This window comes from Barbus barbus (genome assembly GCF_936440315.1).
Source record: "Barbus barbus genome assembly, chromosome: 1".
Taxonomy (NCBI): Eukaryota; Metazoa; Chordata; class Actinopteri; order Cypriniformes; family Cyprinidae; genus Barbus; species Barbus barbus.
In genome coordinates this window covers 17,203,280-17,308,989 of record NC_136729.1, presented here as the reverse complement: position 1 = coordinate 17,308,989, position 105,710 = coordinate 17,203,280, and the positions used below count along the sequence as shown (strand labels likewise).

The following is a 105,710-nucleotide window of genomic DNA, read 5'->3' as shown; positions in this document are numbered from 1 at the left end:
AGATTCAGTACATTTTTTTTCTGAGAGTGTAATACCTGCACCACAAACACCACACATTTTTATAGATATAAACATTAGCTTGGCAACTTAAAAATAATTCTGCTCGTAATTTTATTTCTTGATAAATACTTAGTTAAATTACAAGTACAAATACAATTTTAATAATACACTTCCAGCATCACAGAGAAAAATAAGAACAACAGAGTGAGAAAGGGAGAGACTCTCTGTTACTCGTTCTATCGTTCTCTGTTTTTGATGTGCAGTTTAGGGGATCTAGCCTCAGTCTTGACTGAAGTCATGGATTGTGTGGTCAGACACCTGGAATGTATTATAGATGTGTTGATCCAACAAAGCTCAAACAGGGGTGAGTCCACAACAGCATTCCACAAATTCTATTGAGAACACCTCTCCTGTCCTAAAAATCACCCTCATGAAATATGTGGCTTTCACATTGTATTTTGACAATGTATTGCCATAATCCTTGTAACCTTGAAAGCATTTATGATTATCAGAATCAGAATGAGCTTTATTGGCCAAGTATGTTTACACATACAAGGAATTTGTTGTAGTGACAGAAGCTCCACAGTGCAACAGAAAGACAGTAACAGGACAGGACACAAGTAATAAAAACAAATTAATAGCCAATAACCAATGTACAAAGCAGCAAAAAAAACAACAACAATATATAATAAGGTTATATTCATTGCCACAAAATGTACTTTGATTTTCAGGCCAATAGCTTTTTTCTGTAAGTGCCTAAATGCTGCTCTCTATGGATTAAAGCGTGGTATTACAGCATGGTCAGGATTTTTGTTTGTTGTTTTATTTTGATGTTACCATGAGTTCAAGATGTAGCTCCTTCATGCTGTTATTCTACACCATTTTATGGGCATAAAGTCTAAAATTATGACTAGGTAGAGAACAGGTCTATGGCCCCATACACCATAGTATGATAATTACTTAATTTTGTATGATTATACGACTTAATAGGTGTAGTAGAAATGAGGAACTATCCAAAACAAATTTTCCTCATTTAGGGCAATAAATTATATTCCATTTCATCTTAATGGAACTGCGGCACTGTTTTGTAGGAAATGAGCTCATCAGGCGACTTTACCTGCCTGTACTTAACTTTGTTTAAAATATCTGTCAAAAATTGACCCAAATGAAGTTTCCATGAAAATGTTCAAACTAAACTGGTTTAGTTTCGTATTTTTCAAAGTTGACAGTAAAAGCTCCTAAAGATGGGGCTGTTGCTCTCACCTTTCCCTTGAATAATTAAACGCCAACTGTCATTTCCATAATAATGAACTTAGTGGTGGGGGAGAATAGGGTGGATTTGTTATTATTCATTTAAAGCCCCACCCAGATTCTTTTCTTTATAATATACATGTGGCTAAAAATAACAACAACACACAAAGCAAAACCGTGGAGAAGAACAGAACACACACAGAAACATTACATATAAGCATGAGAAAGTTTTTCATCATCAAATAGATTTATTTCATGCACTGTTTGCAGCATCCCACATATAACTTTTTTTCTAACAATAGGAATAGTTATTCAGTTGTTTATTAATCTGATGATTAATTATTTACTTCTGTTATAACAGTTTGTTGCTAAAATATATTTTGTCATTGAGCAACAGTGCATGCAATATGGATACTATACCAAGTCTGGAAGTCTGTCTACAGACAAAAGCAGCTTATATTTTTCTGTATCTGATTACAGGCTTGAGGTTCTAGACAACATGCTTGGGTTTAAAACATTCAGCACAAAGACAAAAAAAGCCACATGTTCAAACACCACAAGATCAACTTGCAACCAGATTCCCTGGGGACCACGTGGACCAGTCTTCCTGAAGAGCTTGGGAACTTGTCCCTGAAGGAAAACCACAACTAGAGGACAAAGGAGAGAATGTGATGGATGCATCTGAGGTAAACTAATGTAAAAACTTGACATTTATTTAAGGTAAAGGGTAATGACCTGGTGGTGAGATGCAAAATAAGAGTGTCATTAATATACCAGTACTGTTTGATGACAAACTTTTCACATTCTAACTTTACTTATGTATTTATTTTAAAATAATAATAATAATAATGTTTTTGTAAGTTAACTTTAAGTTTATTTATTTGTGCAAGTTAACATTCCATTCAGTTGTTGTTGGTTTTTTTGTGTGGTTTCTTAGCAATCATCATATATTTGTGACTGACATGTTGGATGGGTGAGTAAGGTGGAGGGGGTTGAAAAAATAATATTTCTAAAATGGAGAGTGCTATTTTAGACAGGTAAAAATGATTTTTAAAAGTATGAATAAAGAAAGAAACATGGATTTATGTTAATCTCTGTAACTGTTGCACTATGAATTGCTGTGTTATATATTGCTTGTCACAGTAAATGCTAATAAAAATGTCTTAAATGATCACTCAAAACCTTGATGTGTTATGCTTATGGATATTTCAGTTTTCTAGTGATAAATTAGTTATATGAGCTGTTTAAGCCTTAACATTTTATTAAAACAAAACAAAAAGTAAATCCAAAGAATGATCCCATGATGGGAACCCCTAAAGGGTTCTTTATAGAACCTTTTTCCTGGTTGCAAGGAACCCTAAAGGGTTCTTTTGATTGAACCCTTAAAAAGGGTACTATATAGAACCTTTTAGGGGTTCCAAATATGTAGCGCCTGATAGAACCTTTTAAGGTTCTATATAGAACCTTTTCTTCTAAGAGTGTATTTACATTTTGATAGGCTAAATTGTATAATGTGGTTATCCTAAAGCGACAAATTAAAGTAAACAGTAATTTTATATCTTGCACATAAATAAATGAATCTTCTCAAGGCGTTTCTCATTTGGTAAACAAATGAACATCATCCACATCAGTACACTTTCACTTTGCGATCCATGTTCTTGTATTAACTGGCCATCCTGTTTGTAATACAGTAATCTTAGCGACCCTTGATCCAGACAGTGTTAGAGGATCACCGAACGAGTCGATCTCGCTGTATACGCTTGTCATCCAGGGAGGGAAGTAACCTTATCAAATGCGTATTGTGGTATTTTAGCGCGTTATCTGCGACAGCGTCGCTGTCGTTCTCTACTCACCATGGTGTTCGAGTCTTTAGTGAGTGATCTCTTGAACAGGTTCATAGGAGATTATGTGGAAAACCTGGATAAGTCGCAGCTCAAGATTGGTATATGGGGAGGTAAGCGTTTATTCATCAAAACTTTCCGTCTAACGTTACATTAGTGCAAAGAAACGCTTGTTTTCTGCTCTGGATTGTTGCCTGTAGCAAAACGTTCTTTATCGATATGCAGTGCAAGCTAAATGTAAATTTACTGCAGTCTCTCCATTAATGTCTCTCGTGCTGGATTGGGTTCTGTTCTGTAAGACTGGCAGTCTGTCAAGCTGCTTGCCTCAAGGAGTCGTTCGGAGGCGATGAAAACACCCATTATTTTTACCGTTTACTTTATTTTTAGGGTTTCCGCCTTTATTGTGTGAAAGTTTCATTCATCATGATTACATTTCCGTTTACATAATGGGCAGTCGTTGCCTAATGGATAGAGAGTTGGACTTATAACCCGAAGGTCGTGGGTTCGAGTCTCAGGGTTTGTAGGTGAGGTGAGGTGGGGGTGAATAACCAACACTCTCTCCACCCTCAATACCACCCTTGAGCTGCCCACTGCTCCGGGTGTATGTTCACTGCTGTGTGTACACTTGGATTTGTGGATACTTGGATTAAATGCAGAGCACAAATTCTGAGTATGGGACACCATACTTGGCCACACACCACTTCCCTTTCCCCTTATATAAATATAAATATTACATGAGAATATATATCTTATAGATAAGACACAGAAAATGGTTCTCAACAATTAGCTGAGCAGATGAATGGACAGTCAGTATTGCAAACACTGCTGTTTGTTCTGTTTGGTTGAATTTGTGCAAGTAAAGCTCAAGTCAAGGTGAAGTGGACCACACCTTCATAGATAATAATAATGATTTAAGTTTAATCGTGTCATTAATTTTTCTAAAAAATAAAATTGAAGTGCTGCACTTACTCTTTATGTCATACATTCAAAATGTCTTAGAAAGGTTAAATTCCACATATATGTTTGGGAAAACCTGGGGCACTATATTACTACAGATTTATCTTGATGGCCCCTATGACCCATATCCCCCTATTACTCCTATCATCACTAATGACTCCATTTTAGAGTTAAAGTATGTAAACTGTTTTACATTGTTTAAATTGTTTACATTTCAAAATTATTGATCATACACAAACACTGATGGGAACATGACCCTTTCATTCTCTTTGTGGTCAAGGTATTTTTAATGTTTGCAGGTTTATATGCAAATATGTGTGTTCACTCAGTTAATGTTAGTATAAGTAAGGCTTTGAAAGGAGTCACTAGATTCTTTCAGAAAAAGTCCATGGATAGTTTGAAGCCATGTTCATTAGAATCATAAGAAACCTATGGTGGCATGAAAACAAAAATTGACCTGATCTGTTTCTAAATGTATGTCATAGATCCTACTGTGAACAAGTCATCAGTTTATGTTTCATATAAAAAAAAATCATAATTTTTTATCAAAACGTCAGAACATGCCATTGTCAGTGGCTCCTCCGGGGAAAATGGCAGGCTTTTCTCTAGTAATGTATTCAGGACTGCTTAAACCCCGCCTCTGTAAGCGCACATTCATCTGCCTCAGCCGATGCATTGAATAAGGTCCCTTCAATTTTCTTTTTTGATGATCTATTACACTTGGATTTACGCCATAATACAGATCTGTCACCACTTTCATTTCTTTGCAAAAATGGTCATCTGTTGTTTAAAATGAGAGAAGAAGAGGAGCAAAGTGTTTTTGTATATTGAACAGTTAGCTTTCATAGATGTGACAGCCTCCATAGGGGTTTAGACAATCCTTGGCCAGATCAGCATGGGTGTTATTCTGTCAGCATGCAGTTTGATACGGTGACTCCTTTATCCCAGCATCAGATAGGCTGCTCTGGTTGACATTTATTTATTTTCTGTGAGGCCAGTCCAACTATCGTCAGTGTCAAAAGTGGCCAGTTATATCAGTATGCAATTGTTTTCTTATCTGTGATGCTTTTAAAGTTTCAGATTTTTATATGGATGGCTTTGAGAGAGAAACTACATAATACATGTACAATCTGCAATATACGTTATGTAGCATGGATGAGATAAAATGTACAATACAGTCATTTTTATTTTTTATTTTCATCTTTTTTTTTTAGGAAATGTGGTGTTGGAAAATCTGAGAGTGAAGGAAAATGCTTTGGTAAGTGTGTTTTGTAAAATATTAAGTTTAATTACATTTGATCTATTATTTGAATATAGATTTGTATTGTTATTAACATGATGCCATGCTGCAAAATGTAGAATATAGTAAAAAAGAAAAAAGTCACAAAACACACACACTAAAAGAACCATATTTATGTTGATAAGAGAGAGTGCGTGTCTGTGTATGTAACACTGTGGTTAGTGGTAGACACTAAAGCATGCGCTCAATCAAGAGTGTGCTAAAACAATGAGATTTGCTGATGTTACAACAACTAAATTGTAATAAATAGAGTTTTACTATGTATATGTGCACAAAATGGGAATTCTAATATTGAATTCTTGAAATCTGCATTTCAAACCCATTTGACCAATTTATTCTTATTCTTTAGAGCGAGTTTGATGTCCCTTTCAAAGTGAAGGCTGGTCAGATTGGTGAGTATCCAAATTTCACTTTATCAGGAAAGTTATGCTGCAGGGAGCTGTAGCATGTGTACTGTCATGAAAAAGTGTGAAATGTGCTGATTTCTAATATTCTGGCTTGTGTGTTGATAACTTGTAACCAAGCAGACTGAAGTAGAAAAAAGTTTCAGTGTTCAGTTTGATGAATTGCTCTTCCTATTTTGTGCTGCTCTAGAGAGATTATGCTGACTGAATGAACTTTGCAGCAACAGTCGAATAAAAGTGATTTCATTTCCCTGCTGATGTTTGTTTGGAGAGATCACACTCTAAATGTAATAAAGACAGCTGAGCTGTAGTAAAGCTTGTTGCAATAGGAATTTTAAAACCGTAAATTGACGTTTGTTGTCTATTTTGACAGTTCCCAATTTTTCCTAAATAGATTTGAGCAATTTTTCAACAAATACTTCTATTCATGAATAATCACAAAAGAGCTGGAGGTTAAAAATACCATAAGATTAGGTAGGGTGTGGAAGAAATATGACAATGTTGTGAAACTTTTTAGGCCTCCTGGACTAGATAAAATGGCTTTGTAAGAATAATCAATTTAAGTTGTACTGTTTCAGTAATTCAGCAAACATCACTATATAAACTGAAATAAATGGGAGCTTGTTGAAATCAGTTCATGTTATCACATGATCCAGTCAGATGACTTAAACCATCTGCTGGACAGTGTGCCAAGTTTTCAAGCAGTAAAAAGTAATTGGTTAACAAGGATGACATGCTAGCCTGAGTAGCACTGTGAAATTCCTTCCATATTTTCTACATTTACAAAATCTTCATTTACAAAAAGATCTGCTTGTTTTGCTTTATTAAATGTGCTTGATCAAAAGATATTTAGCCAAAAGTTACCCTGTAAACCTTGATCTGTAATGCAACAAATTCAGCCCTCATTCTTCAACTAAACTTTTCCAACAAGTCTGTTTAGCAAGTCATTTTTAACAAGTCTGGCTCGGAATCTGCCTAGTCACCATGTTTGTATTGCTCTTTACTAATGTGTGTCTTACTTGTAACTGAGACACATGAAATAGCATAATGCTAATAATTTCAGAGGATCTACATTCATGTAATTCAAGTGCTTTTATCTTTCACATAGTCACGCTGAATTGAAAATGTCTGCTTTTAAGGTAAACTGACACTGAAGATCCCTTGGAAAAACCTGTACAATGAGGCAGTGGTGGCTACGTTGGATGGATTATACCTTCTGGTGGTTCCAGGTGCAAGTGAGTGCTTATAGTACTTATTATGTTCCCTTAATGCAACATGTTTCTTAATGTGGAAGTTGTTTTTATATCTAGCTTGAAGCACCATGCCATTTATTTCATTACACTTTACTGCAGTAGTTTGTCTGCAAAATGCTTTCATTTATTGTTAGAACATCTCTTCTTAGAAATTAATTGCATTATTTATTTGTAAGCTAGATGGATTCCTGCCTCTTGCATTATACAACGTTTCATTAAACAAAGAAAATTTTATTATCAGTCAGAAAATATAATTATAACACATAATATCCGATTTTGATCATTTGTAATAAATAATGCTTTTATTAATTACTGTAATAAAAAGCAGTCAGTGACACTTGCATCATCATTATCTTAGACCCATTTGAAAGCTATGTGAGGATGTTATTTTTTGCCAAGTATAGCAGCAACTACAAATATATTGAATAACTAAATTTCTTTGATACAGTATATATTTTCAGTATCACTTGGGCTGCTTCAACTGACGTTGTCTTTTACATGTTGCAGCTGAGTCTAAGTTATTTTCCTCACCTTACAATGGTAAGTCAGGTGTAGAAGGTGGATAGGAGGGTGGTGGCTTGGGACCCGGACCGTTAAGCTGCTCTTGTGTGTATCTGAATCTTTGATTATTATGGCAAACTTCATATGTACCTTTGGTTACAATGTTTAATCATACAAATACACGTATTTATTTGGAGAGCCGTTGATAGCATGTTTTGACAGTGTATCAATCAAGAGTTTTGAGAGTGTTTGTTCAAATTTGGTATTGATCTTGGTAACTTATTTTTATTCTTTTTGGGATCTGCTTTATCTTGTAGACCGATCAATTCTGTATAATGCATGTTCTGTAAGTAAAATGCAGTAAAATGATTTTTCATTTTTTTTAAAGCATGAAAGTCTGCTACTTTCTGTTTTTCTCTTGCAATGAAGACCATCAGCTTCTACCCGCCAATCAAAAGTTGTTGCGGTTTTGAGATATACACAAGCCTTTATCTTTCAACAATGCTGAAAGATGTGCTGTAAAGATGGATTGCCTCAGAATCATTTAATATGCCCAGTGTTGTGCAATGTCTTGTAAATTCACTATTATTATTTATAACACTATAAATATGTTACGTCAGAATATAAATATTTAAAGATTATGCACCTGAGTTTTCATACTTTCTCATGTTTTTATTCTTTATAGGGCTGCCACTAATGACTATTTTTATTTTGATTAATTTAACGATTAGTCGATTAATCTAAACGATTAATTTCCCACAAAAGAATTTGACAATTTTATTTAAGAATATTTTATTAAACTATATTTTACTGAACCAAATGAAATCCAAATTTCTATGAAATCCTTTTTTTAAAGCACAACCTAGAGTTCAAGAAGCAAGTGTACATCTCATAGTCCAAATCACTGAAATCAAAGTTCAGGTTAGTCGACGCGAGCAAAATGAAGTCGACAAAAATCAACGAATCACGACAGCCCTAATTCTTTTAATATTATTATTGTCTCTTGTTGTTGTATTTATATGTATGCACTGAAATCTTCAATACCAAGAAAAACTCCTTCTGTGTGCCAATAAAGCTCTTTCTGATTCTGATGAATAGACTATATCTAATGGATTGAATTGCCTCAGGAACTCCAAAGACCCTTTTGGTCTCTGTAGACCAAAAAAAAAACAAGTGGCAATTTCTTTATATGACATTGTTTGTTTGATCTTCTTAATAACGTTTCTCTTTTATTTCTCTGGTCCAGAGAGATAAACAGTGGCAGCATATACAATAGCAGGCATTAAGGTTTTTGTTTCTCTCATGGATTGGTCTGAACCGGTCCTTCCTGATAGAGCTTCACTAATGGTTTCCAAATCAGAGGACAAAGCCACAATGAAAATCTTATGTCTGCTTGAATGAGCAGCATTAGACTGTAGCTACTTATAAGCCACAGTGCAAACCGTGGGAGATGGTTATTGTGAATTACTTTTCTGTAATTAAATGGTTGACTGAGCTCCCAGTGTTTGGTTTTCCACTGTGCATTTACGACTGTGACACACAATTTTAGGTGGCAGTAGTGAAAACAGATTAGTAATAAATTAAAGACTTCTGAGGTGTTAATGATGTAAATGGTATCTTTGATGTTTGTTTACCTCTAACTGAGTGTGTATTGTGTGTTTAAAGCAATGAAGTATGATCCAGTTAAAGAAGAGCGTTACCAGCAGGAGGCCAAACAGAAGGAGCTTCAGCGCATTGAGGAAACCCTGCAGCTGGTCGCACTCAGAGGTGAGGAATCCCTTGTCTGTTTGTATGCGAAGGACGTAATACTTTCTTGACCTAGTACATTAAAGACACAACTTTTGCATTAAAATTAGCCAGTTCTCTTTTTATGCTCGCTGTACAATTCATATGCAGTTATTGAAAGTAGAACTATTAACGGGTGTTCATCATTTCATTTAATCCCATCCAATCATACCATAATCAGTCTGTTTCAACTTCATAATTCATTCCTCCATTTATTTGAGTTTGCACATTAAATCTGCATTGTATCAGTTTATTGCCTCAGCCAATGTTGTTTTTGCCTGTTTTAAGATTTAGATCATCTTCTAACACTAACTTAGAAGGAAAGCAATATAATATGGCAAACATTTAAACCTTTAAGAGCACTTTCTCTTTAATCAGGGCATATGAAGTGAGTTGCTGTGTGCATGTAACAATGTTAAAGCTCTGTGGAAAAAAACGAAAAAAAAGAACATAAACTCCCTTGTAGTTTTTCAGGGACTTTCTTACCATCACCCCAGAAGTCCTTATTATTAGGAGCACTTCATCTTCCTATAGTTTTTTTTCTATAGCAGATTCCATAATAAATATTCCATCTTTTATACTTAACATTATATTGTTATGCTGTTCAAATAAAACTATAACGGTACTATTCAAAAGTTTATTTATTTTTTTTTGGAAAGAAATGAATACTTTTATTCAGCAAGGATACATTAAATTGATCTAAAGTGACACTAAGGACATTTGTAATGTTACAAAAAAATTGTTTTTGAAATAAATGCTGTTCTTTTGAACCTTCAATTCATTGAAGAATTCATAATTTCATAATAAATCATTATTTCTAAAATCCCAATTCAGCATATTAGCATGATATCTGAAGGATGATGTGACACTTAAGATTGGAGTAATGCCATCAGCTTTGCCATCAGGAATGAATTACATTTTTAAATATATTAAAATAGAAAACAGTTGTTCTAAATTGTAATATTTCACAATAATGCTGCTGACCCATTTGTCTGTCAGTGGCCTCAGTATAAAAATTATTTCAGAACATCAGTTTAAATATTAGTGCATCCCTAAATTAATTCCTATATTCATTCATGTATCAACCCACCCATCCATCCGTCCATCCATCCATTCAGATCTCTATCCCTAACAGCTGTGTGTGTTTGCTTTGTGCTGCATCTGATGGACGGCAGGCTCTCAGGCTGGAGAGTTTGTGTTTAATCTGGAGAGTTATGTGTATAAGAATCCACCACTGGGTATGTACAAACCCATTCCTATAGCAGGCTAGTCATAAGCCCATCTCAAAAACCCTTTTTTTTTTTTTTTGAAAGTGTGCATTGAGGGTGTGTATGTGTAGACATTTTTTTTTTCTTCTTCACTACTTGGTGTGCTTTGGGTTCTATGTTTGTTTAATCCAAGTGTGTGTTTATTGCTGCACTAGTTCTTTTCTACCTCACCAACTTTTCTCTTTCTCCCAATGCTGCGCTCGTTAAGACAAAGGACGTAAGCTTAAAAAGCGTAAAAAACCCTTTAGGAGATCTAAAAAGTATGAACACAAAGCAGGTGGGTGGCCCAGGCGACTGTGAAAGATGATGATGTGATCGTGGCAAATATGAGCAAATAATTTCAATAGCTTTATTCTGTTTGTTGGACTATATATGTTTGCATAAGAATTAGAATGACAAATCGGATGGAGTTATGATAAACCATTTGTGTTTACTAAATTATTTTTAATTTCAGAGAAGCCCCAGGAAGAAAAGAAGGACACGTTTGCTGAGAAACTGGCTACACAAGTTATCAAAAACCTCCAGGTCAAAATCACCAGCATTCACATTAGATATGAGGATGATGTAAGTGTTGACTCTCCATACAGTTCAGCTCTTGAGTTATGTGTATTTACTTATTTATGTGTTACTTTTGAACCTACGTGTTGCATATTAATGAAGATTTGTGTAATTGGATGATTCATTTTCCATCTGTGCCTTAGGTGTCAGATCCTCAAAGACCTCTTGCTATGGGCATGACTCTTTCAGAACTCAGTCTACAGGTGCTCTTTCAAAACGCATTCATATAAATGTTACAAAATGAAGATCACTTGCAATTACGATTAATATGAAATGAGCAGTTCTTATTTGCATGCTCTGGTCTTTCAGTACGTCCTCAGTTTTTCTCTCTTATAGACAGCAGATGAGAACTGGAAGCCTTGCATTCTGAATGAAGCAGCCAAGATCATCTACAAGGTAAACCACCAGAGAATATGATTCCAATATGTCTTATTTTCCTTAATAATAACAAGATCTTTTAGTACAGCTGTAGTTGTCTAACATGTGTCTGTATGTATCCTCTACATAAGCTGGGCCGCCTGGAGTGTTTTTGTGCCTATTGGAACGTGAACAGCACAGTCTTCTACAGAGGCTCATGGGAGGAAATAGTGGTAATGTGCTTTTTTTTAATAATAATTAAGATTTTCATAGTATTGAGGACTACTATGTTGTCCTCAGGCATTGTAAATGGTGCACCATATTAAAATGTTTAAAAACTGATCTGTCATAATTTACTCACCCTCATGTTGTTTCAAACTAATAAGACTTTTGTTCATCTTCGACTCAAATGAAGTGATTTTTAATGATATATGCAAGTACGATTGAGCTTCCTTTTACCATATTTGATGTGCTCAATGAATGTGTGCTGATCAGTGTTTATATGTGAAACAAAATTCATTTTTATTTTAATTATTACTCTGTAGGTTTTTTAAACCATGTATCATTAATTATAACTAATTAAAATGCACATATTCACGTTATTTCTTAGATACATGTAATGCAGGCATTCCAAAACTTTTTGTCATCTAAACCTTATTCACCAAATATATTTGCTTTAAGTACCCCTGCGATTTTAAAATAAATATTTCAATAATTATCACATTTGCATGTTCACGGTTTCTTCAATGTTGATTAATGATCACATGGCATGCAGGTAAATAAAAATATTTAATCTTTTTTAGTAAGTGTTTTATTTAAAACAAAGACTATAGAAATACAAAGACTGTTCACTCTTATACTTATGAATGGGAGAAACTGCAACACGCAATATGGACCAATAGTCCCACCTTCTAAATGAAAGAGTCAAATTTCCCATAGAAACCTGACTAGACCTGCCAATCCACATGCACAGTATAAGCAGGTTATGATTCAGCATGCACATTGCCTGGTCTAGCCTGAAAAATAAGCTTTTTAAACGCTATTTGAGTATAAGAAACAACATTCATGGGGCAATTCATTTCCGATTTTTGTTGCTGATTTGACATAATGTGAGTTCAGCGAGCAGTTTTTGAGATTTCAGGATTCCCCTGTTCATTCAGATAGGTCTTGTATGAGCTGACCGGAGGCGTTGCAAAAATGGCCGCCAAGTGAAGAGACTTTCCTCAAAAGGGAGTTAAAAAAAAAAAAAAAAGGGAGTTTGTTTTAAAATGATTTATTTTAATTTTATTTTTTTATGATTTAATTAATTGCCAGCTTTTCATTAAACTCACAACCCACCTGCAGTTCCTTTACGAACCCTAGTTTGGGAAACTGTAATATAATGTTTAATGTACGTCATGTTGTAAATTACAATGAATGGAACAAGTTTTCTTACTCTTTGCATTTTTTACATCATTATGGTACAAGATAATGCTATTTAAATCAATGTGATAAACAAGTTAAATCAAACGTAATCTAAAAGTAATCTGATTATATTACCTAAAATGTGTAATGTAACGGATTACGTTACTGACTACAATTTTTGTCATGTAATCTGGAATCAGTAACGGATTACAATTTGTAAGTAATCTACCCAGCTCTGGTTAGCAGTTACATTGCAAATATAGTTACTAGAAAGAAACACATGATAAAACGTAATAAGATTTGAAAATAAGTGTTGATAAGACACATAATAAAAGTTAATGTGTATTTAATATTTTATAGCTTGATCACTATTAATTTATGATCATATTCAGGAACTGATATAGTTTATTGTAAACAGCTATACTGAAAATCTTTGATCTTGTTGATGTAAACTCAGCTGCTGAAAGCTGTAACGGTTGATCTGTCAATCTGAGGACTCTTAAGCTGGAGGCATCTGGGTAAACATTTGACTTATCTCTCATCAAGGCTTGTGACATCCAAGTACAGCAGTAATGGTTGTTTGCTTAGCTCCTAGCACTTTTTTTTTTTATCTTTTAATCTCTCATATTTTTAATTTCTCTCTGTATATCTGTTAATCTTTCTCAGTCTTTCAAAGAAGCAAAAGAACTTGCTCTCAGTGGTTTTTGCACTCAGCTCAACACGGACTGCCTCAACCAGATAACAGACATAACTAACTCTGTTCTGCACATGCTCTCTATCTAATTTATCTGTCCAGGCCTGAATGTGCTGCCCAACCACTTTTAAAACCCCTACTTTATTAAAAAAAACATCCAAACTGTGATCTGGTCCATCTTCTACAGTGGGGATCGAAAGTTTGGGAACCCCTTGCAGAATCTGTGAAAATGTGGATAATTTTACCAAAATAAGAGAGATCATACAAAATGCATGTTATTTTTTATTTAGTACTGTCCACAGATTCTGCAAGGGGTTCCCAAACTTTCGCATGCCACTGTATATCTAAATCTGCTTTGAGGATAAATGTGACCCTGGACCACAAAACCAGTCTTCAGTAGCAATAGGCAAAAATACATTGTATGGGTCAAAATTATAGATTTTTTCTTTTATGCTAAAAATCAGTAGGACCAAAAAATCAGTAGGAAGTAAAGATCACATTCCATGAAGATATTTTGTAAATTTTCTACTGTAAATATATTAAAACTTAATTTTTGATTAGTAATATGCATTGCTAAGAACTTAATTTGGACAACTTTAAAGGCGATTTTCTCAATATTTAGATTTTTTTTTTTTGCACCCTCAGATTCCAGATTTTCAAATAGCTGTATCTCTGCTAAATATTGTCCTATCCTAACAAACCATACATCAATGGAAAGCTTGAAAAATTGACCCTTATGACTGGTTTTGTGGTCCAGGGTCACAAATATTTATATAAATAGGTGTATTTATGGTTGAGCAATGTGTAGCTCTAAATGGGCTTGAAATGGGCTCAACACCTTGCAGACTATATCTAGTAAGCCAAATGGTGTATAGCGCGGTGACTGTGGTTTCTGATGCACATCACTGTGTGTTTGAGAGTGTGTTCTGTATAATCTGTGTGGGGGATTTTATTCTTACTGGTCAAGAGGATATACTCAATTTTGTAAGAGGCCTAAGTTCATGTTGAATTAATATTGTGCTGCATAAAGATGAGAAAACTGTCCACCTCATTGTGTGCAGATGGCTTTTTCAGTGACATAAAAAACAAGATTTTATTGGCCCCTATAACATGCATATCTCCATGTTGTGTATGTAGCGGATTCCAAAGATTTGAGACCGTTTTATTTGATCCTGGAAATAGATTCAGCAAATGTCTTTGTTTTATTCATCAATCAATTACTTTTGTAGCAAATCTGTAACAAGCATAATATCGATTTGAAGATTTGGATTATTCTCCAATCATGCTAGATTACATGATCATCACATTTTACACAAACCTTGGAGTTAATGCAGCTCTAGTGCTGCTGTGATTAAAACAAATGGGAACATAATAAATAGTGAGAAATTAAAGAAGTAAAGTTTTCAGTTCAGCTTTTTTTTGCAATGAAAATAAAGGAAATGAAATAAAGAAAACGCTCAGACATTTCAACCTCACTGTGTGTGTATTTACATTTTAAAATATTGAAAACAATTCTCAATATCACCTTTTTTGTGTTTGTGTTTTTCTAAATCACTTTTTTGTGTGTTTGCAGGACAAGCTGAAAGTGGGAATCAGCACAAAAAATCAGGAACTGCAAGGCTATCAGTACAGTATGTATTTTCTTATCCACAGAGAGATCATGGCTATATTTATTATTATCTGTCCTGGAGCTGTTTAGTATAGCTTTGTTAGTATGTTTTGGTGTCGTGCTCAAATGAAGAGGTACTAAAAGAATAGATGTGACGACAAAAAAGAACAACGTGGGTGTTGACAGCCTTAGGAGAAGTAAATATTAAATTGTAAATAGTAAAAAAGTAATGATGTATCATCTTTGGCTGTTGCAAACCCTATTGTTTCATACTTTTGTTGGGTGTGTGTGTGTGTTACCTGCCTCAGCTTCATTTTCAAGTGCTATTTAAACAGGTTATGTGCTCTCAAACGGTACACATGACACACCTTTTAGCACACAAACTCCAGTAATCACAGTGTACTATTTCTACTACAGCCCCGTATTTACATGTACTGGGTAAACCACAAATGTCAGTAAGAGTGCCAATACAGTTACATTTAACATGCATATGAATGCACTGAGCATTTGTCAATGAGATATAATGAAATGATTTTGATGGTTAAAGGATTTATGACCAACTTAGGGTTAGCATTATACATCATAGCATCCATCATGAAGAACTTATTTTTTTCTTTATTCAGTTTTCAAACCCATATTTGCTTCTGCAAGGATGTGCATCAACCCTAATGCTGAAGTTGAGCTAAAATCACCCAAAGCAAACCTGCACCTTGAGGTTCAGAACATCGCAATTGAGATGACGAAGCCACAGGTATAATAATATGGCCACCATCATGTGTCTTAAGCATAATTAAAAATTCTAAAGCTTGGGGTTAGTATGATTTTTGGGTGTTTCTAGTACCTGTCTATGGTGGATCTGTTGGAGTCTATAGACTGCATGGTGAAGAATGGCCCCTACAGAAAGTTTAGACCTGATGTTCCAGTCCACAAAAACGCCAGGCAATGGTAAGTTCATTATGTGTTCATATGATAATGTTTCATATGAGCTTGGTGTTTCTAACATGGCCCCTTTGATTGGTCAGGTGGAAATACAGCATCAGCAGTATACTGGAAGTGCATATCCGGCACTTTAACCGGATGTGGGACTGGAACAACATCAAGAAGCACAGGCACACTCTTAAGGCTTACAAAGCTGCATACAAAATCAAACTCACACAGGGTAAAGTCCGAGAAGACACAGAGAAACAGATCCAGGTATGAACTATAGATGAATAGTTTATCCAGACAACATCAATGCAATTAAATACATTGGCCTATCAGGTTTTGCACAACTTTGCTCAACAAAGAAACAAAATGCTAAGAAAGTTGTTCCAGTGAGTTCCAGTTCATATTTCAACCATTCAATTTGTTAAAGGGCTAGTTCAACCAAAAATGAAATTTCCTCTCATAAATGACTTGTTTAAAACTCGTTTCAAGACCTTCATTCATCTTCGAAACACAAATTAAGATATTTTTGATGAAATCCAAGAGCTTTCTGACCCTCCATAGACAGCAAAGCAACTGACACATTCAGTGCCCAGAAAGATAGTAAGGACATGAGGATGAGTAATTAATGACAGAATTTTCATTTTTGGGTGAACTATCCCTTTAAATTGTTATGCTGAAATAATTTATAATGATTAATGTATTACATATACTATTTTCAAATTAATTATTAGTTTTTCATAGATCATTCTTTAAATTTTTTTCATTTTATTAATTGTGTTTTTTTTTCAGGAGCTGGAGAAAGTTCTGGATGTGTTGAACATTGTATTGGCCAGACAGCAGGTTCAGATGGAGGTATGACAACATGTATCAAAACAGAAGCCATACTGTACTGGTGTTTTTATATTTTTCATCCGGTCTAGTAAGTTGACTTTGTCTCTCCATAGATGGTTCGCTCAGGACAGAAGCTGGTTGCTAAAAAGGCTGCCACTCAGAAACAAAGTGGAGGAGGCTTCTTCAGCAGCTTTTTTGGCAAGAAAGAAGGGAAGAAGAAAGAGGAAGATAAAGAGCCTGAGAGTAAGTGTTAATTGTTCAAATTATTGCTAAGTTATGAATAAATGCAAATTTATAATGTACATCCATGTTTATGTACATGTACTCTATTTGTAAAGGTATTGATTCCATCATGACTTCTGAAGAAAAAACTAAACTCTACACAGCCATTGGCTACAGCGGGAGCTCTCATAACCTTGCCTTACCAAAACACGTGAGTGGAAAATACTCTGTACTACTACCTTGTAAAGTCACATTACTGTTGTTCTGCGAAAGTAATGGCCGAAATTAATTAGCAAAATTTTGCTAATGTGACCGCACCTTAACAAAACATGTTTCACATTGACAAAAAATGTGTCAAATACTGCATATCCTGCTTATCCTGGACATATACTCACGTTTATTTATATTTGTTCTTATGTGCAGTATGTAGCTGTGATTGTCAATTTTAAACTGTTGAGCACCTCAGTAACATTCAGAGAGGGGCCTGGCGTTCCAGAGATCCTCAAAGTGCAAATGATTGACCTCAGTACGTCCATCTCACAGAGACCAGGAGCACAGGCCATCAGGTATGTACAGCATTACACGTACATACAGGGAAACCCTTAGTATTGGCCAACAAATATATAAATATATAGAGCCATATGTAAAGTATAGGCTTCAGTTGTGGGAAATGTGTGTGTTGTGTAGGGTGGAGGCTAAGCTGGAGCACTGGTACGTGACTGGTCTTCAGCAGCAGGGGGAGGTGCCGTCTCTCATAGCATCAGTCGGAGACTCTGACTCGTCTCTGCTCAGCGTGCTCTTTGAGCTCAATCCAGAAGACAGCACTGCTGACCAGCTCCTCAGAGTCCACTCGCAGCCTGTAGAGATCATCTATGACGCTGTAAGAGACACACGAACACACTGCAATTATGCCTTAATTTCAGAGAGAGCCATTGGAGTTTTTGATTAAGTGGATTTTAAGTGCAGCTTTACATTTATTTATTTATTTAGTTGCACAGTTATTGTAGGTTGTGAATTGTTTGCATAAAATTCTTGACAGAAATTACATTCATGTGTCTGCAATTGGTCAGTCTAATCAAGTTGCAACTTCTGCAGATAAATTCAAACTGACAATTCATATAATAATATATTTATATCATATAATGTATAATATATCATTATATACAAAATATAATATACATAATATATAATATACTACCTACGGTATGCATTTATATCTCTCTCTCTATATAGATATATAGATATTACTTAAATGTAATAAAATAATATTTATACAGTGAAAAATTATAAAAGTCATTTAGATAATGTCTAAATATAATCCATTTATTCTTATTATGTATTTAGTTTGTTCTTAATTTAATACATTGAAATAATACAAGTAATATATATATTTAAATGTAATATCAAACTGACAGACTAAACATTACTCAAATATTTACTGTTTGTTTGTCTGTTTTGTAGCTGACTGTCATCGGCATCACAGAATTCTTTAAGACGGGAAAAGGAGTTGATCTGGAGGTCATCACCTCAGCAACTCTCAGCAAACTTGAGGAGATCAAAGATAAGACAGCCAGTGGTAACCCTCTCCTCATTTCCCATCATCCCCACAGAAATGTTGTCACATTGAGAGAGTGTGTGAGTAGTCATCTTTAACACTTCCCCTTTGTCTTTATCTGAATCCAGGCTTGTCTCACATTATTGAGACACGTAAGGTGTTGGACTTGAGGATCGATTTAAAGCCCTCCTACCTGCTGCTGCCCAAGTCTGGATTCTATGATAGCAAATCAGACCTCATGATCGTTGATTTTGGTTACCTGCAGGTGAGGGAGAGAAGTAAAATCATAATTAAGAGAGAACTGTTTCTGTCAATAACGTCTGACTAAATATATGCATGTGCATGTAGCTGAACAGTGTAGACCAGGGCAGCCATCAGCAGGTATCTGCCAGTTTCTCATCGCTAGAGGAAATCATGGATAGAGCTTATGAGAGATATTCCTTGGAGCTCCGCAGTGTCCAGATACTCTACAGCAAATCAGGTAAACATAATGCAACACAGGGAAGAAACTAAACTGTCTGCACAAATGGTTTTTAACAGTGGCTCTTTTTGAAGGAGAGAAATGGAAAAATGCTCGTGTTAAAGGCTTCACCCATCAGCACATCTTGCAGCCGATGAACGTCACACTTCAACTTGCTAAATGTATGGTGGACAAAGATTCCCGTATGCCCAGGTTAGCGCTCGCTCTCTGTTGCGTCTCTCTCTTAATCCTCATACATGCACTAAGGTCTGTTCATTTCCAGGTTCAAAGTATCAGGGGAGCTGCCGTTACTTCATGTGAAGATTTCTGATCAGAAGATCCAGGGTGTTCTGGAGCTGGTGGACAGTATTCCTCTCCCTCAGACTACCTCAAGCCCTCCTACCACCCCCACAGAAAAGGTCAGAAAACACAAAGGAACACAGTCTGTCTTTATAGGCTGACATGTTGCTTCCTCTCATAATAAGTCATGACTCATGAATAGTAGTTTCCTGGTAGGACACCACAGGTATTTGATACTATTGTCATTGCTGTTTTTTTTTTGTTTTTTTTGAAAGCCATGAATATTTCAAGCCCGTAAAACTAATCACAATGTACTTATTTCTTTCATAGTCATGTGCTAAGTCTGAAGTGCTGCTTGCTTTTATATTTAGTTTGTGAAGTTGTTCTGTGAGCGTGACAGTGAAGCTTCAGTCTCCACAGATTACACAACTCAGGAAAGTCATTATCTACAATCAGCATCACTGTCTCTCTACCCAATGAGCCCTGTGCTGTATCTTATTAGTCAACTTACTGCCTCAACAAGCAAGAAAAAGCCCTTACTAGTTTACTTTGCAAAGCAAATGTTAGGATGTTCTAGATATTATCGTATAGTACATTAAATAAATAAAGATACCATTCAAAAGTTTGTGATCAGTAAGATTTTGTTTTAAGAAATTACATTTATGAATACTTGCTGAAAACATTACATTAATTATTAATAAATATCTATTTGAAATAAATGCTGTTATTTTGAACTTTCTATTCATCAAAGAATCCTCAAGTGTATATATCACAGCTTCCACAAAAATATGATCATTAATAATAATAAGAAATGTTTATTGACACTACATCAGTATGATTATTAGAGTGTTATGATTATAGATGATTATAATTATTAGAATGATAGAGGACTGGAGAAATGGCTGCTGAAAATTCAGCTTTACCATCACAGAAATAAATTACATATATTAAAATAGAAAACAGTTATATAAATTGTAATTATATTTGAACATTTTTACTGTTTACTGTATTTATAGCATAATATACATCTTTCAAAAACATAAAAAAAATTAAAAATTTTGTTTTTTTTAATACTTTCTCCTTAAAATGCTTTCTTACAAAAGTGTTACCTATTGACTACAATGCAAACAAACAAACAAAAAAAATGTTGGTTGAGGGTGCGAGCTTTCTGCATATGTACAGGAAGTAAACAGAGTGAGAAAATGACACCATAACATTTCCTGTTGTTTGTATAATAATGATGGTGTTCTTCTGAAGGTTTTGGGGATGCCGCTGTCGGATGCCAGGCCAAAGGTTTTGTGTTTAGACTCCACAGTTCTGTCCTATACAGTGGAGTCAGGTCAGGATTCAACTGAATGCTCACACTTAATTTCAGGCTATTTTTTTTTTAAATGAATACTAAGTCTTTAGTTTTTAATTGACACTATTCATATAATTATATACATTTTCTTACAGTGTATGTATGCACACAGTTTATGTTGTACATGTGTGTTCAGACTCTGAAGTAGACACCAGTGAGAAGTCTGCAGATGAAGACTCTCTCAGATCAACCTTAGAGGAACTGACCGAAGTGCAGTTTCAGTTTGAAGTCAAAGCAGTACGTTCTTCTTCATCACTTTGTTCACACCATGCCACAACCATTTGTCATCAGTGGGTGCACGAGGCCCGCATTTAATTAAAAAATCATTCAGCATTCCATCAGTTGATGACAATTATTTTGTGTATGATTCCTGTTCGTGTTTGTGTGGACCATTGTGTGTTTCAGTGTGAAGTGATGTATATGTGTCTATATATGTGTGTGTGTGTGTGTGTGTAGGTGCTGTTGGAGCTTACGAGGCAGGCCGCTCAGGAGGATGTCGTATTGGCTTTCAATGTGTCTCAACTGGGTGCAGAGGGCAAGATACGGAACTTTGATCTCACCGTCACATCTTACCTGCGCAAGATCAGCCTGCACTACTTCGAGATAAAAGGTACATGCACAAACACACAAAGTATGATCAAGCTTTGTTGTTTGAAGTACTTGTTGTTCAGGGATGCCGTTGCTCTCATTCTTGTGTGTGTGTGTGTGTTTCAGATCAAAATCAGCCACTTCCTCTAATTACCTCTTCAGACAAGCATGGCTCTGATCTATTGAAAGTGGAGTACATCAAAGTAAACATGAGCATTTTGCTTGTCAAACACTCTATAAAGGACTCTCTTAAATGAGTTGTTTTAGCTGAATGGTTTAATTTGTGCTGGTCTGCATTTTTTATGTCCTTCAGGCTGATGTTAATGGACCCAGCTTCCACACCATATTTAATAATACAGAACAAGCACTGAAGGTATGTTTAAGTTTACAGTTCCAAATAACGAATGCCAGTAATCCTAGAATTTATTTGTTTACTTACTCACTCAATATATTTATTCATTCATGCTATTTTTACATTTAAAAAAAAAAAAATAACAATAAAAAATTGATTAAAAACGTGTGTGTGTATATATATATATATATATATATATATATATATATATATATATATATATATATATATATATATATATATATATATATATATATATATATATATATATATATATATAATATATATATATATAATATATAAAATATGTATACACACACGTGCACAAAATCGTTTTATTGCATTCTTAAAATTACATTATTAGTCTTTTTAATTTTTAATAATGTTTCATTTGAAAAAAAAAAAATATTGGAAAGTTTTATCAGAAATCAAAATTAATTAGGCCTAATTGATTTACTTCTTTTCACAGGTGGAGTTTTCCTCACTGGACTTCCTGCTGCACACTAAAGCTTTGCTGTCTACCATCAACTACATGAATTCAGCATTACCACAAGACTTCACAGCTTCAAAAGACAGAGAAACCAAGAGACGAGCTGAGAGAGCAGCAGCAGGGAAGACAGGTGTGAATAACACATACACATTTTATGTTGAATATGTGTGAAAACAAATGTTTTGTTTGATGTCAAATTATTGGGTTGACCCTGAATATTGCTCATGCATCCATGTTGTCTTTGTCTCTGCTTTATAGGTTTTTTCTTGGGTAACTAATGTTTTTTTTTTTTTTTTTTTTTACCTTTGCATTGGTCTTGACATGCCATGTACTAACAGGGGTCTGAAACAGTATTTGTTTTGCTTGTGTTAATGCATGTTGCAGACAGTAATGTCTTTAGATTGTCACATTATGTGTTAACTGGAGTGTCTATGTTTTGGTAGTGTCTAAGGGTTCGAAGGACTCTGGTGTTGTGAACTTTAAGCTCTCTGCCGTACTCGGCTCTTTTAGAGTAGCTGTTTGCGATGAAAGAAGCAACATTGCTGACATCCGGGTTCAAGGTAGAAAATAACTAAAGTTAGTGTATCTTAAAATTATATATAAATTTTCTGAAAGTTAACCAAACATGTTGATTTCATTTATGTCAGGCATTGACGCGTCTGTGGTGGTCCAGGCCAAAGAAACAGATGTTTTTGCCCGTCTGCGTGACATTGTGGTTCTTGATGTGGACCCTAAGACTGTCCATAAGAAGGTGAGAGATCAGTCATATTGTTTTTGGCATGTTTGCAAGCAGGTTTCTGTGCTCCAGTTCTGTTTTTGTGAATACTACCAGGCGGTGTCAATTGTCGGAGAAGAGGTGTTCAGCTTCAAGATGACATTGTATCCCGGGGCCACTGAAGGTGAAGGCTACACTGACACCTCCAAAGTGGATGGGAAAGTTATCCTGAGACTTGGCTGTATCCAGATCGTCTACTTGCACAAGTTCCTTACGTCTTTATTGGTAAGAATTCATGTAAATCCTCTTAGCTTTCATATTGTATTAGTACTCATATTTTGTCTGTGTTACTCAATATCTATAATTTATACCAGTAGATAAAGCTCACTTATTGGTAATTGCAACACAAAGAGGGACAGAGTTTTAAAAAAAATTGTTTGTATTTTGTCTGGATGTTTATGTCTCTCCCTTTCTTTTTGCTCTGGCATCTTCCCCCTCATAGTTTTTGTTAATTGTGTCTTCCTCTTTTCAGGACTCTTTTAGCTATCAATACCCCTCTGCTGATGAGGTACAGGCTTGGGCATGCAGCATTAAAGTCTTTTGCTTTGCAGCTTATCTTCAAATGCACCTCTGCACACACTGAAATATGTCCTCACCCCATTAAACTCTACTGGATTTTGAACAACTGTTAAACCTTTTCAAATAAGATGGAAACATTAATCCATGTTAACACCATTCACAGCAATGTTTATGACTGCCTTTGTTTTATTGCTAGTGCAGTGGTTCTTAACGAGGGATCCTGGACGCACTCGGGGCCTCAGCAAACTTCCAATATTTATTCTCATATTTAAAAAGAAATTAATTAAAAAATAATTCTAAAAATGGAATTAATAAAAGAAAAATTATTACATTTTTGTATCCATGTATATATAAAAAAAGGCCTTAATTCTAACTACGCAAGAAAAATGACTTTTTACAAGACATTATACATATACAAAAAATATCTCTGCCTTATGGGGAGGCCTTAAGATATTGTGTTGAACAACAGGGTGGGGGGTGACCTGGGGGGTTCAGAACCACTGTTCTAGTGGTAGGTTTATAGTAATAATAAATACTGGTAGGAAAATATTTTTATGTATTCTGAAAACTGGAAAACACTATTTAGAAATATATACTGTAGCTCTGCTGCTTATTCACAAACAATTCATTAGATTCAAGCTAAACAGATGCAGTCTCTTCAAAGTTTATAGTCACTAATATTGTCAGTTATATTTCAATAGTGCTTACATAACATTTGTATGCGCCACTGACATATAATAACTTCTTTTAAAATGGGTATGACTTTTTAGCTATGCTTTTCCTATCAAATCGGGTTGTTTGAAGAACCAAAAGAAAGACTTTCAAAGATCACACCAATACCTGATATTTATCTTCTATAGCACTGCATTTTAGATTTTCTGCACCGCTAGATGCACGGCATCAAACAGAATTATGTATCACCTAAAAAGGTAGAGCTCGTTCAAGTGTTTTTTCAAAGAATGGATCCTGTCATCTTTTATTTTTCAGAAATGGGTCTGAAATTTTGAGTCAGTGTTGCTAAACTGATTACAATTCTGTTTGCTGTTGCTAATGTTGCAGAAATTACATACTGCAGCTTTAATGCTGTTTTCTCTTAGATGGATGTCTTGAGTATATTAGTGTTTATTTCTTAGTTTTCACTGTGAGATACTGTTCTAACTGTTAGATATTGTTAAAGAAGTGGACTTTAGATTATGCAAATTTAGCCTATAGTGTTATTTATTAATGCAATAAGGCACAGAATATTTAAATAACTTGATTGCGAATATGTGGATTTGCATGTGCACTTGTCACTCATACTACATATTGAAGTAGAAATCACAGAGATTTGAGACGGAATTTCGCATGAAATGGATGCCTTGATTTTACTGGGTCTAACTTTCATACTCTACATGCTTAATAGAAACAGCTCACCACCATACCCAGACAATATAATTATCAACTTTCCTACTTTCTCTCTCAAAAAAAAAATAAAAAATAGCCTACTTTCACTCCAGCACTGCTTTTTTCACCTATACTGAATTTGCAACATTTCGTTGTAAATTCGGCTTTCAGGCATTTTAAAACACAAGAACATCCCTGCATGAATTTTTCCTACTGTGGATCCCAGGCTGTTACATTAAGACCTTCCCTCACTTCTACTAAACTGCCATGTCAATTCACACAAAACTGTAACTAACTATTGGTTGTCTTCCATAGATGTTTGTGGATAACTTCCAGACAGCTAAAGAGGCTCTCAGTGCCGCCACGGCTCAGGCCGCAGAGAAAGCCGCTTCCAGTGTGAGGGATTTCGCTCAGAAGAGCTTCAGACTTGCCATGGACATCAGACTGAAGGCCCCTCTTATCATAATCCCTCAGTCCTCCACATCCCATAATGCATTTATGGTTGACCTGGGTCTCATCACTGTGGGAAACAGCTTCTCACTGCTGGCAGCTGAGGGCTTCCCATTGCCTGCAGTTTTGGAGACCATGGATGTAAAACTCACGCAGCTCAAATTATCTAGGTAGTAAAGAAAGCTGGAGATCTTTCCCAAAATTCTCAAAATTCATTTATGTGATTTTTACAACCAATTTAAAGAACGATCTTTAAATTTTGAGGTCATTAATATCAGTTAAAATGGTCTTCTCCGTAGCTGTGTTATTTTAATATTGCTTATGCACGATTATAGTACTGTATATTAATATTTTTAATTAACTTTTATTTTTATATTTTCAGTTTTCATTTTAGTTTTAAGTTCTGTGCTTGAAGTGATGCTCAAGATGTATGTTTTGTGCTTTTGTCCTTTTTAAATTTTTTATTATTTGTTTTTTATTTAGATTTTTTTAAACTAGTTTTAGTGATTTTAGTACTTCCACTTATATATTTTAATTAGTTTCCAAGGCGACATTTGTCATTTTCATTATTTATGCTTTATTTCAATTAACAAAAATGGTTAATAGTATTCTTGACTTGTTTGGTGCTACAGAATGATTCAGAGACAGCTGTTAACTTTCTCTGATTTTTTTTATTTTATTCTTTTTTCAGGACTGTTCTGAATGCTGCTCATTTAGATGTTAAGATTCTGGAGCCCATAAATCTAGAGCTTTTAGTCAAGCGTAATTTGGCTGCCACTTGGTACAACAAAATTCCTGGAATGGAGGTCAAAGGAGTACTTATGTCAATGAACGTGAGTTTCTCAGGACGTTTTAGACGTGGAAGTGTTGAATCTAAAATCTTAAATGGGGCCCAATCAGAATTTTCAGGAGAGAAAAATAAAGATGAGTATTTTCTGGCTTCTGTAGATGGCTCTTGGCCAGGAGGATGTTGGGGTCCTCATGACAATCCTAGCAGAGAACATTGGCGAGGGAAGCAGGGCTGCTGCAGTGGAGGGAATGAAAGCTTCTGCTAAAAGTATGAAAAGGTTTAACTTGTCAGTAATCTTGTCCTTTAAAGTTTGTCTTTAAGGGCTTCATTTTACCCTCTTTTCCTCCACAGATGAAGCTGTAGATGAAGGACTGATCGAAACACTACCTGTGGGAACAGGGAGTCAACCTGCATTGACCAATGGTGCTTTCAGTGAAAATATTGTCAATGTACTGCTCAATTTTGAAATCAAGGAGGTGATTAAGCTCTCTTAACTTCTTATTTTTAGTTACAGTCATAACTCCAGATTTGGAGTGGATCTGGAGTGAACTGAGAATCCTGTATCTTTCTCTTTGTAGGTTACGCTAAGTTTGAAAAAGTCCATAAATGGGAAAGAGTGTCCCTTTTTGGTTCTCCATGTAGCTCAGCTTGGAATTGACACCAAAGTTCGAAAATACGACATGGAGGCCACAACATACATCAAAAACATCTCCATGAAGTGCCTAGAGTTCTTTGGTTTGTAGCACTTGGTTTTGAAGCCTCACAGTACAAAGCAGCATTTTTTTTTTTGTTTGTAAAATTAAAAACAAACAAAAAAAACACAAATTCATTCAAATGAACTTTAAAATTTTTTCTTCGCAGATTCAAATAGAGAACCACTCTGTATAATCAATTCCTTAGCAGAGTCAGGAGCAGATCTTCTTGAAGTCAAGTATTTTAAGGTAACTATTTCTTTCTGAATACGAGCGCATAATTCCATCGTTGCATCAGCACAGAAGCATTATTTATAAAACTTCCTATGCAAAAGAAAATTGTTAAAAACGTCTTACATTAAGTGTTTTAATCCATGCTGGAGTTGAGTAGTGGCAGGACATTTTGTGTCTAGACAAGCTTCAGCTCTTAGCTTTTAACTATTTATTTAGGGCAGCACATGAATTCATACCCTGGTAAAAGAATCAGGACAATTAAATCCAGCCATTAGTCATTACGCTCTTTAGTTTTTGTGGATTGGCACTTCTTTTAACTCCTAAGGGCCATTTCTCTCAAATGAGATAGCAGTGTTTGTTGCATATAAGTGCATTGTTAAAAATCAGGAGATATGAATGCATACTAATCAAGTTCTGATTGAAGGTATAGTTATTCTGATATTTCACACAATGGTGATAGATTATGCATTCTCTATTATTAATCCTAGAATTACAGTGTAGACGTCTTCACTAAGATGTAACGGGTTTTGAGAGCTTCCAGGACTCATGAATGGAGATCTTAACTTTGTTTGATTCCTATCTTTGTAGGCTGATCGAAATGGGCCCAACTTTGCAAGCCTTTACCAGAATACTGAGCAGAAGATCAATGTAAGCATCTGTAAACAAGGTTAAATAACATACAGTTTTGGAAATTGAGGCGTTAATCTCAAAAGAACTTCATATTGAAGGAGTTTAACATGCCTGTGTGTTTTTAGGTGGTGTTCTCCTCTCTAGACTTGATGTTGCACACTGAGGCTCTCCTCTCTACCATGGACTTCCTGTCCGCTGCCCTGTCCAACAGCAGTCTTCCCTCACCTGAGAGAGATAGCAAAAAGAGTGAAGATATGAGAACTACCTCAGCCAAATCAAGTAAACACACACACACACACACACACACACACCTACAATCACTAAAACAAACATGGACTTTTTGCCCATGATTTAGGAATGAATTAATGAAGGACCGTTTCTGTCTTAGCTGCACTGAGTTCTCCCTCTGATGGTGACGTCATTGACCTGGTGGTGAACATGCAGCTTGGTGCGTTTAATGTGTTGGTTTGTGACCAAAAAAGCAACATGGCGGACATCAAAATTCTGGGTGAGAATACACTCTTATTTTGAAACTTTACATGTGTATTATAATATAAAAGTTACTGCATTACTGCTACTGTTTTAAAATAAAAAATAATGCAGGATCTTCTTAAAGATGTAAAAAATTTGTAAATATATTTGAATAATATATTTATATATTTTTTATTTTGATTAAATAATTATAATGTAATATATGTAATTATTATAGCATATAGAATTATAGAAATAGTTCTGAAATAGTTGTAATAAAGCAACTTTTTAATTTTATGGTGTATTGGTCTGCTTATAAAGTATCTATTTCTTGATTATTCTGAGGCTGGTTTTGTTGGTTAGCTGATTTGATAAATCTTCTCCTTAGGTTTGGACGGTTCTCTAAAGATGCAAGGAACTCAGACACACATGTACACACGTTTGCGTGACTTCATCATCATGAATGTGGATCCTAAAACAATTCACAAGAAGGCAAGCTAGCTATACCACTACAGCGCATTTTAACCATTTACTATTCTTTATACATTTTAATTTCTATTTGCTTTGGCTTAGGGCTGGGCGATATGGCCAAAAAAATGATCATGATACAATTTTTCATATCAGTCGATATCGATAATTATCACGACACATTTCAAATCTTTATTTCTTTCAAGTTTAAAGGCAGACTTTTGCTCCCAAGTGATAGTTGTAGAAACCAGACTATTATTTGTGCTTATAAACTAGTCTTTTTGTCAGAACATGACAAACACTTCACGGTTTAGATATTTATTTTTTTTTCCTTTTCCAGTAATTTTTCCTTAACAAAAAATATCTTAATAGAAAAATGAATTTCTTAGTTTCTGCATGTTCTAATGAGTTATATTATTGTGAAGCAGATTTGTATTGCCTGACTTTGATGACGTGTATCTTCAGCACAGCTTGCCGTGCAAGCTGCAATATTAATGATATAAAAAAAAAATTTGTCTCATAGAAATGCCCATTTGACAGTAGCTTGAATTGACAGTAGTAATAGCTTGAGTTAGGATGCAGATGTACATTTATGTTCATTATCAAAAACAGTAACGTAAAATTTATATAATAATTATTATCTATAATCTTCCCTCACCAGTCCCAATTTTAATAATAATTTAACCTCATTTTTATATGGTTAAATTAATTATTCTGACTGTATGAGTTTTAAACATTATATCGAACATTTATTGAACTCTTATGGTTTTATCGAGGAAAATAATTTAGCGGTAATCATCGTTATTGTTTTCTCGCACAGCCCTACTTTGGCTTTTGTATAAACAAAGTACAACAAAAGTGCATTAAAGTTAAGTGAACTGCAATATCTGTTGTTTATTTTGGGTTATTTCGGGTTCTCTAGGCCATCTCCATCGTAGGAGATGAGGTTTTCAGCTTCAGCATGAGTCTGACACCCAAAGCCACTGAGGGGGCTGGGTATACAGATACTTCAAAGGTTGATGGCAAAGTGAAACTCAACGTGGGCTGTATTCAAGTGGTCTACCTTCACAAATTTGTCATGTCATTACTGGTGAGTTTAAATTGCACACATGGCCTCTCTGCTGATTCAAGCACACTAGCTTACTTTTACTTTTTCTCTCCACAGAATTTCAGTAATAACTTCCAGGCAGCTAAAGAGGCTCTCAGTGCCGCCACGGCTCAGGCTGCGGAGAAAGCAGCTTCCAGTGTGAGGGATTTCGCTCAGAAGAGCTTCAGACTTGCCATGAACATCAGGCTGAAGGCCCCCCTTATCATAATCCCTCAGTCCTCCACATCCCATAATGCTGTGGAGGCGGACCTGGGTCTCATTACTGTGGGAAACAGCTTCTCTCTGCTCCCAGTGGAAGGTCGTCCGCTGCCTGCTGTCATAGATAATATGGATATAGAGCTCACACAGCTAAAACTGTCCAGGTAGCCCACTGCCGCAAAGCATATCTATTTTCAGACTTGTTTTTCAAAGTATAATTATATCCAATATGTGTATTAAAAGATCTGCTAATTAACTGAACAGAATTCATTCCTGAATTTTCAAAGCCCTCATTCTAGTTGTCCGTTATACAGTGTTTCCTCCTATACGTGCTTTTTTGTTTGTTATCCTCAGAATTTCCATGGAGCAGGACTCAAATCAGCCTAGTTCAAAACTGTTGGAGCCAGTCAACCTTGTTCTGTCTGTTAAACGTAACCTGGCGGCATCATGGTACCAGAAGATGGCTGCCATAGAGGTGGATGGAGATCTGAAACCCATGAAGGTCTGTTCACACAAAGTCAGGACATATTCAGCTTTTTAAAGTCACATTTCATGGAGACTTTAAATGAAGTCTGTGGACATTTGTTTTGACTGGTCCATTTCTGGGTTCTGGTTATAATTAATATAATATGTAATTATAGAGTTGGAGTGATTGTGGGAAAATTAATGAAGGTTCTCACATTTTTTGACTGCATTCCAGGTGGCTCTGAGTCAAGATGACCTGACTGTCCTGCTGCGGATTCTGATGGAGAACATTGGAGAGGCGAGCAGTATTCAATCTGACACACCGATCGGCTCAGAGGCAGCCCTCAAACAAGAGAGTGTGCTTGTCAGAGCGCGTACAGCGACTGGTGAGGGAAGACGGACACACACACAAATGTTTGTATAGTAATCCTTCTCTTAGAGGAAAAACTCAGTGGATGGTCTTGATTTGTGTGTTTTGTGTAGGCTCTGAGATTCTTGTGGAGAAGCTGTCTGAAGGTAAACTAGGGGAGACAGAGCTGCTGGAGAGTGTCAAATTCAGCTTTAATGTGGAGTCCCTTGGCCTTACTCTCTACAGTAATGATCCTGCGCAGGTGTGTATGAAGTCTACAGATTCGTGAACGTCAGTGACTCGATAAATAAAATGAGCGTTATATCGGTCTCTCTCTTTTTTAATCTGCCTTTCTCTAGCCCTCTCTACATAAGGAGCCATTGTGTTTAGGTGAATTTATGCTGTGTAAAATGAAGACTTCAGGCAAAATGTTTAGTAACAGTAACATGGAGGTCTCCACCATCCTCACCACATGCACCCTGGATGACAGAAGGAGCGGTATTCAGAGAGTCACATCCAGGTGATTTACACGTAGTTAGATTACGATTTTTAATGTCAATTTTATTCAGATTTCGCAAAAAATGACTTCTGAAGGATTATGTGACACTGACTGTAGTAATTGTCGCTGAAAATTCAGTTTTTAAGTGCATTTTTAAATTTATTCAAATGGAAAACAGTTTTTTAATTTTAATAATATTTCACAATATTACAGTTTTTACTATAACTGTTTTTCATCAAATAAATGCATCCGTCATGCAACTTTTTTTGGGGGGGGGGGGTTCTTATTTCAAGGCCTCTGGTCTGATCACATTATTTTTCCTCACAGGATGCTGGGAAGGCGTGATGAGGAGACATCAGAGCCCATGATTGATGTGACATACTCTCAGAGTGCGGATGAGCGCTCGGTGGTCACTGTGCTGCAGAAGCTCTATTTGTGTGCTAGTGTGGAGTTCCTGTTGGCTGTGGCTGACTTTTTTGTGCAAGCCCTGCCTACGAGTCCACCTACACAAAGAGACAAATCCAATCAGCTGCCACTCAAATATGTCTCAGAGCCCAAAATCCAGAGTGAACCTAAAGCAGGTATGAATGCTACTGCTAAAAGAATGGTTGTTTCTCACAGCTAGGAAAACTTCAGGGAATTTCAAAAATGTGATTTCGAGACCTGGAAAAGTCAACATAAATTAAAAAATCTTAAAGGTTATGGAAATAGTTGGTCAGTATATATATATATTTTTCTGATCGGTTGTAAAGTATTTTTAGCTAGAAATGCTTGTGCGTACAATGTCTGATCATTAGAAAGGGCTGGAGCAGTCATTAAAAAGGAATGGAAATTAATTGGTCAGAAAGTGTAGGAACCCTTCGTTTCAGACATTCCAGGAAAAAAAAAAAGTCTTTGATATTTTATCTATCTACTTCAGCTCTGAGAACCAGGCTGCGAGCAGTTGTAGTGGACCCAGAGGTTGTGTTTGTGGCTAACCTGATGAAGGCTGATGCCCCTGCACTGGTAGCCTCATTCCAGTGTGATTTTAGCCTCCTGTCTGAAGACGCTGGCCAGGCCATGAAGGCCAACGTCAGAAGCCTCAAAGTGCTCGCCTGCCCCTTTATCAGGAAGGAGGGGGACAAAGCCGAGACCACCGTATGCTTATTGATTTCTACTAATGTCTTTCTGTTTTAACTCTATTTTTACAACAGGAATAAAGTTTTATGCTTATTTTGTGTTTTAAGAGGCACAGTGAAAAATATATTGCAGGCTATGTAATTGCAATTATCTATAATGCTTTTCAAATCATGAATTTGTTTTTACTGCAGGTGCTGAGACCATGCTCTGTTGTACTTGAGACCAAATTGCCAACCAATGCCCCATTAACTGGTTCAGTAACTGTAGAGGAGGTCATAGTGAAAGTGGGTGTTAGCTCTTTGCCATATTAATACTTCATTTTTTAAAGGAACATGTATTCATTTCATGTATAGCATTTCAAAGGTTTGGGGTTGGTAAGATTTTTTTTAATGTTTTTATAATACGTCTCTTATGCTCACCAAGGCTGCATTTATTTGATCAAAAATACAGTAAATATTAAAAAATATTATATTTGAATATTCTATTTTATATAATATAATATTTTAAATATTATATTTAATATATTTTAACATTTATTTCTTTTCTTATTTATTTCTTTGATGGTGAAGCTGATTTTTTTAATAAGCCATTACGTCTTCAGTGTCACATGATCCTTCAGAAATCATTCTGATATGCTGATTTGGTGCTCAAGAAACATTTCTTATTATTGTCAGTGTTAAAAACAGTGCTGTTTAATATTTTTGTGGTAATAATGATGCATTTTTTTCTTCAAGACATCAAGACTCTGTGATGAATAGAAATGTGAAAGTATTTATTTAAAATAGAAAGTTTTTACTGTCACTTTTTGATTTTAATATTGCATCCTTGCTAAAGAAAAGTATTAATTTCTGTAGAAAAATCTTACCGATCTCAAACTTTTGAACTGTTGTGTATTTGCTCAATATTTTTTTTTGTGTACAAATACGTTGTTACTGTATTTCAAGATCACGTGAACTGAGTTATTTTGTAAATATAAACAGTACTGTTCAAACATTTTCAATTACGTATCTCAGGAATATATTAATCCAATCTGTGTTGAACTAAAGTTTTTTTTTCTTGCTCTCTCAGATCTCTCCTATCATTCTTAACACTGTCATTACCATCACGGCGGCCATGGCACCCAAACCTAAAGAAGATCCGTCACAGCAGACATCAGACGACCTAAACAGCCTCTGGTCATTGATGAATGTCGCTAATGCAAACTATTGGTTCCTTGGTGTGGATACAGCCTCTGAGGTTACTGAAAGCTTCAAGGATGTGGACAGCAGTAAGGATGGAGAGAGTTTTGAGATGAACGTGAAGGTGGTGCAGGTCACACTGGAGTCAGGTTTGGGGCATCGGACTGTTCCCCTGCTGCTTGCAGAGTCGTCATTCACTGGTACTGCTCAGAACTGGTCGTCGTTGCTCAGTGTCTCTGCAGATATGACACTGGAGGTGAATTACTTCAATGAGACTCATGCAGTTTGGGAGCCACTGCTTGAGAGAGTGGACAATGGGAGACGAAGATGGAACCTTAAATTAGAAGTAATCAAAATTGCTTTTCCTTTTCCACTTTTGTATAAACATGAATTCACATTACCACTCAGTAAGATGCAGTTTGTTCTGTTGGTGAATTATTATTATTATTATTTTTTTTTTTGCTTTTCTGTGTATAGATGAAGAATAACCCTGTTCGAGATAAAAGTCCAGTTCCTGGGGATGATTTCATTATGTTGCCAGACCCTCGCACAGCTATCGCCATATGCTCCAAAGACACCATGAACATCACAGTGTCCAAGTGCTGCCTCAATGTCTTCAACAACCTGGCTAAGGTAAACCATTCAGTTACACACACACACACAAAAAAAATTCTAAGCATGTAATATCATTGTAACATTATTCACTTTTCCTGTACATGCAAAATGCAGGATTTTTTTTATTTTTTTTTACTTAACTTTTTTTTTTTTATTATTAAACAAGCATTGCTATTTGTTGTTTTCTTTTTAATGGTGTGATATATTCACAAGGTGTTAAATGTACATTACTGTTCAAACGTTGGGGTCAGTAGGAAGATTTTTTTTTTATAATATTTGAATTTGCAAGGGCACATTAAATTAATGAAAAGTGACAGTAAACGCATTTATAATGTTTCAAAAGTTTTCTATTTCAAAACATGCTTTTCCTTTGAATTATTCACCCACGAATCCTGAAAACGCAAATGTATCTCAGTTTGCACAAATATGAAGCAGCATGAATGTTTTCAACATTAATAGTAAGAAGTGTTTCTTAAGCACCAAATCAGCATATTAGAATGATTTCTGAAGGATCATGTGACACTGAAGACTAAAGTAATGATGCTGAAAATTCAGCTTTGCGGTAACACTTTATTTTAAGGACCAATTCTGTTAACTAGTTGCTTATTATTAGCATATTGGCTGTTTATTAGTACTTATAAAGCACAAATTAGTGCCTTATTCTGCATGACCATATTTTAGATGTCTTAATCCTACCGCATCTCTAAACTCAACAACTACCTTTACCTTACTGACTATCAATAAGCAGCAAATTAGGAGTTTATTGAGGCAAAAGTTGTAGTTAATAAATAGATAATAGTGAGAAGTGGTCTCTAAACTAAAGCATGACCACCTTTGTCATCACAGGAATAAATTAAATTTTAAAATATATTAAAATGGAAAACAGTTATTTTAGTTTTTAATAATGTTTCACAATGTTTACTTTATTTTTGATTAAATAAATGCAGTTTTAGTGAGCATAAGAGACTTCTTTCCAAAACATTTAAAGAAAAATCTTACCAACCCCAAACCTTTGAATGGTAATGCATGTTATACATATAAAGATAAAATTTCTCTCTTGTCAGGCTTTCTCAGAGAGCACAGCCTCCACGTTTGACCGTTCTCTGAAGGAGAAATCCCCGTACACCATCCGCAATGCATTAGGCATTCCACTCATTGTCCAGCACAGTGCTAACCTGCGCTTGACTGGCTCATCCTCACCGGGTAAACTGCACGAATTGGCCGTGGATAAAAGTGTGGATTTAGAATATACGTCCTTTGAGCGTTCATCACGACTGTCTGCCCTGCAGAGGCAGGAAAGCTGCTTATTCAATCTCAGCATAGGTCAGTAACAAGGACAATATACACCTCGTAAACTGTACAAATGCTTTGGGTTGTGCCTCAAAAACTAGTGAGCTGCCTACCTAGACAGCATTTTTAGGCATCAAGCATGTCTATAATCCTAAAAAATGCTGTCTTGGTAGGTCATGCTCTGAAGTTTTGAACAGCCTAAATGATCATACAAAAATAAAGGAAGTCAGATCTGGTAATTCTATTTGTTAAATTACCTTTATATAATTCCAATTATTTTTAGGTCATGAATTCTAGGTAAATGCAGTATGCTAATCCTAATCATAAATGTCCCCTGTGCAGTTCCCTCAGGTTACAGTGAGATTTCAAATATCCCGTTGGGCAAGCCTGGCCGTAGACTGTATAATATCAGAGGACCCATGCAACAGGATGCTGTGTCTGTACTGCTTCAGATCAATGCCAGCGAGGGCAACAAGGTCATCACAGTACGGTCCCCCCTACAGGTTCGTCTGCTCACTTTACCTTGCAGAGTGCATAAATCTGTTCACCTGTCTGGATAAAGAAATGATTAGTGAAAACAACCTTGTTAAAATCATGGTAACATTGATTTCTCTTTTTTTTGTTTGTTTTTTTTTGTTAACAGATTAAGAACCATTTCGCTGTGCCTTTTGCCATTCTGAAGTATTCTTCTGAACTTGGAGGGATGGTGAATGTAGGGGTTGCTGAGCCTGAGAAGGAGTGTCATGTTCCCCTGGAAGCTTACAGGTATAGATGGATGAGAAGTGCAACTACCTATTCTGTTCCAGTGAATTTTGCACTCACATGAGTCAAATATCATGAGTAGCAACTGTAAAGTTCTGTGACTCCTACTGTAGCTGAAAACATAATATTATGAGTGAGTGAGTGAGTGAAGTGACATTCAGCCAAGTATGGTGACCCATACTCGGAATTCGTGCTCTGCATTTAACCCATCCAACGTGCACACACACAGCTGTGAACACACACACACACACCGTGAACACACACCTAGAGCAGTGGGCAGCCATTTATGCTGCGGCGCCCGGGGAGCAGTTGGGGGTTCGGTGCCTTGCTCAAGGGCACCTCAGTCGTGGTATTGAGGGTGGAGAGAGCGCTGTACATTCACTCCCCCCACCTACAATCCCTGCTGGCCCGAGACTCGAACCCGCAACCTTTGGATTACGAGTCCGATTCTCTAACCATTAGGCCACGACTTCCCTTCAAAGAATATATATATATTATATATATATTCTTTTCTTTTTTTCATTTAGTCATTTTTTATTTGCAGGCATTGTCTTCGACACCCCTGCACTATACTGTAATATAAATTACCTGTACTTTTTTTGCTTTATGTTGTGACTCTCTGTGCTCTTTGTATTAATTTAGGAGTCAGTTGTTCTTGCTGCCTATTGGTCCTTTAGAAGATTTGTATCGTGCGTCCACCACATGCATTGCATGGAAGGAGCAGGTTCACGTGAGCTCAGAGGTTCACGCAGTGCTGCAGTGCCTCGCCATAGACAGCAGCTTTCTGCCACTGGTGGTGAACACACTGGCTGTGCCTGATGACCTCTGCCATATAGCCAGCCACGGGGAAGGGGACTGGGACCCTGCTTATGTCATCCACCTGCACCCAGCTGTTACTCTCAAAAACCTGCTGCCTTACTCAATACGCTACTTGCTGGAGGTGCAGAATATTGCAGTTTCAATACACAAATGTTAGAACACATTTGCCATACACTTTGGCTCAAATGTTGGGGTTTTGTATGATTTTTCTTCCCCCCCCCCAAAAAAAAAAACTTTTTATTTTAATATATTTTAAAATGTAATTTTTTTTTTTTTGTGATGGCAAAGCTGAATTTTCAGCATCCATAACTAGTCTTCAGTGTCACATGATCCTTCAGAAATCATTCTAATATGCTGCTGTTGGTGCTCATCAGAAATAGTTTTAATAAATTTTTCTTATGATTCTTTTATGAATATAAATTTCAAAAGTCTTTTCTAACAGAAATGTCTTTACTGCCACTTTTAAACAATTTAATGCACCCTTGCTGAATAAAAGTATACATTTCTTTCGGGAAAAAAAATCTTACTGACCCCAAACTTTTGTGTATGACATTCATATTGATTATAAAATCAGTATTAATTAATATCAGTTTAATATTAGCCACTGATCATTTATTAAAACCAAATCATGTCTCTCACAGGGTTCTGCTGACTTCTGTGAGCTTCAGGAGGGCAGTGTGGCGGATGTGTTAAACTCAAATGTCGGCGGTGAAATAATTGAGCTTGTTTTGATCAAGTACCAAGGTCGCAACTGGATTGGACGTACAAGAATTAGCAGAGAAATGCCTGAGTTCTTGTCCATCTGCTTCACCTGCGACACACCAGAAGGACTGACCGTGGACCTGTGTGTTCATGTGTCTCGAGTGAGCGGCAAAATGGTCCTCTCTGTTTATAGTCCATACTGGATCATCAATAAGACGTCCCGTGTGCTGCAGTATCGTGCAGAGGATACGTGTGTGAAACACCCATCCGACTTCAGAGATGTCATTCTGTTCTCCTTCAAAAAGAAGAATTTCTTCAGCAAGAATAAGGTTGGATTGGGCTCTTTGGCAGAGTTTGATGGATATACCACGTTAGCCAAATATCTAAAATAATGAATGCTAACATGAACCTTAATGTGTTTGGGCTGTAATGGTCAGAAAGCCATGTTTTACCTGTAGATTCTGGTATGAAATATTCTGATAGCATTTCATAAATTTGCTTTCTGCTCTTCCTTTCAGTTGCAGCTCTGTGTGTCCACCAGCTCATGGTCCGATGGCTTCTCGTTGGACACCGTTGGCAGCTATGGATGTGTCCGTTGTCCAGACAAAAACGGGGACTACTTAGTAAATGCTTTGAATATTTAATGAAATAATAGCTACTTTAAGTGAACTTTAAGTAAACGTTAGATGCCAAGGTAATCCAAATGTAAAAATGGAAATTAACTTGTTGGAAATCTCTTTGATTTCCAGGTTGGGGTCAGCATCCAGATGAGCAGCTTTAATCTGACACGGATTGTTACCATGAGTCCTTTCTACACGCTAGTCAATAAGTCCTCGTTTGAGCTGGAGGTTGGAGAGGTGCAAAACAACAATGGTTTCAGCTGCAAGTGGCACTACATCGCCTCCACTGAGGTCAGCACTGAATTTGTCTTTTATCAAGGGCCGAAGTATTCCCACAGTATGTATATTGACCGTATGATTGTATGTGCTACAGTGTTTGCCTTTTTGGCCTGAGGCCAGCACAGGGAAGCTGTGTGTACGCGTTGTGGGATCTGAATCTAGCTCCAAATCATTTTTTTTCAACAAGCAGGACAACGGAACTCTGCTGCGCATGGAACAGGTAAACATGATCTGACTGTAAACATGATGCTAAATATACTTTATTAAACCATATTGATCACTTAATTTTAATCTTGGTTTCCATCAGTATGGTGGTGTGATAGTGGATGTGAATATCTCAGACCACTCCACTGTCATCAGCTTCACCGATTACTATGATGGAGCTGCACCTGCTTTGGTTGTCAATCACACACCTGCAGCCACTGTCAACTTCAGACAGAGGTCAGCACTGCTTCAATATTTCACGTCGTATAACAGATGAATGAAAAGTCTGAGTATGCCTGACTAAGTAGAAAGTCCATGAAAAACAGACTAGGGTTGTCACGAGACAACCCTAGCAAAACTTTTTCAGTTTCAGTATTCAGTTGCAGCAATAATGCAATTACACAAATATTTTTACCAGTTTTGATACCATAGCAAAAACTAATTGCTATTAAAAACATAGTTTTATCTAAAAGTTAAATATTAATTCTGAAAGTATGTGCTGAGAAATACTTGAAGAGTACATTGCCTTGTTTTAACTGATTTATTAAGTCAGTAGTAATAAGACAAAGACAAAGGAATCTAATTTCAAACAAAATAAATTAAAACAATATATTACATTTCAAAAGTTTGGGGTCAGTGGGATTTTTACTAAGAAATTATTATTTATGCAAGCACGTTTTAAATTGGTCAAAATTGTTCCAAAACATTTAAAATGTTACAGAATATTAAATAAATAAACGTTCTATTCTTTAAATAATCCTTAAAAAGTATACATCACTGTTTCCACACAAATATTAAACACCACAACTTCTTCAACACTGATGATAATAATAAGAAATGTTTGCTAAATAAATTGAAATTATTTCTGAAGGATCATGTGACACTATATATTGGAGTAAAGTGGACTAAAAATTCAGGTTTGGCCTCACAGGAATCAATTACCTTTGTTTAGCTTGGCTAGATTTAAACAATGTAATGCACAGATTCAATACAGTATTTTGACACTTTTTGTAACGTTTTCATACATACATGTTATACAATTCTATCACCAAGACACCAAGCTATTCGATCAAGGAGTGCCTGCGACCATTCACATGCACACCTGCATGATTATAAGGCACAAATGCTCCTTTTTATCAACCTGGTACCATAGTAAGGGTACTTTTGACATCTGTACACTTCAGAATTAAGAAGATCACTTAAGGAGATCATCTTCTGATTGAGTGTTTTCTTTTGGAGTGTGTGAATACGTTTCCTGTCTGTAATCAGTGTCTGTGTCTCTGTGCTTGTACAGAGGCTGTGAGGAGTCTTGGGCACTGAGACCAGGTGAAGCTCAGCGTTTTGCATGGGATGATCCAGCAGGGGTGCGAAAGCTTTGCTGGAGCTGTCAAGATCAAAGCGGAGAACTGGACCTTGTAAAGGTTAGAGAGGGATCATGGGTTAGTGAATCTAATAATCCACTAATAATACTGGTCATGCCATTCCCATGTTGTTTTCTTTAGGACGAGTGTGGGCAGTTTGCTTACAGCAGCTTAGTTCAGATACACTGGGTGTCTTTCCTGGACGGCCGACAGCGGGTGCTGATCTTTACTGAGGATATTGGAATAGTCACAAAAGCCCGGCAGGCAGAGGAGCTGGAGCAATTCCAGCAAGAAGTCAACATCTCATTAAAGAACCTGGGCCTGTCACTCATCAACAATGACATCAGGCAGGAGATAGCATACGTTGGCATCACCAGGTAACTAAACCCACACCCAGCAACCATAAGTTTTGCTGTAAACTGACGACTCGTTTATAGTTATTATTGATTTTTAAAGGGGAACATAAATGCCACTCTTGTGCAAGTTGTTTGTTGTTGATTAAGAATGATTGAATTGCGTTTTTAAGTTCTGGTGTGGTTTGGGAGATGAGACCAAAGAACCGCTGGAAGTCCTTTAACCACAAAAACATTGGACTGTTGGAGAAAGCCTACCAAGCCTACATCAACAGCAAGAGGGAACCAGGCTGGACTAGACTAGAAACTGGCCTAGAGGTAATAAAGGATTTTATTGAAATAAAGTTTGATTAGTAATGTAATTATGCTGCTTAGACATTAATGTATTATTTTTTTGTCTTTATTAAAACAGGTGAACTTTGGAAGATCGCCCATGTTGATGAGACAGCCATTTTCCTGCACTATCAGGAGGAACTTCCTGCCTGGCATTTGTATTGAGTTGAAACAGTCGCCTCACCAGAGGAGTTTACGTGCACAGCTCTATTGGCTACAGGTAACACCCACACGCAATGTATTTGTTGAATATCACACTTCCGTCATTTTTGGCATTTGTTCAGTTATTATGTGCACCATTTATTTGTTCCAGGTGGATAATCAGCTGCCAGGAGCTATATTTCCTACTGTGTTTCATCCTGTTCCTCTTCCAAAATCTATAGTTCAGGACTCAGGTACAAGCACAAGTTAGCATATGAATGCTCCATTTAAGTGCACATTGTGAGTAGGTGAGTGGACATGAACACGCTATATCTTACCTTTTATCTTTAGAACCGAAGCCGTTTTTCGACGTTAGCATCATCACAAGGTTTAATGAGCACAGCCAAGTCATGCAGTTTAAGTAAGTGATGTGACACAGTAAGTAGATAATGTAATCTGTGCACCATCTAATAAAATAGTGCCTCATAATGTCTCACTAAATTAAGTTCTGAGTTACACTCAGCAAATCAACTAACTATATCACATTCTTTAATGAAGTAAAATGATCTTGTGTGAAATCTAAATGTAAACTAAATTTATGGTATCAATCTAATGTTTCTCTTGATGTAAAAACTAATATACACAAAAAAGTTTGGGGTCAGTTAGATTTAAAAAAAAAAATAATACTTTTATTCAACAAGAATGCTTTAAATTCATCAAAATTACAAAAATATATTTCAAATACATGCTGTTCTTTTGAACTTATTGTTCGTCAAAAATCTCCATTTTTGAAAAATCTCCAAAATCTCCAATCCTGAAAATGTCCATTATTTTAAATTGTAGTAATATTTCACACTATTGCTGTTTTAAAAACATGTGGCCATAGTGAGCATAAAAGATGCCTTTCAAAAGCATAAAAAAAATCTTATTGATCCCACAGCCTTTTAATGGTAATGTTAGAAAATAGTGTGATAAAGAAAAAGTAGATCCAACCTTTGACTGGTATTGTTTGTTTTTCTGTAGGTACTTTATGGCATTAATGCAGGAGATGGCAGTAAAAATCGATCAGGGCTTCTTGGGAGCAATTCTCGCCCTGTTTAACCCAGCTACCGACTCCCAGGATACTAAAGAGAAGGTAACTACTGCTTTTTGCTGACAGGTGTTGTCACACATTTTTTATTAATAAACTCAATCCATAATGAGCGCAGTGGTAAACACTTCCTCCATCATTACAATCTTGTTTTTGTGTGGCTCTATGCAATGTGAATGAAAAGGGGACTGGAGATGTCGTTTTGTGTTTCTCTGTGCTTCAGAATAAGCTGATAGAGCGGGATCTGGAGACGCTGCAGGCTCAGCTGATGGAGACCTCCATGACAGATGCCTCGGGCCTGAGTTTCTTTGAACATTTCCACATCTCCCCTATTAAAGTAATGACCCAGCACCATTGTCCACTCCAAAACACAGCACATGTTCTCTTCAAGGTCACTTGTCACAGACATTTGAAATCTAAAATAAGACCTGAGGCCTACTTTCAGTCTTCCACATGCAGCATGGTTGGACCCACTACCATTCAGTAGTTTGGGGTTGATAAAAAGTTGTATTGTTTTTGAAAGAAGTCTGACCAAGGTTGCATTTATTTATAAAATATACAGGAAAACAGTAATATTGTGAAATATTATTACAATTTAAAATTGTTTTCTATTCTAATATATTTTAAAATGTAATGTATTCCTGTGATGGCAAAGCTGATTTTTCATCAGCCATTTCTCTAGTCTTCAATGTCACATGATCCTTTGGAAATTTCTTATTTCATTTCTTATTACTGTCAGTGTTGAAAACCATTGTTATTACAGATATTTTTGTGTAAACCTATTTTTTTTCAGGTTTCTTTAATTTGACAGAAAGTTCAAAAGAACACATACCTTTTTACATACTTTTTTAATGTAAAAAATAAAACAATTAAAAGTAATATGCTTGAAGGACCAAATATACTTTGATATTACAGTATAATGCTGTGAATTTGGGTTATTGACATATGAAAGACTAAACTGAATAAACGCTTACTTGTCTAAAAGGCTATGAATATTATAGTAATGTCAAATGATAGATACATTGCAAGAGGACACCTTTGACAGATAGCTGCATCAAACTGTAAAATGACATGTACTGTAATTGTTTGTGATTGATCTAAGAAACTATGTGTGTGTTTGTGTAGCTGCACCTGAGTCTGTCTCTGGGCTCCAGTGGAGATGAATCTGAGCAGGGTGACATGGTCGCCATCCAGTCCGTCAACCTCCTGCTCAAAAGCATTGGTGCCACACTCACTGATGTAGATGATCTGATTTTCAAGTAAGACTTTGCGTTGTGCATGTACTCTAAAACTGACTTACATGGTTCTTTGAAAATAAGATTCACATGGACATCGATTGACGTCGTCTTGTTTCAGACTGGCTTACTTTGAGGTGAAATATCAGTTCTACCGGCGAGAAAAACTGATGTGGGCGGTGATCAGACACTACACTGAACAAGTGGGTGATCCAAATACACTCATGCAATGTCAGAGTTCATTACATGAGCAAACACTCTTCAATATACTTACATTTTCACTTTAAATCATTGTACCTGAAGGAAGTTCAGAAGTTCTGTTTCTCTCCTCATAGTTCCTAACACAGATGTATGTGCTGGTTTTGGGTCTGGATGTTCTTGGAAATCCATTCGGGCTGATCCGAGGCTTATCAGAAGGAGTGGAGGCTTTCTTCTACGAGCCCATCCAGGTCTGACACATGCTGTTCATTTATCTATCCGTTCAGGCCTCATCATTTAATTCACTACAAATGTGAGCGTGTTATCTTTTAAATGCCAGAAATAAGATTGTATGATTATATGATACCACAGGTATTTGAGGTATATTTAATATCAATCACCACTGTAATGCATGTAATGATATATTATGACCACTAAAATGATCATCAAATCATTTAATCCTTAAACTAAAGAATTAAAGTTTGTTTTTTTTGTACATGCAGCCTGCTGTTTTATTTAAATGTCTCTAAAATTGTACGATTTATTTATATAACTTATGTATTAATATAATATATATTTTTGCTTTTTTGTTCAACAGTTCAAATTTAAAAAGACTGTTCTTTCATGGGTCATGTTTTACAAGATTGTAAAGTTATAATTTGTAGATTACTAGCATTTGTTTGTGTGTAGGGGGCTGTTCAAGGACCTGAGGAATTTGCAGAAGGTTTTGTTATCGGTGTTCGAAGTTTACTTGGCCATACAGTGGGTAAGACTCCCTGCTTTCCTACTGTTCTCCCTCAAACCCACATATACTCACAGAGGATCCTTAATGCACATGCTTATTTTGTTTTGACATTATCTTCCCAGGGGGCGCAGCTGGCATGGTGTCTCGTATAACAGGCACTGTAGGAAAAGGCTTGGCTGCCATCACTATGGACAAAGAGTATCAGCAGAAACGGAGGGAGGAGATGAACAGACCCACTAAAGACTTTGGAGAGAGTCTGGCTAAAGGAGGAATGGGCTTCCTCAAGGTACCGAACACAAGTTCCTACACAAATAATAAAACATCAAAGTATTTCCATTGTATTTGACTTTTGTTATGTCTCTGTTCTCCTTCAGGGAATGGTTGGTGGAGTAACAGGAATTGTTACCAAACCTGTGGAAGGTATGGCGGTTTACTGCTGATGTAACACACACTTGAATGAATCTGATCTGTTTTTATATTCAGTGATGAGATAACAAGTAAATATTATATTATTGGGAACTGAAAATGCACAAATAATAATCTGTCATTGGTTTAGGGGCAAAGAAAGAGGGGGCTGCAGGCTTCTTCAAGGGCATTGGGAAAGGCCTGGTTGGAGTGGTGGCCAGACCAACAGGGGGCATCGTAGACATGGCAAGCAGTACTTTTCAGGGCATTCAGAGGTGAGAGGAACATGTACATGAATATTATATTTACATACACGCCTGCAAACAGACTCACATTCAGACAACCATGTACATACACTCCCACTCAAATGTTTTGGGTTAGTAAAGTTTTGAATAAATGTATGATATTTAAAATATAATAAAAAAAGAGAAACTACTTTTAATTGGGATAATATTTCACAATACCAGTTTTTAATCTATTTTTTATCAAATAAATTCTGTCTTGGTGAGCATAAGAGACTTTTTATCAAAAAACAAAAATCTTACCAAATCCAAATATTTAAACGGTTTTGTATATATTCACATAGTTCTTAGTTGAATGAAGATTTTTTTGTTAAACCTAAATACTCGTATGTAGTATAATACCACAAGCTGTTTTAAGAGGGGGCCACATTTACTCATTTTTGCAGAATGGAAGTCATGAGGCCATTTCCTCTCACCCTAAATATAGCTTGGAAATCTTGTTCTTCCTACTTGGGCATAGATGCATTGATGTATTGTATTATGTAAGCGCTTATGAGTACTTTATATATACATTTTGGAAAAGATTATTAGATTAATGATATACATTCTGAAAGGACTAGAAAAATACTTTACATTTAATAAAAAATAATTCCTGTGGCAATTTTCTAGCATGCTGTCGGCTGTCAACTGAGTTTCAGTGTCCTAATTTGTGTCTCTTATGTCTTTGTTGTCTTGCATTTTTTTTCTCACATGTTTTTGTTTTACTGTGTTAACTAATTTTGTGACTCTTTTTTTTCATGTTTTTCATAAATTAATTCCTGGATGTGTTTGTTCTTTTTAGTTCAGTGAGTATTTGGAAGCTTATGAGTGCGTATGTGTACAAATGTGCGTATGACTGGAGTCTGAATGTATGTGTACTTATGCCTATGTTACCCAAAGACATGACAGTGAATGATCCCTCTGCATTCACTCAGTTGGGTTTGCTTGTTTCCTGGGTCCAAGAAAAAACAGTGAATTTTGCAGCATGAATGATTTTTTTAATCTACAGGCTATGAATGGTTGAAAGGTAAGCACTGCATCATTGGAAGCAAAGGATGTGAGCTGTAGCGCAGAGCATTCTGCCATAATCTACAGTTCAAGAATCCCCTTATAACTGGATTAATCAAAATGTGCCTATAATTCCCATCATTGTAACATTTGCTTCTGATCTCCACACCCCTTTCACTGGTGCATTTTGGGACCAATGGAAAGTCTGATGAGCAGAGCAGCACAGACAGGAGCAGAGATGATATAGAAAGGAGAAGAAGTACAGATAAAGCACGTATAATCACTTGTAGCTATGTTTAAGAGAAATTGACTATAAACCAACGGTTTGAATGGTATGTAATGTCCTTATAATCATAGTTAAAGGAATAGTTTGAAAAAAAAAAAATATTTATTTACTCACCCTTGTCATTTCAAACCTGCAATAAATTCATTCTTCTGTGGAACATAAAAGAAGTTATTTTTAAAAATGTTTCAGCATTTTTTTTTTTTTGTCCTTTTTACAGATGAGTTGACAAGTTATTTCCACAGTTATTAATATCTTAAATCTAGCAAAGTATATAATTTTTGTTTCATTTCACTTTTTCAGGCTCAAAGATCCATATCAAAAGACATACAAATAAACAGAAAACACACACACACAAATCTGACCAATGTAATCAGTCTCTTCATATTTTTGTCCTCTTTTACATAGTCAGAGAAACACTATCTTGCATTTTTTCATTAGCTATTGGATCAAACGGACATTAAAAAAAAAACTATATTTGTTATAAAATGTGAAAAGGGTCTATTGAATTTCATTATATGGACAAAATGTCTTTTGTGTTCCACAGAAGAAAGAATGTCGTACAGATTTGGAATGACATGAGATTGAGTAAATGAGTATCATTTTTGGGTGAACTTTGGATGATGTCCCTCTCTCCAACTGCTCTCCTTGTCAGACCAAGTCCACCGCATGAGCTCACTGCACTGCTGATGCACTGGACTCTACGACACTGCACTGCCTGGTGTGACCAGGCGCTCTCCAACCAGTAGCAAAAGAAGCATTATGCATTCAAAGGCAGTCGATGACCAGGCTAACCAATCACATTGGGCACCCATGCATTAATTCTGCCCCGGAAAGATGAGTTGGCCAATCTGTTGTGTTTTACGGTGTTCCCGCCCCTGGCTTTTTCATGCCAAACCTTTCACGACAAGCTGGAACAGTGATGAGCCCCCCCCCACCCCACCCCCTACAGTGATTCTCTAGCATATGCGCTCAATCATCCAACCATTCGTTCTGCTTTCCATCTCTTACACCTGAACTGATCAAGCACTGTCTGTATGAACTAATCACATTGCTTTTCCATGCTCGCACTGTAGAAGTAACCAAAGGTGAGCGAGGGCTTAAGGAATCAGACACTGCACGCAATAGCACAAAGAAACGTTGTAGGTTGACGCTTTTCAGTGACTCTTGAGATGCATTGCGTTTGTTCAAGGCTGTTCGGGCATGCTCAGATGAACTTTAATTGAGTAACTTCTGTTCACTACCTGTTGTTAAGAATGACTCATCCATTGCCCACGCGTTTTACATGGATGAAAAACACTGGATCACAGGATGTCGTCTTTGTGAGAGTTTTCTAACGTGCTGTTGCTGACTTGATTTGCAGGGTGGCAGAATCGACTGAAGAGGTGACGAAATTAAGGCCACTGCGTCTCATACAAGAGGACGGCATCATACGGCCCTACGACAACCATGAGTCGGAGGGCTTTGACCTCTTTCAGGTGAGGTCACCTGTCAACCCCACTGACCAGGCTCTTAGACCCCGATGGGAAGGAATGTAATCGGCATAACCCTCTATTTTAATTTATATCTACTAACAGTCAAATTGTTTTCAAGGATTGGAGTCAGTTTGACAGATTAAGGCAAAACCATTGTTTTGTCATGCACTTGTCAATTTTGAGGTTTTCGACTATTTTGCTTTCATTACATTGTCATATTTCAGACTAGTGGAAAGAAAACATCCAAATACACATTTAATTGTTTATTTTATTACACTTTATATATTTGCATCTGTAGATTTCAATTATAGTGCATCGAAATAAGTTTTTCCTCATGTACTGAGCCAGTAGGACTTACATGTGCCAAACTTTCCACTTTGATTCTTATTTATATTTTGAAGGCATTTACAGAGGGGTTTGTTCATATATCATCCTGATTTATGTAACATTTTATTTCTTCAGACATGTTTGTGTTTTTTTTCCTGGCTGTTGTCAGTACTTTATCCATAAATATGGATTTATGGGATAATAAACAGAGATGTTCAAAATCCCCTTTATAATTTTTTTTTTAATTCTAATATGTCAGCAAAAATAAGAGAATATTGAACTTGGCTTTATTTAATGCTCAGCTTTCTGCTTAGGAAATGTATGTTAATTAGTGCATATTTAAACATCATTTTCAGGTAAACAAAACTAATTGTCTTATTGTGCTGTGATTATTCAACTGGGGAAGTATGGGGATATCTATTAGTTACATTTTTACTCAGTTTACCTGTGGTGTTAAACTCGACCAAATTCCAGCTGTATTCTTCATTAAAACTGACCTTAAACTCCAAAGTTGAACTGACTCCTACCCTGCTGTGAAGAAATGAATTCCTGTTTGCCTACTCATTTAATTTTTCCCTTTTCTCTCTTTTCTGTCCTTTCCCAAATGCAGCCTGAGGAAATGTAAATTGGGAGTAGGGGATGGGATTGGGAGTATTACCTTAAAGATGTTACTGAAAACATTTAAGAAAACAGAGACATTGTAGCACTTAAATGAACCAAACTGGATATCCAGTACTAGACTCAGTCTAGCCTGGTCCACCTACAATCGAATGTTACATTGTTGTGTTTAGAAAATGATATATTATCCTAAGTCTGCATCTGAAGCTGTCTGTCTTGTGCACTTTTCTGGCTGTGCTACTTTTCCTATCTAGAAATTTTTTTTTTTTTATTTGTCTCTATTAATTTTGCCAAAAATAATTCCAGCATTATACCTCAGACAGTTTTATATCAGTATATGTTTTTATTTTGTATCCGTTAATGCCAAATATATTCAATATAACCTCATTAGTCAATATCTTATTTTTCGCCAGAATATTTTATTTGAAATTAAAAAAAAAAAAAAAAAAACAAGTTAGTTTTAAGCCTTTAGAGCCACACTGGCAAACAACAATAGATTTTCATTATTAATATTTAAACAATTATCAGATTTGTTAGGAATAGAAACTTCCAAATTTTGTCTATTTTTCTAAAATTCATTTTAATTTCATTGAATTTATGTCTGTAAATACATTTCCATTAATCTGACAACACAATATTACAGTCTATATAAAATATATTTATTAAAAATGTAATGTAAACATTATTCATTGTGAATACATAAAAATGTGCATATTAATATATGCAAACTTATTTCTATGCACTAAATGGGCATTTTACAGTGCATGTTAGAGTTAATGTCTGATGTCTTTTCCTATATACTTTATACGCTATATCTTATATAACACATGTGGTTCATAATTGTCATGTAATTGTTTAATGTGGCTTTACTGTGTTGTAATTGTATTAATTGCTTGAATCCTGTGATTTGACCCAAATAATCTGGAATAAATCAATACTCCTCTTTGCCATGATCAGTTGCATTTTGGATGATTTGTGTTTTTGTTTTTTTTAGCTCATTATGATTCAGATCATTATTGCTGAAAGAGTGTTCGGGTGCAGTCGCTACAGCAGTGTGTGCTATATTTTGTGTATTGTACTGTATGAGTGTGTATGTTTTTCAGAGGTCTGAGATTAAATATTTGGATGGAGAGATCTTCAGAGAACACTATGAATACCCAGGGCACAGAAAAACAAACATCATTATCACCAACAGGTATTCCAACAACAGAACAATTATGAAACATTGGCATTTTGCCAGTTTTCCCTTTTTTATTTATTTTATCTATCATGCAGGAGAGTGATGTGTGTGAAGGAGATCGATGTGATTGGACATTTCAACAAAGAATGGGAATGTCAGTTTGAGAATTTTCAAAGGCCTCCAAGCACAGAAGGGGGAGATTTGAAGATATATTACCAGGTACATAAATGACTTTCTTTGACAGGCTTCCTAACCGCACAGGAGTAAGTGTATAATTTAAAACATACTGATAAAGTCATGATCAATTAATTAACATTGCTTGACAACAATCTGGATGTTGGTGCAGGAACAGAACAAATTTAACCTTATTAGGAAGGACGGACAGATGCTAGTGAAAGTGATACACATGAGACATGCTGGCACGGCTGAGGTAAACATCACAGATGTGTGTTTTGTTTATTTTGTGTGGATTGTAACTTAAAACTGCTGCTTGAAAATTGTTATTTAGCTTCAGGAATAGTTCACTATTGCAAATTTGCTGAAAATGGATTTACCTTCAGGCCATCTATAATATAAATGATTTAGTTTTTTCATTGGAGCAGATTTGAGAAATATATTATTACATCACTTGCTTACCAATGGATCCTCTGCACTGAATGTCACTGGGCATTTTGCATTTCGCTAGTTATTTTACAGATGCGAAGTTGTGATTAAGCTAGTTACACAGGTTGCACTAGTTTTATCTCTTTCATGCTCACATGCCTTTACAGTAAAAAAAGTGCGTAGCTATCAAAATGACTGCTTTTCATTTTCTGTCAAAAACAAACTGTGGCCTCTATGACCTCTTTTGCTTCACACTCCACAGAGACTGCGAGAAGGAATCGACAGTGCCCAGTCTGCACGCAAGCAATATCAGATGGCACGGCAGAAATCACAGCGCTTCATCAAAACGGGCAACGTTTAAATAAGCCTTGCATTCAAAGTATCAATCATGTGTAAAACACATATTTTGGCACTGGAGTTTTGAATGTATCTCTTAGAAGTTAGAAGAGTTAGAATTAGATTTTGTTTTGATGTTTAAGCACTTTGTCTTGTTGTCATGTTTGCTTGAGATAGGTCTTGATGATGGGAGAAAACTAAAGAGATTAATTATTTTGTTAGATTATTTTGCACTTGCTATAAAAATACATCACTTCAATATACACCTGTAATGTGCAATGTGAGGCTTGTCCAGTTTAGCTCACTTACCTTGATTACAAATCCTGTCAAAAAAGGTTTTGCTCAACAGTGACACGTATAATACACAAAATATCTCTTATCTTAACAATTATAATATTGCAATGTTTTGATCTCTCTTGTATTGTTTTACAGACACACATGCATCTCTTGTCCCTTGCACTTCCCTCAAAGACATAGTATACTATGACTATGTAGTAAAAAAGTGCTATCTGTGTCACTGCTGTTCCACAGTTTGTAAAAATGGCAGACTATTTGAGGTGGAGACTATGATATGAGCGTAGCTTTACCTCTCATGGTTACTTGTTTGTTTTGGAAGGAACAAAGATGTGAGTAAACAGCGCGTGGCTATATGGCAAGGAAAGATTGCGCTGTTTTCCACAATTATGTACAGTGAATGTAATGTCAAAGCACCTGGCAATGGATCCTCTCCATGTTGCTAAGTAACTGGGCTTCCTGTACGCGGGTGCAAGTGACCCCTATCGGCCTGGTGTGGGCAGGAAAGGAGAGGTTGGCTATCCCATGCCCTTTGCTGTGGGTCTTTCCATGTCCTCTTTTTTTCCTATGCATCAGTTGACCAGACATACACACACAAGTCAATGCCATTGTGTGTAGACAGCTGTAACAGCTAACGACACCAAACGTCATAAATAATCTCCACTAATCCAATGCAAACATTAGGAATGTCATGTGTTATATAAGAATCTCCAGATCTCATCTGCCTCTCTAGATAAAAGCTGTTTTCAGAAACATTCAGTGTGCTGTAACATACGTCAATGCAGAGCAGTAAAACTGCAGTATCTAATCTAATATCAGTCTCATGACTGAACTCTATTGTGAAAACTATCTTTTAAGTTCATGCCACTGTGTTTAAAAATATAGTATTGCACTTTGAATGCACCTTGACTAAACTTTAGAAAATCAAATTGGATTAAAAAAAATAATGAACAAAGTAGAGAAGTGGATTTCTTTTTGTACAAAAAACTTCATTGTAGTGTCAATTAAAAGGATCCTTAGAACGGACTCCACTAAAAACTACGTATTTATCTCAAGACATTTTTATCTAAATCATTTTCTAACTAAAGCTCTATAGTGCATATTTTCATAATTAACGTTATTACGTGTAATCTAGCAAATCTATTTTTTATGGGAGGAATAGTGTCTGTAAAGGTTGCAATTCTCAATAGTAAAATACTCTTTAAAAACTTAAGACGGTCAGAAGCAGGATCCCAAATAAATGTTTTGGGCTCTTCATAAATCTGGTGTTTGTCTGTCTTTCTTATTTTGCGATTCTAGCTATACGATAAACTTCATACATGGCAACATGAATGTACAAGCTCTGGAACGGCGACTAGCGGAAGTACGTCAGCAGCATGTTCGCTCATCACATGTCAAGCATGCTGTCTCTCTCTCTCCTCTGTGTGTGTGTAAGAGAGAGAGACTTCAGGTTACTGAGAAAAATACGTACATTTATTAATAACATGCTGCATCTTGGTACAAAGGACTGGACAACGCAGAGGAATTGTTAAATTATTATTCTCAAAACGTTAGCCTATATGGCTCAAATATTGACGACGTGCCTTTCCATGTGGGGATCTAGTGATTAAAAGTTCACAACTCACAGACTCATTAAGCCATTTAAACAAGATTAATTGCAAAACAAAGTTAACAAATAAAGCATATTTATGAATTTGAAATACGATACGATTTGGGATAGCAATTAGGATTTTTACTTTTACTACCAAAAGGTGCAAAATAAATTTGATTCTAGTTTATTTTAGATACAAATTACATTTTTCTAAATTAGGCTACATTTACATTTGTATTAGCTGAATCATGGCTGCAACCAACTAAATTACGATGCAAGCAACTACAATAAACACCCATGCTAATAAAACATAAGCAAAATGTGCCACATATGGCTTTGCTGTAATGTTTAGAGCATGTCGGTGTATGTTTGGTGGGACCGTGTCTCGCGCTCAACAGCGCTGTCTGCGGACAGAAGGGCCACACCCGCTCCCATGAACACTAACAGATCTGTCACACGCTCAAGTGCAATCCGCACCAAAAGACGATGTAAAACGAATCCTAGTTGTTCGACAAAGCGATCCCATTGTATTAGTAACTGAAACCTGCAGATGAACATGGAGTCTCCGTCAGAGTCCGTCGCGTCGCCGCGCAAGAGCGCTTCTGAAGCGGACGCTTCGGTGGAGGACAGCCCGGTGAAACTGGACAGCAAGGCTGAGCCCGACAAACCAGCACCAGTTCGGCGGCAGAGTTGCTCAAGTACCAACAGGGGTAAGGCTTGAAGAACAGAACCCAGACTTGCTTGTGAATTATTTTCCAGCTTAATCAAGTTCACGGAGATCAAATTTGAGCCTAATCTTGAACTTTAGACCTTGCACGTGACCTGATTCATATTAGCGTTGAATTTACAATGGATTAAACAGATTAAACGTCATGTTATTTTACATATATGGAGGCCTGGTGGAAGCACATGCACGCTTTGTTCAAATTAACTGATAATATACATATTTGTAGGCGAGACCAAATATTCCTGGCCACTGTCGTGTCTGATCGATTAATTGCTCGCATGCTGTTTAGCAGTTAATGAAGAAGTGTTGTCGTTTTTCACGACTGTCACAGCTTAATCCACTCCTGCTCTCATTGTGTTTGTACGTCGATAGACAAAACTGTGGCCAAACGTGTCCGCGTTTCAGTACCACTAATAATACACGTACTTTAATGCAACGTATGTTAGTGCACAAAACACAGACGAGACAACGTTTGCATAGCAAAGTGGTGATTTCATAGCACAAAGCCGTTTGTTTTACATGGGACAGCCACACCCCTTTTGTATCTCTGATTTGGGGTTATAAATCATAGAAGTATCGGTTAATGTGTCATTCGGTAGACTATCATAGTTGGCATCGTTAAGTCAGAGCAGATTTCAGGTCTGCTTGTCTGTGGCAGTCATGTCTGCGGCTGTGCCTCAAAACCTGCTTGAGCTGCCTACCCATGCAGAATATTTGGGCACTGTGTGCGATTATGTAGTCTTCAAATGCTGTCTAAATAGGCAGTTTATTTGGTATTGAGACGCCGCCCCTGTGTCTGGCAGGCGTTGCGCTGTGCTTGCTTGTGTGTGGAGCGCTGTTATGTAACAGGTGAAGTCACACACACACACACACACAGAAGGAGAGGATATGAAGGGATATTTTCACGTCTTTTACTGCTCGTGTAAACAAATGGGGTTTTATGTTATCATGACTACTGCGGTTTTTAATGTAGGGCGTTATTTTCCCTGTGTGTTGACACGCTTGTACCGTTTTCTCTTCGCGGACACGCTGTCTAGTTGCTCTGTTATGTAACCAGAGGACGGAGGCAGGTATGCTTATGGATCCGGCCGAGGAAGGAGTCTCATTTGGGGCTCGGAAAAAGGGTCTGACACTCCTAACCCGCTAACCTATATTCTCAAATTCTCCTGCTTGTTTAAGATAACTTTCCCTAAGGATTGGCCAAAAGATTCGCCCGGGATTAAAGAGTAATTTCACGGTGCGCAACACTCAAACGTGTACACATCTTTTTCACTGGCTGAGGTTTACATCATAGCAAATAGGAGTGATTTAGGATTCATTTATTAAAAAAATGCACATGAATGGATGGTCAAAGAATTTCTTCAGATGCTGTAATCACTATGGCCCTGTCTCCATAGTAAATTGTTCCCTGGCATTGAGTTAAATATTTCTGATTGTATGTAAGGTGTTATTATGAAACATCATGAAGACCAATAAAGTCAGCATGGAATTAAAATTCACCCTATATATTACCCTATGAACTTGTTGTGAATGATTCATCCATGACTTTTTCATCTGTAAGTTATTTTTCAAGCTGGCATTCATATTTGACTCCATCTAATCAGCAAACAATGGATCGAAACAAATCCCTGCCCTACTTTTTTTTTTTTATATAATCTGTTTAACTCAGATGTACGTCACAGTGTGGGAGAAAAGATTATTCGTTACTTCCATTACATCGCAACTTTTGTGTCTCACACCCATGCACAGACTATGGAAATTCTGTCATTTATATAATCACCCCGTATGTCATTCTTGGGTGAACTGTCTCTTTAAGGAGTCTTCTTCAGCCTTAGCAGCAGTTTCCTGTCAGCAGTCTATCTAAAAGCTCCTTATTTTACTCAAGTCCAGGGACTACCTACCCAAGCTGATGTTAGTTACATAACTGTGTTTCCGCAAATTCTTCACTCCAGTGGAGGTGGTGGGCCTCAGGGTGGACAAGTGGCTACACACTAGCACTCAGCCAAAAATGTGCAAGGCCATCGCTGAGCATCTTATGTCCACTTGAGGCTATTGTGCAGTGGACCGTAAGATTGTGCTTCACTCACAGCTCAGATGCAAAAAATAAATAAGGAAAGAGCTGTGTTAGATATGTCCAAGCAGACAAAATGGTGAACAATATAATAACCATGTCCACTTGAATTAGAAGTGGTCATTCTGAGTAATATAAAGGTGTGTTCATACCATTCCAGAATTACCGTGACTTGAAATTTCAACTTGTAAAAAGGGTTCACATATTTGTAGAACTCATATTCACAACTTCAGAATTCAGGAAAGCTCTGATCTGTACCAGTTGACTGCTGCAACATCATACAGAAACATTTAAAATAAGTGGCTTCAGCAGTAAAATGTAGTAAAGCAGTTGTTTTGTAATATTTCTATTGAATATTTCCTGCAGTATTGTTGAATATTGGTAGTGTCTTAATAATGCATGAGTGCATAAGCTTTGAGTAGGACGTCCCGGGTTATCATCTAATAATATGATAATTAAGGCTTGCATTTTTAAATTGAATAAGACTGAATTAGGATGTGTGTTTCCAGTGGAATGAATATGCAAGTGAGGGGAATAAGCAAAGTCGATACAATCAGTGTTTTAGAACTGGCTTTTTGACGAGGTCTTGTCTGGAATTGTGGAGACGCACAGAACAATGAGCATACACTAGGAAAGACTCACAGAAAGAGAGCAAACACCCTAGCTTGGCTTTTTGCATTGCGATGGAGTGTTGTTGCAGTGGTGACAGGCATAATTGGCTACAGGTGCGCCCCATCTAATGTTGCAAGGCAAAGTACTTTACACACTCTCCAAAGCAGTTGCAAAATGGCCATAGCATGACGTTTGATGAGAGGAGGTGTTTTTATCAAACAGAGGGTTATGTAGGATCACTCGCTCTGGGCTAATTGACTACCAGGCCTCACGGTAACCTGAGAATTGCTGTGGATTTAGACGGTTCAAAAGTACAGAACACTGAAGTGATTGTAAATGCGGTTGTTGAGGAGCTGTTGATATGAAGGCAAGCTCTCGAGTAGATACGAATCTGCTGCTTTTAGGTAGAGGACAAGTGCGTTGTCCATCTGGTGGAATATTTGATTACACGATACACTCTGATGTTTGGAATCTCACTTTACACTCATTTACCAAAGTCAGTAGTTCCAGGAAATTGTCCATTTGTCATGTAAATCTCCATTTATGTCCAAGGTTTTGTATTTGGTTTGAAATGCCAAATAAAAAATTAAAGATTTGCTGTCTTTACCCCTTTACAGCAAAGTGAAATATCTCCATTCCTGAGCTGAAAATGACTCGCCTTGTAAACCACTTATACTAAGTCAGAGGGGAACACGTAGTTAAGATGACATTTGCTGGAATGGTGTTTTCTTTTTTTTTTGGCTGTTTTTTACCTTCTTGCACAGTGAGATTCCAGAAGAAAGGGGGCCGAGCATTCTGGCTGAGTTTATCTGAATACTCTGCACTGTATTCTGTGTACTCCCCGCTGGGCTGTAACCGTGGTTCTAGTCTTGCCACATGGCCTCGTGTTTCCCCTGCAGCATGTACCAGTAAGCTACTAGATGGTTTACATTCAGAGCAACTCCACCTCACAGGTTCCTCGTGAATCATTCTGGTATATTGTGTAATAGAATCAATGATTAGTAGGTCAAAGAGTTGACGTTTGTGCTCTGTAGGAGTGGAGCTAATTGGTTAGTGAGGCTGACTAGCTCTGGGGTCCTGATTTCTAAAGACCATATGAAGTCGAAAACCATGAAATTGACCTTTCGCAAAGACACTTAGTTGCTACTTCCAACAAGCCATGGTGCTCTCACACCACACATCATGTTCTCATGCTGTGAAAAATACATCGCGAAGCAAAGAGGACACTGACAACGTGCCAACAGACAAGACTTTCAAATTTTGTAAGAAATTCAAACTACAAATGCTGTTTTGTGGCTCTTTAAAGTGTCGTGACAGATCGCTGTAGTGCCTCAGTTCAAGCAGCATGAGAATGATCATCTCTGCCTCTTAACTAGTATCAAATAAGTAATTAGTATGAAATAAACATGAATGAACACTAGAAGGTATCTTTTTTTCAACCACGGAAAGATGTCAACACACCATTTTTCCAAGTTAAAAGTCCACCGATGTTAATCTTCTCTCCCATCTGATTTGTTTGTCGGACAAAATGGCAGATTCGGTGTAATGATTGGTCAGGTCGCCTGTCAATCAAACTCCTGGCGACGGGTCAGTTAATTGAAATAATTTTATTCTACTGACAGCCCTAGTTTGTAACAGAATAAATAAAATTGTCAAATTGAATTCAAAATGTTTCTACATCATCATGTTTACATTTAAAGTGTGTAGAAAAAAAGTTAATACATAGAAAATACTGAACATTTAAAATAAACTATTTTTCAGATAATATTTTAGTAATTTTTCCTAGTACAATCATGACAAAATAAGCCAATTATCTAATTATGTGAAAAAAATTTAGCACACTTTTAATTTTATTACAGTATCAATTCAATTGCTTTTCTTCGTAAAAAAAAAAAAAAAACTTTTTATATTTTAGTAATGGGTCCTTCAGAAGGACTAATTATAGTGAATGAACATCACACAGTTATTGAACTGAACTGAACTGGAGCTGAATAATGACACTATTGTCTTGCTATTGCAGCTGCTTTACAACAGAATTTTAGACTTGTCTCATTTTTTTTAATTTGCATCATTGATTCTGTTGCTTTCCTGTTTACTACTGTGAAGCTGCTTTGAAACAACCTCCGTTTTATAAAGCGCTATAAAAATAAAGATGTCTTGAAATTGTTTTGGCATAGCATTTTCAGATGGTTCCCTCATATTACTACGAATGGGAGAAAGTTCAATATGGTGCCTTCCAACTAAATAAGAGACAATCATCAGTTGGTTAAGTCATCGCATTCCTGCAGCTGCCGTTAGAAACTCCAGTTCCCATAGAAACAGTCAGTGTCCTGAGATACGCATTGGGACTGTACTTGCTCATTGGCTGGACCAACTTGAAATATATACTTTTTAATGCTGTTTGAGCATAGAAACAACATTTATGGAAAAGTTCATGTCAGATTTTGCTGCTGATTTGAAATATGTTATTTAAATGTGGGTTTGCCAAGCAGTTTTTGCGATTTCGGTGTTTACCCATTCAAGTAGATAGGAGGTGGTCTTGGATGCCCGAAATGGCTGTCTAGAAGCATTGCAAATATGGCCAAGAACCAACCAAATTATACAGGGACTTATTAGTCAACTTGTTGATCAGCCAACCCACAGACTAGTCAAAAATATGTTGTTTAGTCTATGAGTTGTTCAGTCAACTGGCCAGTCAGATTTGAAAATATGCAATTTTGCACATCCCTGCTGTTTTTGCAAGTTCTTTTCTCTGCAGGAATGTTTCTTTGAGTGACTATTTCATCATCACTGATGTTCACAGCCTTCTTGCGACAGAAGCTTTAGTGCTTGAGTTTAGTTGAAGCATCTAATCTCTCTTTAATTTGATAAATTGTCAGTACGCACACTGACCTTCCAAGAGAAGATGTTACGTGTTGAATCCTATTTTCCAGTGAGCTGCGTTCCAGTTTAAAATTTGTCAGAGTGTCATGTCAGGCAGGCTGGACAAAACATCTTAGTTTCTCTTGTGCAGCTGGAGGAACACACACACACACACACATTCCTGGATGGATGGATGATTCGTGGCATTGGCAGAAAGTTACACTTTTGTTGAATGATGTCAGAGCAGCTGGCAGACTAACCATAATCTTAAACGGCACATTGTTAATTCAGCTCAGAGAAGTGAGTGAATAAACATTCAGGATGCGTCCGGTTTTCCTTTAATATGGCCTGTGATACCTGCACAAGGGCAGCACTTAATGGGTTTACAGACGTTTTTGTCCAAAGTGACAAACTTTACATACAGTTTATTCTTGGGAATTGAACCCATCACACCAAGGACGATAACGATAAAGATATAGTTCTAAAAGTCGTTCTCAATATTAAAGAATAGCAGAGTCCATACCACAGCTATAACAATAAAGGCATAGAGAAACAATATCGTTGGAATCACTTTCAGAACGATTTCTTCCACCTGATGAACGATACAAACATTGACATCCAATCAGAATCGTTATCGTTCGCTGGTGTGGACGCTAATATAGTTATCTTTATAGTTATCATTCTTGGTGTGAATGGGCCTTTAGTGCTTGAGTTCAGAATAATACGCAGTACTATATAGCAGGCCTGTTCGAATGGTAGCCCACAGGCCAAATCCAGCCCGTTTCACAATTTCAGTTTTAAAGTTAGACGATCCATCATTTTGATGGATGTACATTTTCAGTCATTGTTCTGTAAAATATAGTAACACTTGATCTTTTTAAGGTGACTTCTGTTTTTTTCAGGTTTAGCTGTATTTTATCAGAATTTTCTGTTATAGGTAGAAATATTTCTCATGACAAAAACATTAAAAGCTGTAGACACTGATGTTCATATAGTGAATAAACACTAAACCCTATTAACGCATTGTATAGATGGCATATTCAGTTTCACATGATCTAAAGGTTGAAATGAAGTTAGTTATCATTTCACAATTAATTTGAAATTTTGTGCATGCAGGCCTACTAAATATTATTAATTAATAATATAGTAAGCATAATAAAGTTAGCAGTAATAATCTGATCTTTTTGAGTAATTACACATACAGTTTTATTTAAGTGAACGTGTCTTTTTTGCTGAATAGGCCATTTGGCCTCTGCCACGTAAGAGTAAACATCTCATTCATTAAGCTACTGGATTGAGGCCAGGCTATTTGTCTTCAGTGACAGTTCTCCCACTGGTAAAGGCTGCCCTGACACAGCACATCTGCATATAAGCTGGTGTGCGATGTGCCATAGCCGAGGTACAGTACAATGAGAGAACAACTGTTATTTCATAAAGCTGGGATTTTTTTTCTTCTTGTGATCAGTGTTGTATTTTACTCTGTTATCAGTTGTTAAAGACTTTGTAATTAGAGCTTTTAAAACAGGCCATCTTATTTTAAGTGGCCAGTGTCAGGCAGGAATATTTAGTGAACCAGAAATGTAACTTTATAAGTCTCTTAGTGCTTTATACAATAGCAGAACTGAAGTTATTTACACCATCCACTGGGTTGTTACCACAGACCTTCTTGTTGAAGTTATACTGTATCCACATTGACCATAGAGAAGTACCAGTTCAGCTTTTGATAAATGTTCAGTATGTCCTGTTCTCATGTTCTTGTTTTGTCATTGCCCAGAAAAAAGATACAGTTTATTGAACACACCTTATAGGCTATATTGTCACACTATAAAGTGATTACAGTAGGAACCTGTAAATAAATAGAATATTATAATGCAAAATTTAGATAGTGAAACAATGAATCAAACTTTTAAATTTTTAACAGGTGATTATAAAAATGTTTTGGCCTCGACCAGACAGTTGTAAAAATGTACTTGGCTTGAGAATACAATTCAACTTTTTGATTAAATCCAACCTCTACAATATAGTTTACACTTCTTTTGTTGTATCTCAGTGATATGTTTTTGCATTTTATATAAGAGCTAGAAGGAAAGTTCTAATTGGTAAACTACATGTTTGAAATCAACATACAAAAGCACCCCTAGAAAAAAAATTGTTCCAGTATTTGGAATCTGTATGGATTTTTTTTTTAAATATTTTTTTAAAGAAGTGTCTTCTGTTCACCAAGTCTTACCAGAAAAATTCTTAATTGATCAAAAACACAGTAATAATTTAAAATTGATTTCTATTCAAATACTTATTTAAATGTCATTTATTCCTGGGATTTCAAAGCTGAATTTTCAGCAGCCATTACTTCAGCCTTCAGTGTCACATGATCCTTTAGAAATCATTTTAATATGGCGATTTGGTGATCAAGAAACAGAGTTGTGCTCCTTAATATTTTGTGGAAACCATGAAGCATTTTTCTCAGCATTCTTTGATGAATAAAAAAAGAAAAGCATTTATTTATAACATTTATAACTATGTAAAATTCTTTGCTGTCACTTTATCAATTCAATGCATACTTGCTGAATAAAAGTGTATCCTCCATTTTTCACTTTTCTTCCATTTCTCTCTCTAATTCTATCTGCTCTTATACTGCCCCTTAGGTAAAGATGCGAGTTAAAATAGTGGGATGTCTGTTTACATTACACAAGGAAAGTTTTAGGCGTGACGCTGGCTACATCCAAACAGGGCAAACCAGTTGTCCCAACCAGCGCATCAGTTAAAACTAGGCGTTGCCTATGCGAATCTCTCGTTTCGTCAGGTGTCTTTGGCATCGTCAGGCTTTTCATTCGCTTTTGTTCTTAAACTAAAACCATGAGATAACATCTGAAAGAAAATGCCTTTCCCCTATGCCAATGCAGTAGTGTTGTGGATTAGATGAAAAGCAGAGGGGGTTTGTGCTGATGAGCAATCTTTGATGAATTTGAGATTGTGAGAGTGAGCGGCGCAGTAAGAAGCAGGCAGACATGACTGTGGCCCGGGGAAATCTGCATCCAGAGTAAGACCGATGTGGAATTTTAAAGCGGAGATGACGTCAATAAAGCCATTACATTTTTCCATTAAACTCATCCTCCATCCTGTTAAACACAGCAGCGGTAGGATTGAATTCACCAGCTCTGTCTCAGTTTCGCTGCACTTAAACACGTATGCTTCCACCTACAGCGACTAGTTTGTCAAATAAACATCTTCCATGAACAGCTCTTAAAGATGCTTCATCATCATGTCTGTCACTGTTAGGTGTCTGCTTGAATTGTAATGTTATGGCTGGCTGTAAATGTGTGTGTGTGTGTGTGTGTGTGTGATTTGGTGACTCAGATGCATTAGCTGCTCTCAGTTACACCACTTCCCTTCAGTGGGGGAAAAGGCAAACTCCGATTATTTACCTGCTAAAAGTGTCACGGTGTGGGTGCTATTAATAATATGCGTCAGTCCACATCAATGTTTAAGCAAACTAGCAAACGTCAGGATTTAAAATGGATTCTGACAGTTACCTTTTCCAAGATTAAATGTTTAATTTGGTCCAGACTATCAAGTGAAAACATGAGCGCCGGTCATTCGGAGAGGAGATGCTAGTGGGTTTGTTGTTAGTGGAAATCTGGCAGTGGCTAAAATGAGTAATTTGACAGATGCAGCATTCGGATGGGAGGGAGGAGAGAGCCGAGCCGTGGTCTTATGTAAAATGAAGCTAATCCTTAGTGATTGGGATTATATAAAGTCTACATTCAAAGTGTATTTTATTCTTTCTCTCTCTATCTCTCATAGGTGCTTTGCTATTTCTGCCTCTCCTTCTGTGCTCTCATTTTTTGCCTCTATATAAGAAATACTTTATCTTCAGGAGACGTTTTCAGTACACTACAGCAGATTTGACATAAATGTTGATGTTTTTCCCTTTTATTTGCCTGTTTATTTATAATGATGCTCAAGTTCAATAGTTAGTGGATTTGAGGATTTTGATTGCATGCATTGTTTTTCTGCACCATGAGAGGGCGGTAGTCTTTATAAAGCCGACATCATGACCTTTTTCTCATGCTGTGAAATGTGATCAAATCTTCTAGTGCTGTTGAGAGTGACATCTCGTGGGTGATTCATAAAAGCAACATATTACGTAAGAATTTATTCTGGCTTCTACTATGCATCTGCACATTAGCAGATGGTTTTATGAACAGATTATTGACAGAACAGCATTTGCTCCTAGTTCTAACATATACAAAGGTGGGGGCCAAAAGTCTGAGACCATGCTGGAAATATGGGATTCAAAATTAATTTAAATCTGGAAATGAACAGGATGTTTGAGGATTTGTAAACATTTACATTACAAAACATTATGACGTAAAATGAAGAATACATTTTTTTCTTAATCTTTCTTCGTAATTAGGCAAAGCTGTGACATTTACCATGAGAACTCCTTTTCACAAAGTCAGTTTTCTTGCTTCCATTTTTTATTGCTTGAGGATTATTCTCAAGTCATGCTGGAGAACATGATAATTTTTTTACACAATTTTACACAAAAAAACAACCTGTGGAGTTAAAGGGGACCTATTATGCTCCTTTTTACAAGATGCAAACGAAGTCTCTGATATCCTGATATGATGGTGTGTATGTGAAGTTTTAGCTCAAAATACCCCACAGATCATTTTTTATAGCTTGTTAAAATTGCCACTTTTAGGGTATGAGCCAAAACGCTCTGTGTTTGAGTATGTTGCTTTAATGCAAATGAGCTGGTGCTCCCGGGGAAGAGGGCGGAGCTTCAAGAGCTCCAGCTCTGCATTAGCAGTGCTAGCCTTTGAAAATAAACATTCCATGATTAGTAAAAGCCTGTTATCTTTACAGAAAACTACTCTGTTTCAAAGTCAGTCATCTGATTATACTGTGCATAATAAATTTGTGTTTATGAATTACACAGACGGGGAGCACGGCGGGATTAAAAATAACAACATAGCTGGTCTCATGGTGCATGGCATGCTATCAAAAACTTTAAGACCCACTCGTGATTATGAGCTCAACAAACTCAAGCGATCGACTCGCATTGCTTTCATATGCAACTTTTAACCACCACATTCCTATTCACGATCATTCATGAAGACAGCACCAGTGAAAACAAACAGAGACAATGGTAGCTTTAGCATAATTAGCCTTACAGAGTGCCAAGAAGCTCTTTCAGAAGGACAATTTGGAAAACAAACGTGTGATACCTGTTTTGTCTGGAGCTGACTTTCGTGCACAGTGTTGGTATTGATCCTTACACGTATTGGGGACTTTACCGATTTCCTTAGACAATGAAACTTGACCACAGTGAAAAAAACAGTTGTTGCTTAATATTTTTGTGGAAACCATAAAAAAATACAAATAGAAGCATTTTCACAAGAGGTATTAGACTTTTGAACCCCACTTTATCTTCTGATTTTTTTTATTTATTTTTTTTTGACAAATATGCTACAAAAAAAAACACTGGGAAATATTTTCCAATTCTCTGGCTGTTGTGCATGGTTAAACCTTTAAATTCACATATCCCAGAGTCCCTGGAAACCAGATTTTATTAATCCCTTTGGGGGTTTAAGCTCTGTTATCCTGCTGCTAACACACACTCTCCATGATCTCTTTATGTGATCGCTTGCTCTCTCCCTCCTTTTGGTGCATAGCCGCTATTTTCCTCTCCGCAGTAGGAACCAATATCCCCCTCATTACGCCTGGCAGGGGCACATCAACATACTTTTTACTCGCAGAGATTAACATGCAGAGCTGGTCATAAGCAATGATCTGAGCAAGTGTTGGCAGTCCACTTCATGACCACTCGTTCCCCTCCCTTTATCTTCCTTCTTGTCTTCTCCTCCCCTCTCGTACCTCCTCAGTGTGTGTTTGTTGTTCTGTGGAACCCAGTACTGCTCTACTAACCCAATTTGGCATAATCTCAGTGCTGTGCTGTAATGCACAGTGGGAGTGTTTGTGTAAGTGTTGTCTGGATCTCTGTGGGTGTGTGTCCGTGTGTGTGTGTGCTCGTGTGTGCCTATTACGTAAATGCGATCATCATCTCTTGTAAGCTTGTCAGCCAGAAATAGACTGATGGAAAAATACAAAAGAAAGAGTGGTGTGAAGGATGTGAAAGAGAGAGAAATGGACTGGAGAGTCGATTAAATGATGTGAAACTCTACCTGCCATTTAACTGACTGATGCTTGCCATCTCCATTTCCTCTGGACCGTCATGTTATAGCTTTAATACAGCACTGATTGTCTGTTGCTCAAATAAAGCGAATGTCAATTTAAAGAAGACCACAACATCTGCTAAATGGGGTTGTACGACAGAGGTTGCTTTGTTGACACAAACTCTATTATTTCACATTTTGGTTTCGTTACTTAATGATAGTCCATGGCTTCATAAAATTGATTACAACAAAACTGTGAGATGTGTGAATATTTTTCATATGAACCGAGTCCGTAAAAAGGCTCACAAACCAGAAATATACATCATATAAATAAAAATGTGAACATGAACATAGCAGGAAAATGGCTCACGATTCAGTGAGGGAGTACATTTTTAGCTCAGTTACAGCACTGAGCGAATGTCAGATTTAAAAGGCTAACTCACCATGAGCTTGGGTTTTGATTTAAAAAAAACAAAAACATTTTGGACTGACTTAGGGGTGATATACCAGCAGAGAGTAGTGAAAGTGAAGTGACATACGACCAAGTATGGTGACCCATACTCGGAATTCGTGCTCTGCATTTATCCCATCCAAAGTGCACACACACACACACACCGTGAACACACACCCGGAGCAGTGGCATATGACGGTATCAGATTTTTATGTTGCGATTAATTGCTAATGCTTTTATTAAGGTATACAATATTATCACGGTATTGACATTTAGTTGCAAAAAAGTGTTGTCAAAGTATAACAAAGAATAGCAGGTTTAATAACTTTTTTCTTATAACAAAAAGAACTGAACATTTTACTTAATATTTTTTACTTTTATACTTTTTTGTGTATAAAGTAATACACAAAGTATAAAGTGAAAATTTCACACAGATTAAAGTGCAAAAGAATTATAAAGAACACTAAGTAACACTGTACAATAACCCTAACCCTACAATAAAATCTCATTAACCGTCCTTAGTTAATGCATTAACATTAATAATGAGCAATAGCTACAGCAATTTGCTACAGAAGTTATATATATAACTGTTAGTCCATTAAATAAAACAGTTGCAACTTTTGATTTTAACAACATTAAAAATTGAAATTACCTAAGATTAATGAATGTTTAGAAGAATTTTTCATTGGCAGTTTGTTTACTAATGAATTAACTAATGTTATACTACGGGGCCGTTGAATGCTTGAATCTGATTGGCTGACGAACGTTCTGAGGTGTATAATTATTTTCAGGGAAACGCACGGCGAACGTAGTTCCAGGCAGCTTTCTTGACCGCATTACAGTTCCATATCACTTCGCATCGTTGTCAGCGCTGCCCTGACGATTTTATCAGTTAGCCTAGTGTAGCAACTTAAAGGCTACACATGACATTTCTCACTAGCGAGGTAATAACAGCGCTGCATCTTAAAGCAGACTTACAGTTTAGAGACGGTGCTTCAGAACACTGTTGAGGGACACACAGAGGTAGCCTAATTCATACAAGCTCTCTCTCTCTCTCTCTCTCTCTCTCTCTCTCTGTTTCTCTTTCTCTGTGTCTCTGTCTCTCTCGCTCTCTTTCTAATAACTTCATTATTAACTGCATTAGTCTGCTATCAACGGCTCAAGCCTCCATTGCCAGCTTTAAAATGACGTTTTGGAACTAGCAAAAGAGTCGTTGGATGAGATGCGGAAGAAATAATCCTACTCACAATAGCGATTTAAGTAGAAAAACCGGACGAATCCCTTGAAATATATAATCTGATCGATGTCTTGAGGTGTGGCAACCGTAGTATAAGCGGAATAATTGACTCCGGACCGTTGAATTATTAGAAAAATAATGCACACCCGAGGTGTATCACCACCTCGGGTGTGCATTATTTTTCTAATAATTCAACGGCCCGTCGTCAATTATTCCTTACTTAATTAATAGAGCCTTAAGGTAGTGTGACCAAACAATAAAGAATCAAAATATTTTCAAACAATATCTATTCTAGGGCATGTTGTAGTCCCGATTCAAATGTAAAAAAAAAAAAGTTTAAAACTAAATATTCATCAAAGGACAATAATAATTGTCGCTGTATGTGGACACCCGGAGCTTTTATATCCTATTGCAAATACACTCTCAATAGTATAGTAAAAAAAGTATTATTTATATGTCAGCCATTTCACAACGAGACTGGGAACTGACCCGCCCTCTACAGTGTGCAAAATATCTCTGAACTCTTAGGATCTGTATTACCTTTTAGTTTACTTATAAGAATGAGACCATTGTACCAGTCGCCCTGAGACAATTCAAATCATACCAAACATGACTGCAAATATCACTTGCATTAATGTATAACATTACATTCTACTATTGATTAGTTTTGAGTGAGTTGAGTGAAGGGAAGGATGGGTGAGGGGAAGAGGGGATGAAAAGGAACTGATGCATATGTCAGAGAGGCGTTTTCCCGCATTTTCTCTCCATGGGATGTAGAGACAGATGTCTGTATGTTAATGCACTGTGTGTGTGTTGTCCATCTCAGAGGTTCAAAGCGTCTGAGGTTCTGTAATTCTTACACCCTCAAACGGCACTGCATCACTCATCAGCATGATTCTGTCATTAACATTACTAAACGGGCCCAGGAATACTTCCAGAAACCACTGTCGGTAAACGCAGTCTGCCTTGCCATGGGGTGGGCGATATGGGAAAAATATAATATCACGATTTTTTTTAGAAATATCACGATTAACGATTTTATCACGATTCTTTGTCATGTTGGTTTTACTATTTTGGTTTTACAAGTTGTCTGAGCATTACAGCCGAACTAGACAGACAAAGCCTTTCAATGTAACAAAAAAAAAAAAAGACATGGCAGATATTTAGGCCAAAGTGAGCGAAGATAAAAATCTTTGTCATTTTATCTTTCTTATTAAAAAATAAGAACAAAGATACACATTACAAATACATATAATATACAAATAAAACAAACAGTGCTTTATTTCCAGGTACAATAGGTGTATTTAGCAGGAGCATTCAATGAAATTGAATGAACAAATATAAAATTTATAATAATATAGTAAAATATATAAATAAAAATAGACTGATTCCTAAAGCAACTGTATTAAAGTTTTTCAGTCAAGAATAGTGAGTGATTTTTCTCTTTGCATTTTGTTGTTTTGTTAACGTTAAATGAATAGTTCCCCCAAAAACTAAATAGTCATCTGTCTGTCAATTCTGTCATAATGTTTTATTTTTATACCATCATTTACTCAAAAGTTGTTTTAAACCTGAATGAGTTTCTTTCTTCTGCTGAACATAAATGCTATTTTGAAGAAGGTGGAAAACCAAACAGTTGCTGGTCCACAGTGACTTCCATAGGATTTTTCTTTCCTACTATGAAAGTCAATGTGGACCAGCAACTGTTTGGTTACCCTCATTCTTCAAAATATCTTATTTTGTGTTCAGCAGAAGAAATTAATAGAAGTTTGGGACAACGTGTGAGTAAGTAATGACAGAAATTAAATTTTAGGCTGAACTATCCCTTTAATGACAGTCAACAGCATGTTTAGTGTCCTGTCCCTTTAAGAGCTGCACGCATCTAATATACAGGCACGCATCCGTTTCTCTCTTAACTATTTACTTTAATTTTAGAGATAACCAACTGAGTCTGTATTTAAACCTTGTGTGTTTTGACAGTATTAGCGCAAAAGATAAGTTAGTTGAGTAATCAGGTGCTGTTAGACAGGCTTTTTAGTGCGCGTGCTTCAGGTGTATGCGATCAGAAAAAGCGCACGTCAGACCAGCGCGCGAATGAAACATTTAACCAGCAAGGCTTGTATGCAAATAATGTACTTTTGCGATCGCGAATAAGTGAAGTGTCCTGTCAGAGTAACTCTACTGCTGTATGTCGTGTTGTACAGTATATAGAGACGGAGGCGCCAGAACTGTATCTGACATAATGTGCGCTGTAGCATGATACTACGATATTTCTTAATAAGCAGATCGTGGAGACATTTTTATCGTCCACGATCAAAAATCGTCATATCGCACACCCCTACCTTGCCATCTGCAGATGCCAACTAAAGCTCTATCATGCAAAAAGGAAGCCATAAGTGAACATGGTCCAGAAGCGCTGTTGTGTCCTGTGGGCCAAGGCTCATTTAAAATGGACTGTTTCAAGTGTAAAAGTGTTCTATGGTCAGACGAGTCCAAATTTGACATTCTTGTTGGAACTCACGGACGCCGTGTCCTCCGGGCTAAAGAGGAGGGAGACCTTCCAGCGTGTCATCAGCGTTCAGTTCAAAATCCAGCTTGCATGTTTTGAAAGGCACTATGAATGCTGAAAGGTGTATAAATGTTTTAGTGCTACATATGCTCCCCTCCAGACGACATGTATTTCAGCAGGACAATGCAAAACCACATACTGCAGCTATTACAACAGCATGGCTTCGTAGTAGAAGAGTCCGGGTGCTGAATTGGCCTCCCTGCAGTCCAGATCTTTCACCTATAGAGAACATTTGGGGGATCATTAAACAAAAAATGTCAAAGACGACCACAAACTCTTCAGCAGCTGGAAACCTATATCAGGCAAGAATGGGACCAAATTCCAACACCAAAACTCCAGAAACTCATAACCTCGATGCCCAGACATCTTCAAACTGTTTTGAAAGGAAGAGATGCTACACCATCGTAAACATGCCCCTGTCCCAACTATTTTGAAACCTGTAGCAGGCATCAATTTTGAAATTAGCTCATTTTGTGCATAAAATTGTCAAATTTCTCGGTTTAAACATTTGTTATCTATGTTCTATTGTGAATAAAATATTGGCTCATGTGATTTGAAAGTATTTTAGTTTTCATTTTATTCAAATTTAAAAAAACATCCCAACATTTCCGGAATTCGGGTTGTAATTCATGCAATTATTGGTCGCATTTGTGACCAGTTTAGTCACAGTCTGAGGCCCTTTAAATTGGAAAGTGTTCATTGTGTAGTACAAATACATATAACTTTTCTTATTTTAATATAAATAGTCAATAATGAATTCAACTAATAAATAATAGCTAAGTAAATCATTCTTCCGACAAGTAATAAAGTGCATTAGCTTAGCCGTTGTTTACAGTTGCCAAACAAAGTAGAAAACTTGGCACATTAACATAGAATGTGCAGCAGTAACTGATTATCTGCATTTACCAATGGCTTCTGAACTATCCGTTTTAAAACATTTCTGTTTTTTAATATTTCATTTTTGCTTGACGTTAATGAATTCAGGGGTTTATCAGTATGTTTGAGCTCCAGGGAGTGTGTACAGCCGGTGCTAGAGCCTGTCATGAATATCAGTGTGATCTTCAAACTGAAGAGAATCCCTGTCATCAGTGTAACTGACAGTCGCTGATGCTAACATAGTTAAAAGTGTAAAGATGACTGAGAGTGTCAAACAGAGTGCAAGAGAGAGGAGTGGAGTTGTAACAACATTATGGCCTGCATTCCAGCGTCATCTCATCGTCTAGAAACCATGGTCCTGAAAGCATGTGCGTCCGTCTGAACCCCTTTGACCCCTGGAATACCCACAGTATTGGACTGAATAATATATTTTTTTGATGAGATAGGCATTTGAAGTTATCCTGCAAAAACATTAGATTATAAAATTGACAAAAGTTTTCCTTACCTCTTTTTCTTCATTTTTACTGCTTCACTTTGTTTCCCGTAATAGCGAAGAAGATTTTTTTTTCAGGAAAAAACAACTCCTAAAAACTACATGTCTAATAATTATTAATTGTGACAAATGACAAATGAAGATTTCATTTGCAAAAATGCATAACTCACGTTTTTAACAATTTTCAAAAATCATGCTTTTTCATTGTGCATTCCAATTAATCTCAATCAAACTGCTGTTGGGTTATTTTGATTTGGTTGAAAAATAACGAAAAAAATACTAACACCAAACACAATAAAAACATGATTTTTGAAAACCTTAAAAAAATGGAGTTATCGGTTTTTGCAAATAAACTCTGCAAATGTTGTTTAAAGTTTTGGATTAAGTGTAGACTGATTTAAACTTTCAATTCTTCAGATTCCTGAAAACAATGTATTGTGATTTTTCACAAAAATATTAAGTGGCACAATTAATAATAGCAAGTAAAGTAACTTTAGGACCATGTGACCCTGAAGACTGGATTAATAGCTTCTAAAATTCAGCCTTGCCATCACAAGAATAAATTACATTCTAAAATATATTTTTTAAAATTTTTGCAATATTACAGTTTTTACTATATTTTTATTCAAATAAATGCAGCCTTGATGAGCATGAAAACATCTTTCAGAAACATTAACAAATCTTACCAAGGTTAGCGGTAGTGTGTATGTATTCATTTTATACACATATTTTGTCAGTTTTGATTTATTCATTGGTAAGCAGCTTAGGTTGTAGAGATGTATAATTTCGGCATATGGAGAAGTTTTTGGGATATGTGTTATTTGCTCAGGGAATGAATCTCTGTGGAACATGTTTTTGATTTGAAGATCCTTCTTATCGTGGATTTTGTGCTTTGAGCGCTGTAAATACTTCATCAGTCATATCAAACAAAAGACTTTGCATCATCAGGACTTCTTCATAAAAAAAAAAACAAAGGCTGTTTTCATAAAACCTTTGCATTTCTGATAGGGACATCAGTTCTTAAACATGGTGAGAATACTACCGCAACCTGATTAAACATGAAGCCTGACCAATAAATAAAACATATCAGATTCCTAAGTGTTTCCAAGTTAAAATCAAATATTTATTTACTCGCATCGCTAACTAACCCCCAACACGGTCAGCTCACCTGAAAAATGATATCTATTTTAAAGGAAAGTGCAACTCTAACCAGGAGTCTAAAAGCTCTTCAATTGGTTTACAGAGTCGCTGTGTCAAACTCTCATTAGGTTTCTGACACCAAATGAGTTTGACAACTTATTACCTCTCAAATGAGCAGGGCCTCAAGACTATCTGGTGAGTGGGAGTGAACTCAACCAACCTTGCATGAACCCATTCAACTCTGCATAACTCAAAATAACATAAGTACACATCCATGTTGTGTTTGGCTTTGATAACATCAGTGAATTAAGTAATCAGACCCCCAGGGTTTGAATTGAAGAGACCATCTGTTTGTTTCACTACAACATACATAACACAATCATCATTGGCGGTAACAATTATTAATTGTTAAACGTAAAATTGAAAATCTATTAACATTGTTAAACAAGGTTTATCTGGCACATTATTGGATGATGTCGATCCTCTCAGCGTCCGGTTTAAACAGGATTGAGAAAATCACCAAATGAGTAGTTTTACCTAAATCCTGAGGCAGTTTCTGTGTCATTCAGCTCAGACTAATCTCTTGAAAAGATTGAAAGCACACATGTTCTCCCCTAAAAGCTATCCTAAAAAATTTAATAACCCAGAATGCACCCTGAATCCCACCAACTGAATATATATATATATATATATATGTATGTATATGTATGTGTGCGAATAGATAGATTATTTAGATGATTGATTTGAATCTTTTTTTGTTTAACCCAACAATCTGGTTGGCAAATAATCCCCCCGCAAGTACATTTTACTGGGGACAAGCCGTCCGTCTGACCTTTGCTTTCTGTAATGTTTCATTGTTATTGTGGTCTAATCCTCTCAACTCTCAGCCATTTTTTCCGTGCACATCCACATGCTCTCTGTTCTTCAGAGCATGGAAAGAGAATTACAGTGAAATTTCAATGTGAACAGACAGAAACAAAGAGACTCAGGGGGAGGCTGTTTGAGACTGAGACCGAGGAGTTAAACCAATTAGAAATGGGTGGAAAGAACAACGACAGGAGATTCGCTGTCATTTCACTGCTGAGCATCATCAGATCTGAAGCCGCTTCTTACATAGCGTTGCGAAGATGGGAACGAGACAAAGCGGGATCTTTTTTTTTTTTTTTTTACGCCTCTCTTGTTTTGTTTCATAAATAGATGGATAAATAAAGGTTTGCAGTTAGATCCTTTTTGTTCTTTTCATCGTTCAGATTTTCAGCTGGAGAGGAATAATGAATGTGCCTCCTCAAAAGCCTCAAGGCGGAACGTCGATTGTGGTCCAGCTGAATATAAGATATGAAAAAGAGCTAGGAAAAGAGAAAGCTCTTCTCATCAGTTTAATTAGTATACTGGTTCAAGCAATTATACGCTCCTCCTTAAGATCCTTTAGTCATTTAACAGGTACAATACACAGATTTCAGTACAGCTGCTGGGATTTTCAACAATCCATAATGAAATGAATTCTTCAGTCTAACATCTGAAAGTTCCTGTCATTTGTTACCTAATGCTGCCTTCACGCCATGTCGTAGTTACCGTAATTCCGAGATGACAACACGTGACATTTTACTCACAGCTTTCCATGTTGTCAGACTCAGTAGCGCCCGAACCTGGCGGTGATCACGTGGTACATCGGTCACTGGTCCAAATCGTAACTGTCAGATCATTCAGAGTTTACAAGTTTAAATGGACTCTATGCACGGCCCACCGTCTACGTATTTCCGCTAAAATCTCGAACTTCTGGTTTGGCGTTCTCAGATCACAGGTTTTGGTAATAGCGTGGTCTTTCTGTCAAATTTTCGATTAACTAGTTATTACAAATAATTATTTTATATTATATATTTTATTAACTGTAATAACATAACATTTTAGTGTATTATATTAAAATTTTACATTTTATTAATGAGTTCAAGAAGCTTCAAGTGCATGAAGGGAGCATGTGAGGGCTTTGGCGTTGATAGTGTTGCCATAGAAACACAATTTAGATAGTAGATTGTCACGTGTTGACATCTCAGAATTACGACATAGCATGAATGCAGCATTATGTCTTTCATGCGAAATGTTCAATTAGTTATTGGTTGTGTCTCATTTGCCTCGTCCTGCGTGCTGCGAGTTGGACATGAGCGCTTTTATTACGGAGTCTAATTTACAATCAGATGGAAAATCATTTGGCACAAATCACTGGTAAATGCTTTGTTGATTAGCAGTTGCCATTTACCACTTGTATCTCGTTTCGACAGTATCACTAGTCATGACGGATTGTATTTCTCTCAGATGGACACTTTACATCACAATAGAGCTGGCTGTAGTACAATAGCTCTGATTAAAAGGAGTGGATGGATTAATGGTGATTGACTGCGCTGGCCTGAGTTGCCCTGAATGTAAAAGCATAAACCAGGGCCTGTGATGTCTTGGGATTACAAAGTGCCTTCAGTTCACTTCTGTGCAATTAATAAAACATGAATGTGCACATTTATTCACTATATACATAGTATTTCTTTATTATTTTCATGTTTGGCAATATGTTGGCATATAACAAACACATGGGTATAATTTTTTTAATTATTATTTTGCTTTCTAAGGCTAAATGACTTTTGGTATTTTAATTAATTATTTTATTTCCCATGATGCATAGGCATGAAAAGTCAGACAAGGTTGGATTTTACAGTGTAAAAAGGGGGGGAAAGCTATAACAAACTATTTTTCCAACGCCAAATAAAATTTAAACCGAAAATGCAAAAAGAATTGTAGCCGCAATTAATTGCAAGAAATTATACTTTCAAAATTCTGTGCATTTAATATAAATATATACTTCATCAGAACACAGAATTTTGAAAACATCATTTGTATTATATCCAATTTAATATCCTAATCTAAGCATGGACTCTTTCCAAATGTTTTAAAGTAAAATGTTTTTTAAGAGTCTAGTATGAACTCTATCGCAAGCCCTGTTTAATATTTATTTTATTGCTTCTCTTTTTCAGATGTGTCCTCAGCAAAGAAAACACACACATGTAAGTACAGTCTTCATGTAAGAGTACATTCCTGTGGCCACAGATCTTTATGTAACATACTCCATTTGTACACATAAGACCAAACGATCAGGGAGGCTTTTACAAAAGTAATTAAAGAGAGGAGGAGACACCGTACTTTTTGAAAATTCAAGAAACTGAGAATGTTAACACCCACATTGATATCCACTTTTTTTTTTTTTTTTTGCTTTAATCAGATTCTTTGGGTTAATGTGTGAAAGTGACAATGCATGCTAGGATGAGATGGCTGTGATAAATGCTGGTTTAAAGAGGTTTAAAAGTGCTCTCCTACCAACATCCATCAGTTTTCAAGAAGGTTTTATTTCCTGATAAGTAAAAGGATAATTGTAGTTGTAGTACCTACTGTATTGTAAGATTTGCGCAAGATATATGTGTAACTGTTTTTTATATTTTTATATTTCTCACCTCCTCTCACACCATGTTTACACACACATGCGCACACACACACACACACACACACACACACACACACACATATATATATATATATATATATAATAAAAATATATATATTTACTTATTTACAATAAACAGCAATAATAAATGAGAAATTATGAAAAATTGCTTGTATGGATATGTGTGTGTATAAAAAATATAATTTGTCATTTTTAATAACTTTTTGTATCTTATAGTCAATAAAAAATACACTGAACAGTTTTGATTTACATGGTTGAATCCGTATTTACCACTAAATGTAATTTTTGTTTGTTAATTGATGTGCCCTACATGCCCTTCATAAATGAAGGTGTTTATGGAAACAGAAGAGAGCCATTTCTTATATACTGGTTTCATGCTAAAAGGTTTTCCCAACATGACAGAAAAATGTTGGTCAAGGTGAGAGGAGTTGCTCAAGAAAATAACTGCACACTAGCGGAATGCTTTTGTGGTTTACCAACAGAGACTTCCTGTTTGTGCATTGAATGATGTGAAATCTCCTTTACTGGATAAGATGTCCCTCGTGTACTTGAATGTAGTGGAAGGACAGTGTATATAAACTAAGAGTTTATTCGCTGTATTATTCCAGCGTGTAGTTTCATATTGCATTCAAATATTTAGTCATTCTTCAATAAGATAATTCGGTTTGATAGTCACTGTGGGCATTTGCATGTGTGTTTGTATGTGAGTCTTGTGTTGGAGACACCAAGCAAACAAGCAGCAGCTGGGAGCATGTATTAGCATGTCTGTCCTGCCGAAGTTAAACCCAGCCCAGTGAGAGATGTGTTCAGGATTAATGAATTTCTCTGAGAGAGTGTCTCGCACAACAGAACCCCATCCTCACACTGCTGTCATGCCCGTGAAACATGAGACCTGCACAAGCAGCTCCAGCATCTCTATTTCAGATATTCAGTCCTCAGTTGGACAGCATGTGGGAGACGTTTCTAGAATAAACTGGATTTAGAGGCTTGTGTTTAGAGCAGTGGTTCTGAAGTTATGGTCTTTGAGGTGATTGGCTGGGGCAAAAAACATTATTAAACTTAGATGAATAATTAAACAATCTCTAATGTTTTGTGTTGTCGGCAGAATAAATGCATACAGCTTTGGAGTTTGAGTAAATGATCTAAACTGTCGTTTAAGGTCACATCTTTGAGACTTGTTGCCTAATGAGGTTAGTCAGCAGGTACTTACCTACAGCTTCTGTGTTGCGTAATAGTGACTTTCACAACCGCAGAGATGGTTTTACAAGATGCTTGGTTCAGCTAGATGTGTGCAGCCTTATTTCTTCTTCTGGCCTTGGTGGATTGGAGAGGGTGTTGTGCTGGGCCCTGGCCAGATCATTTGCATTCAGATGGCCCCGTTCCCCTCAGATTCAGCCAGACCTGTATAAGGCTACGTGTGCGTGTACCCCACACACACACATATGGGTAGAATTTCAAATATGCCAGTTATCCTGTAGGCAAACACATGCAATTTCAAATCACTGCTGTGCTACTGATGACTTTACTATATATGGCTGTTATGTGGGGGATAAAAAAAACTATAATGATTTTAACTAGTGGTCGTTGAACATAAGCTTTTTTTTAATTAGCTGATGCAGATAATTATGTCTAATGACAGATGGCTGGTATAGTTGCGAATCTATTGAAAAAAATATATTGAAATATAGAAAAATACAAATATATTTATATAAAATAATTTCTTAACTTAGTTTGTTACATTATGTTCTGTATGATTATGTTATTAAGGATGCACCGGTATCGGTATCGGACCCGATATTGCGCTCTTACTCATACTCGTTAAAATACCCCGATATCAAACACCGATACCAGACAGCATGTAAACAATGCTATGTTCAGACAACAGAACAAGAGAGAGCAGAATGGAGTTATTAGAGATTAAGGATGTCTAAGAAGTACATGTATGTAATAAATACAGTGTTAAACATTCAATATTCACACCTTAGCAAATGCATCATATGGATTAAAACTGAATCGTAAATATAAAACACACAAAAACTATAGGGACATTCACTGTATGCAGCATTTATTTTAAACGTCAATCACACAAGTGAAACAAGTAGTCTTTGTGAAATGAGCTTGGCTATACGCGTCTCTCTCATTCTGCACCAATACAGATGTGTACGCACGTTGCACGTTTTGCTTGTTGATGTTAACTGCATTATGCGTCTAAGTGGTATTGGTGCATCCCTATATGTTATATTAAAATTATGTGCAAACAATTTAGAATTTAATTTCGCATAATGAATGTTATAAAAATTCTGTTTGTATGTCCAACATATATTTATTAAACATACATACACGTATATTAACCATACATACACTTGTTTCTTACAGTATGTTAGTAAAATCACAAACCTGAGTAAATTAACTTAAATGTAAGATATTATTCTTGTAAATCTAAAATTATATTAGATAAACAATTATGTACATGAAATTAAGTTAACGTACAAAATATACAGATAAAATGTATACATTTATTTAAAAACTGAAAAATACATTTAGAATTTATAATTGTTATATTTTACATATAATTGTTATATTTTCTTAATGTACATAGTTAAATTAACATTTTTAATTTGGCATGTATATGCTTTCAATATAATTATAGCATTAATCAAACATGCACTTGTAAATTACAGTAATTTGAGTAAATTGGTTGCATGAATTTAGTGAATGAATACGTTAATTAATATAAAATATACAAAATATATGCATATAATTAAATGAATATTTTAATCTATCTATATATAAATATATGTAAATGTGTATGCATGTAGAAGAGCTACAAAATACCTCCAGTGTGTACCTCAAAACATTTATTCATCATATTGTATATGTCTTAAGTTCATTTCTAGATGCTTTGTAGTTTGTAATACATAATGTGCTAAGTAATAATAGTGAGACCTAAGCAAAGAAGTCAATCATTACAGATGGTGTGATAAGGGCGACAGGCAACCGATGTCCTGTGTGTCACTGTGAAACACTCTCATGGAGGAAGAGAAAGTGTTTTTCACTGACACTGTGAAGTCTTACCTGCAGACAACTTCCTGCATACAGTATAGTATCATGAAAACACATTGCACAGCAGTACAAAGTGAGAGTCAACACTAACCCTTTAAACCACACAGTCAACAAAAAACTCACTAACCAATCAGCCATTGGATGACAAAGCTGTCACTCAAGGTTTGAAGGGGCGGGAAGAAAGGGTTTTAGTCCTTATGTCACGGTCACATGGATTCTCATGCGGTAGAGACGAGAGGCACAGCAGCGCTCCTGTCAGTCAGCAGCACAACGCTTGCATCCCAGTCTGCATATGCTCTTGAGACGAGGCTCTTGACGGTCATCAGCGTGGCCACGGAGCCTCAGGATGTACTTAATGATCACAGCCATGAAAGGTAGGACAAGGATTTCTGAGTTGGGACAGCTGTGGAAATGTATGTGTGTGCACATGAGAGAATGAGTGCATAAGCTTGTGTTAATGTTTCCTTAATGTTTCCAGCTCATAATGTCTCTTCTTGCATGTATAATGTGGCAGTTTTGCTTTCAAAACATTGCATAGACTGTTCAGTGCACTGTTTTGCATGTTCATTTACATGTTTTCTACGATTTTGAATTGCAAAGTGAATATTAGATTTTTTTTATGATCTGTAGTAATATGCATTAAAGCATGTGTGTGTTTGAGGGAACATCTCAGTCAGTCTGAAGCTGCCGTGAGCATAAGTCAGTAAGTGTGTGATGTGATGTGATGCGATGCGATGGCGTCTTTCTGACAGCTCATACATGGGCGGCCATGTTGGCTGTTTGGCACGGCATGGGAATGTTGCCATGTTGGATGATTGGGGAATGTTGTTCCACTGACCTATTTATGGCAGGCAGGGGTGGACTGCCATAGGAGAGCCTGGCTGTTTATTCCACCAACGGCTGTGCTTTACTTAATCCCCCCACCCCCAACTCTGAATCACCATGCGCACGCGCACACACACACACACACAGACAGGCAATGCAAAGTCTTGCTGGCAGCTGTCATTATCTGTTAGTGATGAGGTATAGGGCAGTGGAACATCTGTGTGAGCCTCTGCTGCTTCTCTTTCAAAGAGATTAGAGATTATTTCGGCACTTCAGACGTGTCCTCCTACACTGTTTTCAGATCAACTGAAAGTGTACTGTTATCAACCATCTTTTTGTCTAAGAACAAAGCTAGAGACTTTTGTGAAAGTACTGCTTTTCCTTGGCTGACCTTCTGACATCATGACTAAAGGTTAATAAGATTTCACCCTGAGTAGACTTGGTGGGATTGTGAACAACTGAAACTCAAGTACGCATGGGTTAATTTAGAGTCTTATTCGGGTTAACGGTGAAAGTTAATTATGTAGAATTTAAAGCGTTTGGTCACCATTCAATTTGTCCTTGGAGCAGATCATTTGTTCATTTTAAGTGTTTAAGTAATTACAGAGAATGAATGGACAAGTATTAGCTAATAAGAAAATAACGGTATAATATCTATGTGTTTGCAAAAAAAAAGTATTATTGATGATAGCTCAGTTTAAGTCTAATATGTGCCAGAATGTTATTTTCTCCTTCGTTATGATGGAGTGTTGATCTCAACCCGATGTGAGTCAGTGTTGTCAACAGATTACAGAAACCCCAAAGGGTGTGAGTGAAGGGGGAGGGAACGTGTGTGTGTGTGTGTGTGTCTGTGCGTGTGTATCTGCAGGCTTTGACTTTGGTTGGGTGCTGTGTTTTATGTTTCCTACTTAGACAGCACATCAGCACTTTCACACCAGGAGAGAAACCAAACATGTTAAACCACAACATCTCATGAGGAGGAAGCGACACTTGCAAACTGAAGTCTTCTGTGTGTGAAAGTCTGTGTTTGCGGATTATGATACACACCTGTAAAATATTGGTTGGCTTGTAGGTGCTTGTCTGTAAAAGTGATGGAATGATAAAAATCTAGTGGTGGACTGGGGTTTTTCAGTCTCTTATATTGACTGAAAATATGAAGATGCAGCTGTTGACAGATTGTACTATGCAATATAGTATAATATAATACTACATTCTATCCTATACTATACCTATACACACACACACACTATATTTCACAAAGTGAGGTAATATGCGTGTATACTTTATAATAATATAGTAAAAATATATACACTATATTTCACAAAATGAGGCAATGTGTGTATATATATTATAGAAATATATAATAGTAAATGCATACGCTATACAATTTTATGTATGTGTGTATATATATATATATATATATATATATATATATATATATATATATATATATATATATATATATATATATATATATATATATATATATATATATATATATATATATATATATATATATATATAAATTATACACACACGATTTTTGACTTTTGGAAGATGTACAAGGGCATTTCATCCTATTGTTTATAGTTGAAGTGATCTAAAAAATGGTCTACAGACTTAATCAGTCTTTAAGAATATCCACCACAATCTAATCTCTTTACACAAACCCTTGTATTGTTGTGCAGAATTCATGCGTTCACAATCCTCATCTGTATATGGCCCTCATGAACGCTCCTTTTCTGTAGTCTGAAATAGCAGCTCTGTAAGCCGTGCTCTTGCATCAGAGCCGAACAGCGGTACCTACTGCTGCAAGACTTCAGCGGCAGCTCTGGGAGAATGTGCCTTTGATGTATTAATCCATAATTCAGACCAGATTAGCGTCTTGTGCTTCAGAGTAACTAATTACTGCCGATTGGTTTTAGTGAAGTGAAGTGACATACTGCCAAGTATGGTGACCCATACTCGGAATTCGTGCTCTGCATTTAACCCATCCAACGTGCACACACACAGCAGTGAACACACACACACACACACACCGTGAACACACACCCGGAGCATATCTAATGTATATCTTTACATATCTTTACATATCTAATGAGAGCGAGTGAGGATGCCCTGAATGAATACGGCATGCAGAACCAAAGGAGATTAGCCCTTTCTGTAATCATGAGAAAATAGTCATTCTCAAACTGCTCTGATGCCTTTGCAAATAGAGTCCGCAGCTGAAAAAAAACATACGAGTCTGAGCATATGTGACCGAAAGAAAGAGAGGAAAGAGAGCGCTCTGATGGTGATGAGATGCGTTTTACTTTTTCATCCTGTACTGTATGCGCCTCAGGGCTGCCGGAACGACTGCATCGCTCTTCTCTAAATGGATTTCTCCTCCTGCTCTATCCCCCCAGCTCCCCTCTCAACAGCCTCACACACCATCTCTACGTGCTTTTCCACAACCAATCGCAGCCGAGCCGCTCAGGGGCTCGCGCACGACTACAGCACACAATCCAGTGCACGCAGACGCCATCTCCAACTAGGAGTGCGTCTTGACTTTGATATTTACCGAAATTCACTACGGCGCTGTCGTGAAGCGAGCTTGTGGTTTAAGGGAGGATGGCATTGTCATGCTGTAGTTACCCAAATGAATGTTGGATGTTAGAAGAGCAGATTGCACTTACAGACGATGTCAGTCCCATGGGTGATTTCAACAGTCATAGCCATTTTCTCTGCTTGAATGAATGTAGTGTGTTATGTGGTGCTGCTGCGATTCATTCTTTTAAAATGTATTCGCCGTTGTTCTGCTAGCTAAAGCCTGAGGTTACACTCTGCACAACAAACTTCAGGCCTTGTTCTCTCTGCATTAGCAAACTCAAAGGTCAGGAGTTGAGGAATTAGTCTTGATGTGATTTTGGTCTACGCTGATCAGTTTAAAGGAAGAAAAGAGTGTTTTCGAAGGACAAAAACAGATGTGCTTTGTCAAACAGTGTTATATAAATGTGTCCTATTGATTTGAGATTGAAAATGGTTCGCCTCTACTCAAAGAAAAAATAGAATTGCAATTTTTTCCAAACAAGTTTCCAAAGCACACTGGCTGATGTTGGTTGTTTGGCGCAAACTCGTGCCATCGGTTGAGCCAGTGTTGCTATGTTGGGCTGGTTGGACCGTTCAAACAAACAGAGTTTGTTTAAAATGTTAAAAGCATCACAAAGTTCCTGAGAAAAATTACTAACAAATGTCTTAATTAAAGCTGTCTTTACTACATTACTTTCTCCTGTGTCAGCATAACATGCAAAGACAACATTTTTTTTTGTTTAGTTTTTTTTCTTGAAAGTGTGTTTCTGTCTCCTTGTAGCTCAGATTGAGAGTATTCCCTGTAAAATCTGTGGAGATAAATCATCAGGGATTCACTATGGTGTTATCACATGTGAGGGATGCAAGGTAAGACAACCAAAAAACAAAACAAAAAACACACACATCTCATAGTTATATCTTGTCAGCAAGATGCCTATGCATCTATCAGTTTGTTTTTTGTTGTTGTTTTTTAAATGTATAATTAAGGCTGTTATAATCATGATCATAATTTTTAGATAATAAACCATTCAAACGTTTGGGATCATTAAGTGTGTTTTTTGTTTTTAAAATAGATTTACTTACCAAGGATGCATTAAATTAATCAAAAGTAGCATTAAAAACATTTATAATATTACAAAAGATTTCTAATTCAAACAAATGTAGTTGTTTTAAAATTTAAGTTCAGCAAAGAATCCTAAAAGAATTCATGGTTCCCATGAAAATATGAAGCTGCACAAATGTTGTAAACATTGATAATATTTCTTGAGCATCAAATCAGCATATTAAAAGATTTCTGAAGAATCACGTGACACTGATTACTGGAGTAATGATGCTGAAACCTCCGACCCTAAACTTTTGAATGGTGGTGTAGATTATTATTATTTTAGTTATGAATAGTATATTTCTGTCCCAAATTTTTCACTTTCTGTCTTGTTGTAATGGCCAAAAGTGTTCCCATTTACAGAAAAATAAAATCATACTGCTTTTGGTTCACAGTGCACATCAAAGCCTTATTTATACTTGTCTGAGTGTGGCACGAACCACCACAGAAGGTGCTTGTGCTCACTAGAGTGCTCTAGAGGCATTTACACTTCATGCATTCTTCATGCATACGAGTTCATTTGGAGCTCCCATAACGCACAACTGCACTGGAAAGAGAGGCATAAAAATGTGCATTTTGTGACACATTCCTTTAAAAGTCACTTATTTGCATGGAAATATGCAGTGTAAAAAACAGTGATATTTAGTTTCTGTACTAGTTGAAGAGTTAATAAATCATTCTGGAATGTGCTGCAATGCGAACTTCAAAGATGCAAGCTAGAGGTGACCTATTGTTGTGTTTTCTCTCTCTCTTTCAGGGTTTCTTCAGGAGGAGTCAGCAGGGCACTGTGTCATATTCATGTCCTCGGCAGAAGAGCTGTCTGATCGACCGTACCAGCAGAAACCGCTGCCAGCACTGTCGCCTGCAGAAATGCTTAGCAGTGGGCATGTCAAGAGATGGTAGGCTCTCAACTGATGTGCATGCTGGTGTATATAATTCTCCTGAGATGTATCTGAGATGTATAGAGTGTGACCGTAATGTTTAAATGTAAAAATACCATTCATTTTCTCCATAGAGAACCTTACCATGAGCTTTGATGATATTGAGCAATGGCATATGCTAATGTGTTTGCATTTATTCCAATTTTTTTAAATTCATTTCAATTGTGCCTTTCACGTTGCTTTTAGTAGTAGTTCAGCCCTTTATAAAGATCTTGGCTACTTACTTGGTAACACTTTAGAATACGTTTCCATTGTTAACTTACATTAGTTAACATAAACAATGAAAAACACTTTAAAAACATTCATTTATTTCAGTTAATGTCAATTCCAACATTTAACCAGTATATTAATAAAGTCAAAAGTTATATGTGTTCATATTATTTAAAGGACCTCAGGTAACATAAACTAACAAACAGCTATATTTTTACTACTAACTAACATAAATACTTTAGCAAAAACTCCTCACTGTTAATATTAGTTTGTGTAAAGTTACTACACTGAAACAACTATTTTCACTCAGAAATTGCTAGTAAATTCTACAACTACAATGAATGGCAAGTAAAATATTAAATTACATGAAATTTTGAAGCAGAAAAACTGAAGGAAATAATTTTTGACAGTGAAATAGGACCTTACTATGAAGTGTTACCAATATTTTGAGATGTTTAGTATGATATTAGCATTATTAATGATAAACCGTTCACTCACAGCTGTGAAATTTGGCCGGATGTCTAAGAAGCAGAGGGACAGTCTGTTCGCAGAGGTTCAGAAACACCGTCAACAGCAGCAGGAGGAGAAAGTGGGTGATGACACAGAGAAGGGGCGGGAACCTCAACCTCCTGGAGAGGCGGAGCCACTCACGCCCTCTTACGCCCTGTCCACCAATGGTGTCACAGAGCTCCCCGATGACCTCAGTGGATATGTGAACGGTCAGACCCCAGAGGAAGGAAAGGCAGATTCAGCGATTGGTGGATTTTACCTAGACATTCAGCCCTCTCCAGACCAGTCAGGTCTAGACATGGATGGCATTAAACTAGAACCTGTGTGCGACCTCAGCTCGGACTCTGGCTTAGATCAATATTGTTGCTATAGCAATGGAGACTCTTCACCTCCTGACAATGACTTAGGTAACAACTATAAAATACTAATCACTTACAAAAATATATATAAAAAATTATATTTTATTTAATATATATATCTATATTTATTTTTGTTATTATTGAAGATTGCATTGAATATATCACAGATAATATCAAAGACAGAATAATTTTACAATTTTAAAATCATTTTAGCTATTAGTTACTTTGGCATCATTTGGCATGTAATTGCAAAGAAAGAAAATATTATCAAATGAAATTACATGGTGCCACCCTACGTAATTATACGGGATTCTGCCTTTATAGGCATGATTGACAGCTGTGGGGTTTGAAACAGCAGGGGTCTGTGAACTCACCTCCATGGCCCATTTAACATGTCATTAGTAAGAAGTGCCTCATTATCACAGACCAGTCAAATACTAGCACAGGACTTTTTGACTAAAATGAGTATTAATGGTTTTTCTTTTAGAAAATATGTGGCAATAATATACAACTTCAGTATGTCAGATGTGCATTTCACAAACCCAGGAATGTGTGTCAGATCCAGCTGTTTGACTCTATTTGTGTGTTTCTAACACAGAACATCTGTCAGAGAACATCTGCAAGTCTCACATGGAGACGTGCCAGTATCTTCGAGAAGAGCTACAGCCCAGCAACTGGCAGACAGTCTTACAGACCGACCTGGACACGTACCAAAAGAAGGTGTTTGCTTATGTCCATTTGGCTCTGTGTGTACACCTGATATTAACATCTCGAGACAAATAATCTCAATGTCCCAAATTCATTTCATAACCACCACTGGATTTTACAGCTGGAAGTGACTAAAAGCATTGTACACTATGTATTATATATAAGTCGTGGCCTAATGGTTAGAGAGTCGGACTCGTAATCCAAAGGTTGCGGGTTCGAGTCTCGGGCCAGCAGGGATTGTAGGTGGGGGGAGTGAATGTCCAGCGCTCTCTCCACCCTCAATACCACGACTGAGGTGCCCTTTGAGCAAGGCACCGAACCCCCAACTGCTCCCCGGGCGCCGCATCATAAATGGCTGCCCACTGCTCCGGGTGTGTGTTCACGGTGTGTGTGTGTTCACTGCTGTGTGTGTGCACGATGGATGGGTTAAATGCAGAGCACGAATTCCGAGTATGGGTCACTTGGCAGTATGTCACTTCACTCACTTAATAAGTAGTAAGGGTTGATAAAGCACAAAAAAGTATAAAACAGGACAAGTTTGTACTAATTAGTTAATTTGTTTTCCCCACATTTCTCTGTTGTTGTTGTATGTAAATGGATGGACAGAAAGATGGATGGATGCACTTGAATGATCCCTGAGGGGAATAATCAGGTATGTGTACTAACAGACCCTCTCTCTGCACCATCTAGACTCAGGAGGACATGTGGCAGCTGTGTGCGGTTAAAGTCACTGAAGCTGTGCAGTATGTGGTTGAGTTTGCGAAGCGCATCGATGGATTCATGGAGCTCTGTCAGAACGATCAGATCGTGCTGCTCAAAGCAGGTACACCTCAGATAAACCTCTAAACATATCCAAGTTCACATAACAGCATCAGAGTATTGACAAACTGTGGCAGAACCACTGAATAATGAGCGTGATTTTCTGCTTCTCAGGTTCTTTAGAAGTAGTGTTCGTGAGGATGTGTCGGGCATATAACTCCCAGAACAACACTGTCTTTTTTGACAGCAAATATGCTGGGCCGGAGGTCTTCAAAGCATTGGGTGCGCATTAAGAACTGGATTCCACTTTTAAAGGAAAAGGAAATAGCAAATGGAAATGCAAAGCATTAACCACTGTTTTGTTATGCTTTTTTTAAGGCTGTGACGATCTTATCAGCTCTGTGTTTGAGTTTGCGAAGAGCCTGAACGCTCTACAGCTCAGTGAAGATGAGATCGGCCTGTTTTCAGCATATGTGCTGATGTCTGCAGGTGAGGGAAGAAAAACAAGGCCAATGTCAGAGATTCACTGATAGGAGTTGGAGTCGCAAAAATCCATTTTGCGGAGGCTATAATTGTACATTCTCTGAATATCAGGGTTGTCATTAAATCATAATTAAATAAAAAATGCCTTTTAAATTTCGATTTAGTTCCTGAGAGTAGCAAACTTGATTCAGGATTGCAGTTTGAATTTGAATGAGATATACCTGTTTTTTTTGTGTGTTTTTTTTTCAAATTGTAACAAAAAAAAGCTTTTTTTCATGCATGAATCCTACAAAAAATCCAAAAAATGTAATGACTGCTTATTGCAGGAATAAATTACATTTAAAATATATTAAAATAGAAAAGAGTCATTTTAAATTGTAATAATATTTCACAGTATTACTGCATTTACTGTGTTTTTGATCATATAAAATTCTTTCAGAGCATTTAAAAAAAATCTTACCAACCCCAAACTTTTGTATATTTCATCATATTTCAGAACGTCAGTTTTGTGGACCAGGGTGGAAGAACAGTTCATGGTCCCACTTTATATTTGGTGGACTTAACTACTATGTACTTGCATTGAAATTAATCATTTGATACAATTTTTTACAAATCATTTGACCACTTGATACAATTTACCTATATGTAATTACATCTGTAATTAGTGTAATTACATGTTTAGTTACTCTGTAACTATAACGTAAACCTTAAACCTACCCATACCACCAAACCTTAATAGCAGCAGAAGTGTTTTACAATTCAATATGAAAACAATAAGTACATTGTACTTATTTTTGATCTAAGTAAATAATAGTTAAGGCCATCTAATATAAGTGGGACCTAGTTCATTTCTAAGAATGCGGTACTTGTGTTCTTTGAATTGTAATTTATTAAATTCTTCTTTATCTAATTTCAATTTATTCTCCTGTGGGGTGTGACCACTTCAATTCTAATTCCAACTCATCCGAATTTTGGCCAGCTCTGCTGTGTATCTGTTACACAGTGTATCTGCTGCAAATCTGTGTAGGTGCTGAACTCTTTGTGTGTGTAGATCGCTCCTGGCTGCAGGAGAAGAGCAGAGTGGAGAAACTCCAGCAGAAGATCAAGATTGCCCTCCAGAACCTCCTGCAGAAGAACCAGAGGGATGAGGGAATTCTCACAAAGGTGTATATATACTCATGTTCGCAGTTAACCTTTGTAGAAACTAGTTTTATTTACTCATCTGATCACTGTTTCCCAAGTCAAATTTCTCTTTAAGAACAGCCTTAGAACAACCAATTCTGATGTTCTGCTTGTCCCCCCTCAGCTTGTCTGCAAAGTGTCCGCCGTTCGGATGTTATGCCGTCGTCATATGGAGAAACTGAGCACGTTCAGAGCTCTTTACCCAGAAACGGTCCACACACGCTTCCCTCCGCTCTATAAGGAGCTGTTTGGCTCAGACTTTGAGCAGGTTCTGCCTCAGGAGGCCTGATAGAGACATATCCTAATACTGCACAGATTCAGAAAAAAAGAGATGGAGAGAGAGAGAGATAATACTAACATGCTGACAAGAACTCTAAGCTCACTTCAGCCTCAGTTCATGTACACTTAATTTTCACAAAGCACTTCTCAGAGTCCAGCCACACTTTGAACTTGCCGCGTCGGCCGTGCACCAGAAGACTGGCGGTCCTTTAGAAAGGAAACTTCCGATGCAAGACAAAAAAATACTGGCAATGTCTTGCATCAGTGCATTCCTCCATGCCACAGCTTTAACTTTCAGCCTCCTGTTCTGACTGCATGAGATCTCAGTGGAAACGCCCACTGCATTTGACCGCCCCAGCATCGCCTTCTACTGGCCATAGACGGTAACGAAGTGTCTGGCTGGGGTAGACGAAGACAGGAAATGAACTTCTGGAACTGAAATCCCTGTCTTTTTTTCTCCGGTGCCACAATGAACAGCCCACGTTGGTGCTAATGTCACAGCACTGCCCTTTACTGACCTCTTCCAGTATACACACTTTCAGCAGGGACATCATTTGGCAAAACCACTGCCCCAGCCCCAGGAGAAGACAGTGGACGAGGCATGACATGGGACTCAAACTATGAGACCTGAATCACTATCGTACTGAAACTTTTACGATCAAATGGCATGTTCTGAGGCAGTGAGCTCAAATACGTGCATATATTCTTGTTATATGGTTAGTGAAATCATGCAATGTATGATGTGTAGAACCTAACGAAAGGTAGCACTTTGTGTTTTTCCCAGCAATAAACGATTTCAGTTTAATTTGTGAAAAAAAAATCTGAAGGAACAAGATGTTATTTTAAATCGGTGAGATCTGAAATACTTGTTTATTTTGTTAAATCTCTGTCTTTTAAAGCCAGCTAGTCTAGGTGGTGGTGTGACACCCTGTTGTGCCATAGTGATTCTCTGGTTAGATTTCCATCAAAGTGAGCTGAGTGGAGCGATGATTGACAGATGAGGGGCATGTGTTGACATTGCAGGGGATCTAGCAGTTCTTATTAAATATCATGGGGATTGGAGGCGGTTGGCGTTGTTCCTAACTGACCCTTTTTGAGATACGTCTAGAAGTTTTTTGCACCTAGTAATGCAGCTCATCAGGGAAGAGGAGAGAATAAAAATGGTCACTTATTTTTTTCTTTCTTTAATTTGCAGCTGTGTACACAGGCTTGTTTTTTAAAAGATGTTGGATCTTTGTGTCAATACTTTTGTGCCCCTTCAACACGCGCGTTTGAACCAAATTGAATGCATTTAGCACGCAACCTACAAACAAGGACAAGCAATAACCTTAGTAAAGATGTTCCGATCTGACATCTGTTTAATCTTTTTTGTAAGGGCTGGCACTTCTTTACCTGTAGTGTTCTTGTTCGTATCTGTTCCGTGAAAGACAATCCATCAAATATCTGACCTCATAAAAGGGTATTTTGGGACTGCTCAGGGAAATTATCGTTTTATAGTTGAGGAGGAGAGTGAACATGTCCGCAACTGCAAGGGGATGACGTTATAGTACAGTCGTTTGCAAAACAATGTGTAAAAAGTAGTGAAATATTATGAAATTGTCCACTTCGAGAATCAGGGTCGGGTGTGTAAATGAAGAATTATCCAAAATAATACTGAGCAGAAAGCAATAATAACGGCATAATCATGTTTTGGAAATGAAAATTGCATGCAAATGCTTTAAATGCAGAACTTTGTCACATGTTTTTGTTTGGTTTGAAATTCGCTTGGTTTGCCCTCTCTCACGTCCTGATGTCTTTACCCCCTTCCCATTTCTTTAGAGACCTGATTTGGCCTGTGTATTCTCTGTGAATATCTTTTTAGCGATCCTCAATCCCACTGTTTGTGCTGGTTCTATCAAACTTTTTGGTTGGCTATTAAATAAGTATTATGGCACTTAAATGGTTAGCAAATTAATTTCTTACACTCTCATCAGTTAAACACATTGATTTCTGATCTAATCGAGGTTCAGTATGAATTATAGCTGTTTTTTATTATGACGTGTAACGTGTGGTGATGTCTGTGTGCTAGTCCAGAGGCCTGGGATGTTCTTTCTTTAATTTGCCAATTATTCATTAAATGTCCATCACTAAGGCAGTATTGTATTTTTCTCTTGCTTTGGCTTTGGGGCATGAGTACTTAATCTTTCTATGTATATGTTAAGACGAGTATCACAGTAACACAGTCCCTTTTAAGGTTGTCATATTTTCACTGACAAATGACCAAATGTTTTGTATGATATACACACCATAATATGCTAATTTGTGAGTAATGCTAATCATTTGAGTGGATCACCGTTTGTACTGAAGAAAAACGTCGTTTTGTTTAGAAGACTTGGGTTTTTCCTCTGTATATTTTTTCATCCTTCATTTTTAACTGATTAACCAGTGGTCTCCTTTTGATTTAATCCACAAGCACTCTTCAATTAGTTCTCCAGTAGATCTGTAGAAATAGTCCATTTCTTCCTATTTGTTCAATTTGAGGTATTTTGCCTATGTTTTGTATATACACCTGTACAAAAATGCAAAAGTATTGTTTCTTTGAAATACAGTTTTCATCTAATGTTGTGATTTTTGTATTTAGAGGTTTAACCCCCTAAATTACTTTTATTAAAGACGCATGTCACACATTGACAAAATAGTGTGTTGAACGTGCTGATGACAATAAAAAATCCCACAGCTTGTGATGAAAATTACAGTTGTCGTTTTTCTCTTGCTCTTTGTTCTATGACCATTTATTTCATTAATTCTAGGCAGCTTTAATGACCTTAAATAAGTTATATGAACATAATCAACCTTTCTCTAAAACTTTAAATGCTAAAAAATGGTTAAAACAAGATGTACATCTTTTAAACTGACAATTCTTTTTAATTTGTCCCATAAACAACTGTTGTTTTTATTGAAGAACATGTAGCTTTTCTGGAAATGTCTGAAATCGCAAAGCTATTTTTATTTAAATGATATCCAGAAAATCAAATGATCCTACGTCCTGAAGTGTGTATGTGAACTTTAAAGACATGATTATATAGCGACTACAGCATTTTCATCTAGAAACAGGCGTTATATGCGCAGAAAAAAAAAAAATGTTCCGTTTAAGCTGTACTGAATCAACAGAAATGGTCTGCTTCCTATCTAAAGTGTTGTAACACATTTGAGTAATGATGGTATTTGCTATCAAGGGACTGACCCTTATTTATGTGTATAGGATGAATCACCTCATTGTGGTATGTCATTGCTCAATGCTTGTTACATGCGTTGCCATGGAAGCAACACTGATTGCTAAGGAAACACATGACCCCTAGCAAGATGGACTTTTACTGTACATCTATTCTGAGCTACTGTAACAGAGTCATTCTCACTTAGCTTTATTTGCATATAGTTAACTAAGGCACAAAGAACAAAATCAGAACAGATTGTAGTCTACTGGTATGAGCTGTGTGTGTGTGTGTGTGTGTGTGTATCTGGTATTGCCTACATTATGGGGAACAAATATCCCCACAACAATAGCAATACCAGTAAATTTTGACCTTGTGGGGACATTTTTTGCTCCCCGTGAGGAAAACGGCTTATAAATCGTACAGAATTAAGTTTTCTGAAAATCTAAAAATGCAGAGGGGTAGGTTTAGGGGACAGAAAATACAGTATAAAAAGCATTACACTTTTATGGAATGTCCCCATAAAACATGGAAACCAGTGTGTGTTTGTAGATGTCAGCGTACTGTCTCTCGCTATAAAACCCAGCCCACTGTTATCACTGCTGCTATGACTGAGAGCACAGTCAGACATTGGCAGAAACTCTGTTGATTGAGGAATACTTCTCCGCCTTTAGCAAACATACTTCCTTTGAACCTCTAACCCACTCTGGTTCTCCCAATACTGCACATACACCATGTGTGAAGCAGTTTAATACAAGATAGATCCAAATGAACATGTTGAGCCTGCTAAAGATATATAAATAGCTGTTTAACTCACTCTTGAAAATGTATCTGTATAATTACATCAGTGAAAGACTTGATGGTGGTTTGATCCGCTACATTTTTAATAGCAAGCCTATTTTGATAGCAAACTGCATGGTGCATTGTCATTACTGTTACTGCCACGTAGTTACTCCGTGAATATGTTTGCAGAACGTATTAAACATTGAGGAATGTTTAACTGGGATTAGTGGAATATTTAATTGATGGAACATTACAAACAGGTAATGTTAATCAAATTATATAATTTAGAAACCTACTTTAGTTTCAGGATGCATGTTCTTTTTATTGCTGGTTATAGTTTAGATTTAAAAATATAGATTTTTTATTTTCTTGCTATGCTGCTTTTATTTTACACACCACATATGTGCCTTAATTCATATCCTCTCTGTCAGGAACAGTCGTGGGCAGGGTTACCTCACTCTATTATTTCTCAGCATTCAACATAATGTCATTTGCATCCAAACTGAGTTTTTCCATGTAATTTAAACACATATTGCACATACATACATGCTGAATAACTGAAATTCATGCACATGCCTGCAACCGTGATAACTATGTATGGATGTATGTATCAAATTTATGAAATCACAGTTGCCAAATCCTTGGTCATTAATAATGACACAGACTACATGCACATATTTTAAAATGAATGACTCAATTTACCTGAAGAGATTTACATGTGGACTATTTGGGAAATTTCTCCCCAGTTTCTCATTTTGTCAGTGTTCATTTTCGTTGTATGTAACAACACTTCCAAAATGTGACCAGAAGTGTTCACATCAAATTAATATGGAATTTCAAACAATGCGAGATGAAAAAATCTTTGTGATTTTTTTTTTTTTATGAAACTAAAAAAGCTATTTATGATGGCAATTGTCATTAATACATGTTCCATTTGAAAATGTGCAGTTTCACAGTGGTAACCGTAACTGTAGATTACATTTTAACACAAACTGTGAGTACTTTAGTAAATTTTTATAAGGAATGTGTTGCCCAGTAAATGATTAACTAATAAGAAACTTTTGGGTCTTCATCTTGAGTGGGTGTAGGTGTGGGTTGATAGGAGGAGATGGTGAGTCATTGGCTGACTGTATTTAAAAGGTAATCCCATACACAGAGATACAACTGGAACTTGTTTTTGTGACATATGAGGACACAAATTTGTATAATGACATGGGTATGACATAGGTATTACAAGGAGAAGGTGACTTATGAAGACATTTCCCCATGTCCCCATATTTCAAAAAGCTTATAAATCCTACAGAAATAGTTTTTTTGATAAAGTAAAAATGCACCGTTTCCTGTAAGGGGTAGGTTTAGGTGTAGGGCGATAGAAAATACAGTTTGTACAGTATAAAAACCCATTACTCATATGGAATGTCCCCACAATTCAGAAAAACAAATGTGTGTGTGTGTGTGTGTGTGTGCGTGTGAGATGGTCAGAGATTGAGTGGTCTGTGGAATGTGTACAGGGTGTGTGTCTGGGTGTGCCTGAACAAAGTTCCTGCAAACCCTTCACAGCTCACCTTATAATGTATAGTGCAGAGAGAAAATGATTTCCTGTTAGCACTGTAGGGGAAGTTTAACCGCTGTAGTGTTGCTAAGGGACAACAGCACAACAAAAAGCTGTCAGCCTTTTTTTTAATACTATGAGAAATAACTGACACGTTTAAAGGCAGTAAAATGGTTATTGACTTGCATTATTGCTTGTGATGACACTGAACTGGGCCTTTATCTACACAGTCTTACTAATCACTGTATCTATGACAACAATCACTTAGACCTTTGAAACGAAGGGTGAGGTTGTATTTTACAGTGGCTTAAAACACAGGTTGTTTCTCTTGTTTCATCTACTCATTGTTCAACTTGGATGATTACGTGTTCTCTGTCTTCGGCAGGAAAATGGCTTTAGTGTCTGAGATTTTGACGAATCTTACATTGAAATATGGAGGGGTAAGTTTTACAGTTGTAACATAAAATGTAGTATTATCACAAATTCAACAAACAAAATACACTTCTTTGTACGTTGAAGTGCCTATTAAGAAAGATTGTTTGTATGTTTTTTTATTATTCTATCCATAATATTTTATATATTTCTATATCTAATTTATCTTGATATATTTTCAGGAGAGAGAAATTAAATGTCCTACAGTGGTCCCAGCTTATGATTTTAACCCAGATTTGGATGCAGCCAAAATAGAGACAGCCATCAAAACCAAAGGTAAAGGATGGTACCATAAATTTGAGTTTGCACCACAGATTATATTTCTGGTGGAACAAAATAGAGTCCCCAGTGACATTTCATAATTGTTTCACTGAAATATTTGTTTCAGTGCCTTTATTATATTTGCTTAGCAGACAAACTGAGCTTTGGCTTTCAGCTTTACTACCTTAACTGTGTGGTGCTTTAAGACTCTTAATTAAGGTAGAATGGTTGGTGAGCCCTTCTCTGTTGAAATAGAATTGTAAATAATTAGTGGTAACTGCCAAATATGAGGCAGTGTCTTATAAGTATTTGGGTAGAATCTTGAAATATAGGCTGTTTATGATTTTAATTCAATAGAGGCTCATTTGTGTTAAACTGCCAAGATATAGGCACAATCTATGATGCTGTAGTACTCACTGCTATTTAATGAATATCAAGGCTAAGTGTGTGAATGAGTTTGATTGCACAATTGTATGCCAGTAGTGTCAGTGTCTCATATTAGCTTATGACTATTTAATGGTTTTATACTAGGAAATAAAAAGGTGTAATTGAATCTTCCAGGGCCTTATCTTAATGATGCTCTTTGGCTTTAATTCAATCCCCATCTTCTCCTCTCATTCTTGCCTTCATTTATTCATTCAGGTGTTGATGAGCAGACGATCATTGACATTCTGACAAAACGCAGTTGCTCACAAAGGAGCGAAATTGCGTTTGAGTATGAAAAACGGGCAAAGAAGGTACACACCATAATTATTTAATACAAAAACTGTGGACTAGCTATTAAAAAATGGATTATCTTACCTTTATGAAGTACACTGATATGAATAAATATCTAGTGTATCAAGTCCCAAACAACCTGACACTGTTTGTGTTGTAGGATTTGGTAAGTGCCCTGAAGGGAGCGCTCTCGGGCTCTTTGGAGCATCTGGTTCTGGGGTTGATGAAGAGTACAGCACAATATGATGCCTCTGAACTGAAATCATCAATGAAGGTATGTTTACATAGATCTGTAATTGTTTATGGATGCTGCTTGTTTACTGTTGTTTTCTGTTGAAGTATCAAAATTAAACTCATATTCCATATTTAATAATAATGTATGAATAACATGAATAAAATAACCTAAACTACTGATCAAAAGTTTGGTCTCTTATGCTCACCAATGGTGCATTTATTTGACCAACAATACAATAAAAATTTTAATATTATGAAATATTATTACAATTTAAAATAACTGTTTTCTTTTCATCGTTACTCAAGTCTTCAAATTCTTTCATTATCATAGTAGAAAACAGTTGTGCTGCTTAATATTTTTGTGGAAGCCGTGGATACATTATTATTTTTATTTTTGATGAATAAAAGATCAGCATTTATTTGAAATGTAAATCAATTTAATTCATCCTTGCTGAATAAAAGCATTAATTTCTTTCAAAACAACACAAAAGCAAAGTCTCACTGACCCCAGAATTTTGGACAGTAGTGTATTAATATATCACTGTATTCATGTGACAATATGTTGCTTTTTGCAGGGTCTGGGCACTGATGAGGAGAGTCTTATTGAAATGGTCTGCTCTCGCAATAATGAAGAGCTCAATGAAATCAAAAAGGTTTACAGAGAGAGTGAGTGATGCTGGCCCTTAAAAGGCATAAAAACACTCATACATTAGTATTCACGTCCCTTTCTTTTTCTTCTTGCAGTGTTTAAGAAGGAGTTGGAGAAAGATGTTTCTGGAGACACATCTGGTGATTGCGCTAAGCTGCTCCTGGCCCTTGTACAGGTAACTTAATAGATTACTATAACAGTTATTTGTGGTAATTATGATCAGATTCCGCGTTTTTGCACAGTATGCTACAGGTAATTCCTTTACCGCCAATACAGTATAGTTTGCAAACTGCAGATTCTGCATTGCTGTACTCACACTTTATTCATTCATGTTCACAGGCCAAAAGAGATGAGCCGAGTAACGTTGTGGACCATGAGAAGATCGACAATGATGCAAGAGTGAGTAGAGCCCTTTTAACTGAGGAAATTCAATTGATTCACAGTTATAGTGACAGTATATTTATTCAGCATGATTAAAATAATATTATGGTAATATAAGAAACCATTGTGCATTCAAATGACCCATGTGAAGAATGCTGGAACAACAAAAAGTTGCTTTTTGTAATCTTTTATAAAATTATATATATATCAATTATAAAAATATTTAGGCTCTTTATGAAGCTGGAGTGAAGAGAAAAGGAACCGATGTGACCACTTGGATTTCAATCTTCTCTGAGAGGAGTGTCCCACACTTGCAGAAAGGTGACACCTAAACAGAGCTGTATTTGAAGTCAATTGCCATTATTATTTCTGCGACAACCTAACCAACACCTCTTTTTCTCAGTGTTTGAAAGGTACAAGAGATACAGCCCATATGACATTAAGGAGAGCATTCGAAAGGAGGTGAAGGGAGATCTGGAAAAATCCTTCCTCACTCTAGGTATCTATCTGTCCGTTCTTCACATAAGTTGTCAGAACACTTGGATATAGAGATGTATGGCAGATTTGATGATGGTCATGCCTGTCCGCTCAATTACTCTTTCACACGCTCACACTTTTCTTGGGAATCCCTTCTTTACATCTTTTTAACATAATCACAAGCTGTTTGGTGAGCACCATTTTGTGGCAATTCCTGTGTAAATGCACGTGGCAAGAAGCCAGAGGAGAACTGAAGAAAGACCCCTATCAAAGTCTAAAAAACAGAACATGTAACCATGTCCTAAAATGTATCTCTGTCTTTTTGCAGTTGAGTGCTTGGAGAACAAACATCTGTATTTTGCCAGCAGACTCAGTGACGCTATGAAGGTGAATATCTCATTTTGACTGCATTCATGTAAAGAGGTGACCTTGGCTGATTTTGAACTGTGTTGATCAGTTTCTTCGATGGAAAATGTGTGTCTATACCGAACATTCTGATTTTGATGTTTGCAGAGTAAAAGTGTTAAAGAGAAAGTCATAACCCGCATCATCGTCTCCCGCTGTGAAGTTGATCTCATGAAGGTCCGTGCAGAGTTTAAGAGGAATTTTGGAAAATCTCTGTACCAGACAATTTTAGTAAGTTTCCATTTGTCTCTTCTCTTTCTTATTTGTTCTGTTATTTACCTCTCTCTTCTTTTCTTTCTGCTCTTACTTTGCCTTCATTCAAGAAGCATTTTAATCAGAATGTTTGTCTTTTTCTCCTCAGGAGCACACCAAGGGTGACTACCAGAGAGCTCTACTGAACCTCTGCGGAGGAGATGACTAAACATCTGTAATCTTCTGCTGCTTATGTCCAGCAGTGAAGACTTTCTGAAATGATTAGTTAAAAATGCAGTATTATTATAAACATGCTTTGTGTTTTCTTACGTTTGGTTGTTGTGTACAGTTACTTTAACTGATCACGTTTCACTCAAAGGAATACAGAATGAAGAATTTTAAAATAAGATTTTTTTAATTGTTGTTGATATTAATAAAACACCTCTAAGTACTTGTGGTTTTTAAAATGTGATGTGGGTCTATGATTTGTCAGAACAAATGAATTGAAAACTCATTCACCACTAGAGGTCACTACAGTCATTCCTGTCGTTCCAAATAAAGATTTAACACACACACACACACATTCATTTTTATGAAATATCCTCCTCTGATACACCTGAATAGGCATATTGAACGTTTTATGTTTTCCATATGCTCATTCTTCAGTCTCAAATAACAGAGGTGGGGATCTACTGGCTTGACTTTTTTTTTATCTTGTATGGTACAATGCAGGTTATCTTTGTAACACAGAGTCCAAATGCATGCTTTCATGAGAATTGTGGCATTACAATGTGAGATGTCCTATAGTTTAGCTTCCCCGAGCAGCACATTCTCAGATATGCTTCACACCTCAACAAGTAGCCTTTGAGAAAGGGGATGCTTACACTATGTCAACCAGACTGAGGATGGTTCATTTATTTCAAACAGTGAGAATATTGCTCAAGTATTCACATCAGACATGTTGAGCATTTACAGTTCTAATAACATCTATTTTTCAGACGTATCCAGGGAGTCATATTCTTGATATGATTAGGAAACCAAGTAAAAATCAGACCAGGTATTTATTAGCAGATTTACAGGAACAATCATTAATCAGGTAATTGACTATTCTTGAGATCATAGATGGCGAGAACAGATGTTATTGATAACTTATGTATTTTGCTTACAGCCTTAGAGATCCTGAAGAGTACACACACAAGGGAAACACGCTGAGATATAGAGAATAATTGGATAACAGCTTGGAGGACTAGAAGGTGTTGAGATGATCAAGTAGACTGGAAATCGACTTGAATGAGAACTGGATTAGCAATCACCATAAACAGAATCATTAAACAGTTACAGTAAGTGGTCTGTAGTATCTACCAAAGCCAGACAGTGGCTAAGTGTGTGGTCTATTTATAGAGCTGGTGATGAGGTCTGATGAGTGTCAGGGAGGATGATGGGAAATACAGATTAAAAGTTAAACCATTTTTTAAGTAAATTTGGACTCTGATGTCTGAACAGTATTGACAACTCACTGGTTTTATCTGAATATTATACATTTGTATAATGTATATAACTTTTGAACAGTTGTAAAAAGTAACCCATGAACATTTAGAAGAGGTGTTAGATATTAACTAGCAGAAAATGGCTAATCTGATAGGTTGTTCTTTTAATTACAATGAATCACCCATCACAAATGCATTCATAGATAACAGACATAAAGGATATATATATATATATATATATATATATATATATATAGTAAAGAAATACATTTGCGCAAATAACTGTGTATGTTACATTTAAGCATTAATCAATGTGGAATGTCTTGGAAAGAAGGGAAGGAAGCTGGCGATTTTAGACGGTTATCTCTCTGGAAGCACTCCATCCTGCATTAGTACCATAGCCATCCCAGTCGAAGCTCGCAAAGTCCCCACACTGTCTAGGGGCGCCCTCGGGAAAGTGTCCACCTCCACCAATACGGAACTGCAACAATATGAGTGCATTATAACAACAAAACACACCTATGCACTTTTATTTCCATTGTTCATGTATTATGTGGTGATTAACAGCATGTCAAAAATATTGTCTATTGGCATTCTTTTAAATAATCCAGAATTTTATTTTAACCCACATGTTCCGAGTTACAGCCGGTTGGTTTGACACCTGAACAAAGAGCCAAAGCTGCCCTTTCAGTGTTAGAGACTCAATGTGATGAATCCAGGCGCACAAATTGCTGAAAAATGCACACAATGTGTCACTGATGATCATAGTAGGTTCATGCACACATGACATGGCTAAATTGTACACCATCACTGAATAAAACAACAAAGACTGTCAACAAAGTTTAGTCAGGTTAGACGGCATATTGAATTTAACGCTAATGAAAATGAGACTATGAGGGAAGGAGGGAAGGATTTACATACATTACAAGGCTCCTATCTAGATCACATAATTTTCACAATTCACAACTTTCAAACGTAGAAGTTTTTGTCTACCGTTGAATGCATTGCACTTCTATCCTTCACAGCCTCATTTTTGTTCCTGTCAAAAATTAAATATGGTTCTTGTATTGTTCCAGATACAACAAATAAAGATAAAAAGAATAGATGGTACTGGCGTCTTTATTCCATGTGGCACACAAAGCATGTCTCCATTACAACCTCTTCCTCTGGAGAGTACACTTCATCTTATACCCTACATTACTGCCACCTACAGGCTTAAATCAGTACTCATCACAATAGATACTCATTACATCTCTTTTCCTTTTTTTTTTTTTTTTTTTTTTTTTTTTTTTTAACACAATCTTAACACATTTTTTTTTAACACATTAGATTCACAATTAATAATAATTCACATCAACCCAACTGTAAAAAAATGTCAATGTTTTTTTTTTTTTTTTTTTTTTTCATAAGTCCATTCGAACAGGAGCTTTTCGAACTCGATTAGTTCTCCGCAAGAGAGGCATATCAGTCTTTGGTACAGATAATTCGAGTTCAGGAATTTGTTCTGCAGAATTAAACATACCTGGAGATAGCATTTCATGACATTGCAGATCAACAGGGGGCATGTCACAAGACTGCAGTTCTGCAGACAGGGTTGTCTCATCAACAAGAGGACACTTCTCTGCAGTCCTAAGCAAGCTCTGTCGATTTCTCCGCAATGTCTGTCCATCTTCTGTTTGAACCAGATATGATCTTGGGTTTACCTCTTTTAGGACTGTAGCTTTCTTTTTCCATCCAGTAGGCTCCGCAATTCTAACTGTATCTCGTTCAGAAAGAGGTTTCAGATGTCGAGCTCCCTTGTCATAATATTCTTTCTGCTTCTTTTTAAGATGTTGCATCTCTTTCATGAATATCCATGAAATTTTTCACAGCCAAATACTAAACCCAAAGTCTCCTTCTCTATTTGTGAATATCGTCTTTCAGTCTCTGTCATAGATCGAGAAGCATAGGCCACAGGTCTCCAGGAATCCTCAAAGGCCTGAAGAAGTACCGCCCCCAATCCATCCTGAGAGGCATCTGTAGAAATCTTAGTTGGTCGTGTGTGATTAAAAAAAACAAGGACAGGTTCAGTAGTAAGAGACTCCTTTAACTGCTTCCATTCTTGATCATATACTGAAGTCCAGACAAACTCCTGATCATTTTGTAACAACTTTCTCATATGGGTAGTTTTAGCTGACAAATTTGGCAAAAATTTTCCCAGGAAGTTCACCATTCCCAAAGCACGCAGAATTCCCTTCTTATCTATAGGTGGAGGCATATCAAGGAGGGCTTGCACTTTTGCGGGATGTGGCTCCACACCTTTTGCAGACAGCTTGTCCCCTAAGAACGTGATCTCTGTGACTCCAAATTGGCACTTTTTCTGATTGAGCTTTAAATCATGTGCTCGAACTCTTTCCATCACTTTTACTAATCGCTGATTATGTTGTTGAATGGTGGACCCCCACACCACAATATCATCAATATATACTCGAACACCCTCTAGACCTTCAATAAGGGTTTCCATGGCTCGATGAAAAATCTCAGGAGCTGATTTGATTCCAAAAGGAAGTCGAAGAAAACAATATCGCCCAAAGGGAGTATTAAATGTACAATACTGGCTACTCTCAGAATCCAATCGGATCTGCCAGAATCCTTGAGATGCATCTAATTTGCTAAAAAACTTAGCTCCTGACATGTCACTAATGATCTCTTCACGAGTGGGTATCTGGTAATGTTCTCTTTTGATGCTATCATTAAGGTCTTTAGGATCTAAGCACACTCTTAAGTCACCATTAGGCTTCTTCACACAAGTTATAGAATTTACCCAGTCAGTAGGTTGATCAATCCGTTGGATTACTCCTGATTGGGTCATGCGATCCAATTCCTTTTTCAAGGCCTCACGCAGAGGTACAGGGACCCGCCGAGGAGCATGTATGACTGGAGAAGCATCATCTTTCAATTGTATTTTATAGGTAAATGGCAGTGTGCCTTGACCTTCAAAAACATCTGGAAATTGTTTGACAATGTCAGTTATATTGTCACATACAGGCTGTAAGACTACGGTTTCCTTGTTGACTTGATACACTCTTTTAACCAAATGAAGGTCCTCACACGCTTTATCTCCTAAAAGAGATTCATGACCATTGGGAACTACAACAAACATCAAACTCTTCATCTTTCCTTTTACTTGTATGTTTAGTCTGCATATTCCTCGTGTTTCAATTGGTTGTCCATTATAGGCTCTGAGGGGAACTGTACGTTTTTTAATTAGAGGTTTTTCTTTCAGTGCTTTCACATCTCTGATGTTAATTAAATTAACTTTTGCACCCGTATCTAATTTAAAGGGTACTACGGTCCCATTCGCTACAAGAGGAACAATCCACAGCGAAGACTTGACTGAATCATCACTTGATACACACATTGCAGCATCCAGATTTACTTTCTCTTCAGAAACCATGTTCACATAAAATGAGTCGCTCAAATCACTGTCATCTGCCTCCTCCACTAAATGCACTTTATTTTCCCTCTTCATGTCTTTTGAAAAACACATTTTTGCAAAGTGGTTGGGGCCATTACACTTAGAACATCTTTTTCCGAAAGCTGGGCACTGTCTGAACTTATGTTTGGTCCCACAGCGCTTGCATGAGAATGTTTCATTGTCATTATCTCTGAAACCTCTTGTATCATTGTCTCTGAAACCTCGTGTGTTACCTCTTCTCTTGTCTCTGAAGGAAATGGCATCAACTTCTACACTCTGAAATGACATAGCGGCTGTATTAGTCCCATCAAACTGCTTCACTTGCTGTCTCGCTACTTCACTGGATTGGCACAATTTGACAGCATAATCCAAGGTGAGTTCTGATTCTCGTAACAATCTTTCTCTCAGTTTCTTCTCATAGATACCAAAAACAATCTGATCACGAATCATTGAATCTCTCAATTCATTAAAGTTACAAGTCTTTGCCTTTATCTTGAGATCAGTCAGAAAGTAATCAAAAGCCTCTCCTTCATGCTGCACACGTGTTCTGAATACATATCGTTCATATGTCTCGTTCTTCCTTGACAAACAATGAGCATCAAATTTTTCCAGTACCTTATCCAGTTTCTTCTTGTCTGCCTCTTCATCAAAATTAAAGGTGTTATAGACCTCCACGGCATCAGCTCCAGCAATGGTAAGTAACAGGGCGATTTTTCTTTCATCCACCGCCGCTTTCTGTCCAATAGCAACAACATACAACTCAAACTGCTGTTTAAAAGTCCTCCAATGTGCATCAACATTTCCACACAACTTCAACGATCCCGGTGGTTTAATGGCATCCATTGGGTTTCTCGGGCCCCACTCCTGGTACCATGTATTGTTCCAGATACAACAAATAAAGATAAAAAGAATAGATGGTACTGGCGTCTTTATTCCATGTGGCACACAAAGCATGTCTCCATTACAACCTCTTCCTCTGGAGAGTACACTTCATCTTATACCCTACATTACTGCCACCTACAGGCTTAAATCAGTACTCATCACAATAGATACTCATTACAGTTCTATCCTAACTATAAGGTCTATTGATGCACGAACTTTCTTTAAAAATATTTGAAAAATACTGGCTCTGGAGGTATTGCCATACTTCTGGAATGGGGACCATACAGATTTTTTGATGAAATCCACATTTCCGGTATCATACACTATTGGAATAGCAGGTCCATTATCAGTGATGCATGCCCCTATTCCAAACCTCACAGGGAATTTCTGGGAAAATAAAAATAAAAATTCTGTATTTCTGTAATTTCACAAAATTTTTGTCTTTGGCTACATTTTTATGAATGTTTCAAACTCAAAACTGGTATCCAAGTTTATCGGACCTTGAATACATTGAAAAGGTTTCCTCCGTAGAGGTTTAAGAAGTGATTTTCAGTGTGGTATCGCAGGAGGGAGGTAGGTGACCACTGTTCCAAATCAGCGTTATTAGGAACGTGCCACACAGACACGTCTTGTGCTGCAATGTCATAGTATCCAGGATTCTGTGATAGAATGGAAACAAACGGTCATTTCAAATTCCTCATAAACATCTTTTGATTGTCTGTCTAGTATCTTTGTGTCCTTTATGTTGCTCCTATTTTGTAAAACCATAAATGTACTAAAAATACCTTATAGTCATCACTTGTAGAGGCTTCTGCTGTTCCGAACGTGACCGTGTTTGCCCACGTCCCATCACCATCAGGCCGATTTGGGTCACTGCCCTGCTGACTTGACCAGCGATCACCAACAGTACACTTTCCATTCATGTAGTTTTCATGAACACTGGCCACCAGCGTCCAGCCGCCACCCGCAGTGGTCATATCACAGAACGTCTGATAAAGGACTCCTCTTGATGAGTTCAGATAGTATAGCCCATCTGCATGAACGGAGTCACTTAAACACAGCTGTTGCTTAAGATAACATATTAACATAAAATGAGCGTACCATCATAAACTTGATACTTTTCATGCAGTTTCGAGCAGCATTTTTCATTCTGCCCTGAAGTATTGCATCTTCAAGATTGGCCTTGGCATCACCGGTTTTGATATATGGTACTTCTTGTTGATCCACTACAATGTGAGACATTAAGACTTAGTGGAATGTATTGAGATTCAGAATGTAATTTTCAGTGTTTTAAAATAAATTCATTTGAATCCAAACAAATGATTACATTAACTTTTGTGGCGGGAGGAGCAAACGACAGACACAGTGGGTGTGGCGTCAGGCCTCAGAGAGGTTTTTATTAAACAATAAAAATCAAAAATAGCGTCCAAGGGGAAAAACGTGTCCAAAATAAACAGGGGATCTGGTGTCCTGCACGGGGAAGAGAGCGGTCTCCCGAGGAGAGGCGCGCTCGGCATTTAAACGGCGGCGGTGATGAGGCTCTATTCACATCAGGTGCGCCTCATCACACGCCGCCAGCCCTAGCTGTTTCAGAGCCCCTCCTCTCACACACTCGTCACACTATTTACAAATTATCACACAAATTATGCAGCCTCACAAAGCCATAAATTCAGGGAGAGACTGAAGACGATCTCTAAAAACTCTGGTGTAAGAAACATATACAAACAAAAGGAGAAAAGTTCTTCACAATTACACTCAACGCTGCAAAGGTAAAAATCTATGTTATTGGATCCATATTTCTGTGAAAGGCTGCTTTAAAGCATATAGACTATGTATAATTTAAAATTTCATTTGTATGGTACAAGAACTCTCAGGTTACTAACTCAGGATACTTGTATACTTACTCGGGAGCGGAACTAGGAAAATGAAGAATAGGCTATCTGGGCATAAACGGAACGTGGAATGTAAAAAAAAAAAAGTGTTCAGCTCCGGCTTGTTGAATAAGGTAGTTTTGTTTTGGTACCTTGTACTTTATTTTCCACATTCCGCTTAGTCTCATTCGGCCATAGACTAATCCAGTTCATCCGGTCCACATTGCCCACATTGAATGTTTTGGTTGGTTCAACGCCTTAAATTGGCGTAAATAAATAAAT

General features: G+C 36.7%; 3 protein-coding genes and 1 pseudogene across 5 annotated transcripts; 3 read left to right on the top strand and 1 right to left on the bottom strand.

Annotated features, from left to right (window-relative positions):
* The first annotated feature begins 2,964 nt into the window (after positions 1–2,964).
* Positions 2,965–52,088, top strand: LOC306873177 (intermembrane lipid transfer protein VPS13C-like). Its single transcript, XM_079422277.1, has 85 exons — positions 2,965–3,205; positions 5,264–5,307; positions 5,699–5,741; positions 6,893–6,988; positions 9,173–9,274; positions 10,468–10,530; positions 10,769–10,837; positions 11,015–11,124; positions 11,262–11,321; positions 11,455–11,514; positions 11,628–11,708; positions 15,147–15,204; positions 15,806–15,933; positions 16,021–16,127; positions 16,205–16,376; positions 16,899–16,961; positions 17,054–17,183; positions 17,279–17,373; positions 17,586–17,728; positions 17,850–18,042; positions 18,624–18,738; positions 18,846–18,982; positions 19,066–19,198; positions 19,273–19,390; positions 19,461–19,596; positions 20,735–20,816; positions 20,974–21,074; positions 21,294–21,447; positions 21,552–21,628; positions 21,739–21,798; positions 22,247–22,397; positions 22,711–22,827; positions 22,915–23,018; positions 23,100–23,267; positions 23,515–23,550; positions 25,260–25,564; positions 26,086–26,227; positions 26,343–26,451; positions 26,536–26,660; positions 26,763–26,919; positions 27,046–27,125; positions 27,699–27,758; positions 27,866–28,019; positions 28,129–28,248; positions 28,600–28,703; positions 29,602–29,769; positions 29,845–30,149; positions 30,340–30,487; positions 30,686–30,836; positions 30,934–31,061; positions 31,159–31,319; positions 31,626–31,879; positions 32,218–32,435; positions 32,609–32,701; positions 33,486–33,941; positions 34,073–34,228; positions 35,275–35,533; positions 35,843–36,003; positions 36,144–36,265; positions 36,905–37,202; positions 37,723–38,112; positions 38,302–38,406; positions 38,533–38,694; positions 38,777–38,902; positions 38,990–39,123; positions 40,181–40,307; positions 40,389–40,624; positions 40,774–40,918; positions 41,013–41,153; positions 41,247–41,328; positions 41,426–41,495; positions 42,098–42,209; positions 42,388–42,501; positions 43,290–43,423; positions 43,521–43,602; positions 43,735–43,848; positions 44,288–44,363; positions 44,465–44,628; positions 44,717–44,762; positions 44,899–45,022; positions 47,683–47,797; positions 49,843–49,934; positions 50,015–50,138; positions 50,266–50,349; positions 50,785–52,088. Exons 1-85 carry the CDS (start codon positions 3,106–3,108, stop codon positions 50,881–50,883), a joined length of 11,238 nt encoding a protein of 3,745 aa, XP_079278403.1. The 5' UTR covers positions 2,965–3,105; the 3' UTR covers positions 50,884–52,088.
* Positions 52,089–53,081: 993 nt separating this feature from the next.
* Positions 53,082–91,190, top strand: LOC306875357 (nuclear receptor ROR-alpha B). 2 transcript variants are annotated; one of them, XM_079425865.1, is made up of 11 exons: positions 53,082–53,453; positions 74,984–75,013; positions 82,706–82,791; positions 83,784–83,925; positions 84,678–85,094; positions 85,645–85,766; positions 86,445–86,577; positions 86,688–86,795; positions 86,892–87,002; positions 88,048–88,160; positions 88,303–91,190. In XM_079425865.1, the coding sequence occupies exons 1-11, from the start codon at positions 53,294–53,296 to the stop codon at positions 88,465–88,467; spliced, it is 1,587 nt and encodes a 528-aa protein (XP_079281991.1). In that variant the 5' UTR covers positions 53,082–53,293; the 3' UTR covers positions 88,468–91,190. The 2 variants fall into 2 exon arrangements, with proteins under 2 accessions (XP_079281991.1, XP_079281992.1); XM_079425866.1 differs by lacking the exons at positions 53,082–53,453; positions 74,984–75,013 and adding an exon at positions 78,745–78,905.
* A 3,052-nt stretch (positions 91,191–94,242) lies between these two features.
* On the top strand, positions 94,243–98,194 carry LOC306875350 (annexin A2-like). The gene is made up of 12 exons (XM_079425852.1): positions 94,243–94,423; positions 94,598–94,691; positions 95,319–95,413; positions 95,554–95,667; positions 96,203–96,293; positions 96,372–96,451; positions 96,616–96,675; positions 96,885–96,978; positions 97,061–97,156; positions 97,463–97,521; positions 97,648–97,770; positions 97,901–98,194. The coding sequence occupies exons 1-12, from the start codon at positions 94,373–94,375 to the stop codon at positions 97,958–97,960; spliced, it is 1,017 nt and encodes a 338-aa protein (XP_079281978.1). The 5' UTR covers positions 94,243–94,372; the 3' UTR covers positions 97,961–98,194.
* A 1,376-nt stretch (positions 98,195–99,570) lies between these two features.
* Positions 99,571–104,799, bottom strand: LOC306869983 (intelectin-like; annotated as a pseudogene). Its single transcript has 6 exons — positions 104,659–104,799; positions 104,343–104,590; positions 104,058–104,216; positions 103,823–103,944; positions 99,848–99,949; positions 99,571–99,699 (listed from the first exon to the last, which is right to left on the bottom strand). The product of its transcript is annotated as an intelectin-like (transcript).
* Between the last annotated feature and the right edge of the window lie 911 nt (positions 104,800–105,710).

Excerpts from the sequence above, each read along its gene's own strand:
- LOC306873177 (XM_079422277.1), top strand. The coding sequence starts at position 3,106 with ATGGTGTTCGAGTCTTTAGTGAGTGATCTCTTGAACAGGTTCATAGGA. Across the intron at positions 11,322-11,454 it reads TTTCAGAACTCAGTCTACAG|ACAGCAGATGAGAACTGGAA; the intron begins GTGCTCTTTCAA and ends TCTCTCTTATAG. Across the intron at positions 23,268-23,514 it reads AGTTCCTTACGTCTTTATTG|GACTCTTTTAGCTATCAATA; the intron begins GTAAGAATTCAT and ends TCCTCTTTTCAG.
- LOC306875357 (XM_079425865.1), top strand. The coding sequence starts at position 53,294 with ATGAACATGGAGTCTCCGTCAGAGTCCGTCGCGTCGCCGCGCAAGAGC. Across the intron at positions 53,454-74,983 it reads TTGCTCAAGTACCAACAGGG|ATGTGTCCTCAGCAAAGAAA; the intron begins GTAAGGCTTGAA and ends TCTCTTTTTCAG. Across the intron at positions 85,095-85,644 it reads ACCTCCTGACAATGACTTAG|AACATCTGTCAGAGAACATC; the intron begins GTAACAACTATA and ends TTTCTAACACAG.
- LOC306875350 (XM_079425852.1), top strand. The coding sequence starts at position 94,373 with ATGGCTTTAGTGTCTGAGATTTTGACGAATCTTACATTGAAATATGGA. Across the intron at positions 94,692-95,318 it reads GACAGCCATCAAAACCAAAG|GTGTTGATGAGCAGACGATC; the intron begins GTAAAGGATGGT and ends TTATTCATTCAG. Across the intron at positions 96,676-96,884 it reads AGATCGACAATGATGCAAGA|GCTCTTTATGAAGCTGGAGT; the intron begins GTGAGTAGAGCC and ends AAAAATATTTAG.